The sequence below is a fragment of the Gopherus evgoodei genome, chromosome 3 (genome assembly GCF_007399415.2).
Source record: "Gopherus evgoodei ecotype Sinaloan lineage chromosome 3, rGopEvg1_v1.p, whole genome shotgun sequence".
Taxonomy (NCBI): Eukaryota; Metazoa; Chordata; order Testudines; family Testudinidae; genus Gopherus; species Gopherus evgoodei.
In genome coordinates, this window is record NC_044324.1 from 156,992,288 (window position 1) to 157,108,797 (window position 116,510).

The 116,510-nt window shown below is 42.8% G+C and overlaps 1 protein-coding gene and 1 pseudogene across 1 annotated transcript; both read left to right on the plus strand.

The window, feature by feature from the left end:
- Positions 1–21,617: 21,617 nt before the first annotated feature.
- VIT (vitrin) lies at positions 21,618–112,090 on the plus strand. Its single transcript, XM_030554281.1, is given in 20 exon segments — positions 21,618–21,828; positions 45,333–45,401; positions 53,734–53,799; positions 54,749–54,905; positions 57,395–57,528; positions 62,255–62,332; positions 67,157–67,237; positions 69,106–69,131; positions 69,133–69,310; positions 70,115–70,165; positions 76,833–76,871; positions 76,974–77,030; positions 77,683–77,745; positions 82,568–82,615; positions 94,762–94,824; positions 98,768–98,915; positions 99,971–100,074; positions 100,825–101,051; positions 110,105–110,618; positions 111,461–112,090. Coding segments are annotated over 19 exon segments (2,244 nt in total). The 5' UTR covers positions 21,618–21,828; positions 45,333–45,370; the 3' UTR covers positions 111,640–112,090.
- On the plus strand, positions 106,379–106,669 carry LOC115647567 (annotated as a pseudogene).
- Positions 112,091–116,510: the final 4,420 nt, after the last annotated feature.

A 116,510-nucleotide genomic window follows, 5' to 3' on the forward strand; every position in this document is an offset into this window, starting at 1 on the left:
GGAGATGCTATGTCTGTACCTCACAGGAGACATGTGCAGATAAATTCATTGGTGTATGTGACAGAGCCGCAGAGAGGTTTTTTTGGGACCTGGAGCAAAATTTGAAACTGAGACCCCCTACACTTCCAAAAAAAATTACCAATGAGGGCAGGCCCAGGGGAGATGGGGTTGGAGAATAAGCCTGCCATTCATTCACCCCACAGCCATGGCTCTTGTCCACTGGGGCTGAGCTCCCCACTCCAGGTATTGACATGTGGTGCACGACGTTACAGCACCACTCAGGTTTGCACCAGGTCACAATGCCACTCACTCAAATTTGCCTGGCCATTCCTCCTTCATGCCAGAGGGGCCAAATCCAAGTGGTGCTGAGACCCCAAGTTGGAATGCCCTTCTGAGGGAGCCCTTGGTCAAACTACCCCTCCTCCCCCTTCTAAGAAGCTCTGGTCTGTGAGGTACAGATATATCGTGAGAGCACCATAAAAAAATTCCATGAGGAAATTAATAATTCTGCACTGAGTCTGGACATGGCATGAAGAAGAAGGCAGGGCCCATACATCAAATTATGAAAAGAAGGAACTATTGAACAGCTGCCTGATTCCCAGAACACTGTTCATCCTGTGCACTGATTCAGGAAGGGGTCCTGTTGGAAAAATAGTTTCCATCCTGTATTTGAATACTGTATCATAATGCATGGGCACGAGGGGGCAGACTTAAAGTTGCATGGGTGCTGTAAGATACTGGCTCTGTCTGTGCCACAACTTTTGATAATACCCAATTATTTCCCCCTTGGCTTGCAGAGCTCCTGGCTAGAATATAAGCATCTGAACTTCAAATTCCTACTCCAGCATTATGTGCCCCAAACTTCTTTTGTTTTTACTGCAACATCCTGCTTAATTTCAGCTCATACCTGATATAGTTTTATGTCCAATTTTTTACCAAAAAGTAACATGGCTGATGCCTTGATATGAGGAAGATTACAATAGGCAGCCAGACTGCCAACAAGTTTGAGTATCAGGTTGAAGTACTGTCTTTTAAGGGTTTAAACTTTATTTAAACGACAGTCTTTGCCCTAAACCAGTGATGGAAATGGTGCACCTATAAAGGAGCAGGCCAGATGTTTGAGCCCATTTATTGAAATGAAAAAGATTTCAATTTCCTATAATGCAAACTGTTAAATGACTGTCTGGCTGTATTTTAAAAAAGCACAGTACTCCTTTAAGGCTGTTTATACACTATTTGCTATAAATAATGCAGATTTAGCATGCGCATCAGCATCAACAACCACAAAGAATATTTCTTCCCAAGGTGCTCCTGCAAAATCCACATGTCTTCTCCGCCAAAGTCCATCCTGAACCACAGTCATACATGTCATGGTTAGTGCTGGCATATTTGGCTTATGCTCATACCCCAAACAACTCCTTGCTGTCATTCCACCCCAGGACTGAGTCTTACGCACTGAACTTGTCCAGCCACCACACAGAACTTCTTGCTAATATCTCCATGGGAACAATTCCCATGTGTCCCTCATGCAGAATGTGCTGCTGTAATTTAGTTGGCACAATCACATGAATAACCATTCAACAGGGATGGCTGATGTGTGGTCTCTCATTTTTGTGGGTCAGAAATGGTTTTATGGCATTACAAAGCTTATGTGTAAAATCAGGTTTTATGTTTTGGATCGTATAGGATCTTTCACAGCATTAAAGCAAACTGTAGTGTACTTTACTTGCAGCCATGAAAGGAGACTGATTACTTGAGCTTAGAAAACCATTGTTATAAGGAAGTGATTTATATATTGCCTTCCTCCTTTTCTCATTTTTTTTATAGGTTTCAGCTTTGTCTTTAATTTTGAATGTTAGAGTCTCCCTCTTGATGGACAATAGTGTCTCCACAGTGTAAAGCAAAGCTACAACCAATCAAGATTGTAAGAGAGTTATTCGCATTCATGGAGATTCTAATAATGGTCATAATCCTGTTCTCATTTAAGCCACTAGGAGCTTTGCTATTGACTGCTAAGAGAGTAGCACTGGGCACATCTACTAAAACTGTAGCAGTAAAAGTTTTATACGCAACTTATGTATGGCAGACCTGGAAAGGTGAGATTTTAAAAGCAGATGCGCCCAGCCTGTTGAAAGTATGCCATGACCTGCTGCACGATGGGCAACTACAGTCATTCAGCTGATCGATCTACAGACCTGCTACAATCATTCAAATCTCAAAAGCAGGAAGTCTTGTTACTCTATATCCAATTGCATGTTCAGCAGAAAAAGCCACCAGGACTCCCAGAGGTGGGAGTTCCCATTTTAAACCAGCAATTTCACCTTCCTCATTCCTGTTGCAATTAACTTATTTAAAGATTGTTAGAATGACTAATGCTAGAGTGCAAATTTCTTCGAGATGAAGAAATGTAATATTTGCTGGACTTTTACAAGAAAGATGGGTTAATCTGAATCAGTCAGTAAATCCTTATAGTGACTTAGCTAAAACAAAACAAAAAAAGAATTAACCGTCAAGCGCGTAGTGGACACATTTTGAACCACTGGTTCTCATTCAAGCCTTTCCTTGAGATCTGGATAAAGCCAGCATGAATTAAATATTCACAGCAGGCCCAGGAAACCAAACTGGTCTGTGTGCTTGTACTCATCCCCTTAAAAAACCACTCTGGACTGAGTCACAATTATTTCAGGCTTTGCTAACCAGGCGTGAGACAATTTGACTTGCTCAGCAACAAGGTCAAAAACAAATAATGCAATTAATGAAAGAAGCAGAGTGTAAAAATGTTTGGGAATGTTTGGGAATAGCATAGCTAAGTAGCCAGCACCTCCCTCGTGGAAAGTTTCCCTGAACAATGGCTCAATGAGGCCCCTTGTTAATTCAGCAGGGACAGCAGTGTGGCTGGTCTGTGAACTCCACAATAGTCAGAGCTGTGACATTTCACTGGCACTCAGAAAACAAGGGGGAAAACAAAGAACTGCACACCATGCAAACAAGTTGGGCTTCAATTAAACAAACTCTAAAGAGGAATGGTGACATTTGCAACTGCTGCCTACTTCAGATTCTTCAATGAAATCCGAGCAACTGGTTACATAACTTTTTCCTAGCCAGGCAAGCCAGTCCTCATTAGACAACAATAAAGGAATGTCAGCACTGATTTTTAAAAATATTTAATCTTGATATGGGGGGAAAATGGTCAGGTTTATTCCTATTGCCCTCATGGAACACAGGTACAGTGTCATTCTTTCAACATTTTAAAACGTATTTATTTTAATCATTATTTCTGTGCTGATGATATTCAGCTGCAAATAGCTCTGACTACCTTCAAATACTCACATACGCCCTCTGCCTGCCTTGCCCAAGTAAATTCATGGCTCTGCCTCAAGGTCCTGTAAGTGTGGCTCTATCTGTGACTCTCACAGCGTAAAATCTTGCGATTAAGGGGCCTCGTGACATTATCAGCTCCACTTAATTTAAGCTTTCACTGTTTGAAAAGTCGCCCACCAGTCTTTTTCCTTTCAACGACAGAGCCAGATCCGGTCAGCCTTATGTAATGGAGTGTCTTGTGGGCTCTGGTCATGTTAGCTCCTAAATATAAACAGATCAATAGGGTTGTTTGGTACTGTATTGAGGAAACCTCAAATCTCCTCTAACAACTGCTCTTCCCAGCTCCACTCTTGTCTGCCAGCCACAAGCAAACATGGACTCTAATATGAGGTCCTGCTCCTTACAGCCTGCACCTGTTTCTTCCTATCACCATCTCTCCCCTACTAGGGGGAATAGGTGATTGCAGAAGTCCCCATATTGTTCAACTCATACTTATACTTAGCTTCTGTATGTCTGACAGTAGAACCACAGGGGGAAAAAATTGAGCCAAGACAGATTCCTTCCCATCCTGCCTTCCTCTCTTGGACCTATGGGGTGAGATCCTGGCCCTACTGAAATCAATAGCAAAACTCCCATTTACTTCAGGATTTCACAGAGACTTGAGAGGTGTGTGGTGGAGAATGGGTAACTAGCTCCTGTACACACCCCTGGGCACTGAAGAGAATCCAGGTGACATGCTTCTCCATCTTGAGAGGCATTGGGGAACTGTGAGATATACAGGTTATGTCTCCATGCTCAAAAATGGCTGCAGAAGATGTCTGGACCCCAGTAGAGTGTATGAGGCACTAACTGTAACAGGAACCTCTGCAGTGATGCCTGTCGTGTCCACAATATAACCTTTTTTAACCCTGACCTAGCTGAGGTGACTGGGGCCATGCAATAAAATTCAGTCAGAACAGCTGTGTGTCACAGCAGTATTGCACTGATCAGTGCAGTTGCCTTTCTCTGCCTAGCCTGATGAAAGCTTTGTAGAGCAGAGGCAGTTTCCGTAGTGGGAGAAAGGTCTGCAGCAAAGACATACTCTCTGTCAGGTTTGTAGATGGTGTAGACCAGTGGTTCTCAACCTTTCCAGACTAACGTACCTCAAGTTTCACCTCACTTAAAAACCAATTGCTTACAAAACTAGACATAAAAATACAAAAATGTCACAGCATACTATTACTGAAAAATGGTTTACTTTCTCATTTTTATCTTATACTTATAAAATAAACTGATTGGAAAATAAATATTGTACTTACATTTCAGTGTAATACTTGACCCTCTTTTTCACTTGTGAGCCTTGTCTGAAGCCCGAGCCCTGCCATCTGAAGCTGAAGAATATAACTCAGTTTTACATGGCCCCCTGTGGAGTGGGGCCCTGGGTAATTGACCTGCTTACCTCCTGCTAATGCCAAGCCTGCACTTGCAACCCCCCATACCCATCCCATGAGTCTCCCCACCCCCAGGTTGAGAAACACTAATCTAGATGAGTTGAGTACCCCCTGGAAGACCTCTGAGTGTCCCCATGGGTACACATACTCCTGGTTGACAACCACTGATCTATGGTTCTTAAGTCATGCTCTAAGAGGCAAGCATACAACTATGGCAGTAGAATCGGCAAATTTATACATGACGCAAGGAATTGTTTGAAATGGATGGCACTTGGTGCCAGCATGAACGATGATGTTCTCCCAGAAGATTAGATAAGACTCATCTTGGAGAAAGCTCAAACATTCAGTGAAGCATTTGAAGATGTGGAGAAGGCACACAGAGAAAAAGAGAATGGAAGCGTAGAATGGTCTGGCAGATGTCATGGACAGTGCCCAATCACCCCACCATTATTTGCTAAAGCTTGTTTAGAGTTCTTCTGACTCTGCCCCCTGCCCCTCTCTCACAGCAGCACAGGGGGAAAGGGGAGCTCCAGAATGCATCTCACACACCTATTTGGACACCCCAACCTCCCAGTGGTGGATTTTCATATGGGTCCACGGGGCCTGTACTCAGAGGCACCGGCCAGTTGGGGGCCCCCACCACAAGCTGTAACTCTGGCTCTACCGACTGCTCCTCCTTTCCCCCCCCTCCCCAGGGGCCTGCCGCCATGCTCCTCCTCTTCCCTCTTGAGGCTCCATTCCCTGGTCAGGCCAGCCGGACGCAGGTGCTGTGGGAGGGTGAGGATTGAGCATATCCCCCACTGTGTGGAGTCCCCAGCCCCACCTGTTGAGCCCCTCTCCTTCTCCCCCCATGTGGCACTACCCCCTCCCAAACCCCTCTCCTCACTCCTGTGCAGAACTTGGCCCTCCCTTCCCCTTTTTCTTTCCCCCTCCATCCCACATGGAGCTGCCCTCCGCAGCCCCTCCCCCCATTTTACACGTGGATATAGTGAAACACAGAGAGGTTACAGTCAAGCACAAAGTGAATCAAGTATCACTGCTAGTTAGAGTCTTTACTGCCAGTCTCCAACACTTACCAATAGATATTGCTTTAATTAAAAAAAAACTCATGTCTCAGCTATTGCAATATTTGGTACTTAGGCAGCAGTGTCTGGCATAATGTTGGATTATGTGTACAGACAGACAACCTCACTGTGGTTTTGGGTGTGAGGCTCTGAGACACACTGATGATGCCTGTTCTGCAGTCCCCACTCAGTGGTTCTCAGTGCATTCATAAAACACGCCTGCTCTCAGTCATGTGCAGAGGTGGATTAAGGTTTTCCGGGGCCCTGGGCCCGAGCACATTGGCGGGCCTTTCCCCACCCCTTCCATCTGTGAGAAGACCCCTAAACAAGCTTTAGGAAATAATGGTGGGGTGATTGGGTGCCATTCATGACATCTGCCAGACCATTCTGTGCTGCCATTCTCTTTTTCTCTGTGTGCCTGCTCCACATCTTCAAATGTTTCATTGAATGTTTGAGCTTTCTCCAAGCTGAGTCTCATCTAATCTTCTGGGAGAACATCATTGTTCGTGCTGGCACCAAGTGCCATCCATTTTAAGCAATTCACTACTCATTTATAAGTTTGTGGATTCTACTGCCATGGTTGTATGCTTGCCTCTTAGAGCTTGACTGATGACTGAAGCACCATAGATCAGTGATGGTCAGCCAGGAGCACTTGTACCCATGGGGGCACTCAGAGGTCTTCCAGGGGGTACTCAACTCATCTAGATTAGTGTTTCTCAACCTAGGGGGTTGCAGCCCCCAGGAGGGTAGTGGTCATGGGACGGGTTTAGGGGAGTTGCAAGTACAGGGTTGGCAGCGGGGGGTGGCAAGTAGTGCAATTGCCCACAGGGGGCCACGTGAAGCTAAGCTACATGCTTCACCCCCTAGTGGCAGGGCTCTGGTTACAAACAAGGCTCACAAGTGAAAAACAGCCTGAAGTATCGGACTGAAATGTAAGTACAATATTTATATTCCCATGGGTTTATTTTATAATTATTTGGTACAAATGACAAATTAAGTCATTTTTCAGTACTAGTGTGCTGCAACACGTTTGTATCTTTATGTCTGCTTTTGTAAGCACGTCCTGTTTAAGTGAGGTGAAACTTGAGAAACACAAGACAAATCAGCCTCCTGAAGGGGGTACAGTCATCTGGAAAGGTTGAGAACCACTGGGTTAGGAGACTAAGCACCACAGGTAGCGCTGCCCATGAGAGACCCAAGTGGCAGCATACCCCGTGACATCTGGTCCAGCTGCACTATTTAAGCACGGAGCGTGTTCTAGGCAGCTGTCTCTGCAACCCGCCAGTACCTGGCTTGTTGCTACAACACTCCTTGCTCTGGTTGTCTGCCTTGGACTCAGGCTTTGATTCCTGGCTTGACACCTGACTCTGGCTCTGACTCTTGGCTTGACTTCTGGTCCCTGACTCTGGCTCTGAGCTTACAGCCAACTCCTGGTTTCAGACTTCGGGCTCTGCCCCCTAGCTTGACTTCCAGCTCTGACTTCTGCCCCAACCACAGACCTGTCTCCTGGTCCTTCCCACTGGGCCAGACCACCCATGTCCTATTCGTGACACCCAGCTGTATCTTTTGGCACCTAATTATCTTTAAAAAATGTATGCCCCACAGTTCCCTCCCCCATGAATAAAATGTTGCTTGTTCTTAACAACTCTTTTGCACTGAAAATATTACAAGAACAGTCACATACTTTATTTTTCCGTCCCTCCAACACATTTACATTTAAGCATGGATGATATAGCTATATTATAATATCAAATGGATACAAAGTAATGAGGTAAGTACATATTACTTATTTTAAAATTATTTTCTTTCCCAGCTAATCTGAATTCTGCATTGCTGTTGCTGAGAGTTGCACCATTAAGAGGTTTACTCTTATCTGGCAGAACTATGTAGTTGATTGTTGTCCTGCTGGATTCATTTGTACTATCACAATTGCTTTTTTTGGCCAGCATTAATAGTAACAAAGCTTTTAGAATGGTTTAGTGTAGAGTCAACATGTCAGTCATGCCAAAGATATACTGGTGGTCTTTTAAGAATAATTTCCAACATCTACTTTATTATTTGTTATTACTTCTGCCCTGAAGAGTCCTTAGACATGGCCATATTGCATGAAAATGGAGGCTTCTTGTAATTTACATACATAGGAAATACTGTAGGGTTCCCTCCCCCCCATATTCTCTCATTTCTTGCTTTTCTTTGTACAGTGCTTTGAGAGTCTTATATGGAAAATACTGCTACTATGACTAATATCTATCTGTTATATAGAGCTGTTTAACAGTAACTATGAAAGTGCATCATAATTTTTAATGTATTTATCCCGAGTAGAACTAGTTTAGTTTGAAATCCATGGCAACATTTTCCATAAGGAGTTGGCAGTTATTTCTTTGGAATTCTGCTGGAGATTTCATGCTGGTGATTACAGGAATGCACACAGTATTTTCAACTTAAACATGTGATTAAGCAATTTATTAAAATGACCTGCTTTACTTAATTTAGGGTCAAAAAAACAGATCACGCTTTTGTGAAATACTGCCATGGTATTGACGGCAGGGAAGAAGGGACAGAACCCTATTTAGAAGGATTTATCCATCTAATAGGATTTGTAGAGCTAGGTTCTCCTTTTTAGAACTAAAAAAGAAACAGGTTTTCTTTTCAAAAGATAGATTTCAAAGAAAGCTTTCAGACTCTATTTGATCTTTCTATGGAGCCTAAAGGGCATTTAGAAGAGGGATGGATGGGTCTTCTTTGCTAGTATGTTTCTGTTTAACCAACTTTGTAGTTATTACAACTACTGTGAGATGTATCAATGTTTAATATCTCTCTTTTAAGGTGGAATAAATTTTAGTGCTTACAAAAAATCAGAGACTTACAAAGTGTATAGATAGAGGCTCATGCACTGCAGAAATTTGTGCATAATGATCTTCTACCTGCAACGAGTCACATACCATTATTCTGCAAAGACAGACTAAAAAAAATCTTATTCTTTGCAGTAATTGGCGCATGATATAGGAATCCATCCCCTTTGCACTGATGCCAAGGTACAGGGAACAGCAGAGAAAAGTGGCCATTTGTAGGTGAACACTAGGCATGGCCAAGTGAACATATCACTTCTCTGTGTTCCAATCTTGCATGCAAGGTGTTCAGCAGAGATGTTCTATAAAATACCTTTCTTCTTTCTCTCTAAGGGTGTATCTACACTGCTTTTCTTTTGACGGTGTGTAGAGTACATACCCACATATCCCCTTGCAAGGTGTGATGGGTTTACAAACCACAGAGAGGAGGTTATTAAAGAGCAGCGCTGAGCCTACACAGCCCCACCTGCAGAGCCTGCACAAGCTGCAGGCAGGGCTTTAAAATGGGAGAACAACAGCTCACAAGGAGGGGAGGTGGTAGAAGGGAGCAGACAGTGGTCATTAGCTCTGAGGATCAAAGTATTGCCCCAGAGGCAGCTTGCCTGAGGCCTCACTACCCGGACCAGAAGAGGACCTATAAAAAAAAAGAGCAGTGATGGGGTAGGAAGACTCAAAGACTCGAGATTTATGCTGGTGCAATAAGCAGGGGCCAGGGTAGGAAGTGGCCTAGGGAGGGTGTGGCTCTGATACCCCATGGGGCTGATTGTAGCCACCCATTGTTGGGCACTGGACTGGAGCTCAGTAGAGTGGGGGGGGGGGCAGGCTCCCTTTCCCCCCCTCCCAGCTACAAAGCTCAGCACCACTCCTGCAGAAAGTATCTTGAACGCATAAAAGTTTGACATGAGCTTCCTATATAAGGCCCTACCCAATGGCATGACAGGCAATGCCATAGATGGCTCCACAGTTCGGTAGCCCTTGCATACATATACACGTCTTCCAAACCAAGATGACACATGCGGGGCATGCAGGGTCATGTGCCCCCCTGCCTGATTTGCTGCTTGGCTTGTACTGAGCATGCTCAGGAACACTGTTGAAGCTGGCTACCCTCACTCTGCTCTCCCCATTCCTCTGTCACATTGTCAGCAGGCCTGGTTCATCTATGCTTCCAAGCTTGGGGTAATGACGGGGGTGAAAAAAGAGAAGCAGGTGAGCCCTAAAGAGCTGCACTCATTCATTTCTGGCCATCCTCACAGCACTGCAATACAGGCAGCAGGGTTCCACATATCTTTAAAGGAAAGGGGCATGGAGGACTTGGAATCTTTGGAGAGAGGGTAAAGCAAGGCAGAGAGTCTGGGGGTGGGGAGAGGGAGGCAGAGGTGCTCTAAGGCAAGGACACTAGAATGGCAGGGTAGGGAGACGATCGTCACCCTGTTGCATGATTGGGAACGGCTCAATGCTGGTACTGCAACACACTCCCATTTATTTCCCGACAGATGTAACCCTGTTACTGTAGATTCCATACACTGCCCCCTTCTCATCCCCCACACATACAGCCCTTTCAGTGACAGAGTATTCAAAGCAGCTTCGGAAGTAAGGGTTTTGGAGTGGGTGGAGTAGGGGGGCAATGGGGAGGACTTCTAATTTACAGTCTCAAAAAACCCAAAATGTTGCTTACTGGCCCTCTTGTACCCTTAAGCAATTATCTGTACCTGTCTGGTGCATCCAAATACTCAAATGATAGATAATGCCTTGTAATGAACCAGAAATGCTTTCTTTCCTATCCTACTAGTCACAAACTTTGAATCTACTCAGAACCTACGCTAGAGAGGAAACCTCCCAAAGGACAGCAAACTGCCCATTGGACCATGCTGATGAGCTCTAATGAGAATGAAACCCTTGTTGAGCTACAATTTGCTACTGTTAAGCCTAAGCAGCTACTAGTGCATTAACCCAGTTCCTCAAACATCACTTTGGTTGTTTCTATACTATGCTTGAAGCAATGTATGGTTCTACAGTGTTTCTGTGATCAGCATGGACAAGTTTTTTCCCCCCTCTGAGAACCATGTTACTTAAAACCATGCTATAAAGCTATTCTTGATAACCTTGAGGGGCAGTCTATAGCATTGCTAGATATCAGAAAAAAATCCCTGTCCACATTGATCAGGGAAACCGCAAGAGCACGATTTCAGCTAAAGCGTGGATAGACCCTCAGTTTTCATCAGTATGTGGTGAGTCTTTGTAAGGGGTTGCATGCAGATGGGCTTTTTATGAACTCTAGCAACTATATTTTTGTAAGATACAAACCAGCAAAGAAAATAAATTAATCACACATACACACCATTAAACACACTGGCAGTTCTGGCCCTTGAGTTTGTTTGGAAACTTGTAGCTGCCAGCACTCTGCTATGATTCCAGCATGTTGCCTCCAGAAAAAAAATCTACATTTTGAACAGTCTTTGGTCCCTAGAGGCTAGGCTAAAGAAGACAGAGATAAGGGCACCACGGAGAGGATGTTTTCAGTTTCAGGGAGGCAGGCACTAACTCAGTACTGTGAAGTGTTTGGGGGGGTTTTTTGCTGGCATCACCAGCTTACACTGACATCTGATGCCCTACAGAGAATCAGTAGAAAAACATGCAGGGGACATGATCAGGGAAAACAAACAGAAGACTGTTACTGAATTTACCTTTTACAGGTCTGGTTTATAGGGACTATATAGACCTTATCCTCATGGTGAGGGTCTGTATGATCTAGAATAAGGCCTAATATGCATCAGAAACTGAATTAACGGTGACAGCTATAGCACATGGCCTGCTCTGAAAGCACTCGAATAGAGATAACGAATAGTTAAGTCACTTGGATTCTGTTGGAACTGCAAGACTCTACTTCAGCTGTCTATTCAACACGGTGGAAACACTTGATTGCCTCCACAATACATAAGATTCCACGACATAGATTACGTCATTTTTATGAGATCCGCAATGCCAAAAGGTTTTTATAGTCTTGCTCTATTTGGCAAACTTCATTAGACCATTGTCAGGTGGCTCTCAGCTATACCACTAAATGCAAGACATTGTAAGCATGGATACGATAAGCAGTTCTTCTATTCTCAGAGCAGCAGGGTTTATCTAAACAGATGAGCTCCCTTATATAGCTGACAAGCACTTGGGAACCATCAGGATAGGCTTATCTCTGAATATTCAGTCAGTCAAGTTGATGGTTTCCTTAGAATATTCCTTCTCTGTAACAACCTATTGCAAAGCCATTTTTGTACCCTGTTTGAAATACTAGCACCTTCTAGTGTCCCCTCCAGGAAAATCTCCTATGTTGTTCCATACTCAAAGAGCAACTGTGTATTTTCTGTCTGAATGACCTCTCTCTTTAGTCAAATGGAAAACTACTAAATAAGTATAGTCCCACAAGAGGTCTTAAAGTGTGTGTGTGTGTGTGTGACCTCTATAACAAGCTACACTGAAATGAAAAACAAAATGGCTGCTGCCTCCATAGCAGATTTCTAGAAATTTAAAGGTGTCTGAAAACAGACACAACAGGTACATAGCTATATATAAAACACCATTAAAATAGGACCTGGATTATTCCCAGATGTACCTCCTGCACCTGCTTAAACATTGTATGAGACATTCGCAAAGGTACCATCCTACTCTACCATCTTCTCTTGAGCAGTGAAGGAAGATAGGTGGCACGGCTCCAGGACCTCATCCTTGGAGGAGGACAGAATCAGAGCTGGCTGTGCTGTGAAGGAGGGACGAGAAGCCTGATTTACACCATTCATTAAACAGTGGCACTGCTTCAGTACCTGTTCTCATATAAAGGATACATCAGTGTATATAAAAGCTCCCCAGGCTGTACCCAATCCTAGAGAGACTCAGTCTCCCCAACTCTGGGTTCAGAATTATTAGAATCTGCACACTAGGTTTTTTTTTCCAGACTGAGTCTTGTGCAGTTTCTGCATATATTCTTTTCCAGTAATTAGAAGTTTGGCCAAAATAGTGATTCTCAGATTGGGATTTGATTGCGGTAAATATGTCATCTCTGATGGCACAACATTTCTTTGGCTTTCCGATGGCTTTTACCTGATGTGACCATGGTAAGATACAGGCATCAGAGTCTGCCTTCATTATACAGCAGTTTCTAAAGCTGATACACCCACTGTAGTTTCAAGAATTTTAACAAGAGGCTTGTGGTCTGATCTATACAACTGTCCTCCCATACAGATGACCATGGAATTTCCTGAGTCCGAATATAGTGGGCATCTTTCAAATCTTCACATTTATTGTTCACAGTGTTTAAATTACATCCCAGTAATTGTGGCATACTCTATTCTAAATTCAGTATAGGGAATATTGTGGCCGTTATGTCAGAGGTAAATCTGCTGACTTTTTGGACCCATCTGCCATAGCATTACATGTTTAAAGTCTTCTTCACTTGCTATCAAAACATACAAATACCTTTGCAGATATGAGTAACGTCTTGGTTTGTTCAAACGCCCTATTCTGTTCTCCACTCCAAACCCAAGAACATTCTCCATTGTACCATATGATTTACTACAAAGATAGATTAGGACAAAACTGTCCACAACAATTAACCAGTGCTAAAAACCTACTCAGATCTATGCTATTTAAACACAGTTACTTTGGACACATCTTCAATTGTTTGTGGAACCCTTAAGCCTCATCCAGATCAGTCATATGACCCAATGAAATCATTGGGGCTGAAAAAAGGCGCATTTCTCCTTTTCCACCGCTAGTCCACAGTTTTGAGCTGTTGCGACAAAGATTCCAGGGTTCTCAAAAGAGCTTCTATATTTTCATCTGTAATGAATGTGTCACTCAGACTGTAGATCGGGGTAGGCAACCTATGGCACGTGTGACAAAGGCAGCACTTAAGCTGATTTTCAGTGGCACTCACACTGTCTGGGTCCTGGCCAGCAGTCCAGGGGGCTCTGCAATTTTAAATGAAGCTTTTCAAACATTTTTAAAACCTTATTTACTTTACATACAATAGTTTAGTTATATATTATAGACTTATAGAAAGAGACCTTCTAAAAATGTTACAATGTATTACTGGCACACGAAACCTTAAATTAGGGTGAATAAATGAAAACTTGGCACATCGCTTCTGAAAGATTGCCAACCCCTAGTGTAGATCATTTCACTAAAATCTTGTAATATTTGATTCATTATACACACTAAAATATAGTTGCAGTGATAATCATTGCAGGGGAAATAATATTCCCTCCCCCCCGCCCCCCACACACTTCATTTTGGAAATTTATGGCAAGGTAATTTCAAGACTCTTGCTTGAGTGCCACCTGCTGGTAAATTTGAGAAATGTAGTTTGGTGATCCTTCATCCGCTTGTTAATGGTACAAACCAATTTAGGTTTTCAGGTCTACAGCCAACGAGGTGTTCCAGTGACTTTGTAGCCTCTGGAAATATGGCCATTGCCGTAGCCATTCTGTTTTATAAAACATACACTAGGTCAAATTCAGTCCTTGTATAAGAAGGTTCACCTCAATTAAAGTAAAAAAAGATGCCTACACTATGCATAAATTTGGCCCAGTGGACTCAGCTCGTTCAGAAAAATCTACAGAGAATAGAAAGACAAGGTAAGTGATGTAATATTTATATTGGACCAACTGCTGTTGGTAAGAGCAACAAACTTTCGAGCTACATAGAGCTCCTGCTTATGACTCTCACCAACAGCAGTTGGTCCAATCGATAAGACATTACCTCACTCATCTTGTCTCTCTAATAGCCTGGGACTGACATGGCTACAACTACACTGCATACAGAGAATAGGGCAGACTGGCTATCCAGTTGCTCTGATTTTGTAAAATAGCCTCTTATGTATCACAGAATGTTGGCAAAGCAGCTGCAGCCACACATAATTCAGCCTTCATGCCTTTCTCAGACATAGGGTGCAGACACATTGGTATATTTTATGTATGTTTCCAGGACATTGGCTACTTTATTTACCCTGTGGCAATTTAGAAGTAAGTGCTTTAACCAGTTAAAACCAAACAATGGGAAACATAACCCCTCATTACACTGAGGTCCAAATTATACCATTTACATTTTACTGTGATTGGCCGCCAAATTTCTCTTTACATCTACAGGTTTTTAAGTGTACATGGTCTTGATTAAAACAGTACCTGAATTAATCTTTCATTACATAGGCTGTTAAAGAAACTGAAGGCCGTTCATTTTAGCTACCTGATCATTTATCAGCATTTGAACACACAAAGGCAATAAAGCATTTTTGCAGTTCTGAACAGGCTATTGTTTACACGTGTGACAACCCCGGTGTTGTTGTGACATTCTTTGCTTTGCTCCAAGATTCTCTCTTGCAATTGCCGTACTGGTTACTGATGTGAAAGGCTTGCTCCTTGGCAAGTTCTCACAACATGTGATAAATGGCCACAATTGTAGCAGTGTAGACAGCAATGATCTGATGACAGAAGAAGGTTCTGAGGGTTTAGGTATCCAAATGAGATTTATGAGATCTTGGCTCAGTTCTTGACTCTGAGGCAGACTTCTTATGTGACCTTCAGCAAGTCACTTAGAGTGGAATCCATGAAGGCACTCAAGCATTGTAGCGTTTACAATTGTGGCACCTAGAAAATCCCAGCAACAACACTGTAATCCATTACCCTGAGTTAGGTGCCCAGCCTTCCTATGCAATGAACAGGGAGAGATGGGTGCCTAAGAATGTGATTCACAAAAGCCAGCACACTTGGCCAGGAGCTACCTCTGCTAACCAATGGGAGGTGCTGAGAAGAAGGATGTGCACTAAACCCTGGCCCCTCACAATGACAGGCAACTAGCAATGCGCAAATGAGAACTTGGCCACAAGAGTCCAGCAGCTAAGGTGTTTCATGTAGGACCAAGTTATGAGCTCCACACAAAATGGGTCTCAAACTGTAACTGTAAATGGGGACTCGTCATCAAGTGGGTCTGTGTCTAGTGAGATCCTGGATCTGTTGCTGGCCCTATGATATTTAACTTTTTTCTCAATGACCTGGAAGAAAACATAAAAGCCTCACTAATAAAGTTTGCAGATGATACAAAAATTGGGAGAGTGGTCAAAATAAAGGGGACATCTCACCAGAGGTGACACATGGGGTGGTTATGTGCCCCCCTCTTTACATTGTGACACACCACCACCACTCCAGTATCAGCAGGTCGCTGACTCAGAGCTTGGTAAATTGGGCCCTAGCAAAGCATATGTATTTTAGTACGTATACAATTACATTTAGCCATCTAGGGACAAAGGTGGTAGGTGATACTTACAGGATGGGACACTCTATCCTGGGAAACAGTGCCTCTGAAAAAGATTTGGGGGTCATGGTAGATAATCAGCTGAACATGGGCTCCCAGTGTGACTCTGTGGCCAAAAGAGCTAATGCATTCTTGAAGCATAAAGGGGGAATCTCAAGTAGGAATAGAGATGTTATTTTACCTCTGTATTTGGCACTGGTGTGACTGTTTCTGAAATATTGTGCCCACAATTCAAGAAGTATATTGGTACATTGGAAAGGATTCAGAGAAGAGCCACAAGAGTGATTAAAGGATTTGAAAACATGCCTTTTGGTGATAGACTCAAGGAGCTCAATCTATTTAGCTTAACAAAGAAAAGGTCAAGGGGATGAAGCTAGGCTGTTGTCAGTAGTGGCAGATGACAGAACAAGAAGCCATGGTCTCAAGTTGCAGTGGGGGAGATCTAGGTCGGATATTAGGAAACACTATTTCACTAGGAGGGTGGTAAAGCACTGGAATGGGTTACCTAGGGAGGTGGTGGAATCTCCATCCTTAGAGGTTTTTAAGGCCTGGCCTGACAAAGCCCTGGCTGGGATGATTTAGTTGGTGTTGGCCTGCGTTGAACAGGCAATTAGACTAGATGACCCCCTGAGGTCTCTTCCAACCCTAATCTTCTGTGATTCTATGAAGCTGAAGTTAGACAAATTTAGACTGGAAATAAGTCAAAATTTTAATGCAGAAAGTAATTAACAATTGGAACTATTTACCATGGTTCATGGTGGATTCTTCATCCTTGACACTTTTTAAATCAAAATTGGAAGTTTTTCTAGGAATTATTTCGGGGAATTTCTATAGACTGCACTATACAGGAGGTCATAGATTATCTTAATGGTCCCTTCTGGCCTTAGAATCTACAAAACCTTGGATATAGAAAATGTTAAACTAAGGAGACAAAGTAAACTATTCGTAAACTGTTGAAGTATGACCCACCTCTACCAGTTCACCTGGTCCAATGGATAGGGCACAGAGCTGGAAATCAAAGAAGCTGGGTTTTACTCCTAACTTAAACACCAACTGACTATGTAATCTTAAGCAATAACATGATAAACTGCTTTGGGTCTCAGTTTTCCCATCTGTAAAATAGGGATAGTTGTTACTTATTGATCTTCATAGACCAGTTTGCGATTTCGGAATGAAAAGGATTAAAAGAAACTCAAAGTATAATACCATGGTCAAGAGATAAAATATTTGCCGCTGGTGTAAACACTGAGATACAGAGCACAACTAAAATAGGACAATTATTTTTTTCTTTATTTCAAATTAAGGGAAGACAGACCTTGTCCTTCAGTGAAGCTTCCCAAAAGTCAAATGTTTATAATTTCATCTGAGTATTAGAGTGACTCTAGCCAACCTTTCAAATTTTGCCCCGAGAGGTCACCACCCACTGCAAATGAGAATTAAGAAATCTGGACATTTTGTCACACCACAGCAGTAAATCAAAGTGTCAGGACTTGAGGTGGAAGCTTCAGATGCTGAATAACTAATTTTTCTTCCAATTTGTTTGCTTTGATAGGTTCATGTTTAGAGAATGAGAATGTACCACATCTGTGTCCCCATCCGAGTGTGGTGGGAACATGCTGGGCGTCCTGTGCAATAGACGTGTGTTTCGTGTACACAGACATCACAGTGCTTTATATTGACTGTAATATGTGGAATAGGCCACTATTATATCAATTCACATTCACAAACAATAACTTTGCTGAAAAAGAGTTAAGGTTGAATGTTCATTTTAGTTACATCCAACTTGTATCCAAAAGAAAAATATTAAATTTTCTTTACAAAAATCCTGTGCCTTTAAAAATAAATAAATAAAAAGGCAAGATGACACATGATCTAGAAGTGAGGAGTTAAGGCATCCAGCCACTACCCTGTTTCTATACAGTTCTCCGTTGTTAATGATCACCAACTCTTTCAGGACTGCTAATAACTATAGTAAACAGTACTAAACCTTACACTGATTTCTAGAGACCTGAATAGTAACCTCTTTCTATTCTGATAACTGGCCTATTCCTATTCTTTGTTTTCTACCTCTCAAAACATTGTTTAACCCATGGCTGGATTTTACCTCACTCTGGTTGCTATGTTTTCTTAAAAGCTCCTTGTAAAGAACTTCAACTTCTTTTGAAATCTAAATAATTTATATTCACTGCTCTTGCTTTATCAGCTACTCTGTTAAACCTTTCAAAGGCGTCATATAGGTTAGAGAGGTATGAGCTACCACTACAAAAACTGCACTGCTTTGTCTTTATCATATTACAGTGAAAATACATTGATTTTCATTAATTATTTTATCTGGAACATTTTACTGAAGAGAAAACAAATTGCTTCTGCTGCTGTTGTGGCATATGATATTAATTATTCTCTGTGCTGTCCAGGTGGGGGTGGGGATGGGAAAGAGGAAAGCCACATAACATGCACTACATTTATGACACACAGGAATAATAGTAAGAGACTGGGCTTTACTTCCTGGGATTAGTCACCTGACACAGATCAGGAACACAAAAGGTGAGCAAGCCTGTCTGTTTTAGTGTCTGCTATGTTTAATCTCTATACCAGTGACATTCTGGTCACCTCATCCCATAAAATCACCTATACAGCTGATATTGCACTAGCAATGTAATCGTCCTCTCTGAAGGCCACAGAAAAGTTGATGAAAAGTGACCTCAGAACACTCGAGACTTATTTCAAAGCTTGGTAGTGGAAACCCAACACTTTGAAAACACTCATCTCTGCTTTTCACTTAAACAACCATGAAGCCGAAGTGCCATTGAAAGGGAACTTTTGTGGTCTGCCTTTATTGCATGACCACACTCCATGGTACCTTGGAGTTACCCTCGATTGGACACTGAGCCAAAACCTTGACAACACCAAAAAGATGATAAAAACAAGGGTTAACATAATTCAGAAGCTCTTGGGCAAATCATGGGGCTGTGATGCACACACATTTTGAAAATCAGTACAAGCCTTGGTTTTGTCAACAGCAGAGTGTTGCACACCAGTTTGATGCAGTAGGTCTCACCCTAGTCTCACTGACACTGAAATCATTGCTGCATTCAAGATTATTAACAGCTCTCTCAAATCAATGCCAATACAATGACTTCCAGTTTTGGCAGGCACCATACCAACCAACATCAGGCAAGACACTCTGTGATCCAGGAGTACAATAAGCTCCTGGCCGCTCCAGAGCTACCAGTACACCAAGATTCCAATTCACTGCCACTCTCCTGATTCAACTCCAGGAAGCATTCTTGGATCCATACATCAGTGCTACAGGCCAATGGAAAGAATGCCAGCACTCACTGGCTTGAATCGTTGCCCACTTGTGATGTCCCTAACAAAGACCTGATTGAAGAGCCAACAAAAGAAATCCAAGGAGTTTGCCTTCCCCATAGGCAGTGCAGCGCACTTAACCACGTTCAGACAACACACTGAAGATGTGGAAATTTCCTCCACAATGAAAAAAAAAATCAAAGAAAGAATCACCAAATTGGTATTGTGGTGAGGTACAAACCATGGGCAACTGCCCAATTCACACTTACAGTGGTGGTAACAAGAGGGTTCCACTAGCTAACCCAGAAGAATTAGAATAGTTTTGGAATTTTAAGATTAAATTATAATCCCAACCGGTTGATTTTCAAACACCAGATGAAAGAAAATAATCTTGAATCATGACAAAGGACAGTATTCAGGTGCTACCATTACATGTTCTACCACCTTTTTTGTTTAAACTCATATGCAAATAAAAGAATAGCAACCAAAACCCACCACCACAAAAAACACCACCAATTAATGGACTACACAACTGGAGACATCTCAGATGGAAGTCAGTGTAGATGATCTGAACATATGACAAATGAGAGGCTTATTCTGCCTCCGATTGGACATCAATAACTGTCATCGCCAAACCTGATGGCTTCCTGATCACATGACCACTTCTTGTTCCCAAAACAACAGCTGCTCTCCATAGCTCAGGGGGTTAGAGCAGTGGTCAGGGGATACATGGGTGCTAATCTCATGTGTGAGGGGGTAGCCATTTTGGACTCTTCGCACTGGTGGCTTGTCTCCCTTCCACAGTGGCTATAGAGGTGCATCTACCACATGGAACTTGTGTCAGATGTGTTGCTTTTTCATTTTCAGTTCCTGAGGTGAAGGGAAATCAATGGAGTTAGGCACCTGGTAAGATTTTCAGAAGTACCTAGTTGCCTATTTGCATCTTTAAAAATCTGGCCCTAAGGTCCTTTTGCCAAGGAGTATCTGAACAGATAAGCCTCATAAACCATCATGCGGTGTGTTGTGATATTCTAACAGCTTTTCTTTTTACTATTTGAATTGATTTTTCTGTTAAACCATTTGAATTTGCATCTTAAGGGTTAGATGTGGTGTGCCCAAATGGATATATCACAGAAAAAATTGCTGAAATTAGCCGCTAATGAATTCTGGGCCATTATTTGTTAGTAACTCATTTGGAATATTTTGATGAGTAACCAATGTTATATTGATCTGTTGCACAACAATACAATTTCAACAAAAATTAGAATAGTGATCTACTAATCAAAGGTAATCTTTTGTTTTTGAATTCAAATAAATCTGCACCATCCTTGGACCAAGGGCAATCAGGAAGTACACATGGTTTCAGCGTTTCTATTGAATTCTGTTTCCTCTACTTATTTAAGCACTCATCCTTGGCCAAAGCAAAATATCTGGGGCCTTCTTCATATACTTAATAATACTCAGAGGGCACTGTGAATTATGATCACCATTTCTAACCTCATACTTGCAGGGAACTGGGTTTTTCTAGGAATACTCACTCAACTTCTTTGGGTCATTTTGTGTTTCTCATTTGGTCTTGTCATATTTTGTTTTGGAAATGACTTGATTACATTTGTTATGTGAAAACTGAATAAAGTCCAAGCCAGTACTATATAAACTTGGTGCTTTAAAACAGCCATTTTCACAAAGATGAAAACAATCATGAGCCAAATCAGTTGGGAGAAAGAATTTGAACAAAAATACATGAATGAATGAGCCATGGGAATTATTTAAGAACATTTTACTAAAATGCCCAAAAAACACAGTCAAGAAGGAAAGCAGCACTGTTTTTCATTTCTACCTGAAATGCTTTTATTGGTCAAATTCTAATACTCTTGCTCACAAAAAGTAGCACCCAACTCCATGCTATTTGTGAAATAAGATGCCGCTCCAGGTGAGTAAAAGGATCAGAATCTGGCTCTTAAAAAGCAAGTTCTGTTTTTTTTAAATTTAGCTCACAATTAACCAGTCTGATATTTGTAATCCTCGGACCTACTCAATGTATTTCAGTCTTCTAGCTGTAGTCCTTTTCTGACCATACAAACTCACAAGTCTCAACTTTAGTGTTGCTGAAATGCTGAAACTAAAAAAAAGGGACCAAATCATCAGTAAAGTTTTCCCAAAGAGCAAAACTTGATAGGTCTGACAGACTGGTGGGTACATTTTAATTTCATCTTGAGAAATCCCTACCAACAAAAAAAAAAAGTGGGAGGGAGCAGAAATTTAAAAGAGGACTGCCTAATTCAGCAGCTAAATCAGTGTAAGAAGCTCTGCGTGTATGTTGAGGGGGGTAAGACAGAGAGCAAGTGAGTGAGTGTTATGTGCCTTTCGAAGTGCTGGGAGCTTGATGGGAATGTTTGATTAGCTCCACTCAAAAAAGAAAAGGTGCCCAGGCCTCCTTTTCCTGCCTGTTTCTGATTCTTTAGACTAACGTTGACTGAAGTTTGTGGTGCAGAAAAACTTGGAAAAAATACCACATTCTTACTGTGAGGAGAAAGGGAATACACCTCAGGCAAGGTAATTCTGATGCTATTCCAGTGTTCTATAACTCTGTTTACGGGGAGGGGAAAATTGTTTGCTTGTTTTGTTGGTATGGAATTAAATACATTTAGAAAACTACAGAGGGTTTTTTTGTCTAAACTTTTACACTGAATTCATGTTACGAAAGGTCCTAAAAGGGAAGTAGAATCTATACAGTGAAACTGTTCTATATATTATATATACTTTAGAAATTATTTATTAAACCATTACTCTTAAACTGTATACACATACAGCCTCAGCAATAAAGGCTTAGTGATTTCATTAAATAGTTGTGCATATTATGTGTCTGTGCACACACACAAATAGATCAATACAGTTGAAAGAAACTGCAAATTGTGCAGTGTTCTTTGTATACTACTTTTAAACTATATTCACTGTCAATTCTATTTTGTCATTTTTCTCTGTGCTCAATAATGTGTGAATAAGTTGTGTACAGGAAGGATGAGTGGTAGCATTAATTAACATGAAGGTAACACTTAGGAATACAAATCACTATGATATTGTATTTTAAATGAAATTGTTTCACTGCAGCAGATAGTACTGAATCCCCTGGTAGATGGATGTGTATACAGTAGAGTTGCTACACACTATATATTCTTTGGTGCTGAATGCTTGTTCTGCTGGTGAGACTCCAAAACTGAATAGCAATACTGAACCTGCCGCAGCTGCTCAGCTCTGCACAGAGAGATTGGATTCTTGATAAGTCTTTAAAATGTGATTTGTGTCAGACCAGTACAAACATGAACCAAGTGCCCCCAGGAAACATTTCACAAGGAGAGTTCTGAAGAGTAAGTCAATATACCTCCTAGAAGTTTATGGTAACTACATCACTTTCAGAACCAAAAAGGAATTACAGATCCTCTTTGGGGCAGATTTCTTTTCCCTTCTTCATAATTTCAGAAATGTAACTAATCACTCATGGCAAAAAACCAACACACTCCAGATAAAATGTTAACGGTGTATAGATATGTTACATTGCAGTAAATCAAGAATGAGAGCAAAAAAAGCCTTAAGATTTTCAAATGGAGTTTTACGGTACACTTTGCTCAATAAAAACATCCTGCATTTTACTACACTATAGCTGCTTGTACTTGTTTATTTTCTATGCATAACGGACCATAACCTGCAGACATTATTCAGAAACTTGTCATTGGAGTTAAAGTAAGGGCTGTAGGAGCTGGCCCTTAATAAGGTGCAAACAGAACTAAAGAAAACTCACTATATTATAATCACATCTTATTTTCTCAGTATTAAATTAGCATCTGATTTTGAAGAGACTTGATTCTCATCCATTTTTTATCTGATCTAGCTAATTGCTTGGCAAGGTTCATGTCACCTGAGGTGAAAGAAAACACATACTGCCTTTTTGTGATTCAAAGGCAGGAAAACCCTACAATTTTTTTTAAAAAGTCTCAGTCTTAATATCATCTGAAATTTCATCTTATCACCTTTCAGATGAATTATGTTTTCTTTGCTTTGTTGTTATATGTAAAGATGGTCATTTTGCTTTTAACGGGGGCAGTTATTATAAGAGGTTTGAAATTATTAAATGCATGAGGTCATATAAAAACACCATTGTCATTTATTATTTCTATCCATTACTTATGAGCATTCATTGCTTTTGTGCTAAAAGTAGCCCTGAAATGTATGTAAATTTGTTTTAAATGCTTGATTGTAGCTGGCCCTACAAAGGTGCTTAAGGAGAGGGGTGGCTTTAGACTTCCTCACCCTCCTATTATAGCCTTTATGCCTAAAAACCAATCCCTGAGAGAAAGCATGATCCAGTGGATAAGGTGCCAACATGGGATTCCATGAGAGTCCCTGCTCCACCATAGATTTCCCGTGGGGCCTTAGGCAAGACACTTAAGGTGAAATCATGGTCCTATTCAAGTCCGCTCCATATCTGGAGCACCCACAGAAAAAAGTTAGTGGGTGCTTAGCACCCACTGTCAGTGAGCTCCCCCCCAGCACCTCCCATCTGCCAGCAGCCCTTGGGGGAGGGGATCAGATGGGCACAGGGCCTGGGGCAGGGTGGGGGTTTGAGCAGCCCTGGGGCCTGAAGGAACCTGGTGCCTGTGCCAACACAGGTGTCTTGAGACTAACCACATTGAAGACTGTGAGGTGCTCTTGGTCACGAGGGCCATATGAGTGCCTGAGAAAGATCAGTTGGGGTATGTAGGCACTAGTAATGAGTTCTAGCTAACAAACGATCCCACCCTTCCTTCCCTGAGCTGAAGCATTTACTGCAGCAAGTGGCAGGGTGGTGGATCTGCTGTTCCTGAGAGCCCAAGGAAGAATTCTGGCTGTGTAAGAATTCTGAATCAGCCAGAATTCCTTCTGGGGCCCCTCCAATGTGGGCTGTGGTTTAAAAGGCACATTCTGACCCTAAGAATTTAGGACTGGATTACCAGGTAGGCATGGTTGGATACTTGACATCTATTTTCCTCCCAAACTGAAAAACAATTTCATCTCTCTAGATTCTACTCTAGGTGCTCATCACTGCAGCATCTCTCTCATTGGTCTATGGTGGTGGTGAAGAGAGAATATGAAACAAATTTAATAGAATAAAAAGATCCAAGAAGTCAAAAGATAAAATGAAGAGCTTTTTTAAAGGATAAAACTTTGATCCATGGCTTCTGGATATTTAAGAATAATAGTGGTGCTATACATTGTTAATACAGCAGCACCATAGGCAGCTGATGAAACTATAGGCCTAAATTCTCCCATCCTCACGCATGATTAGTACCTTACCCCATGTGTAGTTCTACTGTCAGTAACTAGTGCTTAATTTGAGTAAGTGGAATAGAATTTGGGACAAAGAATTCCCTATTCTCACTGCCATTGGGACAGAGAAGATATAACTCACTCTTCTAATGACCACCCTATCCAAACAACAACTGATTTCTACTATATTTAGAAAATAAATTCTGAGCAAAGATCTTGGTTCATTCCTTGATAAAAGATCTCCATCAATCTTGGACCAAGTGCAACAAGGATTCTTTTGCATCCCCCCTGGCAGCGACCCCTTTCTCTCTGGGGTTTCCCCACCCTGGGAACCCCCCCACCTTCTATCCCCACTTTGCCTCAGTATAGGCTACTGCCAGTCATTGTCTAGCCCCGCACCCTGGGGCAGACTACAGTATCAGCCACTCATCAGCAGCAAAGGGGTTTGGACCTGCTGCCTTAGCCTACCCCTGGGTTGCACCCTACAACCCCAGTACCTCCTGGCCTAATTCTAGGCCACAGCCTGGGGCTTTCCAGGCAGGAGCTCCCCAGCTCCTCTGCCTTTCCCAAGCCCTGCTTTACTCTAGGTACCTTATCAGTTCTATGCAGCCAGGCCCTTCTCCCTCTACAAGCACAGGAAGACTATCTGGGCTCCTTGCTTCTCTAACCTTATATAAGGGTCGGGGCTCAGTTTGGGATGTGGCCCCAGCTGCTGCCACTTCCCCAATCAGCCCAGCCTAAAGGCTGCTTTCTCCACCCCCCAACTCCTTATCCAGGGCTGTTTAACCCTCTCAGGGCCAGAGCAGAGAGCCACTCTGCTACAGGCCCTCTCTCACTCCTGGATAAGGTGGGGAAGGGAGAGAGAAAAAGAAGGGGGAAATATTAAAACAAGAATTGAAAAACCAAAAAATTCTGACCAAAAAGAAAATTTCCACAATAATTTTCATTTCAATCAATTTTCAATCTATTTTTAATTTAAAATAGGTTTCAGTGAAAATACTTTGTCTAACTGTAGTTTTCATTTTCACTATTAGTCATAGCTGGCAAAACCCTTAGTTCATATTCAAAATTGAAAATACTCTTGCTCCTTCAAATTTAGATACAGCTTCCTCAACTATTATCATAGACAGTACTCATTTTTTCATAGATTCATAGACTCTAGGACTGGAAGGGACCTCGAGAGGTCATCGAGTCCAGTCCCCTGCCCTCATGGCAGGACCAAATACTGTCCAGACCATCCCTAATAGACATTTATCTAGCCTACTCTTAAATATCTCCAGAGATGGAGATTCCACACCCTCCCTAGGCAATTTATTCCAGTGTTTAACTACCCTGACAGTTAGGAACTTTTTCCTAATGTCCAACCTAAATTTCCCTTGCTGCAGTTTAAGCTCATTGCTTCTTGTTCTATCATTAGAGGCTAAGGTGAACAAGTTTTCTCCCTCCTCCTGATGACACCCTTTTAGATACCTGAAAACTGCTATCATGTCCCCTCTCAGTCTTCTCTTTTCCAAACTATTTTGGCCTTATTCAAATCTTTTTGGACCTATGCACATCGTTAATCTGCTTGGTTTTATTATCATGATCATATTGTTAACTCATCCAGTTGATGTCTGTGTCTGCTCAGAGACAGACATCAATTTTTATCACCCAGTCAATTTCAGCTTTTTCTTTCTCAAGGCTAATGGAACTTTCCATGATGTACACCTTTTTGGTGGCACATTGAGATGATATCCTTGATGCATCTCATTCTGTTTCTTCAAATTCTTTACATATATCTTCTGCATCCTGTGAAAAATTATACAGCTATTTGATCAATTGCATTTACAGACTGATCTTCAACCCTTAGCCTTATAATGAAACTCTGTAACATAACAATCGCAATGCTCTTACCTGACAATTAGCTTCTTTTAAAGAAAGTTGTACCATTCCCAAGTGAAATTCTTGCATGAGTCAAACTATTCTTGAAATTTCTGAGGGACTTTTTCTATCCACTTTCAGTTCTTTCATACTCCTACTGGAATGTATTGTGGGTTTCCAGGGGGCCTGTATATTTAGCAGTGTAGAGAATTTTCCCTTCTCCAGTATCACTTGTTTACAGGAAAATTTAGAAGCATTGAAACTGCCTCCTCCATCTCTCTGCCAGGTTCCCTTCGGTGTTCAGGAAACATCATTTGTTCTATTTTTGCCCAAAATGTAGTTTACTTCTGACACCATTTAATAAGGGTGCAACACAGGTCAGAACCCACTGATTTCATTGGCTATTTTACAGCTACCAACCAGCTGAGGTCAATGCATATGTACTGTTCCCCACCACATTCTGCACAATGTATCTGCAGATCTTCCATTGGAAAGCATTGTGAAAGAAGTGCAGATGGTGTAGACAGGAGGGCTTTGGCTTCTTCAGCTATAGGATGCTGTTTTAGGAAAAAGGATTGCTAGGAAGAGATGGAGTCCATCTGAACAAGAAAGGGAAAAACATAGTCACACAGCAAATTGCCTACCTAGTAAGGAGGGCTTTAAACTAAAAAGGTTAATTATGACCAGATATTTAACACCATTAATATAACAAGGGGGAAGGAACACAAGCCAAAATAGGGAAGGAGTCAGTCCAAGATCTGGTACTATGTAACAATTTCATTAATGACTTGGATAACAAGGAGGAGAGTATGGTTATAAAATGTGCTGATGACACCAAGCTGGGCAGAGTTGCAAGCACTTTGGAGGACAGGATTAGAATTTAAGAAGTCCTTGACAAATTGGAGAATTGGTCTGAAACAATCAGAAGAAATTCAATACAAAACAAATGCAAAGTACTACACCTAGGAAGGAAATGTCAAATGCAAAACTACAAAATGGGGGATAACTGGCTAGGCAGTTGTACTGCTGAAAAGATCTAGGGGTTAGAGTGGATCACAAACTGAGTGTGAGCCAACAAGGGGATGCAGTTGTGAAAAAGGCTAATATTATGGGGTTTACTAAACAGAGTACCATATGTAAGACATGGGAGGTAATTGTCCCACAGTTCTTAGCTCTGGGGAGGCCTCAGCTGGTGGGGCACACAGAATTGAACACACTACACTTTCTTAAAGTTGTGGATTAATTGGAGAGAGTCCAGAGGAGAGCAACAAAAATGATAATGTTTTTTAAAAGCCTGCCCTCTGAGGAAAGGTTTAAGAAACTAGGTGTTTACTCCTGAGAAAAGAAGGGACCCAATAACAGTCTTCAAATATGTTTTGGGCTATTATGAAAAGGATGGTGATGTATTGTTCTCCATGCTTGCTGAAGGTAGGACAAGTAATAATAGGCTTAATCTGCAGCAAGGGAGATTTCAATTCGTTATTGGGAAAAACTTTCTAACTATAAGCATAGTTAAGTACTGGAATAGATTTCCGGGGGAGATTGCAGAATCCCATCACTAGGGGGTTTTAACAATAGGTTAGACCAACATCTGTTGGGGATAGTCCAGGTATACTTGTCCTGCCTCAGTCCAAGGACTGGGATTAGATCATCTCTCCATGTCCCTTCCAGCCCTGTATTTCTACAAATTGGCTTTATGTTAAGCCACAGGCTGACAAAGCACAAGGTTCTGTGTCCTGGGCAGGCAGATTCTCTTTTCTACTGTCCTTGGAACAATGAGACTACCCGTTTGCCTCCCAAGATACTTTGCTATGAGACATGGAATTTGGGGGTGTCAAGTTTCAGACTTGGATGCGCTATGGCTGCTATTCAGACTGTTGAAATTAGTATGTAGAAAATTACATAAGGAAACCCAAATATCAGAACTGCCACAGCTGTTTGTCAGGATAAATATTTAAAACCAAGTTTCAATATCATTTCTATCCAGGTTAGGTTTAATTTTGCAAAACTGAGTTCTGTGATTTTGGGGACAAAACTTTGCACCACAAGTTACACGTCCAGTTTTCCTGGTCCCAGATTGGTTGCACTTATCCCTTTCAATAAGAGTAGCTCCACCTCTTGTTTTCAGGTTCCTACAGAGGGAAGATGCTTTGTGTCGAACTCTCCCTCACTATGCAGAAGCAGCAGACTTTAAAAGCTCTTAATGTGCAAAAAGTCAGTAAATCACTATCATCCTGATCCAGAGAGGTGTTAAGAAACTGTAACTCCAATCTGAGGTCAACAGCAGTCATGGGTGCTCATATCCTCTCAGGATTAGGCCCCATAGTTGTGGAGAGGTAGGGACTGAAAGATGTGATTTGGTTTCCATTTTGCTTTTGACAATAACTTTAATATTAATCATTTAATGTTTGGAAAGTGCTTTATGATCCTTAGCTAAAGGATATACAACTTACTCCTGAGGGAATGATACACCAAAAATGTTAAATTATGTACACTATTTTAAAATTCTGAAAATTTTGTTTGTCAATAAATAACTGTGGCTGCGGCATGGCAGTGGAAAGCACAGGCCACTGGTTGCATCGAGACAGGAGTTCACCCTGATGCCCTTATCTCTCTCTCTCTCTCACACACAGGACAGGGACTTAGCAGTGAGGTTGCACCTGACCCTGACACAGTGCAAGGGATGGGTCTGCCCCAGAAACACCTGGGGGCCCTGCCTCTCTGCACCAGGTGTGGGAGGGCAGGCTCAGCCAAGTGTGAAGGGGCTTGGTGTGGACTGAGAGGTTTCTGTGTGGGCCAGTCTGGGTGTGGACAACTGAGTGGGAGATCTGGATGCACAGGAGCTCGTTGGGAGTTCCGGGTGCAGGGGCAATGGGACACTGCAGGGGATCCAGGTGAAGGCGGTTGAGGCTCAGCAGGAGGGTCTGGGTGTGGGGAGATGAGGCTCAGTGGGAGGGTCTAGGTGTGCAGGGTTTAGTGGGGGTGGGGTTCCAGGTGCCAGGGGATTGAGGCTTGATGGGGTGGGGGTCAAGGTGCAGCTGGTTGGAGATGTGTAGGGGGGCTCAGAGGGGTCCAGGTGTAGAGGGTAGGACTTGTCAGGGTGAGGGTTCAATGGGCCTGATTAATGGGGAAGCCCCAGCTGCTGCTGAGGGGATGCCACAGGCAGGGTGTCCACTTCTCACCATGATTCCCCTGTGCCCTTTTCTTCTCTATCCCCCTCCCCTCATTCTCACATTCCCCTCCCCCCTGCCCTATTCCACCCCTTTCTTTCCCCACTACCTCTTCCCCCCACCCCCTCTTTCCTCAGTTTGCCCAGCCCCCTGTACCCAGCCCCACCGCTAGCAGTCACTGTTGCACAGAAAATAGGAAGGTTCCCAGCACACAGAAGGGGAGCACGATTGTCAGTAGGAACCAGGAGGTGGCATTCAGCTGCAGACCAGCAAAGTCCAGACAGCCTCCATCAGCTGGGCAGCTCTGCACTTGCAGAAAAGGTGGAGGGAGCAACATGTAACCCCATTTGCTCCCCATGCCTTGCCTCTCTTTGGAGGGGGCAATCCCCCCCCAAAAACTGCACCCATGGTCACCCCCCACACAGCTTCCCTGCCATTTTCTGCAGAGAAGCACAGGAATTCTGTGTGGGGGAGAGGTGTCTTCTGTGGGCACACAGTCAAGCAGAATCCCCCCAGGAGTTATAACTGCTAAGTATTATCACTAGACAGGCCTAGAGCTTACATGACATGCAACATGGATCTTAAAAAATGGTATCCAGAAAGATTGGACTATCAGCAATTCTTTTTCATAATTCTGGTCAAAACAAGTTCGTGGGGGGGGGGACAGGGAACAAACAAAATAGAGAGAATAGAAAGTAAGCAGCAGCAAAAAAGCATCCTTAAGCAAAATTCCACAGCCCATTCTTCAGAAAGAGCCAACACTGCGCTGATGTCCAGGGCAGGGGCAAATAGCCACTATTCTATTGCCAAGATGTGTGCTTTTGTAGGGCCGAGACAAATACAGTTTTGTGTTCTGCTTCAGAGCCAGCAGACAACATAGGTTAATTACGAATAAACCCTCTTCCCAGAGCTCCTGGTTCCCTACATGATGCTGTTATCCAAACAAAAACAAAAAAGTTCACTGAGAGGAATGGAAAAACCCAATATCTGTCAAATGGAAATAATGCAATTAGTCTGCAAGGAACCATTCTTTCTGGATTCTAAAAGGCTGTCACAAAGCATAAAGGAGAAAAAAAATAAACTGGAGAAGCACTGTCCTTTTAAAGGTGAACTATAAAAATAACATTGAATTTTGTGCTGAGTGTTCCCACTTCAGAACAAACTTTTTTAGCGTAGCTTTTTAAAGTTGTTTTTAACCTTCTGTGAATTTCCTCCAATGCGCTCTGATTTCCTAGACTTCCTAGAATACATTATCCTCTGACATTACAAGAAGTCTCCTTTATCAAGAAACCAGTACTTGGCATTAATGGCATTGCTGATTATTGTCCTATCCCTATGGCAGGGCAGCTCTGGAATCTTGTGGATTGCTATGATTTCCTGAACATCAAATCTGTACAGTTTCTGACCTATATATGTTGGCAATATTAATAATAATATCAACTGAAAGAGACATTGACTTAATAGTAATTTCAAATTTTAAATGGATAATCTCTCCTGCTTTTGATCCAGGTATAATAATAACAAGACCCATGTATCTGTGTCAAGGAGAGAATAAATATCCCATATCTTCTCTGAAATTCTACTCCTAAACTTTTATGAAGAAAGATGTCAAGCTTTGTGTGGACATGTAAGAAAAATTCATAAAATCATCCCTGAGGTGATCTGCAATTTCTTCCAGGGAATCAAAGCTTTTAACAAATTCTTCACTCTGCAACAAAAATATGTACCTTCAGGGGAAAGTGGACAATACAGTAGTTCTTAGGTTGCAGGCAGTACAATATGATGGGCACTCAGCCCTTTTTTTAATTTCGCATCAACTTAAGAAAATGTGTATTGCACTTAAGACGGACAATTACACTTGTTAGAACTGGCTTTTGGGTGGAAAATGGAAAACGGTGCATTTTCTAAAAAGAAAAATGGAGACTCATGGAGCCCATGAATTTCATATACTGACCCACATCAGCCCTTGATCACTGGTAAATTGCAAATGTTTCCAATTTCCTTATTTAACCCCTTCACCCTGAATTTCTCTTTCGGGTGGTGGTTGTGGTGGGGAATTAATAGCAGGTTCCCATAGAGGAGGTTTGGGGGTGGATGTGTAGTAGAACTGCTTGTGGGGAAAACACCCCAACCTCTACAACATTTTAAATACTGAGACTTTGAATAGTTGGGAAATTTTATAAGCTGCAGTGTGCAGAGGTAGTGGGGGTTGGTTCATAGTCAACAAGGGTGGAGCCATAGCAGTATGGGTGGGGGTAGGAGAGGGCAGGGCAAGGCAAGTGGCTGGGCACATGAGGGAGTAAGAGTAGTATGGGGTGGCTGACTGACAAGTGATTAGCAGTGGCAGGTGCATCAACTGGCCTGCATCAGTAACCAGGATGGAGATGTTTGCCAACTAAGGGGGAATGAAGGTGCATGCTCGAGGGAGGAGACTCTGAGCTGGCTCAGGACAGCAGACGTTGTGCACAGAAAGGTCAGTGGCACAGTAATCAAACAAAACAGGCAGGGCTTCAGAAAGGAGCCCGGAGCTGGAGCGCAGCGCAGCTCCAGAGCAGTGGAGCTGCAGATTTTTGCCTGGAGCTGGAGCGGAGCCGGAGCACAATGCCAAAGCCCTGCAAACAAGTATAAGATTTGATCTAGCAGCTGTTCCCAACGTGCCATCAGAAGTGGCAAATCAAAATTGAATGGTTAAATTAATGTATAAAATAATGTGGGAAGTGATGCAGCCTACTGAATCTTGTGGATTTGGTCACTGGACATTCCCAATGATGTTTTACTTTAAGCAGATGAAGCCCACCAATGTATTTCTTCCTTTGCTGGAAGGAGAGGTCAGGCATTAACATAATTGATAGTTATCTCTTGAAAATTACAATCATTGCAGTTTTATTTAGGGTCTGAGAGGGGCCTGGCAAAATGGGACTAAATATAAAATACACTATAATGTCATATAAATTACCTTCCTTTGAAAAAGCTCCAAAGAAAACAGAGCCTGTTTCACGGCTGTGTTACTCCAGCTTGATGTTGGTTTAACTCCAGGGAGTTATATTGGCATAAAATGAGTAATACAGGCCCACTGGGGTTTTTAGGCTGATCCTAAAGTGCTGGTTTTTAGGTCTGTTTATTATACCTCCATGACCATGGCTATTTTGGACTAAATGCTACATTCAAGTCTTCACACAAATATCTCTGAAGAGCACAGTAAACAATATGTTTTCAGGCCTGCAGTTCATAACTGTATCTGCCATCCTGCAAAACCATCACATCTACATCTCCTGCCTGCTTGTGATGAAGAATACCCCAAAATGGGTGTGGCTGGGCCAAAAGCGGGCGTTTTCAGCACAGGCTAAAAGTTATTTCTATGTCATCATCTGAAAGAGATGAGATATAGATAAAACAGCTAGGTATATAGGTATTGTGGGCAGGATCCTCCAGTCCACTACAGCTGTTTTGCACCACTCAAGTAGTACAAAGAGATCACATTCTGTCCAGAGGAGGCCATCAGAGAATATTAGGCTGGCAAAACTGGCAGAGGTGACAGTCACCTCCTACTCCAGCCACATCCCCCTATCTCCACTGTAAGGGATATGTCAGGGAAGGAAGGGCTATGCTGGGGACAGGAAGGTGGTGTGGTGTGGTCAAGCTCTGTTGTACTGGTCTTCCTTTGACATAACTTAGAGCACCAGAGGAGTTTATCTAACTAACTTGCACTGCGTCTGACTGGCACAGAATCAGAAAGCCATAACCAGCTGCCTGATACTCACTTGACCTGATTAGGGGTAAATACTATTGAGCTTACATAAGGGTTGAGGAATTAGACCCTGAATGTTGCAATACCTTTTGGTCAGGTATATTGTATTGCTGCTCTGAATGTATATTTTAATTATAACAATCTAAGGATTAAAATAAGGCAGATGAAAAAGATTGCAGATTGACTTTGTTCATTTGGGTTTTTTTAAAATACTTTGGTCCAGTCTCCAAGTAGCACCTGTGGTTTCTAGGACCTTTCTGAAAGTGAGTGTTTTGCTTATGTGGGTCCACACACCCTTTTAGAGATAGGAGCTAAGCACCAATTAAGTCATCAGTTCAGCAAAGCTCTTAAAAACTTGAAACATGTGAGCAGTCCCATTGATTTCCATTGGGAGTACCTTACACGCTTAAAATAAAAACACATGCTTAACAGGAATGAGATTACCCACATGCTTAAAGTTATGACTGTGCTTAAATCCCTGATCCTGCACCACTACAGTAAATGGGAACTTTGCTTTCAGTGCGTAGGTTTGAATCCCAAATGCTTTAATGAATCAGGGCCTAAAGGAGGGCACCACGTGAAGCTGAGTAACCAGAATAAGTGAGGCAAGAGGAGAGTCTGACTACGAAGACCGTGGTTCCATGAGAAAGATGCATGGTTCTTTGGTAGAAAGGCACAGGACATGTATGGACATGGATCTGAAGCCATTTTAGTAGCCCTGATAGTTGATCTCCTGCTTTCAATGAAGGGGCAGCTCTAGGGATTTTGCTGCCCCAAGCACAGCAGGCAGGCTGCCTCCGGCGGTTTGTCTGCGGAGGATCCACTGGTCCCGCGGCTTTGGTGGACCTCTCGCGTGCCTGTGGGAGGTCTGCTGAAGCTGCGGACCAGCAGACCCTCCGCAGGCAAGCCGCCAAAGGCAGCCTGCCTGCCACCCTCTCAGCGCTGGCAGAGCATCCCCCACGGCTTGCTGCCCCAAGCACGCGCTTGGCGTGCTGGGGCCTGGAGCCACCCCTGTTTCAATGGATAGATAGCAGACATCTATTCTCATCCTTCTAGACCTCTCTGCAGCATTCAATACTATTAACCATAAGAAACTGCTGTCTCACCTAAGAAAGGTGACAGAGGTCCAGGAGAATGCACTAGATGGTCCAAGTCCTTCTTGGTGGGATACATTCAACAACTAATGACTGGAAACTGCACCTCTATTGCTAGACGTGTGCAGCCATAGGTGAACTGGTCAGATGACATGAACTCAAGTGCCAGCAATATACAGATGACACACAGCTCTACCTGTTTTTCAACACATGCAAACATGACACTTCCACTAAGATGGCCCAGTTCTTGCACAAGAACAGCTCACGGATGAAGAATAGCTGAATGAAGCTGGACCTGAGCAGCAGATGTTTTGCAGATGGGCAACCAAAAGCATTTTGAAGAGTTTACAGCCATGGTGCAATCTCCTTTAGTTGAAGGTTCATTCCCATAATTGGTCAATTCAGTTCATAATCTAGGAGTACTCTTGCGTTCTTCACTGCTGCCAACCTTGTGCATAGCAGCATTTGCAAGTAATACTTTCGACCATCTCTGATGGGTTAGATGACTGTATCCCATCTTGGCAGATGATGAATTGGCCTCAGTTATTTACACCTCTCAGTTAGATACTACAGTACAATATACCTGGGCATGAAGCCAGCCACCTTTAGAAAACTCCAGCTAGTTACAACACTGTGGCACATCTCTTCACCACCACAGGCTACGATGAGCACATCAGACCTCTCCTTCTCTCTTTACACTGGCTTCCCACAGAACACCCAGACAAGTTCAAAATCTCAGTCTTCATCTTCAAGGTGCTCAATGGTCTGTGCCCAAGATATTTAAAAGATCGCCAAGACTCCAGGATGAGGACCATGGCCAACAACTCTGCTCCTCTGGATCAACTGAAGCCTCTACAATAAGAGTGGAGTTCATCAGTGTAGGAGACAAAGCTTTCCCAGGGACCAGTCCATGGCTGTGGAATGAACTCCCACAGGAACAAAGAACCATCACACTCCTCACCACCTCCGGTCCAAGGGGCAATGTGCTCTTCAGCCTGACCTATCTAACACACACTTAGTAGTGTATACATAAAACCCTAAAAGCCCTACCAAAAACACAGTACACTGCATGCCCAATTCCACACTTCCGCCCTGGGGAGAATATGAGAAAACAAACCACACATACCAGATGTTAGACACGTCACTTAATGCAGATACTACAATAAGTGCAGGATACAAGGCTATATAGACTAGAATGGGCATATTGAAACAAAAATAGAGAAGAAACAACCAATTTAAAAAAAAACTGATGTGGGTTTTACTCTGGGGGAAGGTGAAGGTCAGTTCTTATTTTAACCAAAACAATTCACCCACTCCTACACAAAACCTATTTTATTTCCTCTATAGAGAACGGTATATTTAACTCAACCCACACTGTTGAAAGTAGCTCGAAGAGATTTTTAAACAAAGTCTACTGCTGTTTCTTATGGGTCACTGAGGCTACTATGCCACTAGCCTATTGAGAAAGAGAACAATGGTGTGCACTTTTGCTGTATAAAGTGTACAAATTGGGTTTTGCAACACAGGACATTACAGAAAATAGTTTGTGCAAGTGTAAGCTGTTTAAGAGACAACACCACCAAAGAGTTTCTTTGCACATATATCGACAGTGATACCCCTAGCCTGAAATAAAGGACATAAAACCAGCACTTTCATTTAGGAGCATAAGATGTGCCACACAGGAACCATTTATATGGATTTTGTTTAAACAATCCATCAGTTTGTAGAAACTTTCATATTGCAGCTGTCTCAATGGGCTTTATAAAAGGTCAAGATGGCAATATAAAATGTGACTTTGTATGATGGAGGTGTTGTTTGCAAACTTTATTTTATTCAACATGTTCAGGTTTTTCCAAACATTTAGTCTTGGGGGATGGGGCAATCAACTTCCAAATAGATGTTTGGAGAGGAAACTATTCATGTAAGGCCCAATTCAGCAAATACTTTTAAGCATGTGCTGAAGTCTCATTGACTTCATTGGAACTTGAGCATATGCTAGTGTTATGCACATGCTTAAATGTTTTCCTAAATAGGGATGATTTTCAAAATATCCAATATACCAATCTGATGAGTAGAGGCGTGAAAACATGTTCAGAAAAACAGAGATCCAAAGCAAACATTGGGAGATTTAATGCTGGATAGCCATTAGTTAGCAGAGCTCTTACAAAATGACCCACTAAAGATGTAATGATTTGCCAGCAGCAATCTTACTCCTCTTTTGGGTTCCCTGCTTGGTTATGCCTCAAGATAATTGTTGGCCAAAAATGCCAGAGAAAAACAAAAAGAAGTAAGGCTGAAGCAAAAATAAATATAAGAAATGAAGACCCCAGTTTCACCAACAGTACAGGGAAAGAGCCCATTCATTAAATGCGTGAAGCAAACTGAAGACACAGTAATCTACTATTATTTACCTCAAGGTCAAGAGTATCTCAGTATTCAGAAACTTCTTTAAACAACTTGTTGAGCAGGAGTGCAAATGCACAGAGCTGATGAAAGTATAACTCACATTGTCACACCACTTACAGGAATGTCAAATGTAAGAGACAAAAAAAGAAAATGGTGTACCTAAAAGAAGAGACCAGAGATGGGACCTTCTGGGTGAGATCTTCCAAAATAGCATCCAGCTGGTTTATTTCCCTGATAACTTAATAAGGCTCAAACCCAGATATCTTTCTTAATGTCTTATTATTTTAAATGAAAGAATGAGTTACAATGAATTTACTATAGTTTCAAATACTTAGAATAACAACCTACAGGCCAAATTCAGAAGTAATCTTTATGGCAGTGTGAATTAGACTCCCTTATAATTTTTTCAGTTACTATAAGAAGAATTAGAATAGGCTCCAAGAGGGAGAGATGTTAAATTTTCCTTAATACCAAAAGGCAGCATAAATCCAGGGATAAGGTACCAAATTGAAACCTGCTTCTTCTAAATCTGCCAGGGCATATCACTTCATTTTTCTTCTCCTGGAGACTACAAATTGCAAATGTTAGTTCCATTGCTTAATGCAGTACTGGAAGGTGCTCGGATAGAGCTTGTCTCTCTGGTGCCACAGTACGGTCTAGGCGGATGTGAATTGTAGAGCACTCTGTCCTGTGTAGACGCTACTGGCACAAACTAAAAGGTACCTAGTTTGCGTTAACATAGTCCTGTCAAAAACAGTACGACATCAATTCAAACTACGTACCTTTTAGTGTGTGCCAGCAGGGTCTACATGGGGCATCAGAGCACATATTAGAGTGCTTTACAATTCGCATCCCCATAGACCAGTGTCATGGAGACAAGCCCAAAAGTGATAAGAGTACTATAAGATCCAGTATTGTATTGTATAGTATGGTATTTCTCTTCTTTACTTTCCACCATCAGTAAAGTGGGGATGATGATACTGACTCTCCTTTGTAAAGCACTCTGAGAACTATGACTAAAAAGCCCAATATAAGTGCTAACTATTATTAATTATCAGTAGGTCTGGCTGCTATGAAAGCAGCAAAGAGTCCTGTGGCACCTTATAGACTAACAGACGTTTTGGAGCATGAGCTTTCATGGGTGAATACCCACTTCGTCAGATGCATGTAGTGGAAATTTCCAGGGGCAGGTATATATATGCAGGCAAGCTAGAGATAATGAGGTAGTTCAATCGGGGAGGATGAGGCCCTGTTCTAGCAGTTGAGGTGTGAAAACCAAGAGAGGAGAAACTGGTTCTGTAATTGGCAATCCATTCACAGTCTTTGTTTAATCCTGAGCTGATGGTGTCAAATTTGCAGATGAACTGAAGCTCAGCAGTTTCTCTTTGAAGTCTGGTCCTGAAGTTTTTTTGCTGCAGGATGGCCACCTTAAGGTCTGCTATAGTGAGGCCAGGGAGGTTGAAGTGTTCTCCTACAGGTAGGTACTGAAAGACTGTGAATGGCTTGCCAATTACAGAACCAGTTTCTCCTCCCTTGGTTTTCACACCTCAACTGCTAGAACAGGGCCTCATCCTCCCCGATTGAACTAACCTCGTTATCTCTAGCTTGCTTGCATATATATACCTGCCCCTGGAAATTTCCACTACATGCATCTGACGAAGTGGGTATTCACCCACGAAAGCTCATGCTCCAAAACGTCTGTTAGTCTACAAGGTGCCACAGGACTCTTTGCTGCTTTTACAGATCCAGACTAACACGGCTACCCCTCTGATACTTGGCTGCTATGAAGTGTCTGAAAAGTCCTAAACACATTTCCCTAATTAAAAGCTAAATGAGGAAGTCAAGAAATGTCTGCATACTATTTACACAACAAAGCTTGTCGAAAATGAATGAAAAATGTATCGATAAATAGAATTTTCTTATGTGTCAGAACATATAGTTTATTCATATCAGGAATAATATGCTCTAGTCAAAAGGGAGACTATGTAATGCTTTTTACTGGGTCCGATATCAGACACTCATATCATGGGGATGAGCATGGTATATTGATACATGACAGTAAAAGCATGTGAGAGATTAGTGTAACTTAAATAAACTATAATTTGACAGAAGCATAATCTTATATTTTAAGATTTGTTTTTATGTTTTGAAGAGTTAATTGCATTAGGCATCCATGTGGTGCCCTGCATCAAATTGCTGAAGGCCAGATGTTGTAACCAGGTGCACTGAAATAAGTGGTATCAGTGAAATAACTGTAGAACATGAGCACTTACTGTTAATTTGTAGTACATCTTTGGGAGTAGGCTATCCACAATAAGATCAGATTACTTATATTGTACAAATGTACAAGGCCGAAATAACTCATCAAAAAATCTGGGGGAAAAATGAAAAAGATGGAGGTCAAAACTAAGGAATAAGACTTAACATCAGAAGAGAATGAAGGAAACTAGGTGAGGTACATTTTAGGTGTCTTGGATTCAAACAAAAAGGGTAAAATAGTTTTGATGTATAAACCTTTGTTTTTCATACTAAAGTCAAAATCTGCATGCCCATGAGTGGTTTCATATGCTCAGGAAAGACAAAATGTAGGGTACAAAATGTAATCCCTATAAATGGGGTTTATTATGGCAAAATACAAAGCATAGTCTCAATGTTCATGCTATGAACTGATCCAACGGAGAAACCTTTTCTAAATTCATAACTGTTGAATTGAGAGCAACATAGAGATTTTAAGACTATCATGCAGCATTTATCTCAAAGCTCTGAAGAAGAAGGGAAAAAAAAGTCTTGAAATAGGATGTGAATCTGCAATTGGATCCACATGGGCTCAAGTAGGCCATCCATAATGGGTAGATTGCAAGATCAAAGCATCTATCTCAGGAAACAGAAAGAAAAATCACTTTTATTTTGGGTTTTAGTGCTCTTTAAATTGATGTAGCATTTAGATGCCATGTCAGTAAGAACTCCACAACAACTTAAGGCCTGGTATACACTTAAAAGTTTTACCAGCATAGGAAAAAAGTAAAAAAAAAAGTCATTTTTCTGGTGTAGCTCATTTAACTTGGGAACTTGTCTAAGCTATACTAGCAAAACGTTTTTGTTTTTTTGCCTGTATAAACTGAACCTACACTAGCAGAGTTTGCCAATTTAGATATACAGATACAGCAATCCCAGCAAATGTTTTAAGTACAGACAAGGCCTTCCAGCTGGTCTGAGCAGGCAAAAGTGATTACCTTTTTTGAACGAGTCTTGTTGCAAACAAAACGGTCTAGTGAATTTTGTTACTGGATGGCCTTTAAATCTGAACTCCCCACAGTTTACTTGCTTTCCTTCAGCAGAAAATTCAAAATGTTCTAGAAAAGAATGTTGCCAGTTGAACACGTATCTATTCTGACTCTCCAGTTTGCAGCAGAGTGCTGCAGGAGCTGCCAGCCTTGGGGAACAACAGAACCTTTGTAAGAGTTTTGAGAGTGCTTGTAAATCTTAATGGTACAACACCCCCCCAAACCACTGAGTATAGTCCCAGTTCCATGGGAGACAATGACTTCTGCCCCATCCCATCCCACCCAGCTTCACAAATGTTGCATATCTGAACTGGAAATGCCCTCCCTTTCTCCCTTCCCTCCCCTCCCCGACATTCAAACAGAGAGAGAGGAAAATCGAACACATGGGACAGCAAAACCTTCTGGTCTAAATCAATAAGGGCTAGAAAGCTGCATACAACTACTCCTAAATCATTTATCATGGTGAAGGTCTTGGAATCCTAGCTTTATCAAAATTTATTTTACACTAGAACAGAGGGAATAAATGAGCTATGAAAAACAAAAAACCATTACCACTCTGACCAGATTTCTTTATCTTTAACTCAAACTATGTTTGGCTATTCACTAACTCCAGCATTTTATCAGTCCGGACAATCAAGTCTTTTCAACACAAACAAAATGCCCCCAAATATAGGAGTTTGCCCATATGCCAATTTCAGTTTTTGCTAATAAAGGTTTATCATTCCATACGTATTCTAACTTGGCTAAAATACAAAAGATAGCTAATCCTGACTGGACAAGCACCTATAGACACCCACAACTCCCTGTGAATTTTGGCCTAAATTCCCACCAGTGGTTTTAAGTGCTTCAGTGTTTAAGTGCCCAGCTTAAGATCACTTCTGAAAAAATCAGAATGTTTGAGCCAAAAATCAGTGGCAACTTCTGAAAAAGTTTGGCTATAGTAGCATTCAGTGGTGAGCCAGCTGGGGCTCAACAGGTACTTCTACTGGGACTAGATTGAAGGAATGGAATGACAAGTTCTGCTATAAGGATGGGAAGAGCTATTGCCTAGGTATCTTGCTGTTAATGGATTTGGAAGGACTGATTTGGTGTTGGATCAAGACGTGATTGGGTTAAGAACTGATCTGGGCTTCTTTTAAATCTCGCTGTTCTGGAACTCACTGCCATTTCTGTTTCCTTTGACAGATTCACTGTAGAAGTATGAACAATATTCTGAATGGTTGGAAGTATCCTATGCAGGGACAGACTTAAGGGGCAGAGTGCGGTCAGTGATCGTGCAGCATGAGGTCCAATGGTCACATCTCCTTAGGCTTTTTAAAAAAAAGATAAAATTTAAAAAACCACCCCCAGTAAAACAAACATCACAGCCTAAACAAATATAGCATCTCACCCAAACTGCATCGGCTTGTGTATTCCCAGTTATTGGAACCTCAGACCACAATGACACTTTTCCTTGTCAAATTTGTTCTATGATGCTGTTGCTGTCCAGCTCCAACCTTGCTATCTCATCTCTCTCAATTGCAAGGAGTGCAAGGTCACTCAGCCATGTCTGTCATCATGTTGAATGCTTGTAGATTTTCCATGTCTTAAAGTGCTCAGCTGGTATGGTCAGGAAGAATTTCCATTTCCAGTAGATCATCATCAAGAGATCTGGACACTCTGAAATTCAAATAGATCTGGACCCCAAGTGACAAAATGTACACCACAGTGTCCTTTGTAAAACCATACATCTTGAAAGACAATCTCATGAACTAAATCTAAAAAAAAGAGTATTTTCATGTGATTTTAAGAACATCCTCCTTTGATTCTTCTAAAGTTTTATTTTGAAGTTGCCAGGGATGGAGGAAACCAGAGAGTAGATAAGTCTTGAAATCTCTCACATCAAGATTTTAGTTCCCCAAATATATTGTCTAAGACCTTGAAATATTTTGTTTGATAGTTATCCTTGGCTTCTAATACAGAATCATTTATAAATTCATCATCCATGTGGCGTACACGCCTCTTACTGTAGCTTGGACAGTTTGCATTTTCAAAACCCACCTCTTCCAAGATTCTTTTACAGTTTCCTCATACTTCTCTTCAGATGTGAGTTTCCTGAGCTCATTCACTTTTCTCTCAAATGTGCGGAGGGCTTGGAACCGGTCAATTTTCTTTTACTGAAGGTTTCCAGATCCTATGCCACCATAACAGATTGAGGTAGAACATCCAAGCCATCCAAGACAGGCATTGATACTATGACCCTTCGCAAACTGTAGAGCTGCCTCATGTGACTGCACATGTTGTCTGCTCCTCCTCTGAAGAGACATTGACTTTAGCATATTGTTCCAGTCACTGTTAACCATGTTGTTTTCCAAGTTTCTATATCCCCAAACAACAAAAATGTAACAGCATGCATAATCTTAAAGATATGAGTATGCTAAGCCGTTTGAAATGCAAATCTTCATGTGGTGCATTTTTAATTCTATCAAATGAAGATGGAAAATGGAAGTTTGGAGAGGGTAAAAGGAAACGGGCCTTTTGGCCCATCACTTTCAGTGGCTGGCAAGGACCAATCTGTAAAAGCATTCACAATTGCTCAAATGATAAAACTGAATCTTGAAAACAATTTTTCTTAGATGGGAATATCAAATTTCTTACAGCAGGAAGTCTGTTTTGGCCTGCTCCATTGTTGATCTGTTCATCTACAGGGCCCTTGGTATAGCTTCTTTCAAGTTCATCGATAGCATCTTTTGAATTTTTTTGTTGTTGGTGGATCGTCTGTCTATGGGATCTTTGGCTTCATAGCTCATCTTCAGTTATGCTGGTTTCAAGCAAATTTCTCCAGAAATATATACTACAGTTGCTACTTCTGTGGACAGCACAAATTGTTTTCCTCACAAATCTTGACACAATGACAGAGTCATGCTTGCTGAATTGAGAGGCAGCTCTTGACTTTCTACTTCAGACTGCAGGAGTTGATCAGGAAGTTTACAAAACGATAGTTTCTGGTCTTTGGAGGCAGTTTGTAATAATTCCCCCCCCCCCAAGCCAGATCTATTTGTATTGTTGTCATTTTCAGATATCTTCCAGTATGAGAATAACTGCACTGGAAGTATAGGCCTAACTAAAGTACATTCGTGTGCTGCTTCATTTATCCTACATTTTTGGGAATAATCCTAAAAAAAAGTTGAATATAGCAGAGATAGACAGCACTAGAGTGTGGCTGGCTGGGGAGAGTGCTGTGAGGCTGGGGAGAGGCCACAGCAGGTGGACACACATCTCTGTGTCCCACAGCAATAGCAGGCTATGGCAACAAGCTACAATTGCCGACAGAAGTGCCTTCAGCACTGGAGCATGCCCAGGGGTGGCTCCAGCTTTTTTGCCGCCCCGAGCACGGCAGTCAGGCAGCCTATGGCAGCTTGCCTGTGGGAGGTCCCCAGTCCCATGGATTCAGCAGCTTGCCTGCGGGAGGTCCCCAGTCCTGCAGATTCAGTGTCGTGCCTGCGGGAGATCCGCCGGTCCCGTGGCTTAGGCATACCCACTGCCAAATTGCTGCCAAATCCGCGGGACCGGCGGACCTCTCGCAGGCAAGCCATCGAAGACTGCCTGACTGCCACCCTTGCAGGGACTGGCGGGGCTCCCCACGTGGCTTGCCGCCCCAGGCGAGCGCTTGGAGCGCTGGTGCCTGGAGCCACTGCTGCCAGTGGCTGTGACCGCTGCAGGATGGGTTAGGAAACTTCTACTCCTACCAGCTAGTGTTGGGCATGCTCAAATGCTGCAGGGTTTTGTAAAGGTGTGGCAGGAAAGGTGGGCATAGGTCCCCTGGAACGCCTATAAAAATGGAGGCTGATGGCCAGGGGCTGTGTTAGACCCATACAACCCCTGCAATTGCATCAGCCCTGAGGCAGCGAGGGGACCCCTTGCCATGGTGACTGACTCAGTTACTTGGGAGGGTGGGGCCCCAGAATCGAGTGGGGGAAGATGTCAGTGGAATTTCTGGTGCAGCTGCTCAGAGTACCATGCATTTGAAGGCTCAGGGCTGCTCAACCATACAACATTTGCTCAGTGGAGGTTGCTGCCATTATTTGTGGCCGCAAATAATGCATTCTTCTTCTAGGAAGAAAAACTTGCTGGTTCCCATTACCCACATTTGAATTTGCCCAGGGAGAGTGCCTCTAAAAGGTGGCTGTACTATGAATTCTGATTAGCAGGATCACCAATGGCAGACCGTTTTGGTCAGAGGCTCCTCTTCCCTTCCCATTGCCTGGGCGAATTCAGATGCTGACAGCAGGAACCAGCATACTGCCCTTCCTAGAGGGGGGGAAAAAACATTTATTTTGTATCAATCAGATACCAATGGAATGATTATTATGAATGAAACATAATACTCTAAGAATTTCAAGCTCCCTACAGCTTAGTGTGTGGCCATATCTGGTGCCTTGCCCATGACTGGGAGTTTAAATTAACATTTTTTACTTTCAACAGTACTGGTGTGCTCAGATTCTGATTATGGGATTCTCGCATTTTACCACCATCAGCTATTCTTCAATCTCAGGCCTAGGGGGCTTTATCTAGTGATAGAAACCTTCAAAAGTTCCAGTGTGAGTATGATTTGCATAAGGCTCCTAAAGTTCAGATTCTTGTCTAAACTTCTCAAGTCTGCAAAGATAGAACAAGAAATCTCTTAGGAAGAGGCACTTTCCTGATTTTCGTCTTGGTCAAAAAACAGAAATGAAAAACAGTGGAGCACCTCAAAAATTGGTCATTGATGTGCTGATTCATTCTATGAACAGTAGTGAGGTTTTTTTCTGTGAGCTCTCTAAAAGGGAATTAAATCAACATTTATGACTGCAAGAGTATGTCAGCTTCTGTTATGGCCTCCATTGCTGCTGGCTTCAGAAATAAGCATCTAGAGTGAAATTCTGTCTGTATTGAAGTAAATGGCAAAATTCCCATTTACCTGAAAAGATTCCAGGAATAAAATCCTGGCCCAGTTCATCAAACTCAAATTAGCTTACTTGCTATAGCACTGTCTATTAATATATTTCAAGTCTTTATAGAATCTGCTTCCAGAAGAAGAGGATTCAGGATGCTAAGACTTCAAAGGGCTAAGGCATTGTGCACAGAACTACCTTCTCTCCCCCTCCTCACCAACAGTAGTCAACATACTACCTCTGAATGCAACGTGACAGTGTTATTTTGTTTTCCTTTCTAGTGCACTTTACTGAAACTGCTGATTTTGTTGTTCTTGACATGAAGGCATCAATCATTGCAACCTTCTTTGGTAAGTAAGTATAGACTACACAAATACACTTACGAACACTGTCTAGGACTGAGTCAATGACTTTGGAAAAGTATCCACGTCACATGAACAATGCACATCTGAATGATGCAGACATTTTGGGTTCAGTAGTGAATGTCAGTGAAATGTTTGCTAAGAAAGGCACTCTCCTGGGGAAAGAAGTATCTGAGATCTGGATAAAATTACAAAATGATGAAAAACTTTCAAAGATGGCTTGAAAGACCTAGAAGGGACGCTTTAGTTCTCCAATCCAAGTCAATGGCTAGTGGCTTCCTGTGTTCATTTAGGTCTGCCACAGGTAGGTGGGCTCCCAGTAGAAGATGTAGGGGGACCTTGTGCAGCTATATTCAATCCTGGTTACTCTAGCTTCTTGATTTCCTCACCCCAAAAAATTACATTAAATTAATCACATGCACTGATCATTAGACTGCACATGGGCTGCAATAATTACAGTAGACTGCATAATTAAGTCTAAATCTTAAAGGCCCGCTCCGAGGAAGAACAATGTGTATATCATGCTGCGAAGATCTTCTTTTATTTTTTTTCTCCTGTGTCTAAGGAGGATGCAGGACCTTTAACATGATCAAGATGATATTCAGGGGAAAGGGCTGCAAATATACCTTGCCATCATTTACCAGGATGTTGTGCAGGAGAGACCTGCTCCTTTAGAGAGCACGCGGAGGCTCCAAGATTTGGAGCGGACCTTACACAATCAATCTGGGTTTGGCTGAATGGATCAAACATGATTTTGTGTGTGTGTGTTTTAGTTACAAGTTTCTCTTTGAAAGAATCCAGCCATCATATTGCCTAGCTGCATTTTCTGTCACTAACTGTGATACTGCCCTAAGTGGGAACTGTCAAGGATGGTTGGATACTCAGGGTTAGCTATATTTTCCCTTCATTTTAATCTGCGCAGTTAAGTCTGCCACAAGGCAAGAGACCAATGGCCTGATTATTTTCTCTGGACCAAGTTCTACCCTAATAGTACATGCAACCCAGCTGAGCTCACTGACATGGCACGAGGGGTCAGTCAGGGCAGAATTTGGCCCTCTTTTCTGTGGATTGTATTTTTAAAGAAATAGAAGAGCCTTCCTCCCCACTGACAATTCCACTTCTCTCAAGTAACAGAGTCCCCAAGTTTTGTTTGGCATGCCTGCCATTTGGAGTAAGTGGCTCTCATACTCAACTTACATACTGTGGCATGGGGTTAGGGCACTGCTCCCTCCTTTGAACAAGTTCCAAGAGCTATTAAGTCCATGCACTTGCTGGAAGAAATCTGTAGCAATTTAGGGGTGGGAAGGGAGGAATAAGATTGCTATGACATACTCCAGTCAAGAGTAAATTTAAACATATTATTATAGTGTCTCTCCACACAGCATGGGGAATTTTAATTCTCTCTAAAGTAAAAGAGGAGTTAAATGGAATGGTTACACATTAGGTTATTGAAGAAGGAATGGGGAATGTTCTTAATGTCAGTGCGTAATGTGGAGTTCTGGCAGCAGTGCCCCAGAAAAGTGGAACAGTTCCTCTACAATTGGGTGCAGATTCTCCATCCCCCATAAGCTGAATTCTGATGCAGTGGAAGGGGCGGGGAAGAACACTGCCGTGGCGGGGGGACACACTGCAGAGAGGTGGTTGCTGCTCCCTGATCTTCAGCCATCCAGCCCCGCGTAAATTAAAGCTGGACATGCAGCCTCCTGAATCCATCCCCCAAATGAAAAGGATCTTAGACATGATTCACAGTCTAAGCAGATTTATACCCAACCCATAAGAAATATTACCTCATCTGCATCAACTCCTCAAAAGAGAAGAGGAGTACTTGTGGCACCTCAGAGACTAATACATTTATTTGGGCATAAGCTTTTGTGGGCTAAAACCCACTCCATCAGATGCATGCAGTGGAAAATACAGTAGGAAGATATACATATACAGAGAACATGGAAAAAATGGGGGTTGCCATACCAACTCTAATAAGACTAATCAATTAAGGTGGGCTATTATCAGCAGGAGGAAAAAAAACTTTTGTAGTGATAATCAGGATGGCCCATTTCAAACAGTTGACAAGTCTCCAAGATGCCACAAGTACCCTCCTTCTTTTTGCTGATACACACTAACATGGCTGACACAGACTAACACGGCTACCACTCTGAAACCTGTCAAAAGGGAAGGTACCTGACACAGAAGCAAAACATAAGAATAAGCACCCACCAGAGAAGCAACTCCTTTCTGAAGCATCTATATGTACCTTAAATAAAAAAACTAAGTGCAGCTATCAAAGCCTATGGATTAGGGGACCCATTAGACCAAATTAATAAATTGTATATAGAGTTTAGAAATGCATGAAGAGTCTCAGGTAGCTCTGTGTAGTAACAGGAGATGTGTGGATTGCACAGAACTTGGAAATAAATATCTAGCTATATCTCCCCTCTACTGTGAAATAAAGACAGAAGCAAAACTTCAACAGACCTGTGCAAAATGGGGAATGAGGCTGCATGGAGAGGACGGCTACATGGCATGCTACTCTTCATAATGTGCAGCTACATGCAATGAGCATCCTACAGTACATGAAAAAATCATCCAGTGGATCCATGTAGCATAATTCCCATCTAAAGGTTTGCAGTTTACAAAGCAATGCACACTGTAAGTTGCTGCTGCACAGAGCAGCAGTTAATGTCCCTGCTAGCATCACGTGACTCTTCCCATCTACATGCACACAATCACAGTGGGGTACTACTGGCTAGATGAGGCATGATGCACCACACTACCATTGCTAGGGGAGGATGTGAATGAAAAGTTGCAACAAGTGGATATCCAGCAATCCACTGAATATTTCTGTGGAGCCTTGGACTCGGTGCATTCAATAGATCGTGCCCCTCCAGCCCAATCAGATCCACAGCACTGTCAGGTCTGCCCCAGGCTGGGGAGAAGCGCATGAATCTGTGCGTTTAACACAGTCAAGGATCTTGAAAAGCATATTCAACTTGTGTGTATTTCTAGCCACAGAAGGCAAGGGACAAGGTCCTAGATCAGACTCTGAACAATTGCAAATACAGATGGGACATGGGAGATTAGGAGGGTGAGGGTGTTTGTAATGCAGGTTAATGCACAATATAGTACCTATAACAAGTCCAGAAAATTGAACATTTTTGTAGGACCATTAATTAGCAGACAGCCCTATAATGGTAAGTGAGATCTACTGGTCACCACCATATAGTTTCCACATTTTAAAAAAAGCACTGAAATAGTTAAACGATAAACCTCAGCCTCTGGTGATGCATTAACTGTAGGAGAATAGGCAATCGCCAAACCAAATCAGGTCAGTGGTCCATCTAGTTCAGCAGCCTGTCTCCATCAGAGCCCAATACCACCTGCTTAGGCACTAGAGCTTTCATCTGTGTCGTGTTAAGGAACAACCTTCCTATAGGGGAAGTTTCTTCCTAACAACCCCTCCCAAATCCCTCAGTTAATTGTTGGTTTGTGCAGCCATAAAGCATGAGGTTTTCTAGCCCCAATGTTATTTATTCTATTTTATATACTTGTGGGTGCTCTCATTACTCATGAAAATGTCTAATCCTTTCTTGAGCCTGTTAAACTCTTGGACTGAACTGCATCTTTTGGTAGTGAATTCCCCCAAGTTATTATAGACTCATAGACTCATAGGTCAGAAGGGACCAATATGATCATCTAGTCTGACCTCCTGCACAAGGCAGGCCACAGAACCCTACCCATCCACTTTTATACAACCCCTAATCCAGGACTGAGTTATTGAAATCCTCAAAACTGGTTTGAAGACCTCAAACTCAGAGAAACCACCAGCAAGCGACCCATGCCCCACGCTGCAGAGGAAAGCGAAAAACCTCCAGGGCCCCTGCCAATCCGCCCTGGAGTAAAATTCCTTCCCGACCCCAAATATGGCAATCACCTAAACCCTGAGCATGTGGGCAAGACTCACCAGCCAGCACCCAAGAAGGAATTCTCTGCAGTAACTCAGTTCCCATCCCATCCAACATCTCCCCGCAGACCATTGAGCAGACTTATCTGGTGATAATCCAAGATCAATTGCCCAAATTAAACTATCCTATCATAACATCCCCTCCATATACTTATCAAGCTTAGTCTTGAAGCCAGATAAGTCTTTTGCCCCCACTACTTCCCTCGGAAGGCTGTTCCAAAACTTCACTCCCCTAATGGTTAGAAACCGTCTAATTTCAAGTCTAAACTTCCTAATATCCAGTTTGTACCCATTTGTCCTCGTGCCTACATTAGAACTAAACTTAAATAATTCCTCTCCCTCCCTAACGTTAACGCCCCTGATATATTTATATAGAGCAAGCATATCCCCCCGCAGCCTTCTTTTGGCCATGCTAAACAAGCCAAGCTCTTTGAGTCTCCTTTCATAAGGCAGGTTTTCCATTCCTCGGATCATCCTAGTAGCCCGTCTCTGGACCTGTTCCAGTTTGAATTCATCCTTCTTGAACATGGGACACCAGAACTGCAAACAATATTCTAGATGGGGTCTCACCAGCGCCTTACATAACGGTACTAACACCTCCTTATCCCTGCTGGAAATACCTCGCCTAATGCATCCTAAAATCGCATTTGCTTTTTTAACAGCCATATCACATTGGCGGCTCATAGTCATCCTGCTATTGACCAATATCCCAAGGTCCTTCTCCTCCTCCATCACTTCCAACTGATGCGTCCCCAACGTATATCTAAAATTCTTATTATTAATCCCTAAGTGCATGACCTTGCACTTTTCACTATTGTATTTCATCCTATTACTCTTACTCCAGTTTACAAGGTGGTCCAGATCTTCCTGAATAGTATCCCTGTCCTTCTCTGTGTTAGCAATACCCCCCAACTTTGTGTCATCCGCAAACTTTATTAGCACATTCCCGCTCTTTGTGCCAAGGTCAGTAATAAAAAGGTTAAATAAGATTGGTCCCAAAACTGATCCTTGAGGAACTCCACTAGTAACCTCCTTCCAGCCTGACAGTTCACCCTTCAATACGACCTGCTGGAGTCTCCCCTTTAACCAGTTCCTTATCCACCTTACAAATTTCATATTCATCCCCATCTTTTCCAATTTAACTAACAGTTCCCCATGCGGAACCGTGTCAAATGCCTTACTGAAATCGAGGTAAATTAGATCTACCGCATTTCCTTTATCTAAGTAATCCGTCACCTTCTCAAAGAAGGAGATCAGATTGGTTTGGCACGATCTACCTTTAGTAAATCCATGTTGCAATTCGTCCCAATTACCATTGACCTCTATGTCCTTGACTACTACAGACGTCAAGCTAACAGGCCTATAATTACCTGGATCACTTTTATTCCCTTTCTTAAAAATAGGGACTACGTTAGCAATCCTCCAGTCTTATGGCACAACCCCCGAGTTTATTGATTGCTTAAAAATTCTCGCTAACGGGCTCGCAATTTCACGCGCCAGTTCCTTTAATATCCTCGGATGGAGATTGTCCGGGCCCTCCGATTTTGTCCCATCAAGCTGTTCAAGTTTGGCCTCTACCTCAGTTGCGGTAATATCCACCTCCATATCCACATTCCCGCTTATCATCCCTCCATCATCGCTAAACTCCTCACTAGTCTTATTAAAAACTGAGGCAAAGTACTTATTTAGATATTGGGCCATGCCTAGGTTGTCCTTAACCTCCATTCCATCCTCAGTGTATAGCGGCCCCACTTCTTCTTTCTTTGTTTTCTTCTTATTTATGTGGCTGTAGAACCTTTTACTATTGGTTCTGATTCCCTTTGCAAGGTCCAGTTCAATGCGGCTTTTAGCCTTCCTCACTTTATCCCTACATGTTCTGACCTCACCAAAGTAGCTTCCCTTGCTAATCCCGCCTTTCTTCCACTCCCTGTAAGCTTTCTGCTTTCTCCTAATCCCCTCTCTGAGTTGCTTGCTCATCCAGCTTGGCCTACAACTCCTGCCCATGGTTTTTTTCCCCTTTCTTGGGATGCAGGCTTCCGACAATTTCCGCAGTTGCGACTTAAAGTAATTCCAGGCCTCCTCCGCATTTAAATCCGCAAGTTCCTCCGTCCAATCCACTTCCCTAACTAATTTCCTTAACTCTTTAAAATTAGCCTTCGAGAAATCGAAAACCCTAATCCGAGATCTACATTTGTTTATCCTTCCATCTAGTTTGAGCTGAATCAGCTCATGATCACTCGAACCAAGGTTATCCCCTACCACCATTTCTTCTACGAGGTCCTCACTGCTCACGAAAACCAAATCTAAAATGGCATCCCCTCTCGTAGGTACTTCAACTACTTGATGAAGAAATCCATCCGCTATCACATCCAGAAAAATCTGACCCCTATTATTCTTGCAAGCACTCGTCCTCCAGTCTATATCCGGGAAGTTGAAGTCTCCCATAATCACACATTTCCCCTTTGTGTTTACTTCATTAAAGACATTAAAGAGGTCTCTATCCATATCCCAGTCAGATCCCGGCGGTCTATAGCACACCCCAAGCACTATCTCAGGGGAAGCTCTAGTTGCTTTTTTACTCAGTGTGATTTTTGCCCAGATAGACTCTGTCTTATCCATTCCATCGCTTCTTATTTCATTACAGTTAATCTCATCATTGATGTACAAGGCTACTCCACCACCTTTGCCTTTCTTCCTGTCTTTTCTAAACAGCACATAGCCTTCAATACCTGTGCTCCAGTCATGAGTACTATTCCACCAGGTTTCTGTTATCCCTATAATATCCGGTTTCACTTCCTGCACCAGTAGCTCCAGTTCCTCCATCTTGTTACCTAGGCTCCTCGCATTAGTGTACAGACATTTTAATTGTTGGCATTTAGCATCAATGACATTCTTTCCCCCGTCGTGCACAGACCTTCTACCATCAGCATCACCCGTTAATCTGGTTTCTACTCCACTATTCCTCCTTGGATCAATTCTTTGGTCCGCAAGGGTATCCCCTCTCACTTTGTTTACTTCCCTCTCCAGGTTATATTCCGGCGTGGAGATCTCCTGAACATCTCCCAACCATCTCCCCCAACTTCCTAGTTTAAAGCTCTCTTGATGAGGTCGGTGAGCCTCCATCCTAGAATTCTATTTCCTTCCTTACTTAGATGAAGTTCATCCTGAGCGAACAGTTGTCTGTCCGTAAACGCTTCCCAATGACTGTACATCCCAAAGCCCTCCTTGTAACACCAATGCCTGAGCCATCTGTTGATCGCCATAATCTTGTCACTCTTTCGTCGCCCTGCCCTAGGAACTGGCAGAATCCCACTGAAGATCACCTGAGCCTCGATTTCTTTGAGCGTCTTCCCCAGTCTGGCATAAGCCTCCTTGATACAGTCCAGCGAGTAACTAGCCGTATCATTCGTTCCCACATGAAGGACAATCAACGGATTCTTTCCCGCTCCCGCTAGGATCCTATTCAGCCTCTGGTCCACATCCTGTATCTTAACCCCTGGCAGACAGCACACCCTTCTGTTCTCCCGATCAGGTCTAGTTACAGGCCTGTCTATTCCTCTCAGTAAAGAGTCTCCAATCATGTAGACTTGCCTTTTCCTGGCAACAGTGTGATTCTCCAGTCTATCCCCCACACCAGCTTGCCGCAAGTCCTCTCGATTTGTATTCGCCCTTACAATCCTCCTAGGGCTCATACTTGGTGCCGCCTTCATTGACTCCTCCCCTCCTTCTGCAGGACTAGCTGCTCGTCTCTTTTTCCTTGCCCTCTCTCCTTCAGCAGCCTGCTGTGCTCCATCTTCATTTCCCAACTCAGCAAACCTGTTCCTGAGTTCTATTTCTCCATCGCTGGCCCGTCTTTTCCTCTGCCTGGTTCTCCTAGTCACATGCTTCCACCGTCCACTTTCCTCACCCAGCCGCCCCTCCTCAGAGTTCTTTGGTCCTGCTTCTATCCGCTCATCTGAGCTTATCCCCTGCGCCTCATCATGTCTGTGTTCCATCATCTGCTCAAATCCCCTTCTAAACTCAGCCAGAGTTTCCACCTGCATCTCCAGTCCTCTTATCTTTTCTTCCAGCAGCTCTATCAGGCGGCACTTCATGCAGACAAATTATTTATGTGTTATGTGAAAATGTAAGTATTCCAACAGTCAGTCAACCTCTACTTCCCTGCAAACAAACAAACACACAGCATTGAAATATGTCTTTTCAAACAGAATTCTACTGGTTGCTGGAAAAATGTTAATTTCATTTTTTAAAAACAGGATGATTCAGATTTATTATTAACTCCAGAACATCCAAGCACAGAGGCATGTGCTGAAAGATGCTGCAGTTTCCTGTTTACCTGACATCCTATTTTTTTTGTCTTAGCTTTGTTTCTGACTTGTACATATGCAACTAAAGAAGCCACAAAGAAGAACAAAAAGGCTAAACTATGTAAGTAGTCTCAGCAGCATGCCTAATTGCTTCAAAACAGGAATGTCCACTGCAGAAAAAAAGCCATAACTTCACTCAGATTATTTTTTGTCAACTCCTTGGGGCTTCTGTTAGGAGCCATTAGGCACATACAGCACTACACAGCCTCTTTGCAGAAAACATACACATCACATAATGAAATCTATACATCAAGTGAACTATACCTAATACAGCATATGACATACAGTACTACATAGAAATGCTGAGATACCATAGTGAAGAGCCTGGTAGAAAAGCCTAGGTAAGACACATAAATACATTGAAATACATGCCCTGGAAGGTGAAACCTGTGCTTCTTAACCATTGGAAGGGGACATTATATGGGACTTCTAGCTACAGTCCCAAAAGGACTTTTCTGTGCATTCAGTTTTGCTGCATTGGGTGAAATGCAAGCCTGCCACTAGGTTGTATAATCTAACTGGTGAAGATAAAACAGATCTTAAGTTTATATTCATATCCCTTGTTTGCTGTGCATAGCAGTCAAACATTTTTAATGGGTTAGGGCAAGATCATAGCATTTTACCACAGCCTTGCCTTGGAAGGTGAAACAGAACCATATTACCACAAGGGGAACACTGGTGGACATTCTGCCTCAGGGATGCATGCAACTCCCAGCTCTCACTTCTGCCCCTTTCCCCCATCCTATGACCATAATCTATCCCATAGTGATTAAAATCTTTTATATTACACTGGAGATTTCCTTTAGGGTCAGAAATGTCAATTCACTTCCTCAATCCATCTTTAGTTACAACCCTATCCGTGTAATGTATTTATTATGTTACAAGCAAACACACCTCTTGTGCCCTGAAGGAATTCGCTCATATGCTCAAAGAGGGCACTGTTGTGCATTACATGGTTACACAACTATTGGAATATTAAATCTAACTTTTCCGCTTTTTTGCATTCACAGATGTACCTGAGATAGACTGCGATATCAAAGCAGGGAAGATAATCAATCCAGAATTCATTGCAAAATGTCCACCAGGATGTCAAGACATAAAATACCGTGTTTATGGCACCAACATTTACGCTTCTTTTTCCACTGTGTGCAGTGCTGCTATTCACAGGTCAGCAGCTTTAAACTACTGAGACACTCCAGTACAGAATTATAATTACAGTATAGGGGGGTCATTGGCTTTGGAGCTTATTAAACCCTGCCTGGTCTTTGCAGGTTGAATTGCAGGCCACAATTCTTATATTAAAAAAAAAAGAGTATAAGAGATAGACAGTATTTGATGTGATGGGTCCAATCTGAGAGTGCTAGGCACCCAGAACTTTTACTGAAATCACTTCTTGTTCCCAGCTCTGGCACTGGCCTGCGGGGTGACCTTGAGCAAGGCACTTCACCTCTCTATGCCTGTTTCCCCATCTGTAAAGTAGGAACACTTTGTCGTAGAGGGATTTGAGATCTACGGATGAAAAGCGCTGTAAGAGCTAGGTGTTAGTTATTACTGAGCGTGCTCAGCACCTTGCATGAGGTGCTCAGACTTTTCCAGATCACTCATTTATGGATAGGAAATAACTGTGTTTACACTATTTTATACCATCAGAAGTGTTCATGGTCTCACATAAATAATAATCTCACTAATCATGTGTAGGCAACATAGGTTATCATCTCTCTTGGTAGGATTCTTTCTATTGATCCCATTTAAGCTAGAAAAGACCATGAAAACATTCACTGAAAGCATCTGCTCCAAACCAGGGGCAGATGTTGCCTCCCAAATCAATGGGTACTCTATACGGAATTGCCAAGGGGGCTCCAGTCACCTGCAGCATGACTCCCTACCCCAGCTCCCTACTCCAGCCCACTACTACCCCCTCGGCCCTAGTTCCAACACAGTGTGGAAGGGAGGGCTGAGGGGGTAGTAGTGGTGCTAGAGAACAAGCCCATCCCACACTCAACCTGTAGTGGTAGCTCCTGTCCCATGGGCTGGGCCTAGCGCCACAAATTGTGACCCGGCACTCAGGTTCAGCCAGCTGCTCATGACTCCCTCTCCTGTCCTCGGTGTTCCCTCCCCACCAGGCTGGAAGGAATGTACATTTGACTGGTTCTGCACCCTGGGGTGCAGTTGAACCCATGAACCCACACTAAAGCCACCCAGACTCCAAATATTGAGTGACTTAAACACGTCCCAGAAAAACCAGAATTGGTGAAAAGGTACTTTACAAACTGCCACGCCAAACTGCAGGCAATTCACGTGTGGAGCATAGCATATGCTGAGAGAGACACACTGTGTGGGTAAAAATCCTATGCAGCTCTTTATTGTACCAGCTAGCTTTTATGTATATAGACTACTGCCATCTGCTGGCTGAAGTAATGTGTGTTCAGGTGTTTGTTACTGAATTGTCAAGAAGTGACTAGCTTACAGAAAACAAATTCTTCCCTCAGAATACTTGTGTACAATTCCCATTGACTAAAATGGGAATTGTCCATGAATACCTAAGGGCAAACTGTGTCAAAAACAATTTAAACCTAACACAACATAGTGATCGAGAATATAGTTTCTCCTGTAGCTTAAGTGGTAGACGCCTATATTTTTGGAGCAGAAGGTCGCAATTTTCTCTAGGTGCCATCTGAGTTTGGATTTGTTGACTATTCTGATGTGTGTATGAAATCTGTGAGTTTCCTTTCCTTCTATTGCCAGCAACAATTTAAATTATTCAAAGTTATTTTTCACCATTTTATGTTTCTCATTCCACTTAGCATAGACTGCTCTGTTTATAGTAGCAGTCACTTCTTGGTTTCAAACAAATGCTTCAGTGTCTGCAGAAACTGAGACTTCATACACACTAGGATTCATATAATGTCATCACATGGTAAACACTTCGTAGCATTCAGCACACACAGAAGCTGCCATGTTTTCCATTGATTTCAGTGGTGTTTCTTTTGATTTACACCACCGTGAGATTAGAATCAGGCACAATCAGATACAGGTAATACCTGGTCGATTTCTTTTGAACAGGGAAAATACTAGGTTCTTTAAAATAAAGGGGGAAATTACCCTCATATTTGTCAAAATTTATTTTAGATTCTTGGGCCCTGAATCTTGTCCTACATACATACCCATAAATCACAGCTGCCAGAGTTAATGTACATACAATGATATAAAGGCAGTGAGATCTGACTCAATCTCTTGAACCTTAGAAGTTTTATGCCAAATCCTGCGTGATTTAAAAATCCAGCTGAAGTCAACATGGTTGCACAAAGTAACTCAGGAAAGAGTTCAGCCCTTTTTTTCATATACACGTGGGTCTTCAAGAGCCAGGGACCTGTTCTGAACCGGCACTGCTGGTCAGACAACGCCATTGGACAATTTACTTCAGCCATATACTGACACTTGAGTTAGGTTAAAATACAAGACCCCTAGGTCATCTGTAAGTGCACAAATACTTCTTAGCTGCAGACTTCTCCAAACTGCACTGAGGACTGTTGTAACCTCAACCATGTTATTTAAAATGAGAGGACACTTTCCTAACTCTTGTATAGTTGAACACTTCCTAAATTTCTCTGCCTCATTTCTGATATCATTTAACACTTCCCAACCCCCTTTTGTAGTGGTGCAACTGACAACTCAGGAGGGAAAATCCTTGTTCAGAAAGTTGCTGGACAATCTGGTTACAGAGGGAGCTTCTCCAATGGAATCCGATCCTTGTCCCTACCACGCTGGAGGGAGTCCTTCATTGTTTCAGGTACTACCCTCCCTACTCCTGAAAAAAAAAAATCAGCAATCTACATAGCTAATTCAGTTATTATGTTATACTATCACGCTTTAAAGTGACATGTACTCTATGCAAAGGAACTGGTCAGTTGAATTCATGACCAAAGCCCCATCACCCTGTTGTGTTGTTAAAAGCTTATCCAAATAAATGGTCACTCAGAGTAGACTGTATACCTTCATAATTTGATACCTCTGCTTTCTTACATGCTTTGATGTACAGTGAAATAGATGACTATGCTGACACAAAGTATCATCTGGGGTATCTGAGTTAGCACGCATTTAAACAGATGGGCCAGTTCACATCTCAGAGCTATTGTCTGCCTAAATTTGCAGAGAGCCTGAAACATATGTTTCAGTTAACCTCACTCCATGCTTTGAAGCTTTATTTCCTAACCATAAACTGCAAAAACCTTTTTGTTCCAGTTATTGGCCACAGCAAGCAGTGCCAGGGCTCCTTATTAAAAGAAATACATATCCCAATTTTAAAAGATTACCAGTCCCATATCTCAAAGTATATTCAGTGGAGGGATAGTTTAGTGGTTTGAGCATTGGCTTGCTAAACCCAGGATTGTGAGTTCAATCCTTGAAGGGGCCATTTGGGGATTGGTCCTGCTTTGAGCAGGGGGTTGGACTAGATGATCTCTTGAGGTCCCTTCCAACCCTAATAATCTATGAATGCTCTGATGAGACATCATCCTGTCTTAAGAGACCATATCAATGTATTAATTACAGTTCTGCTCCACCTCTAGTAAGCAGCCAATTTGTGTCAGTCCATTAAATTCTTACTTAAGTCAGATTTTGTTGTCCTGAATTCCTCCCCAACTTGTGGCTTGTCTTTGCAGCCCTCTGGGCACATGCTATACTGTAAATTGTAGAACGCTCTGAAGCGTTGCGCTCTCACTGCCCCATGTAGATCCTGCTGACACGCTCTAATCTAATAGGTTCCTAGTGCAGGTTGATGTTGTCCTGTTTCAAACAGCACTACGTTAACATACACTAGGAATCAGTGAGAGCATGACACTACAGTGTTCTACTGTTTACAGTGTGACATGTGCCCCAAAGGGGTTAAAGACAAGTCCTGAAAGTCCCAGGCCAAATTCAGAGGTGATGTGTAAATTAAGTCCCCTTACACTCAACTGTACCAATGCATAGAGAAGTCTAAGTTAGTAAAGGAGGTGCTAACTTACATGGTTTTATGTTGCTTCTGTATTGAACCTCCTGTCACACAAGTGGATGGTGGTGTGCACGTTTCCACTGCTTGGCTAAGAGAAGTAACCAGTACTACTAGTTAACTACTAATATTTCAGGCATACCTTGTGGAAAGATCAACATAGCACAAATGTATGAACAGCCATTCTCAAGAAATTCAAATGAAGAATTTTTTTATTTTTTTTTTGCTAACAGCAAATAAGGTGTAGGAATATGATCAAACTGAACTGTCATTTGGAATTTGAATGAATGTTTGTGGATGATCTTTTTGCAGCTTTCTAACAGCCCAGCCCTGGCTCACATTTTAAGAGGATTTACTTTGGATAGTTAGGAATTTCCGGTCATGGCCAAATTGCCTCTGGTACTTGCTTTATTCTAACAAACAGCAAATTCTAACTGAGCAGCAATTCAGGTACTACCCAGTGAACTTTGGAGTCTCTCACAACAACAGCTCCTCCTAATTTTTCAGACAGCAACACCTCCTGGTTACATAAACACCATGGGCTAGAGGGTGCAGAAGAAAGTTACAAACCTACCTAACAGAGAAGGGAAGACTAGGTTCAAGCTAGACTGGGTACACATAGGAATGATAACATTCAAATGCCTCAAATAAGGCTCCAGTCCTGCTTGTGCTTAATTGTATGCCAGAAGGGACTACATCACAGGCCACTAAAACTCCACTCAGTTGCCTCTGCATTGAATCCAGTAACCTGGATTGGACTAAAGTATTACTGCAGTCCAGATAAACTATAGCATGCCATGGGCAGAAAATAGGATGGACCGAGGTACACCAATGCCCAAGGCCCCTGCAATGGCAGGGAATTGATTGAGTGAGTCAGTGGGTCTAATCATAGTAGCTCATGCAGAAAGAGAGTCATATTTAAAGGGAAAGGAGTCCATACTGGGCCTTCTGAAACATGTGGTTTTCTTTGTGAGGAATGTAAAGGCTAAACGATTGAAATCTGTAACTCTTCATCTAGTTCTGCTTTACTTGGCCTGTGGCTGGATGCAGACAAACCCCACTGGCAAAAAAAAAGTTGACATTTGTTTGTGAATTATTACTTATTAGAAAAGAGATGCATATAGACTAGAAATACAAAAATGCCAGAAAAGCCAACTGAGGTATCTGACTCCAGGACAGCTTTGACCTTTTAGGCTGAGGAATTGTCTATACACCAGTCAAGTTAGTTGTCAGCAAATCAAAAGTGTACATGGTATTGTACGGTGAAAGCATGCTGACAGTTTGTTCCCAGATAGGAAACTTACCAGTTTAAATATCAAACTATTGAGGTGAATAAGCAATAGAAGAGACTGCGGAAGAGGAACTGTTAAGGGACCTGGCTGTGAAGTGGTGGACAGAGGGAGGAGTGGGGAACAACACAAAGCATGGTCACTGGGATTGAAGTGGTGAGCACACTGGAAGGATGCAAATGGACTCGGATTCATTTCAAGTTCCAGATGTCTTGGCACTCAGTGAATGAGTCCATTCAGGTTTGTGGTTACTAGGTAAAGAAAAGAGAGTCCCAAATGTCTGAGAGTGCTAGTGACAAGTAAGTGGTGAGAAGGTGGGGGAAAATTTCACCTATGCACCTATTTTCAAACTTCCGTATGTTCAATAATACTCATGTTTTCAACCCATCTTTAACAGCAACCCCATCTTTTAAACACAACATTATGGTTAATACAAACTCCAAACAGATTTTGTGTCAGCTTTCTCGTCACTGTAAGAATAAGCATGATTGGCCACACCAATAATCAGCTTCCATTTAGAGCAGCTCCCATGGATGCATGGAACACCCAGGGACACAAACATTTCTTTACCAAAGATGCCAGAGCTCACCAAGTGGCCATCACACCGAGCAATTAGCGTTAGCTGCACATTTGCAAACATTATTTAAAATTACAAATCACATGTAGCACCAGATATTAAGACAAGACCTGACTTTCACACCAGTTGTATGTCAGTGTAACTTCTTTCAACTTCAGTGAAGCGACTCCTGACTTCTAGCAGTGTGAGTGAGTGCTGAAACTGACCTTTGCATCTTGCCATGTTTAGAAAGGGAACTTCAGCAAATTCACTTCATCACCTAGTGATTTTATTGGTTACAACAGCTCAGGCTTTCAGAGGAAATGGAATAAAGAGGCTGGAGCTGTTAAGAAGAGATTGAACTGGCGAACAAAGGCAATGCTTCTCTGGCCACGTCCAGACTAGGAATTAAAATCGATTTTAGATACGCAACTTCAGCTATGGGAATAACGTAGCTGAAGTCGAATTTCTAAAATCGAGGTACTCACCCGTCTGGATGGCACTGCATCGATGTCCGCAGCTCTCCGTGTCAATTCCGGAACTCCGTTCGGGTTGATGGAGTTCCGGAATCGATGTAAGCGCGCTCGGGGATCGATACATCGCGTCCAGACTAGACGCGATATATCGATCCCCGAGCAATCGATTTTAACCCGCCGATGCCGCGGGTTAGTCTGGACGTGGGTTCTGACTCAGCTATTGTCCTTATATGGAGAAGGTTAGATTCTGGCATAAACCCCAGCAGAGGCCCCTGGATGTAGCAAACTCGCCAGGGGATGAGGCTCTGGCAGAACAAGAGTACCGCACAACTCAAAAAATACAAGCAGCACCATCTGACATGATGCTGATTCAGTGCCTGTCCTCAGTAGCACCTACTGGCAGAGCTTCTGTGGAAGTTAATGCTTAAGCAGGAACACCCCCTGTCATCCACAATGGTACATCCCCTCTGTGGCACAGTTGTGGGCGGGAGGGGAGAGGACTACTGTAGCTGGGGTAGGAAAATGCAATACCTATCCTTCTGTGCCAACATTTCTGAATCTGGCCCAGAGTATAGAGTGTACTCTGGCTTCTCTAGTACTGTGAACACAACAGCATCAAAACTACAACTTAAGAGGAGTCCTCACAGCCACATGTGTCAATAGAAATGCCATCTGGTGTGGCACTAGAAAGGTCTGTGGTTTAGAACATAACAGAACTGTGCCTCATTTTCAAGGGAAGGACTTCTCATTTAGATCCGATATAACTATCATATGACCCAGCACACACACATGGGATTCTCACTGTTGTATTGTAAGTGACACGTTAGAAATGATACATCATGAAACAAGAGGTTTTTAAAAAATGATGTAGTTAAAGAAAGGAACTCATGTCATGTTACAGCTTCTGCATTAGTACCTCACTTGGTTCCCCTATTTAGACATTGGTGTGTTTAGTGGAATGATTTTTAGACATTATCATGGAATCAAAGAGAGCTAAGGGAATTACGGGTTTGTTTTTAGGGCCGATTTGCCCCATTCATTTGATGCAAATTTTGCCCTGTGAGAACTTGGAATTCTTTGGATGTCAGCTTGTCATGTGGTTATATTTAGAATTCACTGGAGCTATTTACAGGACTGTTTTCCATTACATTTAAAGATTCCTAGTCCATATCATTCTGATCTGATATATACTTTTCCTTTTGCAGAAGGCAAACCAAAGAAAGGTGTGACATACCCATCAACTCTTGAATATGCTTCCTCAAAAAGCTCACCTGTTAAAACAGGCAAGTAGTTACAGTTGATGGCCCTCATAATTTATATATATGTTCTCTGTGTGGTGTGATATATATATATATATAAATTGTGTGGTTTTGTGTGTGTGTGTATATATAATATGTTTATATTAGATGAGGAAATGGTATAAAGTTTTTATTGCTGAGTCAGAAATGCGTCATCACTTGGTATTAATTCCCAAATAGATGTTAATACTTTATACAAAACCATCACATGCTTTTCTCTAATATATGTGGCAACAATGCCAGTTATTCCAGAAAGTTGTTATTTATTGCTATCTTTCCCCACAGACCATTTTCCCCCAGTGGTTTTTCTTGCTTTAAGTCAGAGAATATGATTCTGTACCATTTGCCTTAATGAGTTTTGAAGTTCTACCTGTGGTTAGGGGGTGTATATTTGCCTTTTCCGTCTGATGCTGTTTACTAATCCCTCTTTGGGAGATCAACTGCATGGATAATAATACATAAAAACCATAATAAATGTCAACTGACAACATCCCCAGCCCTTTCAAAAAATGGCCAGCCTAGTGCAGTAATGGGCACCATTCTACACTCTATGTTCCTGGTATAAAATCCACTGAAATCAACTAACAGCCTCCCATCGACTTCAATGAGCTTTAGATCAGGTCTTATACCAATTATCTCTGATATATTGACTATTGTTAATATCTTTGTCACTGAGGTCATGTAGATATCTGCTCCTTGTTACACCACGTAATGCACATAGGAGCCATTGGTGTTTTAACAGAGGTAGATCTACTGTTGATAAGTGTGTGAAAATAGTACTGAATGGCTCCAGCCCTAATGAGACATCCTATTTGGCCATCACATGTGATTGACTGTGTGAGATGATGCCTTGGGTTTAGCCATAGCACTGTCTTATAGCACTATGGTACTTTTCTCTTAGTCATTCACAGCCTGCCAGTGTGATTTCTGAAACCTTGATGAGGTTATCCACTACTATTTAGCGGTGCTACCATGTGGCTATTTTGTGGCTTCTCAATGAGTTCATGTGTTTATTGATATGTACCTACATTCTGGATACATTCATGCTGAACAAATGTTTGTAGCTACTAATGTTACCCAATTGCACATTATTGCATGAAAGTAAAATATGGGGGTTGTTATCTTCAAAGTAATGGGTTGTTTGGTTTTGTTTTTGGGGTTTTTTTTGCACAATTGCATAGTTACATTTGAATATTCTAGTTGCTTGTATTGCAAATATATAGCTCAAATCCATGCACTTTTTCTCAGCGCATTTTCACAGTACAAAATAGGACTTTGTTTCTATCTTTTCTTTTTATTGGATTGATGAAGTGTCCCAATTATAGAAATCTCAGATCATATGTACACAAATGAACACAAGTGACTTGTAGCCCAAATTTCAAGCTGTATTGAGGACCTGTCAGTTTACCCCTGGAAGGTTTTCAGCAGTGACTTTGTACCTACAAAGTGAGTTACATTTTCACCACTCAATGACTGATTGCACTCATAGTCAAATATTACAGGTGGCAAGTGTTCAGGTTTATGCCTACCAAAAAAAGAAAAAAAAGAAAAAAAAAAGCCCTCATGAGCACATATTTTATGGGGACAAATCACACCCACAGAAGTGAGAACATACTTTTGAAAAGGTGTCTCCTTCCAGGAAAAGGAAAAAAAAACAAAAGACTTACCCTAAATACACCCACTCATTGAGCCCCCTACCATAGCTGGGAACACCAAGGCAAGTGCCACCACAGTCATGGGACAGGACTTTAAAAGCTTCAATAGGCCTGCAATCAGTCTAACTCAAAATACTATTTCTGCCATGCCATCGTGCCTAATCACATCTCATAACAGAATTAATACAAGGAAACCTCAACCAGCCACTTCTCATTTATACATACAAAATGTCACTGGCCTCAGCCATCAGCAAAAAACCATGGACGGCAGAAAATTTATTGGCCACTGGTCTTCCATTAAACAGCATGAACTGAAAAAGATCCTGGCAAGTGATGCTGTGTGCTGTTGAGAGGAAATCTCCGAGATGACCAAAGGGTTTGATAACAATTCCTGTATCAAACTCAGTTTTGATTAATCTTTGACATGTTTCTCCCCAGCCCAATTCCACATGAATCAGAGAGCCCTGACCCCACCCTCCCCAAGGAGCCCCTCTTCCCACCAGACATCCATAGTTCCCAGCCAAACTGTGCCTATCAAAGGAGCACGGCTGTGCAATTGATTTCTCACATTAGGGTTTCTGTAAAGGATACAGGATCCATCTTGTGACAGACAGTTACCTCTTCCTTATCTGAGAAGTGCCAGTTTTACTCCAATTTAAGACATTACAACCACTTTACATGACTAGAAAATTGAACCCATTATCTCCAGCAGTTAGAGAGACTCCTTAGAGTAACTCACTGGTTGGCTGCCAAACTACTCAAAACACCCTCTTCACACATAGCTGTCTACCATTGTCCCAATGTCCCTAGAAACTCATGCCACCTGATATTTTCTCTTTTTGTTTTTTAATGCAAGTGGCAGCCCCCAACCCCAAAACCTGTGCAGAGCAATAAAAGTCTCCCAAGTTATAACTACTCACAGTTGGTACAAACAAACAACCACTGCTGGTTTAAAAGAGCATCCAAATTAATGGGGAAGTTATAACTCTAGAGTCATCTCTAAAATAAGACAGCACTGCTGAAAAAGAGAAAGGAAACTAAACACCAAATTCACCAGTATTCACTCCGACTGACTCACCAAAGCACTTCAGCATGTGCTAAATTAAGTCATCAGACCTGTGTACATGCTTAAGGGCCTTGCTGAATCAGAGTCTGGGGGTAATGGAATTTAGGATCTGGGCCCCTGAGTGATTTGACAATATCAAGTGTGAATGACCTGTGACTGCATTTTAATTAATGACTGAAATATAATATACAAACTAGTACTAACCAACCACTCTACACACATTAAAGCCTTGGTCCTACAAATACTTTAAGTGGATGCAAACTATTCATATGCTCAGAGGCAAGCACATTCAAACTGTTTGCAGGAGCAGGGTTTAAATGACTTTCAGGTAGCAATCAGGAGTCAGAAAAAATCCTTGCAGTTTGTGCTTCTTTCTGAGGGCATCATGTTACTCAGAAGCAGAATCAACATAATGGTTTGTAAATTATCTGAATTTTGCCTGTATTATTAGCCAAATCTTACATTTTTGGTTCAGTTCAAAAGTCCCAGTGAAGCCCCTAGGAGTTTTGTCAGAGTAAAGGACTGCAGCATTTGGTGGGAGAAGACTTGCAGCAAGGAAGTAATAGTGTACTCCAAGTCCAAAGTATACCATAGTCTAGAGCAGTGGCTCTCACCAGGGGTACACAGAGGTCTTTCAGAGGTACATCAACTCATCTAGATCAGTGTTTTGCAACCTGGGGGCTGTGAGCAGCGGGGGGGTGTCACAAGTGCAAGGCTGGAGTTAGGGGGTGGCAAGCAGGGCAGATGCCTGGGGCCCCACTCCACAGCGGGCCCACAATGTGAAGTTACATGCCTCAGCCCTGGGCAGCAGGGCTCGGGCCTCAGATGCCTGAGAAGGATACAGTAGTCTAGAAAGGTTGAGGAACCACTGGTCTAGAAATACTAATGTATTTGTCCCTAGAGATCTGGTGATTTATGCTCAGTAAATGGGAGAAAGAATTAAAATGGTTTTCTCCCAATGCTACATTTTTGAAAGGTGCTTGTTAGAGGTGCTCACCTCTTGAGTGCTTCCTTGCTGTGGTGCAGTAGCACAGTCCTTTGCTCACCCCATTGCCTCCTTCAGGCTGCCACCTGACTTTGTTGGGTCTTCAGTGGCTTGGACACAAAGTCCAAATGGAAGAGTCTAATTAATACACCATCTATTAGCTAGGGTCTTCAGCCCCAGGTCTGGGCCCTTCAATTTGAGTCAGTTTTTCAACCTCCCAAACAACCTCCATCCCCTACTGGGGGGTTATGCTACTTGACTTGTGACCAGTCAGGGAGCAAAGGCCCACCCACAACCAACCATCCCATAGGGTACTTTGGCCAGACAGGAGTCCCCCTCTGATCCAAGCCAGGAACTGCTCTACTAAGGCCACACTGCTCCTGCTCTCTAGACCAGCAGGGCCCTGATTGGCTGTTAATAGCCCCTTGAGCCTTTGGAGGGCAAGGTCTATAGTTTCCAAAATGGCCACTTCAGAAAGTCCTCTCTAGACAAACTTGGAAGACCCACCTTCTTTGTTCTTTTCTTCTCAGCTTGCTGCTTCTTGGGGCGGGGTGTAGTCAGGGCCAGCTCTAGGCACCAGCACTCCTAGCATGTGCTTGGGGTGGCACTTTCCAAGGGGCGGCACTCCGGCTCCTTTTTTTGTTTTTTTGGCTTGGGGTGCAAAAATCCAGGAGCCAGCCCTGAGCGGAGGTGAGCTGCAGTGGTAGGGGGCACGGAGAGGGCCGCAGGAAGTAACCCTGGGGGGGGGGGCAGAGAAACCACTCCCCTCCCCAGCTCACCTTTGCCTCCTCCCCTGAGCACGCCACCGCTCCGCTTCTCCACCCTCCCTCCCAGCCTGGGAGGGAGAGGTAGGAGGGAAAATGTGGTGCGCCCGGGGGAGGAGGCGGGGCCGTGAATTTGGGGAAGAGGTTGGAATGAGGCAGGGAAGGGGCAGAGTTGGGGCGAGGCCGGGGGGCAGAGGAGCACAGGAAAATTGTTTCCTTGGGGCAGCAAAAAACTTGAAGCCGGCCCTGGGTGTAGTAGAACAGCTAGACCCCTCGCCAAGCAGGGAGCTTCATAGGCCAAACACACCCCTTCACAGTGCTTTATTTTAGTTCATACAGAATCTAAAAAGTCAGCACACAATATAAAAGCTACCAGGAATACAGACACCTCTAATGCATCAGAAAAATCACCTGAACAAGGTATGGGCTGTGGCTCACAGCAAATCCTTAGACATGAATTAGCCCTTCAGTCTAAAAAGTCTGCATTTGAATTTGTGATGTATACCAGTCTACCTCTCCTACAGCTTCTATTCTGGATTCTCATAGCAAGAGAACGAGCTTGTGCAAACGATCACCAAGGAGCATGCCAAGATAAAGAAGGAGAGGGGAGTGAGGATGCAGGGCACCATCACAACCTAAACTTTGCATGTACCATTGGTACTGCTCTACTGCAGTGCAATATTAAGGGCCCCCACTGTGGCTTTCAGCCACTCCCTTGCACTGGCAGGAGGTGGGGTAGGGGCATCAGTGCCTGTACAGTAAACTCTCAAGAAGTACTGTAAGCTCAGGTAGGCATAATGCTTCCAGGAGCACAGGATAACAAACTCTCAGCAGTGTCGACTGCTACCCTCTTGCAGGGTGCAATGTATTCTCCTCCTAGCCTACCCAGCAGGAAGCACAGTCCATGTTTTCACCATCAAACACAGTCCTTCCTAGGCCCTCCCCCTTTGGTTCTAGTATTGTTGCCATCTTCAGATTTCCCTGGTTCTTGCATGCTGTGGCACAAAGATCAAGAATATGCTTTTCTCTAGCACATCGGTAAAAAGTTAGAGGGGAGGACTTGTTGTGCCTGTACCTTTTCCCCTTTAGCACATCTGTGCATGACAGGCACAAGTCAGCTCTAAGGAAATTGTTTCTGTTAATTTTTCCAATTCATCTGTTTTGTTTTCTTAGTTCTCTTTGGTTACCCTTTAAAACCGTCGGAGGTTTGCATTTTTAACTGGCTAGCAGCAGGTAGTAATTAATCCAGCAGACAGTGTCAGGGATGATGCTTTCCAACAGGAGAACATTCCAGCAATGAAACACTAGGCTGTGCTGATGTAGCCATCAATGGATTGAATAATGATACACAGCCCTGTTTCAATTCCCATTATTTCTTAGGCCTTTCTTGGGGCTGTGAGCTAAGTGGCGATGGACTGAGGGCAGTGTTGTGAAATGTTTGTTTCTACAGCAGTTTTTGTAGATAGACTGAGAGGGCAGAGTTGAGGGGCTTATTTTTAAAGCTGATCAATTGAAATATAAAAACACGTAAAATCATTGCTTATAGTGATATTTAGGAAGAACATTTGGCAGCTCACAAATTTAGAAGCATCTCATTTTCCCCTCCATCATAATAGTGAGTATACGCACTTTAAAATAACTGGTCTGAAATGAGTCAAATTTAGAACAATGTAGGCCCCCCAAAAATATTGTGGTATCCCCACCTCACCTCATCTCAGCTAAACAGGTGGCTGCTGTTCTGATCTTGACACAATTTCCTGAAGCATTTTCCCTAGAAGTTGTCCATACGTCAGAAAACTTGCAGTACTGTGGTAGGTACCACGTATTTCAGTTTTGCTCAGGGACCACTAATGATTTATAATATGTCAGGTAAAATGAGTTACATTTACATGGAGTTTCTAGCTGCTTATGTAGAAAAGATACACCAGTGCAATAGAAATTGACTGCAATATCAGCAGTATTGGGAACGTTGTGTTTTTAGATTCTCTGTGAAATGGAGAAACTGTAGGGGAGAATCAAGGGCATGGAATGCTCCAGATTATTCCTTGTAACTGCTTGCCATAGAATGGTGTAATACTATGCCACATCAAGACATATGCTATATATCTACACAGCAGTGAAGGTATGAATGGGTTTGGTGCTCATAGACATTTTCGGGATGTGGCCAGAATGAACTTGGCTACTTTGTGCTCATTTTAAACAGTTGACAACCGTTTTATGAGTTTCTACATAATGTCATATGTCATATCTAATTACATGATATATATATATATTAAACACACTTATAGCCGATGCACTCCGCAAAGAATATCAAGACGTCTCCGGGACCGGTACCAACTACACAGGTTACCACCACAACTCTGAAGCCCACCATGACTCCAGAACCCATCAGCACAACACCAAAGCCAACTACATCTCCTGCAACAACCAGCACTACAACTGCTATTACTGCTGCCAAACCTCGATCTGCAGTGCATAGGGTCAGGGATATAGGTCAGTAGAATGAAGGCAGGGATTTGTACTGTCTTGTTGACCTTCGATTTTCCTGATAAATATTAATAATAATAAATAATATTTCAAGAATAGGTCTAATTGGCCCTTGTTTAGTAAACTATCAAAATGTATTAAATAATACAATGTAGGATATTAATATGTATAAAAGAATCAGCAAAAAGGATGGGGTGGAATTAGTGTGTTAAGAATGTTAATATGGATTTCTGAGCGGTTACAAAGCCCATCTGGAAGAAAGTATGTTTCATAAACATAAACCTCATGTTATGTAAGTATAGAATGTAATAGGTAAAAGCAGCTACATTAATATTAGTTATCTACAAGTCTATATATATCTCAGGAGTAAGATAGATACTACTTCCAATTAGATAAAATATAGACTTACATCTGAATTGCATTGTTCCACCTGAGTTCGGACCCTCCTCTGGCCACAGTAAAATCATGATAATTTTCAAATGTATTATTCAACAAATACTCCTTTGAATGATTTGGCCAGCTGTACCATCATGCAGCTGATAATTCATCATGCAGATATGAGCATCTTTTCATGATCACTTTCAAGTATATTACTCAAAATAGATTTTTTTGCAATAACTTTGCCCCCCAATCTTACTTGGACCCTAAAAAGGACTCTCAGCAAAAGCTTTCTACTATGGACTTTTCTGACCTGATTTTCCCTGGTCCCCCAGCCCCACTACACACAAACTTTCATTCATTAACAAGCATGTACATTGTTTCTATTGTTTAACACCTTTTTCAGTTAGAAACTGTTTTGTTTCTGCCTAGGTCCTAGCAGTGTCCATCCAGTTTACTCAGCTGTGGCAGCTGCAGCAGCAAGTAAGTACAGTAGTTGTGAGGAGTGGATAAAGTGCATATTAAAGTAGCCGTGTTTCCATATCATTAAGGCTCAGATTTGCAAAACTGGAGTGAAATCCTGGCCCCAATGAAGCCAGTGGCAAAACTCCCATTGACTTCAGAACGGCCAGGATTTCACCCCCGTTTTTAAAGTGGCGTTTGAGGAAATCTTGCACAAACCTGGGTCAGCATTTCCAAACATGGGGGCCTGAAATGAATCATCTAAATCTGTAGGTAAACATGAAAATAAGCACCAGCCTAGTTTGCAGAGATGCTGAGCACCACAATTCCAGCGGGAGATATTGGTGCTCAGCAATCTCTGAAAATGAACCACTGTTACCTAGGTGTCCTAACCTGAGACACTTGTTGCAGTTTCTGCATTGGTAAGTTATGGGCACTCAGTCTTCCCAACTCTCGAACTTTTCCAAGCCCCCTGAGCTTCTTGATGCATATTTTCGTATTGGCCCTCTCATCTTACACTCTCTCCCCTCCCCCTGCCAAAAAAACAAAACTTTAATATTGCTCTGACGTATGTAATTCAGACTGTGGGATAATTATTTAACTCACCTCGCTGAGAGCTGAAAGCTTTGAAACACTGACTTAAGTTAGGCCAGGGCTGTTTGGAAACACCTCGGACAAGGCTCAGGGTCTGGCATAAATGGGATGTTTTTCCTGGCTTTGCATTAGTGTTATTGACAACAGCATCATGTTTGGTCAAAGTTCCTCCTTCATCTTGATCCAGAAACCTGCTTCCATTCTAGCCCACAAGCTGTAATACAAATATTTGAAGCAACTTGCAGTATTTAATTACTCAGCTGAGAAGAAAAAGAAACACATTTCAAATGCTAGCAAGTTTCTCCAGACTGAGCACTGAAATCTGGCTTCTACTGAGTGAAAAGGAACATGTGCTGTGCTCAGCTGTTACATCTGCCACCCTTTCCGAGCACCTTGGGCTCGGTTCTGCTCAGATACAACTGTCACTGAAGCCAATGGGAATGGTGTCCATATATCTGAAAGCAAAGCTGGGATGTTTTGTCTTGTTAAATAAGCTCCTTTGAAATTAAGAGTAGCCATTCAGTATCCTACCAGATGGATGCAATGGTTATCTGCTAGTTAATTCAAGTACTGAGAACAAGATTCATTAAATTAAGTTGTGAATCCCACTGTATTACCTCATCACTGAGTTACACCTTGAAAGCATTGGGGAGAAAACAATAGGAAGGAGAGGAAAGATTTTGATTCCTTGAGGCATTTATTCTAATGTGCAAGTGTTCATCTCTAGGGCAGATTGTCATGTGAGGAGTAATGCTGCAGTGAAAGACCTTTATGGAACTCTGGCTCACTCTGGCTCTCCATTCTCTTCTACACCAGGGCATCTCTTCTCGCCAATTCAGTTCCAACCTTCGATTCACCCCTTCATTCCCCCTTTGGGGACCTACAAAATGTAGTGGCCTTGTGCAGTGCCTCTGTGCTCTCTCCAACTGGATTATGCTCCTGCTCTGCACAAAGATGGACAGAGGGCCGTAAATCCAGATACTCAAAAGATATTTTGGTGCCTAATTCCCATTGATTTCACTTAAATACCTTTGAGGATCTGGGCTGTAGTTCTCTGAGGAACAGATTTACAAATGCATTTAATTGTGCTAAAATGCAGATAGGTGCCTAGTGGGATTTTCAAAAGCACCAAACCAGATGTCAATGGGATTAGGTGTCTAACTCCTTTTAGGCACTTTTATAAATTGCTCTAGTTGCCTGAATTCATCTTTAGGCACCTAAATACCTTTCTAAATCTGGTCCTTTGTGTGCTTCTCCCTTTTCTCGTTCGTGTTCATGCAGGGCAGGACCCCAGTTAGGCCATGTCTTCTTTACAAGGGAGTTAAGAGCCTGTTTGAGATCCCAAATCAGCAAGAGAATGTAGATTAAAGGTGAAATTCTAGCCCGATGAAAATCAATGGTAGTTTTGTCATGTACTTCAGTGGGCCAGGATTTCATCCTAAGACTTTAAAATGTAATGTATTCGTGATTTTTATTTGTCTTTGATTAGTCTCCTGATAGCATTTTAGATCCAGGTTTCTTCTTAAATTTCTTGAATTAGGTTCCTAATGTGAATCTCCTCCCAAAAGAGAAAAAAAAGGCTATACATACAGAAAGATTATAAGGGCCCAGGGTGTGGGGCGGTACCTCACCATGTGCCAGTGCTGAGGACCATGGGAGATAGCCTGCTGTCAGGAACACAATTGGGACCAAACACCTTAATATGATTTTTAGGACATTGCCAAGCACAGTATTTATACCCCAAATCTGGCCTACTGCATCATTGATGTCATCTGATAAGAATGTCTTCTGAATTCTAAATACTTCATTTAAAAAAAAATCAAGCTATTGCCAAATTTTTTTTTAAAAAGGCCGCATTTTTGTCTGATCATCACAGATTCCCTCTCAGATGCCTCAACCTTACATGCATTCAGTACTCATGTTTATGATGCAGACTGGAGCTTTTGAGGATGCCCAGCTTCTCACCACAATCTGTCTGGTCCAAAATTTAAAAACAGTGAGATCCTGTAGAAACTGGAGAAGGAATCAAACCCTCTCTTGTTTGTCCTGGCTAATGGGGACTCACATCTGACCATCATGGTACATTGGTAACTTGCTTTCAAAAGGCACCTCCAGAGTAAACTCACTTTGTTTAACACAGTGTAGTTCAAACGATTACCACTATGGTTGCATCTATAAGAAAAGATGCTTTGCCACTACCAACCACTGGTATTAGGAAAAGTTTACATGATTAAACCAAAGGTGATTTATGGCTTAGAGTCTCTCAGAAGAAAATACTCCTTGCTGTCCCTAACAGTCCTTGTATTTATGCTTCCTTCCTTATATTCTTCCTTTTTTGTTTTCACCTTGTTTTCCTTGCCAGAAAAACATGAATTAACAAATAAACTTCATATAAAAGCCTCAAATTTTATATCTAAACACTGACTGTCTCAGTAGATTACATGGAATCTGGCAAAAAAAAAAAAAAACAGTAGAGATGGGCCTGCTCCACTACAGGCCCAATCTTTTACATGATTTAGGCATGATAAATACGGTTGCCAGGTGCCCGGTTTTCAACCGGAAAGTCTGGTTGAAAAGGGGACCTGGTAGCGTCCGGTTAGATATACTGACTGGACATCAAAAGTCTGGTTACTGCGGGTGGCTGATGGGGGGAAGGCAATGGGTCATCAATCCACGCCAGTCCCTACTCAGCCAGGGCTGCCTCCTACCTGCATCTTGTGGGCAGGCAAGCTCTGCAACAGGGTCTGCAGCTCAGGAGCAGAGGAAGCCCAGCAGGGGGAGGAGGAAGGGAGGTGGAGAGACTCCAGCTATGAGGACGGCGGGAAAGCAGCGAACAATGCAGAGGAGAGACATGAGTGGGGGGTGGGGCCTGGAGGACAAGGTGGAGCTGGGGTGGGGTCTTGGGGAAGAGGTGGAGAAGGGGCGGAGCCTCATGTGGAAGAGGTGGGGCAGGTGGGTCTGGGTGTCAGCCATTAGAAGCTGTCACCCTAATGAGAGGGCTGCCTAATGCATGAATGTCAGTGCAAGATGCATGATACTTGGTAGGGCCTGATTAGGGTAGTGTTGGAATCACCTAATAAATTAAGCATAGAAATGTACATGCTGTAATAGGCCTTCTTACTCTGCAGGTATTTCAGTACATAGGCCTCTAGGTCAGATGAGAATTTTTCAGTAAGGCTACTTCTTACTGATTCATATAGTCCAGACAGGTCTTGTATTTGAGTAGGTCTAAGCCTCCTAGAAGCAGTGGAGCAAGATGAGAGGACTAAGCCCACTTGTCTAACAGTACCTACCTACACATTTGTGCTGTTGAAGAAGATCTCTCACCTGGCACTGGAGGAAAAAACCTGGAGCGTATTTTTGGACCTTGGCTCTTTCCCAAGATAACCCTAACCACTTGCTCCTCCAGGGACTGCCTGCTGGCCCAGCTGCTGCCGTTCCTGCCGCCACTTCTTCACACCTTCTGTACATTGCTTTCAGTGTCTCACTCCAGCTCCCGTTGCTGTGTATGGTCTTGCACTCGAGGTCACAACTTTCTCTTCTGCTCAGCTGTGCTGGCTGGGTTGGCCCATCCATTTCCACCTCTGTGCCTAGCTATCTTCATCCGCAGCCACCATGACCTCTGATTCATGCTCACGATAAGACTGGAATCAGTTTCCAGTCATGGGTTTGTACTAGCTCCTTAGCACAGAATGCATTTTCTTTATTCTCGGCCTAGGTTGCAGGGTATTAGCTATGTGTTCTGCCTGGTCATATTTAATCAAAGCATCCCAGAGCTGGTCTGCAGTTACACATTTAACATTAATTCCTGACTTATCCCAAAGCTCCAGTAACTGGACTTTACTGCCCTCTCTGCAGTTTGCAGTCATAGCACTCAGCTGAACAGGTCTGCACCTTGTTAACTTTTGATCGCTTTCTTCTGCGGATTCACTCTGTTTGACCACCTGGCACCAGTTTGTCACAGACCTCTCCTTCTCATGCCCAGCCCCCTGCTTGTTCAGTGCTCCATTTCAATAAACACTCACCTTTTAACACACTGCATTGGTGCAGGCTCCCTGGCTTGCCTTCAGGTACATCAGGCACAAGCGAAGGAAGCTGGTGCCTTAGGTGGCCAATATAAAGGGAGGCACATCCAGGTCTTCGGCAGCACTTCGGCCAGCTTAGGTTTAGTCCTTCGGGAAATTCGGTGGCAGGCCCTCACTCCGTCTCTTCCTCTCCAGCAGCGCTTCGGCGGCAGCTCAATCAGGTTTTTCTTTCTTTTATTTTTTTCCTTCACCACTTGGGGAAGCAAAACAGGTGAAGCCGCCCTGCTTGCCTTATATTTAAAAGAAGAACAACCCTTGTAGGCACTGAGCGGTAATTCAAAAACCCTCCTGTTTACTGGCTAAGGAAGGCCAACAGAACTAAGCACCATTCTGAAGCATTGGTAACATGTCTTCAGGGGCTAGTTTCCTCAAAACCCGTGTATCCAAAAAGGATTGTAAATACAGGGCCAGGCTGTGTTGGATCTTGGCTAGGGGGCAGTGAGAGGATGCCAGTTAGTGGAGTAGATTCTTTTGATACTGATCTAATATTTTTTCTCTTTGACAACTGATTTTTTACTGTGTTCCTAGTGGCCTTGTGAATAGTATTCAGATAGACATTATGGACTGCCGTTGTGACAGCATCACTCCTGGAGAGATCTCAGTTCATAGTTTAATCCTTTTTGGATTCTGTGGCATATGCCGAAATCTCTCAGGCCCTCCAGTGGGGAAAGAGTCCCCTGCAAAAGTTCTGTACAGACTGTGCTGCATAAACAGATGTTTCCCTCCAGAACTTAAAAACTCAGCCAGATTTGTTAGGTGTGTCTGTGAGTTTTTCTACACTCATTGAACCTGAGTGGTATGCTTCTGGAATTTACAGGCTCTGCCAGTTTCACCTGTTATGTTTGTCAGTTTCTTAAACTGGGTTTATTTGTTCCTGGAGCCTCCTAAGTTCTATGGGAAGAGCTCCCAGGAATATCTGGAAAAGGAGCTATATGATGTAGTATGGAATTTACTAGCTCAGCAAGTTATGCCAGTGAAGATTCTAATTTGTTCCAAGAAGGGGTTACTTTCCCCAGCTTTTGCAACACCGAGATCATTTGGAGCAAACAAAGGTTCAGATTTTTCTGAGCTAATAACTCAAGCTTTTCCACCTAATCTTATCAGTAAGATCCCAAGATACTACCTCCTAGGGCCTCATCCAAAGTTCACTGAAGTCAAAAGAAAAAAATCCCATGGATTTCAGGGAGCTTTGGATCAGGCTCTTACTAAGGAAACTAATGAATAAAATAAATTTAATGATCGTGCGTTTTTGATAAAGTATCTTTGAACCATGACTAAAAAATTGTGGTTTCTTTGGTGAACTCTTCAAAACTTTGTGTCAAAGTCCTGCTTTTCAAAACCACTTCATGCTATTAATCTTTAAAACATCTCCCTTGTGTAGAGATGAGGAATGAGAAATTTCGGCTAGAAATAGATTCTGCCCCATTAGTTATGTTTTGTCTTGTTATTTCTTTGGGCTTCCCCATCCGCCTATATCTATCTGTCGTCTCTTGACTTATCTTCAGACTGTAAACTCTCTTGGGCAGGAACCATCTCTGTTCTGTGTTTGTACAGCACCTAGCACAATGAAGTCCTGGTCTTTGGCTGGGGCTCCTAGGCAATGCTGCAATGCAAATACTTAATAAGAACAATAAAGCTGGGGAAACAATAAAGTTTAAATCAGGGTTATAATGGAAACTAAGTCACAACCATAACTATGAAATTGTTCCTGCAGCCCTACTGTCCTGTACAAGTAACATTTCTAAATGTAAAGTGGCAAATGTTAATTAACCTTCTCAGTTAAAAACAAAACAAAAACCAAGAACTATATATTTTTTACTTTGCCCCCAAATGAAACAACTTCAATGTATGAACAATAAGCACAAGCACATTGCTGAAGTATAAAGAAACTTCATATACACATCCTTAACTCTGACAAGCACAAAATGAAACTCACTGAAAATCCCAGATAATGGTAGTCTTGAACTAAACATAATCTAATGATATTTTCCATTTTAATGCCTACTTAGGGCAGGTTCAGGCCGCACAAGGAAGAGGCCATAATCAAGGTATGTCCTTAAACTAATACAGACTTAGTAGATTTTATAATTAAAATAATGAAAGCAATTCTATTTCAGTTCTGTGCACTGACCAATAAAATGTTTTCAAAGCATCCAGGAGTACTTCACCCTATGCAAGTAACAGAAATATTCCTCGAGCCAATACAGGTAAAGGCTTTAAGTAACTTTTCAAATGTTTCTTTGTAGCAAATTATACAATTCGCATCTACTGAGAGTTAAATAATACAATATTGTTTCATCTTCTAAGCTCTTTTCCAGCAGTCTGCAATGCTAACGAACATTGGCGTGATTATTGCATGGGAATATGCTTAATTAACAAGGGCTACTTGTTTGGGTAAAGAACAAAGAAATTAAAATAATCATAAATGTTCTCTAAATATCTCAAACCACTCAACAAGGGCACATTTGCTATTGCTAAACCATCGGGGTTTGGGCTCTATAACCATGTATTGGATGCCTTTCAATCTGGGGTTCCAGGGCCTGATCCTGAGAGACACTGAGTTCCCTCAGTGTCCAGCAGTCGAGTTAGCTTAGCACTTTGAAGGAGTCATTCTGAACCCTAGATTCAGGCCTGGTATAAGTGGGTACAACTTCACTGAGAAGCATCCACTTTCACTAGATCTTAATTTGACCCTTTGTCTCAGTCTTCAAAGGTACTTCTTTGTTCAGTTACTGTCTTCCTTTTCCATTTGTCTTCAAAAGAAATCAATGAGTATTACTTTCAGGTCCATTGTCCACCCTGTAATCACATTCCTCTGTACTAACCAACTGAAGTTGAGCCTTGTGTCAAATCACACAGGTATTCAACGCCAAGAGCCTGTTGCAGCCTTCCAGAAACCTGCCGGGTCTCCAGTCCATCTCGGTAAAGTCTACTGTTAGAAATTGCCTAAAGTCCCCTCATTCCCTTTCATTTCAAATGTTTGCCCTTAAAGATAGGATCATAAGTAACATTTCATGCAATTTTCAGGGTGATCCCATGAGACACATAGCAAGTTGTCTGCTGAACAGCTGTTACATCATGCCACCATATTTGTGAATGTGAAGCAAACTACTAGCTCAGTAACTGATATGCTCTAGAGTAAAGTTTTGTGAATGAATGTCTCCAAGATGTTGACAATTTCTTTTGTGGGCATTCAAACTGTATGTCAAAGACATCAAATGTCTGATGCTCCTTCCCCCTGCTTCAATCTTCCTCTCCTCTTTTTCCTCTTCCTTAGCTTTTGCCCTGATATGGCCCCCCTCTGTCATACTTATTTGTTCTCTCCATCAGATATATTCTGTGTCTTTTGTTTGTCCTCTCACTACTTTTTGTTCTCCTCAATCATCTCTCATGCCTGCCAAAACTGGTGCAGGGAGGTGTGGAGAAAGCCTGGGCATCAGCCTGCACTACCTGCCCACATGAGCTTCTAGTGCAGATGAGCTGCCTAGGGGGATGCCACTCACAGCTGTGCCCAGATTCTCTAATTCCACATGAATGTGACACCACGTGCGGGGGCCGGTTGGCTCAAAACTAGCAGGATTCATGTCTTGGGGACTGAAGGAGCTGCAGGTGTTCCAGTCTGGGAGAACCTGGCCCGAAGGAGGAGGGAGCATAATGCTGAGAGTTGTTTGTTGTGAAGAAGGTATTTTATTTCTGCTAATATTTTTGTTCAAACATCCTAATGTTTCTCCAAGGCAGTTACAAAACAGGAGTTCCATATCATGAATGACGATGTTGTTTTAATCACAAGGAAAACCACCAACCCCCCCAAAATCAGTCTTTGATTCTTGTTGTATTCCCAAGAAGTCCCCATCTTCATCTTTTTCAACACCAGTTTTGGCCTCTCAAAATTGTTGCTCCCAGCCAACTTCAGCACATGATTGAAGGGAAGCTACTGGCCCACTCCAGGCTCTCTTGGAATGAAGTTTTGTTTTTCTTAATCACACAAGGTGAGCACACACTTCTTGCGGAACAACCAGGATCAGTTCTGCACTCTTGGCCTGATGCTTGAGGAGTTTTTTTGTCATTAGCCTACTCACACTTGTTTAAGCTGACCTCCATCCAGATAAATCCATTTTCCTGCCAAGCTTCTACCTTCACTTCTTTAGGAATTTCATCTCCCCCAGGCAACTGATAGTGACCAAACTCTTCTTGTAGTTCTTCACACTCTCAAGAACTTAAACTTGGGTTTTTAAAAAAAGCCATACCCCATCACCACCACAAAACTGTTTATAAAGTACTCGAAACGCAAAAACCCTAATCTTGCTGCATTCCAAAAGTCAACAAATTGAGAGGTCACACCCACTTGATCTTTTATGAGCAGGCTGTATTACATTAACGGAACACACACAGAGAATTTAGATGAAAACATTAAATATTCTTCCTGGAAGGTTGCAATATAACACTACTTTTATTCTTAGACTATTAGACAACATACAGAAATTAAACACAGAAAGAGACAAAACAGGCTTCTCCCTAACTCAAAGAGGCACTACTCACTCCACCTTGTTCTAGGCTGGTTCTTTCCAGACTGATTATCATCATACACTTCCCTACAGAACAACCCGAGCCTGCAATCAGGACAAGGAAATCCCCACTCCCACTCTTAAAGTAACAGCTTGCAATTTCAGCAAAGTCCTCAATATACCACAGATTGTTCAGAGCATACCGGGCATTCATCATGTAATAAGTCCTGGCTCCTTTCAAGAATTTTAATTTCTGTCTCTCAGGGATGTGAATTTCATCTAGAGCTTTCCTTATCATCCAGCTTCTTATAATCCCAAGGAATAAGACATTATTGTCAACCTGCTGTTCTCGCTGAGATTTAAGAATTGTCCCATTTGCAATCAGCCCACTCAATTTTTGTCATTTATCACTTGTATATGAAAAAAAAAGACTGTTTGTAAAGGAAAAGGGAGGGACCACTCCTTGGTAGAAACTTGTTAAAGGATGTGAGCACTGAAACACTGCCTGAAGGAGCAGCAGACAGAGCTCAATCATAAGGGTTTGGAATGATCCGTGAGGCTCTTGAAACAAACAATCTGTTTTGTCCTCATCTGAGTGGAAGTAGCTCTTAAGTAGAAACTCGAACCATTCTCCTCCTTGTTTTTGTTCTTGCATTTCTGCCACATCTCAAGTGCAGTGACAAAAATTTAGTGATTCCTTTGTTGTGATTCACAACAAAAATACAGACCATCAGTGGGATGATCTTTACCAGTTCTGAATCATTTGTGCTGCTGAAAAGAACCCATCAGTAGTGAAACTGAACAATCCAGAAGAATCAAAGAGCCAGTGCTCCATTCAAAAATACATGAAGGCTGAGCCGTGGGCTTGAGCACAAGCATCACCCTTAACAATGAGATGGTTGTGAAAAGAAATATTTTGTTTGTGAGACAGGTACATTCCCGTGTAACAACCAACTGTCCACTTTCACTTCAGCTCATCTTGCCTGGTCATAGTGAGTGTAGAAGGGCAGGTTAGTTCCATGTAGGATGCAGCTCCAATATGTTTTAAATTTAAAACATCTTTTTTTTCCCTTGGATGTGCACAGCTGATGTGTTTGTAGAACAAATTACATGTGAAGAATGCGCTCTTTCCCATGATGGGATGGAAGAGTGGCCTTTCATAGAACCAGCTGTGCTCGAGTTTTGTTTTGTGTGAACCTTTCCCTTTGGAGGCCTATGAAGATTCCAGTGGCTGCTAAGGTGAAGTAGAAAGCTTTTCTTCACTGGAAATTATTGCTCACCTCCAGAACAAAAATTGACATACGTTTGGCACTCTATTAACGAATGATCTATATATGACATGACTGCAGCCAGGTTCACAATCCCACTGCCTAAGCCCTTCTGCAATCCTTGTATCCCCCTGCAGTCTAACTCACCCATTTCCCACCCACCCAAGCTCACCAAGCCTTGCCCCCCCTGCCAAGCCTACAGAACTGCACATTGATTACGCCTAGGCTGATGATGAGCAGTGACTGTTCCTCTTCCTGTTCCTTCCATCTCCTGCTTCCTGACTCACGACCCCATTTCCTTCTTGCCCTCCTTCTCCCCACCCAAAATAAAAACACAACATCAAAATAAAACTCCATTGCTTGTGTAGTATATTCCTGTCCCAACCCTTCATTGGTTCTTGAGTCTTTTAGGTTCTAAACTCTGCAGAGCCAGGACTGTGTCTCTGTGTTTGAACAATGCTCAGTACAATAAGGTCATGGGGGCTTGAAGACCTTTATCAGGGGTGGAAGGCTACCTAGGTTCCTTCCCAGCAGCCTGTTCCCCCCCTTCACAAGGACAAACAAGTGCCCTTCTCAAAGATGGCTGACTTAGGGACCTAGGAGTGATAGTGCTCAAATGCTTAAGATTCACAGGTTTATGCCACAGACAAAAACACACATATATATGGATATATACCTGTTTTATTGAGTCTAGCCCCCTGCCTTCACTAGCAGGACTAAGTACTGACTTTTTGACCCAGATCCCTACATGGCCCCCTCAAGGATTGAACTCACAACCCTGGGTTTAGTAGGCCAATGCTTAAACCGCTGAGGGATCCCTCCCCATCCCCAACCATGAGTATCCGTCAAAAAGGGTGAGAAATTTGGTAGTTCAGGGGACGATGGTGGGGAGGAAGAATGGTCTCAGGGTTCTTCATGGAGGGCCAGGTAGCAGCATTTTATGATGGACATAGGGATGGTGTCTGACATGCCCATGGGCTCACCTAGCCTGCTGCCATTTGCACTATCTCACCTAACTGTTAGCGCTTCCAAGATGCCAAAACCCAGGACAAAATATTATTTTCTAATCAAGTGATACAGTGCCCTGAAAACAGAGGCAGTCTTGTATTTATTTACACAAACAGAGGTGGTGGTGTTCATCACATTCCTACCTGATGGGGTGTGAGCAGGAATCAGCTCATCTCTTTGGTGTTGGAAGAGTTGAGGTAGGACAGGAGTTGATATATATTATTGGAGGCAGCAGGGGGGCTTGTTTGGTGGAACTTTTTTGCTGACCTGGCCAAAAGAAAAATTGCTAAGGCCAGCCTTTTTCCAAGTGAATATAAAAAGAACAAAACTGATTTAAAGAGATGTGCTCAATATAGAGAAAGACGATAAGAGGCTACTAAATAGGGCTTGAAATGTGTTCATAAAGGCTTCCAGGTTTACTGATCCAAAAAATCTCACTAGATTCTACTCATTGTGTCAGGGTTGCTCAGAGGATTCAGGGGGTCTGGGGTCTTCGGCAGCAGGGGCCCCCACTTCGGCGGCAATTCGGCGGTGGGGGGTCCTTCAGCTCCGGGACCCGCTGCCGAAGTGCCCCGAAGACCTACGGCGAGGAGCCCCCACCGCCGAATTGCCACCGAAGAACCGGCACTTCAGCAGCAGGTCCCGGAGCGGAAGGACCACCCGCCACCGAATTGCCGCCAAAGACCCGGACTGGAAGAAGCTCTGAGGGCCCGGCCCCGCAAGAGTTTTCCGGGGCCCCCAGAGCAAATGAAAGACCCCGCTCCAGGGGCCCCGAAAAACTCTCGTGGGGGCCCCTGCAGGGCCCAGGGCAAATAGCTCCATTTGCCCCTCCTCCCCCCGGGCAGCCCTGCATCATGTTGCATTCTACAAATTGACTTTTCTAAATTGTGCAAAGTGCTTTTTAATGTCCCATAATTCTGTGATTTTAAGTAATAATTTCTCTTCTCTTTTTATGCTTGAAAGCTTTGGAAACTGACTTGTGGAAACCTGGATCAAGCCTTTTTGACACAGGTAAATATTTAACACAGTAAAACAGAACAGATCCACCAGCAACTACACTGGGAATAATTAGCATTCCACACCCTTGAGGGGAAGTAACACTTTTAAGAAGGCCCAAGCCACTAACAATAATAACTTCCATTTACAGGAATTGTAACAATAACAAATGTGGCTTTCAGTTTATCTCTGGTTGAAACTGCCTCAATAGGCCCTATGTTTCCATCTGTCTCAAGCAAGCCTCTTTCCAGGAACAGAACTGATGAGGTCTGGAGAGAGTAGCAAACCATGCTGCAAAAGGGGCTTCTAGCTACTGAAAAAAAGGGGCCTAAATGAACACTGTATTTCTTGGAAAATGCAGGTGCATGATGATGAACTGCAGAGTGTCAGGCTGCCGACACCAAGAAAGGAGATCGATCAATTAGTCTGATATAAGAGGTTATAATGAAACATAAACTGAACACATGGAAAACTCCTGAAAGTTCCAAGAGAATTATTATTTAACTTTTATATTGCACTGTGCCTAGAGCTCAACCAGGCCAGCGCTCCATTGTGCTTGGTGCTGTACGAACATTTAGAAAATGACAGTCTCTGCTTCAAAAAGCTTATGATCTGAAATAGACAACACACAATGGGTGGATGAGACAAAAATAGAATTTTCAGAATTCGTAGCCTATTGGAAGTGACTTTCAAAATGTAACGCCTTCGTGGAGTTTATGGAAGTCTGTATTCCTTGAGACATTTAAAAGTTGGATCGCACAAAACACTAGATTCATGGATTCCAAGGCCAGAAGAGATCATTGTGATCATCTAGTCTGACCTCCTGTTTAACACAGCCCATAGAACTTCCCCAAAACAATCCCTAGAGCATAACATTTAGACCAGGGCTAGGCAACCTATGGCATGCGTGCCAACAGGGCCGGCTCCAGGCACCAGTAGCAAGTAGGTTCTTGAGGCAACCAATGGAAAGGGGCGGTACATCCGGCTCTTTGGGGGTAATTCGGCGGCGGGTCCCTGAGTCCATCTCAGAGGGAAGGACCTGCCACCAAATTGCCGCCGAAGAAACAATAAAGCGGTGGCAGTGGAGCTGCCACTGAACTGCCACCGATTGTGGCTTTTTTTTTTTCCGCTTAAGGTGGCAAAAATGCTGGAGCTGGCCCTGCATGCCAAAGGCAGCACGTGAGCTAATTATCAGTGGCACTCACACTGCCCGGGTCCTGGCCACCAGTTGGGGGAGGCTCTGCATTTTAATTTAATTTTAAACGAAGCTTCTTCAACGTTTTAAAAAACTTAATTACTTTACATACAACAATAGTTTAGTTATATATTATAGACTTATAGAAAGAGACCTTCTAAAAATGTTAAAATGTATTACTGGCACATGAAACCTTAAATTAGGGTGAATAAATGAAGACTTGGCACACCACTTCCAAAAGGTTGCCGACCCCTGGTTTAGAAAAACATCCAATCTTGATTTTAAAATGGTCAGTGATGGAGAATCCACCACAATCCTTGAAAAGTTGTTCCAATGGCTGATTATTCTCTCTCTCAAAACTTTACACCTTATTTCTAGTCTGAATTTGTCAAGCTTCATCTTCCAGTTAATTGATGGTGTTATATTAGATGATATAATAGGGAACAGTCCCACCCTGGCATGGGGATGGACCATAAAATCTAATAAATCTTTTCCATCTCTAACTTCTATGATTCATTGAGCTCTCCTTTGTGAAACTCTGCCTTGTAAGTCCAATTTTCAAGAATTTTTACTTGAAAAGTCTAATTACTTCAGAGCTGAGATATAAATTAGATTTGCATTAGCTCCAATGAGTGGCAGAGCACATGCACATTAGAATGAAAACTCAGAACCTGAGTCAGGCGAGGTGATTCTATATCCCTAACTATGTATCATTATGTAGATGAACAGGTTTCCCTGATACAGAGAGGGCAGAGTTGGAGAGAGGACATTTTACTGCATATTGTAGGCAAGTTCTCTGCATCTGTTTGGAATGAACTGCAGCACAGTGACTAGTGGTGAGGATTTCTATTTGGAGACAAAAATAAGAGGTTACTTTTAAACTTGATGAAAATATATTGGGGCGGTCTTATTTGTACTTTCTCTGTCACCCAAATGTGTGTGTAGACTAGTGATAAAGTCTGATGAATTCAGAGTGTCACTTCAAAGGCATGGTTTCTAGTGTGCATGCATCAACTGCTGTCTTATGTAAGTGAATGGAAGTATTAATGAGCATGGACAGCTGTGACAATCCAGTGAAGGAAAAACTAATTAGCATGGAGATTGCTGCCCATACAGCGAGCTGAAATTCCCATGGCAATAACAAAATTAAATTGGGGCTGGCAGAATCCGGAGGCCCATAGAAATTGACCATCTCCCCAATTAGCACAGAGAAATATTTGGTAGATGGCATTATTGTTACATGGAAAATAAATCAGTCAGCTGACCCACAACCTTCCATAAATGTTAAATTCACATGACTAGTTTGGCTTGTAGGTAACTACAAAGCTATCTCAGCTAGACACATATGTGGAGCACAGAGCCTGCCTTAAATGCAGATCAGGTGATGAGGCACTTAACTATGGATCTGACTTAGCTGCAAAGTTTGGGGGGGTAGATAGGATGGTAAATGTTCATAATTAATTACTCCACAGTGTTATACTCAATCTGTTGTGCAAGTATAGTGTATTGAGTGCCTTTCACATACAGTGATACACAGTTAGTACACATTGCACACGTGGCCATGACTGCAGAAAAAGCGTGGTATTATTTGTTCTCTATTATGTGATCATGTAATTGAAGACAGCAGTGGAATGCATACACACAGGTAGGCAAGGGGAAGGTTACGAAACCGTAATGTTGTTGTTTCATGACTTGTAAGTGCAATTTACAAATTGAGGCTCTGGTTCTGCCAACAAGTATGTACTTATGTTTTTGCAGGATTGGGCCTGATTCTGCACCTCTTTACACCTTGTGTTACTCATTTACACCTAGGTGAAGAAAATGCAAAGCTGGTCATAAGGGCGACTTTTTATTTTCACTGTGCATGGATTTCTGACTGCAAAAGGTGCACAGCAGTGGAGAATCAGGCCCTTCATGAGACCAATGCTCAGCAAGAGATCAGTGTAGTGTTTACGCAGGCTCATAATGTTGCCAAAGAATAACCAGTTCTCAGGAAAGTCTTCAGTGGCACTTTTCCCCAGTGAGGGCTACTTCCCTTTCCAAACTTCACCTTTCTATGCCCACCTGCTGCAGAAGAGCTGTTCAAAACAAGATTGCATTTTTTTTTCATAGTAGGATAAGTATTTTATACCATTTGCTATGTAAAATACAATGAAAACCAGTTTTGCTCATATTTTCAAGACGTTATCTTCTTCAGAGAGGGACTCAAACTGAAAAATCTGAGCCCCAAAGTTGAATGTTTAAAAAAAATTATTAAACACCTGAAAATGGGGTGAGAAAGGAAACACTCGTGGCCCCTTCGGTAGAGTGGTAAGTTGCTGATCCCAAAGTAATGAATTCTCTCCTCTGCTGAATTTGCTGCCGCAATTTGCCTTCTCTGATCCAAATCCTCTTTTTGTTGTCACTTTATTGCTTTCTCCTTGGTCACTCAGAATTTGAACTGACCACCACAGTCCCTTCATTTTAGAAAGTCTCTTGTAGCTCAACTGTTTGCTGCTTTCTGGGCATTTGCTGAGTGCCAGGCTTTTGTGCCTGCCTTGGCAGCAGTGGCTCACAGCCCCCAGCTCCTTGTCCAGCCTTCCTCCTAGAGATCTGTCAAACAAAGACCCACATAGAAACGTCCCAACTGCTCTGATTTTCAGCCACTCATCAGTCTAAGCCCAGACTTTGTTTTCCCCTCTGTAATCTCCTTTGAGTTCCTGCCTCTGGAAAGCTGTTGCTCTCTTCTCTCACCTGTTCTGTTTAAATAAGGTGACATGAATTCTATTGTGTTTTTATTATTTGTTGACCACCCCATGGGTGAATATGATACTCTTCACACTTCCTGTGTTACTTAGAAGGTTATTACTGTGGCTGTGTCTACACTACAGCAGTTACCGTGGTGCAGCTGCACCGCTGTAGCGCTTTGAAGACACTGTAAGCCAAGAGGTGAGAGCTCTCCCATCGGCTTAATAACGCCTGCCTCCGCGAGAGGTGGTAGCTGTCCACATCGGTGTTTATGCCAGTCGGTGTAATTTATGTAGCTCAGGGGTGTGGATTATTCACACCCCTGAGTTACGTAAGTTACAGCAAAGTAATTTGTAGTGTAGACTTAGCCTATATTTGTTTTTCTTTAAAGCCAATTAGCCATTCCTGTGACTGCCCTGTTAAACTCTGGTGTTTGCCTGCCCCCACTCACTCCTCTGCAGCTTGCCTTTGTGACAGGATGATGTGCTGTTACTGCCAAACAGTGGACTGACTTCTCTGGGTCTGGCTTTAAAGGAATGAAGTCTTTACGTCAATGATTGTTAGCCTCACTGCGGTCCCTTCTGCCACTTCCACTGGGATTCAGGGTTGAGGCTGCTCTGATAATTATAGGTAGGCCAGAGCCAGGCAGATCTGACCGACATTACTCCAGGCTGGGACACTGCAGCAGTGAACTTCTGCCTCTTGACCCTACTGCTGAGCCAGCTCCCTAAGAGAATCTGACTGTAGACTGGGAACCAAGCCTTGTATGCTTATGGGACCAGGATCAAAAACAGACCCTACCACTGGTAGGGAGCATACTGATGGAAAACCAGAGGCACATGGCATAGACTAGGCCTGAGGGCCAATTCCAAAGAAAGATGCAGACACACACAGATGTACCCAAAGGCACAGGGAACATGTCACTGCTTGAGGCTGAGGATCAGATATGCTACCAGTCAGCCACCACTAGTCCCTGCTTGAATGGCTGATTCCTTTTCCAGGGAATGGATGTATTGCTCCATACCTTTTCCTTACCTCGGCATCATTTCCCTGACACCTACTCCTCTCTTTCCCACAGGTGACTCAATATCAGGCTGGTCAAGGGGGAAAGTAGTAAGAAGCGATGCCACTAGGGGCTCTCAACTGATCCTTTATCTAGAGGAGAATCACGTTTCTTGCACCCTTTGGTATTTCCTGTAAATAGAGTTGCCAGCCCTCCAGGATTGTCCTGGAGGCTCCAGGAGTTAGAGATTAATCTTTTATTAATAATTATGTCATATGATCAAAGTTCCGGGAATATGTCCAACCAAAACTGGCAACCTTACCTGGAGGAAAGTGGGTACTTCTCTTTGGAAGCAGTTTCTTTGTTCCCATCAGACTTTTTGTCCCATAGTCTCCCTTAGACCAGTGAGTAGGTTTTGGCCCTCCTGCTGTAAGTATGGAGATCCTTCCCATCCTTCCATATTAGATATTTTGGACTGATATCTATTAGTGATTGTTATGGCAGCATCACCAGGTTGTGCTGTTAAATGTGGTCTTCCAAGTAGGTTTTTTTGTTAGTGTGAGAGCAAATGTTCAGTGTTGGCAGACATGCTGTGTTGTTGTTGGTTATACAATGCAACATTCTGGATAGAGCAAGCCTGTGCCAGCAGCAGCAGAGTTTGCTCTTTGCCTTGGTCTCTGACTGGAGTCAATTCTTGAGGCTTATTTGTTCCCTAGGAATGTGGCATTAGTGTTGAGCCAAGATTACTGAAAGAAGGGCTTGCCTATTGCTGTTTGATTATCCCTGTGCCATCCCTGGTGTCAATAAAACAAGTTACACAGACTCTCTGTCACTGAGAGTGTGACCTTCAAGGCCCTGCTACCACTGGGCAGAGGGACAACAATGAAACAGGAACAACAGTCTGCGAATGGGTTTGGTCGATTTTATTTTAAAATTCTTGTGCAAAGATGGCTATGGCTACAGAGCCCGCAGTGTGTCAGGAGAGTAGTGAGCTAATGGTTAGGGGATACATATTCAGTACTAGAGGGGTAGCCGTGTTAGTCTGGATCTGTAAAAAGCAACAAAGCATCCTGTGGCACCTTATAGACTAACAGATGTATTGGAGCATGAGCTTTCGTGGGTGAATACCCACTTCGTCAGTACTGTTTACCAGGAAGAAACAAAAGGAGCAAGTGGAAGAGCGTTTGTTGTCAGTTGCAGCTTTATATGGGAAATCTCTCTTTTAAATAAAGTTTATGAGCAGCACAGGTGGGAAAAACATTGTAAAACTTGCAACATAACACAGGGCTCCGTTTTGTTCTTCTGTAACATTGCACTGGCCCTCTCAGTTCCTGCCTCTTTAAAAATGGCACAAGTGCATGCAAGCATGCAAAATCAGCTCAGAAATGCAGCAGCCAGGGCTCCCTGCAAGAGGACCAGGCAACTACAGGGAATTCCTATACAGACTAGAAATGGCTCTAGTGGAGTATGCTGCTTTGACATCGGTTTCTTTTAGAACCTGATCTTTCTGAGGCCTGCCAGTATTTCTCCCTCTTTGATGTGGTGGTGCTCTTGCTGCAGCTGTAGTTAGTCAGAATGAACTAAAGCAGGAAGCAGGCCACACTATGGGTTTTATGTTAATGACTATGTTCCTGTTATTAAGTTATCTTGGTCTACTGTGTGTTGAGTGTCTCCCTGAGGCAACAAAAGCATTTTCCTCTCCGTTTGCTGTCCTCTAGTTCATGGATTCTAAAGTCTGGCATGGGAGGGCTGGTCAGAGACAATATTAACAGCTCACACTGGAGAGAAGCCCCAGCTGAAAGGGACAGTGCCAGTCACAGTACAGCACAAGAACAAAAAGCTGGGCACGGCCCTCCTTGTTTCACAAGGCAAAGGCCTGGCTCTTCTACGTCAAGACAACTTTGGTGAGGCCTTTCTGGTGCAAAGACAGGCTAGGGGTGGATGATATAGGTTTCAGGAAGGATTTTTGTCTGAGAATTGGTCCTGTCAGAAGGTGGGGAGGTAGAGCTGCAGCTGTAGGAGAACTCCCTCCTCCCTCACCCAAAAAAAGTGTGTAAGGCACCCTGTGTGCCTGTAGTGGGACCACTGCAACAAGGGTGCAAGTGAAGATAGCACCTGAGAGCTGTCCTAACCTGTGCTGGGAGTTTAGCCAGCTCCCAGACTCCTGCCCTCTATGCCTGTGTTGGTACTTTTTGCTCTAACGGTGTAGAAAAGGCCTAGGGAGGAATCCAACTAACCAGGGCCGGTGCAACCATTTAGTTGACCTAGGCGGTCACCTAAGGCACTAGAATTTTGGGGGCGGCATTTTCTTCGGCAGCGACCACGGCGGCCGGATCTTCTGCTGCCCTGGTCGCCGCCAGCATTTAGGTGGAGGGAGCTGGGGCAGGGAGCACAGGGAGAGCCGCTTGCAGCAAGTAAGGAGGGGGGTGCCTCGGGGATGGGGGAGGGCGCAAAGTGGAAGTTTCGCTAGGGCACGAAACATCCTTGCACCGGCCTTACAACTAACTCAGTCACAACCTCTTATACAGCTCTCAAAGAACATACATTACAGCAGCCACCCTTCAGATCAAATGAATGCTGCGTGTGCTCCTCTGTGTGTTTGTTCCACTCCACTATGCAGAGCCACGCCCTGCATCCAGCCGCATTTGGGGAGGCTAGCACAACGGCTGGCTCTGTCAGGGGGAAATGGCTCTGCTTCCCACTGTGCTAGGGCTGGCCCCTCCACAGGATCATAAGGGAAGAGGAAATGAGCTTTGTGCCTCCCCCCTCCCCCCTCCCCCCATCTTGTTCGTATGTGGATCCAGCAGCAGTCTGGTAATTGAAGTTCATATGCTGCAAGCTGCCTTCTTAACTGAGAGTTGGATTTAAAACTGAGACACATTTCCCCAGCTAAGACTAATAATGATTATTATTTCATTTAACAATAATTATTTGTAACAATGATAGCATGGAGAGATCCTAGCCAGGGGGTCAGGACCTCATTGTGCTAGGCACTGTGTGCAGAACAGAATGACAAGATGGTTCCTGCCTATGTTTATGTGGGTGCACGTGATTGGAGTGTATGAAGAGCTAGTACTTTGTGAAGATTAGTTATCAGAATACAATAGGACCAGGAACTGATCTGTAGCTACAGAGTGCTGTTGGCGTCTCCTCTTCCTCTTGGCTTGGGTCTATCTTCCTTGACAATCTGATCATTGGTATCTGCAGGGTTCACCTTAGATGCTCCAGGAAGTCAAAGCTCTGCCAGTTCCCTTCAGAGTTCAGAGGTAGCTTCCTCTGATATTCTTGGTTATCTACTCTCTTTACGTACGTTCACACTGACACGAGTTAATTTGTGGGTGGCTGGCAGCTTTACAGGAAAGAGTAACCCTGAAGCACTTCATAATTTCTAAACTTTTGTCTGTAATTAAATTCATACTTTTAATGCTACCATCTTGCTGGTTTCCTTTTGAAGTCTGCAGTATTTTCTCCATTTGCCTGCTGATGAAGACTTGGGAGTGGTTCTCCTACGACTTGTCTCGGTGATAGACAAGTATTATAACCGGTTCACTGTCTCGTAAGGAAACAAAACAGAATTATCCTCCTGCATAGGTAGGTTTTTCCCTTTATTTGCAGTATTGCCCCGGCTGATCTTCCCCTATCTTGTCCTATTCATGTGAGAGAAATAGCTTCTTACACTTAGGTAGAAGTGAGTTGCTTTAACTTAGGATAAAATGGCCAGACATTAAAACCGGGAACTGAAGTCAGGTTGAACTCTTTCAATCATCCTTATGCTGCTTCTATAATACTCTGTGATCCAATACTACCTCTCCAGGCCATATCTACTTTAGTTTGTCTTATGAAGGGACAGAAACACATTCAGGCTGCTTCTTTTCCGATTCCACATTTTGGCCCTGGGAATCTTTCCATTGATTTCAGTGGGGTTTGGATCAGACCTTACTTTGTTTTCTCTCTTCCCCCAGCAGAAGAACCTAACTCTCTTAGAAAAAACCTGCACATCTCCTTAATGACTTGCTTCACTTACCTAGATATAATAGACTCATAAACTTTAGGGTCAGAAGGGACCAATATGATCATCTAGTCTGACCTCCTGCACAAAGCAGGCCACAGAATCCTACCCATCCACTTCTATAACAAACCCCTAACCTATGTCTGAGTTATTGAAGTCTTGAAATTGTGGTTTGAAGACCTCAAGCTGCAGAGAATCCACCAGCAAGTGACCCATGCCCCACACTGCAGAGGAAGGCGAAAAACCTTCAGGGCCTCTGCCAATCTGCCCCGGAGGGAAATTCCTTCCCAACTCCAAATATGGCGATCAGCTAAACCCTGAGCATGTGGGCAAGACTCACCAGCCAGCACTCAGGAAAGAATTCTCTGCAGTAACTCAGATCCCATCCCATCTAACATCCCTTCACAGACCACTGGGCATACTTACCTGCTGATAATCAAAGATCAATTGCCAAAATTAAGCTATCCCATCATACCATCCCTTCCATAAACTTATCAAGATATGTCAACTTAAAGCCAGATATGTCTTTTGCCCCCACTACTCCCCTTGGAAGGCTGTTCCAGAACTTCACTCCTCTAATGGTTAGAAACCTTCGTCTTATTTCTAGTCTAAACTTCCTAGTGTCCAGTTTATATCCATTTGTTCTTGTGTCTACATTGGTACTAAGCTTAAATAATTCCTCTCCCTCTCTAATATTAATCCCTCTGATATATTTATAAAGAGCAAGCATATCCCCCCTCAACCTTCTTTTGGTTAGGCTAAACAAGCCAAGCTCTTTGAGTCTCCTTTCATAAGGCAGGTTTTCCATTCCTCAGATCATCCTAGTAGCCCATCTCTGAACCTGTTCCAGTTTGAATTCATCCTTCTTAAACATGGGAGACCAGAACTGCACACAGTATTCCAGATGAGGTCTCACCAGTGCCTTATATAACGGTACTGACACCTTCTTATCTTTGCTGGAAATACCTCACCTGATGCATCCTAAAACTGCATTAGCTTTTTTAACGGCCATATCACATCAGCGGCTGATAGTCATCCTGTGATCAACCAATACTCCAAGGTCCTTCTCCTCTTCTGTTGCTTCCAACTGATGTGTCCCCAATTTATAACTAAAATTCTTATTATTAATCCCTAAGTGCATGATCTTGCACTTTTCACTATTAAATTTCATCCTATTACTCCAGTTTACAAGGTCATCCAGATCTTCCTGTATGATATCCCCATCCTTCTCTGTGTTAGCATTACCTCTCAGTTTTGTGTCATCCGCAAACTTTATTAGCACATTCCCGCTTTTTGTGCCAAGGTCAGTAATAAAAAGGTTAAATAAGATTGGTCCCAAAACTGATCCTAGAGGAACTCCATTAGTAACCTCCTTCCAGCCTGACAGTTCACCCTTCAGTATGACCCGTCGTAGTCTCCCCTTTAACCAGTTCCTTATCCACCTTTCAATTTTCATATTGATCCCCATCTTTTCCAATTTGACTAATAATTCCGCATGTGGAACCGTGTCAAATGCCTTACTGAAATCTAGGTAAATTAGATCTACTGCATTTCCTTTGTCTAAATAATCTGTCACCTTCTCAAAGAAGGAGATCAGGTTGGTTTGGCACAATCTACCTTTTGTAAAACCATGTTGTAATTTGTCCCAATTACCATTGACCTCAATGTCCTTAACTACTTTCTCCTTCAAAATTTTTTCCAAGACCTTACATACTACAGATGTCAAACGAACAGGCCTATAGTTACTCGGATCACTTTTTTTCCCTTTCTTAAAGATAGGAACTATGTTAGCAATTCTCCAGTCGTACGGTACAACCTCTGAGTTTACCGATTCATTAAAAATTCTTGCTAATGGGCTTGCAATTTCATGTGCCAGTTCTTTTAATATTCTTGGATGAAGATTATCTGGGCCCTCCAATTTTGTCCCATTAAGCTGTTCAAGTTTGGCTTCTACCTCACATGTGGTAATATCTACCTCCATATCCTCATTCCTATTTGTCATCCTTCCATTATCCCTAAATTCCTCATTAGCCTTATTAAAGACTGAGGCAAAGTATTTATTTAAATATTGGGCCATGCCTAGGTTATCCTTAGCACCCTTAATGTGGTAGGATGCTCGTTGTCTTTGCTCCTATCTCCATATAGGGAAACAGGACATGAGTGGCCTGACTCTCTGCTGCCTTGAAACCTTGTGTAGTCATTTACACCAGTGCAAAGGACATGTAAGCTGCTAGTAAGTCAGAATAGTGCTCCTACTTAATATACATTTTAACTGGGGTAAATGAAGGTGCAAGGCAGTAGAGAATCAACTCTCAATTTCTCACATTATTTCCCTTCCCTTCTAACATGCAGTCCATATAGTAACCCACCCTTTGATTGCTGGGGTTTTCAGCAAAGGGAAGAAAGTGAAATATGCAGATTTGAATTAATCTTTGCAACAAATTTGAGAGCTATAGTAAGAACCACCTTCTGAGACAGATTCCAGAAGTGTTTGTGTCATGAACAGATCACCTGCTTAATTCATTTCACTGAGGTTGTTACTATCAGAAAAGCCAAATTTAATACCTCTAGCAAACACCACAAAATAGAACTGTGCTCAGAAAAATCTGCACCACCAGATTAGCCTGCTGGATAGTAAACCTTTTAGATGAGCCACTGCTCTGAACTGTCTGGAGGTACCAGGATAGGATACAAAACAATAACTCTTTCTCCAGTCTTTTTGCCATGTATATTTTGTTAGATTTTAGGAGCAGATTTAGCCTTAGAGTAAATGTGTAAAACACATTGGAAATAGCCATGTGTTACTAACTTTTTAGTCTTTTCTCCATCAGTTTTAGACATGGAATATAGCCAGCACCCTGATTTAATAGTTCTTCTCTGATTAGAAGATTTCAAGATGAGTAGATGGACATCTCCATTAAGCAAAAGAACTAAGACCTAGTGTAAGGCCAATGCGAAGGACAATAACTTGATCCCAATCCTTTCCTTTTCTAATCAGTAACAGTGGAGACAAGCAACAAGTCCCTGTGTCCCAGAGATGCATTGTTTTACATGTCACCTGACCAAAATAACAAAAGGTGGCACAAATCTCTTTCAGACCTGCCTCCTTATTCGTATGTGGAACAAGATGTATCTGTTCACTCATTACCTTCTTCTGATCAGTGAGGTCAGACTCAGAACAGTTTCTTGCGCATTTAGTGACTAAAATTTTTTTTTAATTTCTCCAGGCTTCAGTTCAAAGGAAGACTTGAATCTGAAACCTTTGGAACCAGTTTCCCAGGGAAATCCAAGTACGTAAATCAGAATTAATAATATCATTAAGTCATAATAATCTCCTGCTGTTATGTGAATCGTACTTTTGAGACTATAGTCAAGAAAGGAACTAAACATTAGCTATTGGGGGAAAACACATTTTTGGAACATATATTCCTTTACAATAGAATAACCTAGACATCCTTAAAAGTTTCTGTTTAGCCATTTGCCATGTCTCTCATCTTCTCTAAATAATAATTGTTTCTACCTTAAGGAAAAAAATAGCAACAGACTCTTAGCTTACTCAAAGCAAAGGGTACATCTACATTGTCAGCTTCCCAGTGTGCATAGACAGACACATGTAAGCTCTGCTTGAGTTAGCATGTTAAAATAGCTGCGTCGCTGAGAGTAGCACAGGTAGCACCTTGGACTAGCCACCTGAGTACAAACCCTCCTGGACCCGCATTGTACACACTTGGGCGGCTACCTCTGGCTACACTGCGGTTTTTAGCATGCTCACTCAAGAAGAGCTAGCCTGCATCTGTCTACCTGAGCTGGGACGCATGAGTGAGATGTTTGCCATTCAAAGTGTTATACGGAGGACCATGTGAATTCTACAATCCCAGGGCCATGGCTTCGCAACATGCCATCAGACACAGAATTTGGATCCTGTCAGGAGGAAGCCTACTAACTAATGCCTTGTATTTGCTCTGCCTGGGATAAGACCTAGGCAACTGGGCACTGATAACAGGAGCACTCCCTTCATCTGGGATAACTGACTGAGCAGGCCTGGCTCTTGGAATTGGGGCTCTACTGGCTTGGCAGCAGATCTAATGGAGGGAGGAGGGAATCACTCAGAAAATGGGCTCAGCAGTCACAGCAGCAAAGGGAGAGAGACCTACTAGGTACGGCTGGGAGGTAGTAGAGAGAGAGCATCTAGAAACCTTCACCTCCTGTTAGAAAGGGGTGGGAAGGCCCTCTTTTCACAACGGCATGACTCATAGCCCATTGAAGTGAATGAGAGATTTTCCCACTGACTTCGGATCAGGCCTAAAAGTGAGGAGTGAGAGAAAAAGAAAGCAGACATTGAGTAGGGAGAAGAGATTCTCCATTCCACCATTGACGGAAGCCCTTCTCTAAGCTATCAAATCCCCCAGCTCTCACCTCACAGTACTGAGGATTGTGGCAATTCAGCTGTGTACGGTCAGTACCAAATTCTGCAGCAAATGGAAATTTGTACATCACTATGAACAGCATTTAAAAGGGATATTAAACAAATTAAATATTTAACTGAATGGCCCCATAATCCCTAATAGTATAATACTGAATTAATTTTAATACAATTTAATTAGGTATTAATTTTAATACCATTTAATACTGGTAGATATATTTTATCCTGTCACAGTAATTAGGGAGGCTCACTAAAAAATTATTTAGGTTAGTGTGTTGCCTGGGCTGTGAGGAATAAGCGGCTGAACAGAGATTAAAAGTATCACAGTTTAATTACAGACAATAGCAAAGTAAAATGAAATAGCAGGTATCAGAATTCTTATCCCATGAACTCTAATGCTGTCCGACAGTTCTAGCCCACTCCGGTTCCTTTCCCATGCTCATCTCCATAGTAGAGAGAAACCAAATTCAAATCTAACCTTGGAAGTATTTGAATCTATAGGGAGCAGATTTGGGCTCCCCATCTTGCAAAGATGTACATGTGCTTAATTTTCATGCTGTGAATAGTCTTATAGATGACAACGGGACTTCTCACAGTTTGCATGTAAAAGCAAATTAAGCATATGCATAAGTCTTTGCACAGTCAGGGCCCTTATAGGTAAGAGAGCACCATTTTACACAGTCACATTACAGGGGAGAATTTCACATTAAAGGTACGTCTACACTATCTGCCGGATCGGCAGATAGTGATCAATCTATCTGGGATCGATTTATCACGTCTAGTGTAGACACGATAAAAATCGATCCCCGCTCACTGTGCCGTCAACTCCGGAACGCCACTGTGGCTAGAGGCAGAAGTGGAGTTGATGGGGGAGCAGCAGCAGTCGACTCGCCGCTGTCCTCACTATTCGCGTAGCTGAAGTTGTGTATCTTGAGTTGACACTCTCCCTTCCCCAGTGTAGACCTAGCTTTAGGAGCAGGAATTTGGGATAACATGGCCCTTTATTAAGGCAGCATTACTGGAAACTCCAGCTGTGCCCCATGGTTCCCTATGAATGAACGGAGTTTCCCTATCATGCTTCCATAATTCAGCATTTTTGAAATTTAGAAAAGTTTTCCCTAAGGGGAAAACTGAAAGCAATTAGATGGAAAGTCTGCTGCATAATCAGGTAGGAACAATCAGTGCTTTGTAGCCTTTTGGTTATTTGATAATTAAAATACACCAGTCTTGGTCAGTCTGATTGGTAGGAAGTAACATCAAAGAGGAATTATGGGGTTTACATTGAGGCAAAAAAACCTTAATTAGCACTCTAGTTAAACCAAATTTTGGTTCCATTCAAATCAATGAGTGTTTTGCCATTGACTGGAATAGAAGCAAGATCAGGCTGTTAATGACCAAAGAGACCGTTTGCGGATTATTATGGATCAAGCACTTCTGTGCAATTAGAGGGGGGAGTTTGTTTAGGGATAAGCTTGGCTTTTCTAGAGTGATCCTGTACAGTAAGGTATGTTGGCTTGCATATATTCATGTAAGAGTCTATAGTTCAGTTTCAAATGCATCTACACTAAATCTGAAGACACCACATGAGATTATCAGTCTCGGAATTAATTACACACCAGCCAAAGTAATCACTGAACCATTCTCATATAAAAGCCTCTAGTGCAGTGGTTTTCAACCAGGGGTATGTGTACCCCTGCGGGTACATAGAGGTCTTCCAGGGGTACAGCACCTCATCTAGGTATTTGCCTAGTTTTATGATAGGCTACAGAAAAAGTACGAGCAAAGTCAGTACAAACTAAAATTTCATGCAGTGACTTGTTTATACTGCTCCATATACTGTACACTGATATGTAAGTACAATATTTATATTCTGATTGATTTATTTTATAATTATATGGCAAAAATGAGGAAGTAAGCGATTTTTCAGTATTAGCGAGCTGGGATACTTTTGTATTTTTATGTCTGATTTTGTAAGCAAGTCGTTTTTAAGGGAAGTGAAACTTGGGATACACAAGACAAATCAGACTCCTGAAATGGGTCCAGTCGTCTGGAAAGGTTTAGAGCCACTTCTCTAGTGCTATAGCATGCAGCATTACTAGGATTTGATTTCAGTAGCCACTTGAAGAAAGGCCTCCCCCGCTCAAGTAGCTACACTGAGAAAATCACAATTTGTTCAGTAGTGTTACCTGTTCACAATGCAGCAGGCTGCGGAGGTGAGAGACCTCCAGTAATTCGGATTCAGTGGCCCCACCATAATGCAACAGGCACAGAAGCCCTGCAGTGGCTATTCCTACTCATGGACTAGCAGCCAGGGACAGTAATCTACAGCACCTCACTTACTGGGGGGATATAGATTGCACCTTCTCAGCCACCCTGTACTTCACCTGCAAAGCCTAAATACTCCAGGTGAAATCCTAGTTCTATTGAAATAAATAGGAGTTTTGCCATTTTCTTCCATGGAACAGGAATTTCAGACTCAGGGTTTTAACAGATTGACTGGATTTCCCTGTATCCGGTGTGTAGGATTAAGGATCAAGGTTGCATATCACGTCTGTTATAGTTATTGGATCCAATACAGTCATGACTGAGTGAAATTCTCTGGCCCATGTTATAGAAGAGGTCAGACTGGATGACAATGATCCTCTGAAAATGAATAGGAATGAGAATTTTCTGCTGCGGTCACATAGTGAGATAGGTTGTCAGCTATAACGTTCATGCCTTGATTTCCTGTCAGAGGAAAATCAAATCTAACAAACAACAAAAATACCCTTCACAGATCTTTAGTGTCTCATTATTATTTCCTGTCTCAGATTGCAAAGTTGATTTGTCCTTCTTGATTGATGGGAGCTGGAGCATCGGTAAACGCCGTTTTCAGATCCAAAAACAATTCCTCAGTGATGTGGCTCAAGCTCTTGATGTTGGCGTAGCTGGTCCTCTCATGGGCATTGTTCAGTATGGGTAAGAGTGCCTCCCGGTAACATCTGGCTCTATCTCATCCTGTCCAGGGTCACTCCTGCACTGTTCCCAACTCATTTTGGAGTGATCACTTATTATTTTATACCACATCTATTCTAAATAAGAGAAACTATCTAAAATTCAACTTTGGAAACTTGGGGAATAATATATTTGGAGTATTAGGAGACTGAATAAAAATGTCTATGGGAAAAATCTACTTGGTTATCTTCAAAGATTGAACATAGACAGAAGTAAACAAGATGCTGGAGGTCAGACTAGATGATCATAATGGTCCCTTCTAGCCCTAAATGTTTTTATTCTTTTCCTGCTAACTAATAACAAAGTGATAAAAATCACTGAAATAAATGAGAGGGTTTTCTTAAGCAGGAAGTAACCTTGTAAACTAATGAGACTAGTACAAAATAGACTTTGAAGTTCAATTTACATACCAATAGCAGCACAGTACTAAAAGGTGAAACAAAAATACACACCAAGCTTTTTTTTTTAATACATGTTGTAAAGTTACCTAAAAATAGCTTTCAAATGAAAGAAGCCCTGTAATTCATATAACTCTGTTACACCATTACCACAGGCAAGCTAGTCGCCTCTACTATAGTGGTTTTCAACCTTTTTTCCCATTTGCTGACCCCTAAAAACTTTTGAATGGAGGTGCAGACCTATTTGGAAATCTTAGACCTAGTCTGTGGACCGCCCTCCCCGCCAGGGTCTGTGGACCACAGGTTGAAAACCACTGCTCTACTGAACAAGTTCAGAGATGTCCACTGCCAAAGAAACATTTAAGATTCCATTGGCATGTCTTCACTAATGCCTGTTACTTTATCATTTGTGTTTTACAGGTATACCAACATGTTTATATAGGAAACACTAGAGACGACCTTTTAAGGGTCTCCTCTGTTACTATGTAGTGAACTGCCTTACATGACGAGTCTTCCTCTTCCTTCCCCAGGCAGCATTACTAAAGCAATTATAAATGGAACCATGCTACATGGAAAACAAAAACTGATAGCTACTTTTATTTTTTCTTATTTACATGTTAGCGATGACCCTTCTACAGAATTTAACCTCAAAACTCATGCAAACTCCAGGGATGTGAAAAATGCCATTGAGAAAATTCCACAGAAAGGAGGACGTTCTAATGTTGGTATGTGGAATGGGGGTAGCATATCTGCAATTCCTTAACCCGAGAAAGACCATGGGATGTGGGATCCTAATTCTCATGGGCAAATAAGCTCATTGCAGCACCATGGAACCAGGCTTGGCAGATGATGACCTCATGCTCAAGAACATGTCTCGGGCATCCTCTGTTGCGTATATCACCATCAGACTAACAAGGGTATTAGAACTTCTCTGCCCCCTCCATTGCACTGATCTGGGGAGAAAGGAGCTAGCAAAGACCTTTTAATGATAACTTACGTGCATTAGTCAGTGAGATTTTGATCCCATCTCATGTAAAAGATTTTTTTCTAATTAATTTTTTTAACGTCTAGTTTCCACTGCTCCTGCCTTGGTTTGGTTTTCAGGAAAGTTGAGAGTTGTGGGGTGTCGCTCTTCTCCTTCAACCTCATCAGCAGCTCCCCTGGCACATCTGAGCCTGGTGCTCTCTTTGCTCATCAGCGCTAATAAAGAGGAGCAGAGAAAGGGTGAAGTTCGCACCTCTGTTAGAACCAGGGTAGGGCATAAACTTGGACTATTGCAGGTGGCTCCCGTTCCTGTTTGTGTAGCCATGTCAAGCTGCCTCCACTCTATCTTTGCTAATGCACCCCTTTCCCTGTGCTCTAGGCCTGGAATTTGACCTCTAGGTCAGTGAATCTCAGGGTTCAGTGTTGCTGTGTCTAAAGAGCCTGGTTACTGTCAATAGGATATAACATCCTCCCATTCACTTCTCTTACAGGGAAGGCACTTTCATTTGTTAACAAAAACTTCTTTTTGGATTCCAATGGAAACCGAGGTGGAGCACCCAATGTAGCCATAGTGCTGGTGGATGGATGGCCCACCGATAAGGTAGAGGAGGCCTCCAGACTGGCAAGAGAATCTGGAATCAACATTTTCTTTGTCACCATTGAAGGAGCTGATGAAAACGAAAAACAGAATGTTATTGAACCCAACTTTGTGGACAAGGTACTGGGGAATAGGGTACATGAAACTAGATCTGGGTTCACAGTGCAAAGCCTGGAGCTAGGCCTGAATGTTACTAAGGTTTTCAGGGTGTTTGGATCTGATGGTTTGATTTGAGCCCATCTTGGATGAGGTTGCTCTCTTCCTCCACTCCCTTTTTTTTTTTTCCTTCTTTCTTATGGTTATGGTTTCTCTGTAAGAATTGCCATAAAATCTAAAATTTGAATGTTGAACAGCAATGGGCAGCAATGGTCTAGTCATGGGTTCATAATTATGTTTGTCTGAGGCTGGCTATATTACATTGTGCCTACACTAGAAAAGAACGGCTGGAATGAAGAACCAGTAACATTTTTACTGGCTAATTAAGAGAGGGGGGAACTTCCTTACAGTGAGATCCATTCAGCTATGAAATAGTCTCCCAGGGGATGTGGTGAAAACCACAGCATTTGGGACTTGTAAAGCTAGACTTGACAAAGTGTTAGAAAACAGGCTGTGAGCCACAATTCCGTGCTGGCTGGCAAATGTGGACAGATAACCAAACACTATAGATCTTTTCCATTTCTAATCCCTGTTTTTCTATATTCCATGAATGATCTGAGCTAGAAACAAATACCATTTTTAAGGCTTGGATTAAGGCTGTATAAAGCTCCTGTCTATATCCCTGCATTACAAAAATACCAGACCACACAAATAAATAGATTGCAAAAAATACCTTCCCTTGAAATCACTGCATTCCTAATACCATCCTTCCCCACTAGAATTCTCATATGATTTTTATTATCTTGAACAACTACAGTAGAAACTAGTGTTGTATATATTAAAGCATGTCTTTTGCCTTTTTTAATGAAATAATGTCTTTAATATTACTGTTGTTAGGATTTGTATGAGTTATGACATTAAAAGCCACATTCTGTTTCCAGTTACAAAATGCAAGTGTAAATCTGGAGTAATTCCACTGAAGCTAATGGAGTTACTCTGAATTTTCACTAGCGTAACTGACTCAGAAGTTTTTATTTGTATCAACGCTGTGATTCTCCCATTCAACAAAGTTTGAGAGGCCCTTGAGCCCCATGCTAGTACTAAGGTCATAAACAACTCCCGTTTCCACATCCAAGAGAAGGCACAATAGCACAAAGTCAGTAAAAACAGACAACTTAAAAATGTGATTTTGAGGTGTCGCTGAACACACAAAATTATTTTAAATGATATTAATAAATTAGGTGACACCCACAATTTTTGATCCACTGACCATCCACTACATAGGCTAGAAACAGCTCAGTAGCTTAGTAAAAAGACTTCTAGCATCAATAAGTCCGTCTAAGCCCCGCTCCTAGACTACTCATCAGAAAGCAACACTTTTGACCCCTCTACTACTTAAATTTCCAATGTTTCCATTATAAATCCGTAACTGGGGGAAGTTAAGACAAGGTGTGAACATCTTACCAGTTTCAAACTGCTTTGGACTGAACCATGGTGTGGCATGCAAGTGAGCAGCCAATTTTGGAGGTGTTTTATGTTTGCTATGCATGATGTAAATCTGTCAGAGCATTCTGGAGTTATGGAAAGGGAAACCAGAATATTCTGAAAAAAAGTCTGGAAATTTTGAAGTTCTAACTAAAAATGGCTTTATTTTAAAATATAGGTTTCATCAACAGTTCTTAATGAGTCCCTGTGGCAAACTAAACACTTGGTATTATGAAAATACATATTTCTAAATTTTAAATGTTATTGAATATAGCAGCCAATGGACATGCATAACAGCCATTCTTCAACCCTTTTGTAGATGTTATGAAGACATTTTTTCTTAAATGCTACCTTCAGCACCCTTGCCATATGAAGTAATAACTATAACTCAAATTTTTAGTGCCTAGGATGCTAGGCCTGGGGCTTGGAAGAGCTCAGTTCATCTCCCTGTTCCCTCACAGACTTCCTGTGCAACCTTGGAAAAGTAACTATGACCTTGTCTACACTGGCAAGTTTCTGCACAGTAACTCCTGTGTACACACTGAGGTGTACACACAGCCAAGCCACTTGGTACACAGAAACTGCACAGTTGCAGCACTGTAAAAAAATCCACCCCAAGCATACAGCTTTCTGCACCGGGGGTACGGCGCTGCAGTGCCACTGTAGACACCCTGGTCAATTACAGCGCTGCAACTGGCCTCTGGGAGGTGTCCCACAATGCCTGTTCTCGCCTTTCTAGTCATCACTTTGAACTCTACTGCCCTGCTCTCAGGTGACCAATCATCATCCCTACCCTGTAAATTCCTTTGGAATTTTGAAAGTCCCCTTCCTGTTTGCTTGGTGATATGCAGTGGTCTCAGTGCATCTTTCCAGGTGGCCATGCCTGCTCCATTCACCAGGCAAATCCCCCTTTTGGAGCAATTCTGAGCTGCTGGACCTCATCAGCATTTGGGGAGAGGAGGCTGTCCAGTCCCAGCTGCGCTCCAGCCATAGGAATTATGATACCTATGGACAGATTTCATGTGGCATGACAGAAAGGGGACATGACTGGGACACACTGCAGTGCAGGTGCTGCAGAACGCCTATCACATGGCGCAGGAGGTAAACCGCCATTCCGGTGCTGTGCCCACAAGCTCCTAGTTCTACAAAGACCTGGATATGATACTTGGTTGTGACCCCACCTCCACTGTGAATACTTCGGTGGCTCGCGTGCCAGTCAAAAGTGGACCAAGCCATGAGGAGGAAATCTTGGACAAGGATGTGGAGGGGGAGGCAAACCTAGAGGCAGAGGATGACTCAGAGGTCAGAGATGCATGCAGCCCTTTTCTGCCCCAGAGAAGGCTAGTTAATCACAGCTGTCAGATCTTGGTGAAGCGTAAACAAGAGAGGACGACCCTGGTAAATGGCTTTGATTTTGGGAATCGCTAAAGTGAGTTGTTAGGGGGGCAGGGGACGGTTGCAGGCTTGTGTCTGTATGATGCACGTACCACCACGTGCCTAGGCTGAGCAGTGGAACAGGGTGTTGATTGACTCCCTCACTTCACAGGAATCTTCCTCAGATCTCCAGGAAACTCTCATGGAGATACTGGGCAATTCACTGCCACAGGTTCTTTGGCAGAGCTGCTTTGTTTCTTGCCCCATTAAGGGTAACTTTCCCACGCTACTCTGCCATTACTGGGGAGAGGTCAAAAAACAAGAATTGAAGGAATGGCGGGACAGCGAGAAGAGGGACTGAAAGGAGAATGCAGTGCACCAGAACAAAGCCATGGAATGGCTCTTAAAGGTTATGGAGCGCCAAGTGGACACGCTCCAGGCACTAAAAGCACTCCAAACCAATCAGATCCACACCTGCCCTCCCCTGCAGCCACTGTCACAAAACTCTTTCCCATATGCCCCTCAGACACCACCAACAAACACACACTTATAACCTCCTGGCTCCAGTCTGTACCTGCTGCATTCCACTCCTGCCCCATCACAGTCCAGCTCTGCTGACTCCCAGTACCCACTGCACTCAACACCCATCCCTCTGCAGTTCAGCCCTGCTGAAGTACAGCACCTGCTGCACTGTACTCCAAAGGAGAAGGCTGGATATGATACCTGGAGATACACAAATCTTTAACTGTTCCAGGACCCAACCTCCTCCTGAGAGCCTCCTTCTCCCATCCCCCTGCATATGTGTTTTTTGTTTCTCTCCCCTCTCCAGTTGTTTTTTTAATAAAAGAATTGTTTTGGTTTGAAAGCAATCTTTATTCCATTAATTGAAAGCAAACAGAGCCCTACAGAGCAACAGGCAATTTTCTTAGACCTTCATAGTGCATCATCTCCACCAATCACAATCATCTCCTAACATTACATGTATTATGCTGCTGAGCATAGCAACAAATATTAGTGGCTTTCACCTTCAAAATTGCTGCCTCCAGGCATCCCTGATCCTTATGGCTCCGCCCTGCACCCCTCTAATAGCCCTAGTCTCTGGCTGTTCAAATTCAGCCTCCAGGTGCTGAGCCTCAGTAGTCCATCCCAGAGTGAAGCTTTCACCCTTCCCTTCACAAATATTATGGAGTGTACAGCACAGGGCTTTAAGCATAGGAATATTGTCATTGGTCAGGTCAAGCCTCCCATATAGGCAGCACCAGCGGGTCTTTAAACAGCCAAAAGTACATTCAACAGTCATTCTCCACTTGCTCAGCCTGTTGTTGAACCACTCCTTACTACTATCAAGGTTCCCCATGTATGGCTTCATAAGGAGGGGTATCCCAGGATCAAAATGGGCATTTCAACTTCTCCTACCATGATCTTCTAGTCTGAGAAGGAAGTCCCTGCTTGCAGCCTCAACAGGCCAGTGTTCAGAAAGATGTGTGCATCATGCACCTTTCCGGACCAGCCTATGTTAATGTCTGTGAAATGCCCATGATGATCCACAAGTGCCTGGAGAACCATAGAGTAATACCCCTTCTGATTAGTGTACTCAGTGGCGAGGTGGTTTGGTGCCAGAACTGGAATATGGATGCCATCTATCGCCCCTCCACAGTTAAGGAATCCTATTTGTGCAAAGTCATCCACAATGTCACGTATGTTGCCCAGAATCAGTGTCTTTTGGAGCAGGATGTGATTAACGGCCCTGCACACTTCTGTCAACATGAGTCCAACAGTTGACTTTTCCACTCCAAACTGGTTAGCGACCAATCGGTAGCAGTCTGGAGTAGCCAGTTTCCACAGTGCAATCACCACGCGCATCTCCAATGGCAGGGCGGCTCTCATTCTCGTGTCCTTGCGCCGCAGGGCTGGGGCGAGCTCATTACACAGTCCCATGAATGACTTTCCTCATCCAAAAGTTCTGCAACCACTCCTAGACATGCATGACGATGCGATCTCACCATTCAGTGCTTGTTTCCCAAGCCCAAAAGTGGCATTCGACTGTGGTCAGCGCCTCCGTGAATGCCACAGGCCATCTCATGTCATAGCTAATATGCATGGCAAGATCAGTGTTGCACTCCTCTTGCCTTTGTAGTTTAAGGAATAACTCCACTGTCATTCATGATGCATTAGTCAGAGCAAGCAGCATATTGGTCAATAGTGCGGGATCCATTCCTGAAGACCGAAGAGGCAGAGCACACAGTACACAAACCACTGAAAGGTGGTGCCAAATGCAGACGGAAGCACAGGGATTGCTGGGATGCGAAGCAAAGCATCATGGGGCATTGGGACAGGACCCAGGATGCCCTGCGACCCCCTCTACCTTCCACAACTCTTAGCAGCAGAAGAGGAAGAGATGCTCTGTAGGTTAGCTACTCAGAGTGCACTGCTCCGAATACCGCTGCAAGTGCCACAAGTGTGACCCGAGAGGAGCAGAGCGGAGCCTGCTCCGGACAGAATATGGATTCTCAAAAGGATGTTCAGCCTCCAAAGCAACAGCCAATGATTTACATTTGTGGAGAATGTGACACCAAAAATGAAATAAAAGCAAGAGATCCTATCAGGTGTCAAGAATGTGGGTACAGAATAATGTACAAGAACAGAACAAAAAGATTGGTTATATTTGATGCCCGGTAATATGAATTCAAGATGTAGCTGTTTTGGCCTGGTTCATTTTAGTATACTGATAAGCTTGGTTTGTATACACATCTGTTGTGGAGAAATATATACTTTTTCATTCTGATATCTGTTGTAAATTATTCAAGTAGTTAAATAAAGTTTTTAATATAAAAAACAAAAAATACATGCTATTGCACAGGCAGCTGACGGTGTGAACTCACAACAGCTGGTTCCCTTCAGCGCTCTCTGAGCAGCACTGTAACTCTGCCAGTGTAGAATACCCTCAGGGTATGGCTACACTTGAAATTTCAAAGCGCTGCCGCGGTGAGTGTGGTCGGAGCGCCAGCGCTGAGAGAGAGCTCTCCCAGCGCTGCAGGTACTCCACATCCTCTACAGGTGTAGCTTGCAGCGCAGCTCCCAGCGCTGCGGCAGTGATTACACTGAGGCTTTACAGCGCTGTATCTTGCAGCGCTCAGGGGGGTGTTTTTTCACACCCCTGAGCGCGAAAGTTGCAGCGCTGTAAAGTGCCAGTGTAGCCAAGGCCTTAGTCTCTCTGGCCTGGATCCACAAATGGACTTAAGCATTACAATGCCCTGCATCACAATGCCTAGCTTTAGGCACTTAGAAAATCACCAGACTAAGAATGGCATCCACAATTCCTGATTTAGGTGCTGACGCTCCTTATACATTGAATGAAGGAGAGAGATCTCTCAGAATGGGATCCACAACAGCCAGCAAGCTATGCAGGGAGCTGCCTAAACTAGCCAATAGGGAGATATCACTGAGAGGGGTGTGTCCTCTCAGAGTTAGGCAGAGTTAGGTACTTCTGTTCAGGCTGCATGCAACACATAATTTTGTGCCTTAGTCCCCGTTGGTCACATAGGAATACTACTACTTGTCTACCTCACAGGTGCATTGTGAAGCTAGATAAATACATGAGACTGTGGAGTGCTTACACACAGTACAGTAATAAGAGCCATAGAGGTTCCTGAGAGAGACAGAAATAATAGTTTCGTTTAAAGTCTACTCCCTTCCTGCCAACAGCTGGAATATTAAGTCTCCCGGACTGTATCTACCTAGCTCTGCCAGGAAAGCCCACACATCCACGGAGAAACATCACCCCATTCCTGTGATGCTATTTGGTTCTTATAAAAGTCATTGCACCTGGATACCACAGAGACTGATACCTTTTAAGATACTTAGTGCACCCTAAAAATGCTACATATACCAAACACACCTGGAGCTCAACCTGCTTTTGTGAGATTTCTTCAACAGAACAAAATAAAAGCCACAAACGTCTAAATGAGAAATCATAACACAGGGGCACATACTAATTATTCAGCTAATTGGTGTAAGTAATGTCTGCTCAGTAAACTTGTTTGAGGTATGTCGTCTTCATTGCTTTGTTACAAATAGATGAAACTTCTGGTTACTCTTGGAAGAGTGAATCCCTGCAATCTACACTATGGATGGTCTAGCCTTAAACCATTTTGGATAGGCAGCCAATACTCATGTCATTTTAAAAAGTACTGCAGGGCCAATTGGCATGAAGTTGTGACATGAGGTGTGATATGCCAGATCAGCTAGGGCTCAGGATGCAGGGTGGAAGTTAGAAAGTATTTTCAGAAAGCAACTTGTTCTCTGAGCTACCCTGCAAGATGATTTTGAGCCCTTTCCATTGTCACTCTGCCATGAAATACATTTCCTATGAGCTTGAAAGCCCTTAATGGCATTAGCTGGACTGTCTCTAGGCTGTATTTGATTGGCTTATAGTCTTGTTTTCGTTTATTTTTTAAAAGGGCAAAACTACAATGAGGCTCTGTGACCCTGCCAGAGCTAGCACGGAAGATAGAGAGCAGGGGGCCCAAGCAGGAAGGCAAAGCTGGCAAAACAAACATCATTCTGGGATGTATTAGCAGGAGTGTTGTGAGCAAGACACAAGAAGTAATTATTCCACTCTGCACTGATTAGGCCTCACCTGGAGTACTGTGTCCAGTTCTGGACATCACATTTCAGGAAAGATGTGGACAAATTGGAGAAAGTCCAGAGAAGAGCAACAAAAATGATTAAAGGTCTAGAAAACATGACCTATGAAAAAAGTGGGTTTGTTTAGGTTGGAGACGAGAAAACTGAGGGGCGACCTGATAACAGTTTTCAAGTACATAAAAGATTGTTACAAGGAGGAGGGAGAAAAACTCTTCTCCTTAACCTCTGAGGCTAGGACAAGAAGCAATAGGCTTAAATTGCAGCAAGGGCGGTTTAGGTTGGACATTAGAAAAAACTTCCCAACTGTCAGGGTGATTAAGCACTGGAATAAATTGCCTAGGGAGGTTGTGGAATCTCCATCATTGGAGATTTTTAAAAGCAGGTTAGACAAACACCTGTCAAGGATGGTCTAGATAATACTTTGTCCTGCTATGAGGGCAGGGGACTGGACTAGATGACCTCTTGAGGTCCCTGCCAGTCCTATGATTCTGTGCATTTATCTTATGGCTGTAAATGGCAGTATCAGAACATAAAAAGAGCAGCAAGATAGAAGAAAATAAACACAGTGAGGCTATGAAGTGAAGCCTAAACCAATGTGTACGGAACTAACTTAGAGCTGCCGTAAGGTAGATTTGCTGACACCAAATGTACTGGGGTGGACACTAGTACAGAAAGAGTTGAACCCTCCTTTCAGGTGGACGATGAAGAGCAGACACAATCTGGCTAAAACCCTCTCAACAAGTTAGTTGGAACATTAACATCTTAAAGATTTTACATTCTAAAACAATTCTGAATCTACCTCTCCTACCTACAACATACTCCACATTCTAGCCTCCTCCTCCTCTCTCCCTGCACCCAGCCAGCAAGCCAGAAATCCATTCCCTCACCACAAGTTCCCAACTCCTCTTGTTAGGTCTGGAAGAGCTTCCCTCCACCTGCCCCCTATGTGCATTCAGAGTCATAACTGCTTAATTTACTAAGCTGTAAAAAATTAAGAAATTTTGCTTCCACTGCACTGGGGAGCCAACACAACCATGTCAGAGTCTCCTTTAGGTTATGCATCACCAACATTTTTTTTTTTTGTGCCACATTTCTGTTTCATGATCCTGATTTCTGGTTGGGACGGCATGAGCCAGAAAGAATGCAGCTTGACTCTCAGGTACCATGTTGAATTTGCAGGACTGACAGGTGGACAAAACCTCATCTTTTTACTTTTAACTGGAGGGGATGTGATCTGGAGCCATTGCCAGTCAAACAAGGAACTCCCAAGAAGGCCACTTTGTACAGAGTATAACTCTGAACTACATGAACAAAGATATTTGAAAATGAATTTGTAGTTTTGACTCTTGGCCTAACTCTGACATAACCTGTGTACAAAACGAAACTCAGAGGGTGGTGGACTTTCATATTGAATTTTTCTGACAATTAACACTGACCGCTCCATCACATGTTTTATAAATGTTGGGGCACGATGTCCAGTGCTTTAGTTGATCACACTTTACATAATTGAACTCAATCCACATTATGCCCAAAAAGTGCCTTTTTACTTTTGTATTTGCATCTCTCTGCAGGCTGTATGCAGAACAAATGGCTTCTATTCCATTAACGTGCCAAGCTGGTTCAACCTACGCAAGGTAGTCCAGACCTTGGTGAAGCGGGTCTGTGACACTGATCGATTGGCTTGCAGCAAGACGTGTCTAAATTCAGCTGACATTGGCTTTGTAATTGATGGTTCCAGCAGCGTTGGCACTGGCAATTTCCGCACTGTCCTCCAATTTGTAGCCAACATAAGCAAAGAATTTGAGATTTCAGACACCGACACTCGTATTGGAGCTGTGCAGTACACCTATGAGCAGAGGCTGGAGTTTGGATTTGACAAACACAGCACGAAGCAAGATGTTCTGAATGCTATTAAGCAAATTAACTACTGGAGTGGAGGGACCAGCACTGGAGCAGCCATCAGCTATGCCTCTGAACAGCTCTTCAGCAAATCTAAACCCAACAAGAGGAAGATAATGATTCTCATTACAGATGGCAGGTCTTATGACGATGTCCGAGTGCCAGCCATGACAGCTCATCAAAATGGTAAACTAGTGCTATCTTCTGCTACGGTGGCCCACTCCACCTATATACAGTAGCTTAACATTTATGGAGGTAAGGCAGTTAGAGTGGTCATTGCATTATGGCAGTAGATGGACTTTTGGGCAGCTCACCACCCTAAGCTATGGCCTTGTTAGAGCTAATCAAGATGAAGGTGGGTGAGTAAAAAGATGGGAAGTCCGTAAGAAAATAGTGTAGTCAGATTTGTCAGACAGGATGTCTCTCACACACTGCAGTGCTCAATGGGTTTCTATAGGCCTACAGCCACAAGAAGTGTGTGTATAAAGTTCACTTTTGCTTTCAGTGTAGGATGTTCAAACACCTTCTGTGCCAGTCTTTCAGGCAACAGCCTACTACTGTTTGATGCCTTTTGCCATTGGCAAGACTTGTTCTTCAGGGCTGACACTGCCTCCCCACATCCGTGTCTGTATATATGGTTCAATTTTTGTTGGACGCTCAAATAGAGGCTGTAAAATAAGCTGCAATGGGACATGGAGAATTTTCCTGGCACAGAAGCAACATAGGTCTGATGTATGTGGCTATATGCAGCTCCTTTCAGGGACTCCAGTGTAAGCATTGTATTGTGGGTGGGAGGGGAATTAGCTGTAACACTCAAAAGAGTTTCAGAGCCTGTTGTACATAAGAGCGGCCCATTGGCTGCACTTTCTATAATGTCTCTCAGAAGCCACAGTCCAGAGTCTGGTCCCTTCATTTTATGCCCTAAACATAACATCTATTGTGGGATCAGATTTTGTAAAAAACAATTTCAATGCAGTGACTGTTTTGAAAACACACCTGGCCATTTTAAACGCTGGTTGTCTTTTCAGGGGTCATATCTTATTCCGTTGGAATTGCATGGGCAGCCCAGGATGAACTGGAATCCATTGCAACAGACCCGGATGAAGAGCATTCCTTCTTCGTGGATGAATTTGACTATCTCTACAAATTTGTTCCTAGGATCATCCAGAACATTTGTACAGAGTTTAATTCACAACCCCGGAACTGATGCAAGTAGACAAAGCATTATACTGACGCTGGGTCACTGGGTATCATGCAGAAAATACACAAAATGCTATACAAGTAATGCCAGCTATGAGTCCAAGAAATACTAGAAGAGTTATTCTCTGGCATTTTTCAGTTAACAAAGCTGATTTCAGCTCTATTCCTTATGCATGAGAAAGCTCTGTGTAGACGGGCATTTTTATTTTAACTTTTTTGCTGGCTTCAAAACTCTGACTTGGTTGGCTAGACAAAGACAGTTACAACCCTTGAAAAGATAAATCAAGTGACTCAGCTTTGTAGATTGAAAATTTGTTTCCAGAAGAGAGGTTTGAAAAGGTTTTTTAATGTAGATCCCAGGGACATTTTCATTTGGCCTTTGTATATTGCAGAAGCTCTCTTTAAAGACATTCTCTATCGTAGTGCTTCTCAAACTGTGGTCTATGGACCATAGAATATCAGGGTTGGAAGGGACCTCAGGAGATCATCTAGTCTAACCCTCTGCTCAAAGCAGGACAAATTCCCAATTAAATCATCTAACAGATTTTTTCCCCATATCCCTAAATGGCCCCCTCAAGGATTGAACTCTCAACGCTGGGTTTAGTAGGCCAATATGCAAACCACTGAGCTATCCCTCCCATACTGGTAGGCTGTGGAACACTGCCAGGTAGAGGCCAAGTTGTATTTATCAGAGTAGCAAAGATCTCTGTCTTCTAGCAGTGATGCTTCCTGCTAGTTGTTGTCCAGACCAGGACTCAGGGTTTCCAGACATGCTTTCCAACAACATCCAGAACACTTTTTTTAAATCCTTGGACAGCTGTTTTGTGTCTCTCTGACAGGTTTTCATTTGGTATCATTTCAAGCTGATAGATACAAACAGGAGAAAGAGCCAAACTGCAAATGGATAGATGAGAGCAGTGGGGTCTGCAGGCATTCACTGACCCTAATAGAGTTCTGCACCCATGGAGAGGAAGCAGCTGATGCACATACAAAATTGAGAAAATGGAATCCAGAATCTCCACCCATTGCGTTAGAGGGAGTTTATTTAGAATCTTGTCCTCTTAACATTGTCCTATTATCAGTGTCCAAGCATGATAGTTACTGCAAGGAGGGTCTGGGCTCAGGAAGGACCTCTGTCTTAAGTGGTACACAATATGAAAAAAGTTTGAGAACCACTGCGTTGTCATCAAACCATTTCTCTTTTAAGTTTCACCCTGCAGCATGGATGGAGATCAATAGCATGAAGAAAAAAGACTGCTCTAGAGTTGTTTTGTTAAGGATTTAAGAGAAACACAGTTTGCCTATATTATTGTGTACTATACATTGGCAAAAGCAGGACTTCCTAATGGTAAAGACACTCTGTAGATGGAGTATTTGGGGTTGGTTTTGTCTCTGTTGGTTCACAGAGTGCGCATTACACTGTGCTTGACCAAGCCAATTATACTATACCTCTACCCTGATATAACGCTGTCCTCGGGAGCCAAAAAATCTTACTGCGTTATAGCAGGGGCGTCTCTAGCTTTTTTGCCACCCCAAGCACGGCAGGCAGGCCGCCTTTGGTGGCTTGCCTGTGGGAGATCTGCCAGTCCTGCGGCTTCAGCATATACCCACTGCCGAATTGCTGTCAAATCCGCAGGACTGGCAGACCTCCCGCAGGCAAGCTGCCGAAGGCAGCCTCGCTTCCGCCCTCACAGGACTGGCAGGGTGCTCCCTGCGGTTTGCTGCTCCAGGCACATGCTTGGTGCACTGGTGTCTGGAGATGCTGCTGCGTTATAGGTGAAACCACATTATATCGAACATTATAGGTGAAACTGCATTATATCGCATTATATTAAACTTATCCACCTAGAGCACTGCTTTACCGCGTTATATCTGAATTCGTGTTATATCAGGTCACGTTATATTGGGGTAGAGGTGTATTATGACACTGTCTTCTTAAATGAGGAACTAATCATCAGCAAACGATGCCAGATGCGATATATTATTGAAGTCTTGAAAGACTTGGGCTTTAGTTGGTGTCAGCTGGCATCTATTTTTTTCACCCACTAAAACTTGATAATATACATTCATCATTTATCACAGTTCCTGGAGCGAAAGGAGAGAAGAGTTAAATGTTACTTGAGAGAAATGATGAACTTCACTGGCTATTGGAATTTGTAGTCCACAATGCTTGGGGATAGTTAAAAAGGGAAGGGTAAGAAATTAATGACGAAATATTAAATGATTTTTGTGTGGCTCAATTCTCATAGCTATTAAACTTTGAATAAATAACAGGATCTGAATGCAAACATGTCATTAAAATTACTGCTCAAAAACATCATTAGAAATACAATCCTTCCAACCCTAATTAGCCAAAAGAAATAATTTCATCAGAGACAGAGGCGAAGGGATCTGTGCCACTCTGCAGTGATTGCCTACAGGCATGCATTACTTCACAATACAGATAGGCTGACATAACTTGATAATCTCCTTGTTCTACTAATGCTATTTAATTGATTAGATTTTTGCAGCCTTCCATCAGCAAAACACACACACTTGCAAGGCATTCTGAACTCTCACTGGCCTAAATTCTGACACCCTCCATAAACCCTGAGTAGACCAGTTTTACACACAGGGTCTAACATGGGAATATGAAGTTAGGAGCAATAAGGGCAATTTGCATGCGTTAAGCAGGGATCGGCAACCTTTGGTCTGCGGCCTGCCAGGGTATAAGCAGCCTGGTGGGCCGGGCCGGTTTGTTTACCTGCCGCGTCTGCAGGTTCGGCTGATTGTGGCTCCCGCTGGCCGTGGTTAGCCGCTCCAGGCCAATGGGGGCTGTGGGAAGGGGTGACCAGCACATCCTTCAGCCCACACCACTTTCCACAGCCCCCATTGGCCTGGAACAGCGAACCACAGCCAGTGGGAACCGCGATCGGCCGAACCTGCAGACACGGCAGGTAAACAAACTGCATGCCAAAGGTTGCTGATCCCTGCTTTAGGACATTCATTTCTTTGAACATTTTAATCTTGAAAAATAGTAAACTTGATAATCATTTACCATGGTAAATGCTCTTCACTTATGTGTAACAAAGTTCAGTCACCATCAAGCATGCAAGATTATTTTTCAAAAGGCAGCAAGATAAACCACTTAAAAAATAAAACCATAAACTTATTGAACAACTGTTTTTCTGTGGTGACTGAATGTCATGAGAATTTCATTGCCTAAGTCTTTGAAGTGATCTTTAAATTGTCAGATCCCCAAAAGTGATTTTTTTGGTTTATTCTACAATTGTGGAATTACCACTGATATCAATGGGAATCCAGTTTATAGAACAAGTGCAGAATATATCCTGTGATACGTTAAAAAACATTTACCTTGGACAGAAACCAAAGTACAGGTCATCTGCTGAAAATCCCCTGCAAAGAACATTTTGTTAAAACATGGAATAGTAAGTTATGTGTAAAACTTTTCATAAAAACAGTTTTTTTCTTGTATATTTGTTTGTGAAGGAAGCAGAGTTCCTTTTGTAACATGTTGGAGCTACTTAAAGAGCTTTTCGTAATACAAGTTGCTAAACCTTTTGCAATAAAGAACCCATAAAGGTGTATGCAGTACAGCTTGCATATTTAAGATAATATTTTAAAAACTCTACATCCAAATGTTGTTGCACTTTAGTTTTTTTAAATGCAAATAGGGGTTTCCTAAAACTAGAGATACCATCGCGATCAGCAAGACCCACGGTGTTAAAAGCACAGAAACCTTTTTATTTTATGTTTAGCATACCTGGCTGACTTACTGCAAATCTTGCAAAGATCCATGGAAGGGAAAGTCAAGTCCAAGCAGTGTAAACTTGCAGAATTGGATACATTGCACCTGAGATGGAGGTTGATGTTAGGACAGAGGGAACAAATGGTGAAACATCTCTCACATAGTGCCTGAGGATCTGTAGGAAACATCAGTGTGAATGCTGTGGACCTCTGAGACCTGAATGGCATGGAAATCCCATGGTTTCCAAGTTGGTAGCTGTGACACAATTGACTCCATTGCTGCAATTAAGCCATGTACGGCTAAAAGCTAAGCATTACTAGATAAACTAGACACCCATGCAGAGCTGGGATAAATGCCTCAGGGCCAGTTGTCAGCGATATCTAGGTATCTAACTCCCATTTAGTCACCTAACTACCTTTAAAAATCTGGCCCTTAGTCTCTCAGCTCCAAAAGCACAAGCTGTCATTTGGACTGAAGGAAAACTCCCTTAGCTGATAGCAGCGACTCCCTATCCTTTTGTGAGCTAGTCACTAGAGATCATAACTCGTACATGTACCCAGTACATTAGTGATATATATGCTCTCTGCAGCCATGCTGACTGGGCTCACTGAGTACACAATAGCAGCTAATGCTGGGCTTAGCAGCATTAGGTACCACAGCAGCTAGACAGATGATCTCCCAGAACATAAAGGAATCACCTGGGAATAGCTTGATCCCAAATAGATGTGTTTACTAATTACATGCACACAGGCCAGGCCTCACTATAGGTATACATCTCGTCTGCCTGACTGCTGGAGGCTTCTACACCATGGTGAGTTTCACTAAAAAGCTCACCAACTTTTTAAAGGGGATACTACCCTATTCCTATGGACTGAACATGGGTACCTGCTGCTCCACCTTCCCATGCACACCAGCCACACTCACCAAATACCTCACGTCCCCCACTAGGACTTGCCACAGCAAATACTTGATATGAAACCAAGAGGGAGTCTGTGCAAGACTAAAAGGAGTGGTGTGCGTGTAGTATGGGCAGAGTTGGCTCTGGGCAGAAGTCGTTCTGTGCCTGGGGCCCATGAGAGTGACATCTCATGCAGCTCAAAGCATGTGGAGCAGACTGGTTCACTGCCCCA